Source organism: Phyllostomus discolor, chromosome X, assembly GCF_004126475.2.
Source record: "Phyllostomus discolor isolate MPI-MPIP mPhyDis1 chromosome X, mPhyDis1.pri.v3, whole genome shotgun sequence".
NCBI classification, from domain to species: domain Eukaryota; kingdom Metazoa; phylum Chordata; class Mammalia; order Chiroptera; family Phyllostomidae; genus Phyllostomus; species Phyllostomus discolor.
The window spans coordinates 36,886,144-37,030,322 of record NC_050198.1 but is presented as its reverse complement, the minus strand read 5'-3'; the positions used below and the strand labels follow the sequence as shown (position 1 = coordinate 37,030,322).

General features: G+C 39.2%; 3 protein-coding genes across 3 annotated transcripts; all 3 read right to left on the bottom strand.

Moving 5' to 3' along the window:
- Positions 1-12,116: 12,116 nt before the first annotated feature.
- LOC114505245 (zinc finger X-linked protein ZXDB) lies at positions 12,117-17,755 on the bottom strand. Its single transcript, XM_028523145.2, has 2 exons — positions 15,110-17,755; positions 12,117-14,981 (listed from the first exon to the last, which is right to left on the bottom strand). The coding sequence occupies exons 1-2, from the start codon at positions 17,537-17,539 to the stop codon at positions 14,976-14,978; spliced, it is 2,436 nt and encodes an 811-aa protein (XP_028378946.1). The 5' UTR covers positions 17,540-17,755; the 3' UTR covers positions 12,117-14,975.
- Positions 17,756-55,302: 37,547 nt separating this feature from the next.
- On the bottom strand, positions 55,303-57,322 carry LOC114505762 (germ cell-less protein-like 1). The gene has a single exon (XM_028523501.2). It carries the CDS (start codon positions 57,241-57,243, stop codon positions 55,747-55,749), a length of 1,497 nt encoding a protein of 498 aa, XP_028379302.1. The 5' UTR covers positions 57,244-57,322; the 3' UTR covers positions 55,303-55,746.
- A 10,371-nt stretch (positions 57,323-67,693) lies between these two features.
- On the bottom strand, positions 67,694-136,070 carry FAAH2 (fatty acid amide hydrolase 2). Its single transcript, XM_028523280.2, has 11 exons — positions 135,733-136,070; positions 125,878-125,960; positions 118,671-118,807; positions 110,565-110,774; positions 106,282-106,401; positions 96,751-96,886; positions 93,955-94,072; positions 81,944-82,063; positions 79,738-79,849; positions 77,361-77,555; positions 67,694-68,116 (listed from the first exon to the last, which is right to left on the bottom strand). The coding sequence occupies exons 1-11, from the start codon at positions 135,922-135,924 to the stop codon at positions 67,941-67,943; spliced, it is 1,599 nt and encodes a 532-aa protein (XP_028379081.1). The 5' UTR covers positions 135,925-136,070; the 3' UTR covers positions 67,694-67,940.
- Between the last annotated feature and the right edge of the window lie 8,109 nt (positions 136,071-144,179).

Sequence of the window (144,179 nt, the reverse complement as noted above, 5' to 3'; positions counted from 1 at the left end):
TGACTCCACTCCAGGAAGACCACCAATCCAATTAAAAAATGGGCAAAGGACCTGAACAGATACTTCTCCAAGGAAGAGATACAGAAGGCTCAGAGACATATGAAAAGATGCTCAGGATCACTAGCCATCAGAGAGATGCAAATTAAAACCACAGTGACATACCACTTCACACCAGTCAGAATGGCCATCATAAAACAAACAGCAACTGTTGGAGAGGTTATAGAGAAAAGTGAACCCTAGTACATTGTTGGTGGGAATGCAGACTGGTGCAGCCACTGTGGAAAACAGTATGGAATTTCCTCAGAGAACTAAAAATGGAACTGATTTCTGTCCCAGTGATTCCACCGTTGGGATTATACCCTAAGAATCCTGAAACACCAATTCAAAAGAACCTATGCACCCCAATGTTCATAGCAGCAGAATTTACAATAGCCAAGTGCTGGAAGCTAAGTGCCCATCAGTAAACGAGTGGATCAAAATACTGTGGAATACTACAGAGCAGAAAGAAAGAAGGAACTCTGCTGTGGCTGATGTGTCTCAGTAGATTGAGTGCTGGTCTGTGAACCAGTCTCTGGTTCATCTCCCAGTCAGGGCATATGCCTGGGTTGCGGGCCTGGTCCGCAGTAGCGGGTGTGTGCGAGTCAACCACACATTGACGTCTCTGTTTCTCTCTTACTCCCTCCCGTCTCCTCTCTATAAAAATAAGTAAATAAATAACATATTTTTTAAAGATTTTATTTATTCATTTTTAGAACAGGAAGGGAAGGAGAAAGAGAGAGAGAGAGAAATATCAGTATGTGGTTGCTGGGGGCCATGGCCTGCAACCTAGGCATGTGCCCTGACTGGGAATCGAACCTGCGATGCCTGATTCGCAGCCTGCGCTCAATCCACTGAGCTACGCCAGCCAGGTTAAATAAAATCTTTAAAAAGAAAAAAACAAAAAAGGAGCTCCTACCCTTTGAGACAGTATGAATGGAACTGGAGAGCATTGTACTAAGTGAAATAAGCTAGATGGTGAAAGACAAATACCATATGATCTCACCTATAAGTGGAATCTAATCAACAAAACAAACAAGCAAGCAATATATAACCAGAAACATTGAAATAAAGAACAAACTGACAGTAACCAGAGAGTAGGGGGGAGAGGGATAATGGGGGGATAATAGGGGGAGGGTTATCAAGGAATATGTATGAAGGACACACGGACAAAGCCAAAGGGAGTTGGTTCAAGGGTGGGAGGTAGGGATGTGTGGGGCGGGGGAGTGTGGTGGGGTGAAAATGGAGACAACTGTACTTGAACAACAATAAAAAATAAAAATACAAAAACTGCAAAAAAGAGAATTTTTTAGTTTTAAGTTTTCCTTTACATCTGTGTGCCACCTCATAATATTCAGAGGAGTTTATGTACATCCACCCTTAGTGAAAACCAGGATTCTGAATAGCTAGGATTTATTATCTAGTTTTTTTAAGTATGTTTTATTGATTATGCAATTACAGTTTTCCCAATTTTCCCCCCTTTATCCCCATTTCACCCTGCAACCCCCAACCCTCCAGCCTTCCCCACCCTTAGTTCATGTCCATGGGTTGTACATATAAGTTCTTTGACTTCTCTGTTTCCTATACCATTCTTAAACTCCCCCATCTATTTTATGCTTACTAATTATACTTCTTATTTCTTGTACCTTCCCCCTCCCATTCTTCCCCTTCCCCTCCTCATTGAAAAGCCTCCATGTGATGTCCATCTCTGATTCTGTTCCAGTTCTAGTTGTTCACTTAGCTTTTTTTTTAGGTCAGCTGTTGATAGTTGTGAGTTTGTTGTTATTTTACAGTTTGTAGTTTATCTTCTATTTTTTAGATAAGTCCCTTTAACATTTCATATAATAAGGGCTTGGTAATGATAAACTCCTTTAACTTGACCTTATCTGGGAAACACTTTATCTGCCCTTCCATTCTAAATGAAAGCTTTGCTGGAGAGAGTCATCTTGGATGTAGGTCCTTGCCTTTCATGACTTGGAATACTTCTTTCCAGCCCCTTCTTGACTGCAAGGTTTCTTTTGAGAAATCAGCTGCTAATCTAATGGGCACTCTTTTGTAGGTAACTCTCTCCTTTCCTCTTGCTGCTTTTCAGGTTCTCTTCTTATCTTTAATCTTGGGTAATTTGATTATGATGTGTCTTGGTGTGTTTCCTCCTTGGGTCCAATTTCTTTGGGACTCTCTGGGCTTCCTGAAAGTCTATTTCCTTTGTCATAATGGGCAAGTTTTCCTTCACTCTTTGTTCAAGTAAGTTTTCAACTTCTTGCTCTGGTTCTTCTCCTTCTGGCACCCCTATGATTCAGATTTGGAATGTTTAGAGTTGTCCCAGAGGTTCCTAAGCCTCTTCTCATTTTTTTGAATTGTCTCTTCATTCTGTTCTGGTTGGACATTTATTTCTTCCTTTTGTCCTAGATCATTGATTTAAGTCCCAGTTTCTTTCCCTTAACTCTTGGTTCCCTGTACATTTTCCTTTATTTCACTTTGGGTAGCCTTCATTTGTTCCTTCATTTTGCAGCCCAGCTCAATCTGTTCTGTGAGCATCCTGATTACCAATGTTTTGAACTCTGCATCAGATATTTTGGCTATCTCCTCATCGCTTAGCTCTTTTTCTGGAGTTTTGATCTGTTCCTTCATTTGGGCCATATTTCTTTGTCTCAGTTCACCTGTTATATTGTAGGGGGTGGGTCCTTGAGTACCCACAGGGCCAGGCAACCCTCTTTGCAGCAGTTGTGGCACTGTCTGTGGGGGAGGGGTCAGAGAGGGAACACTGCGGCTGGCTTGTTGGGCTCTGGCCCCTCCTTCCCACCACCTCTGTTGTGTGAGACTGGGAGTTTCTCCTGGCGTGCTAACCCCTGTGGTAGTTTAGACCCTGCCTGAGTCTTTAAGTTTCCCATTACAGCCAGCCCCGCCTTCCTGGTGCAGTCTGCCTACTTTGCTGGCGCACTCGCCACCTTGCTGGGCCCTTTCACCCAGCCCCACCAAAAGAAACCCTGAGGCAACCCCCAGGCATATGCCCTAACTGGGAGATGAAACCCTGAGGCTGATTTCTCAAAAGAAACCTTAGAGGCAAGAAGGGGCTGGAAAGGGGTTGTGCAGTCCGCTCACTATGCTTGTGTAGTCTGCCTGCCTTGCTTATGCAGTACACCTGCCTTGCTACTATTATCTAGATTTTGCATGTGGAAAAATAGAGGTTCAGAAAAGTGAAATGATTTGCTCAAGGTCTCATTATGAGTGTAAAGCAGGTTTGGGATTTGAACTTACATCATTCGATTCATAGTGCCTGGTGGTGTGACTAAGTTACACTTCTCTACATCCAGGTACTATTGCTATCTCAATCAAAAAGAAAATAATTTCCAAAATGAATAATGAACTGAATTGAAAATATGCACACTTTCAATAAAATCAATTTCTAACCTATTTTTCCTTTAGACTATAATCACTGCTATCAAGGAAATGTCTTCATTGTTGTATTCCTCTATTTACTTAGGAATTCATATTAAATTTTGGAATACTTTTTGAAACTTTGGTTTAAAACATATAGTATTTGCAAAGTTTTGACCTTTGTCTTATAGTTTCTGACTATATTGTGTTTCTACCTTGCTGTATTTTTAAAACTTTTTTTTTAGAGGGAGAGGAACATCACTGTGTGGTTACCTTTCGCATATCTCCCACTGGGGACCTGACCCACAACCCAGGCATGCGCCCTGACTGAGAATCGAACCAGCAACCCTTAAATTTAAAAAGATTTTTAAAAGACTTTATAGGGAAGGAGAAAGAGAGAGAGAAACATCAATTAGTTGCCTCTTGCACAGTCCCTGAATAGGGGCCTGGCTCACAACCCAGGCAAGTGCCCTAACTGGGAATCAAATCAGTGACCTTTCAGTGTGTAGGTTGGTGCTCAACCCACTGGGCCACACCAGCCAAGGCTCTCTCTTGCTGTATTTTTTAAAAAAATATTTATTTATTTATTTTTAGAGACAAGGGGAGAGAGGAAGAAAGAGAAGGAGAGAAACATCAATGTACGGTTGCCTTTTGCATGCCCTGAACTGGGGACCTGGCCTATAACCCAGGCATGTGCCCTGACTGGGAATCGAATCAGCAACCTTTTGGTTTACAGGACTGCAGTCAATCCACTGAGCCCCACCAGTCAAGGCTCCTGCTGTATTTTTAAGGCTTTTCATACATAGATGCCATGGAGAAGGAGAGAGATATTTTCATGTAAACTATGGGCTGTATACTAACATGGAAATATATCTATCACATAGGCACATGTGTGCCTCATGTGCACAACATTTTATCCATTGCATATAAAATTGCTGTTTTTCCTGTAACACCAGCACCTCCTCCAGCTCACCGACCTCCAGCCTAAGGAGAAGGAGGGTAAGTAGAGAGGCCTGTATACCATAGCTGGTACAACCAGACTGCCCCGAAATCGACTGATGGTAAAGCACTGAGGAAGCAACTGGCTACCAAAGCCACTCACAAGAGTGCGCCCTCTACTGGAGCGGTGAGGAAACCTCATTGTTACAGGCCTGGTCCTGTGGCACTTCATGAATTTAGACATTATCAGAAGTTCATCGCAAACTTCCCTTCCGGCGTCTGGTGCAAGAAATTGGTCAGGACTTCAAAACAGATCTGTGCTTCCAGAGTGCAGCTTTTCGTGCTTTACAGGAGGCAAATGAAGCCTATCTAGTTGGCTTTTTTGGAGACACCAATCTGTGTGCCATCCATGCCAAACATGTAATGATTACATCAGAAAACATCTAGCTAGCACACCACATATGTAGAGAATGTGCTTAAGAATCCACTACAATGGGAAATATTTCACTCTTTAAAAGAAAAATTATCTTATTCCTGTTATTGGTAGTTCTGAATGTTAGATATATTTTTTTCCCCCATGGGGTAAAAAAGGTACCTAAGTATATGATTCCAAGTGGCAAATAGGGGACAGAAATCAGGTATTGGCAGTTTTTCCATTTTCATTTGTGTGTGATTTTTTAAAATATAAATGCAGGGATATTAAGCAAGGGGACATTAATGCAAGTCAAGGTGCTTCAGTGAACAAGTTTCAAGCAGTTCAACTTTATAACAATATAAATAAACCTGTTACAATTTTCTGGACAATGCCAGCATTTGGATTTTTTAAAAAACAAGTAAATTTCTTATTGATGGCACCTAAATGGTGCTTGTAGCATTTTTAACATATGGTAGATTCCATCCATTCACTATACTTTCCTGAGTTGTCCTACATGCAAGTATGTTTTTAATGTTGTCTGTCTTCTGTGCTGTTCCTGTAAGTTTGCTATTAAAATACATCAAACTAAAAAATATAAATAAAATTGCTGTTTTTCTCCTAATCTTACAAAGGAAACAAAACCACAAGCCACATTCAATTTTATCTCCACATTTCTCCAACAAATTTGCAATTAAGTCTTTTTAAACCCTTTACCAATATTCATTAATAGAGAACAACAGCAATACACAGAGGTACAGTTAAAATGTCATATGTCAATTAATGTGATTTTATTAGTTACTATAAGCATATTAATATGTATTTCTTTAGTCTTCTACTATATTTTGCTCAGAGAAACTTCTATAAAATTTACTATAAAGCAGCTTTCAAATAAATTGTTACATTTAAATTATTCACAAGCTTCAAGTTTTCTTCTGTAACTATCTATGGAACAATTCCTCAGTTTAGTTGAGAAATATAAATTAAAACTACAATGAGATTCCAGTAAACACCAGTAAAGAGTAAAGGAGGTCAAATATACAGTGATGGAAGAAGATCTGACTTTGGGTGGTGGGCACACAATGCAATATACAGATGATGTATTATAGAATTGTACACTTGAAACCTAAATAATTTTATTAACCAATGTCACTCCAATAAATTTAATTTTTTAAAAAGCTAAACATTCTATGTGTTGGCAAGGATTTTGAATAAATAGGTTTTTTATAACTGCTGGTAGAAGGATAAATTAGTATAATAACCTTGGAAAATTGTATGACAATAGTTACTAAAACTAGACATACCAAGTTCTATTCCTAGGTATACAAACCTCAGAAATAAATACATGTTCTCACCAGAAAAGTATATTTGAATGTTCATAGCAGAGTAATTAATACTTGTCAAAAATGAAATAACATATATGCCCATAAACAGAACATAAAAATAATTATGTGTAAAAGCATGGCTGAGGCTTACAAACAAAATATTGAGTAAAATAAGTCAAACACAAAAGAATACATACTATAAAGCTTAAAAACAAGAAAAACGAATCTATGGCTTTAATATATGCACACAAAAACTTGTACACAAATGTTCATAGCAACATAATTCACAATAACCAAGAAGTGGAAAGAACCCAGATGTGCATCATCTGATGAATGAATAAACAAATATGATATATCCATTCAATGGAAATTATTCAGCCATAAAATGAATGAAGTACTGATACCTGCTACAGCATAGATGAACATTGAAAACATTTTATTAAGTAAAAAAGCCAGACATAAAATGTTTCATATTATATAATTTCATTTGTATGAAACATAAAGAATAAACAAACCCACAGATACAGAAAGTAAATTGGTGGTTTCCAGGGAGTAAAAGGAATGGGGGATGGCTGAACAATGTGTATGGGTTTCTGTTTAGGATGATGAAAATTGTGTGGAATTAGTCGTGATGGTTCCACAACACTGTGGATATACTAGAAACCACTGAATTGTCCACTTTAAAGTGGTTAAAATAGTAAATTTTATGTTATGTGAATTTTATTTCAATAATAATACAAATAATGAAAACCAAACAAACAAAACCCCTAATCTATGGTTTTGAAAGTAAAGATAATACTTACTTTTGGTTCAGGATAGTAGCGACTGGAAGAGGACATGAAGGAACTTTCAGGTTTTGGTAGCATTCTCTTTTTTGATCTGGTTAGTGGTTACATGGGTGTATTCACTTTGTGAAAATTCATGGATATATGTCCTTATCATCTGTTTGTAATATATGTTATGTTTCATTTTTAAAATTATAAAATAATAAGTTTTTCAAGTAAATTGTTGCAATATATAGTAGATTTAAAAATAAATCAAGGAATGATTTTTAAAAATACAATATAGCTTCAAAACTGATCTAAACGCTTATTGAGTTGAATAATCCATTGATGGTGCAAAGGAAAATCAAATAAAAAATAAATTAGCAACTTCAATGGTGTGGATGAAATACAGCTACTTTAAAAATAATTCAAAGAACATTTGGAGTAGAAATAATTAAATGTACTAACTACTAAGAGTATGTCGTATGTGTAAAATAATCAACAACATCTAATTTGACCATATACTGGCAATTCATAGGCAGGGTCTAAATTTGGAGAACTTTTCTCTTCACTTCTTACTTCTGAAAGTCAGATGTTATTAGATGACCAATGTTGCAATAACGTCTATTTGAAGCTTACATATTGCTAATTGTAACTGGAAAATTCTGCGCATATTTCAGAATTGCCATGTGTGTTTACCGAGATGTTCTTGACCAAAGACACAGGAGAAGTCCAAACACTTGGCTACAGAACAAACTTAACCTCTTTTCTTGTTTAAATTTTACATTCTATGTTTTGGGGAAGAATCTTCAATAATTTTTGCAAAGCCAGGTAACATTTTATCTTTGAGGAAATTTTTTCTCTGAAAGAATCTAAGGTGAAGGACAACCAGAATCAATTTGCAAACAAGGTCTCTGCAGTGAGTTTTTACAATATTCAGTGTATTTGTTATGTAGATTTAGCAGTGAAAGGGGGACTATCCAATGTCTATTGTTAAAATTAAATATAATACAAATCTGTCAAAATTTTAAAGTCTCCTCTAAAGGTTTAATGCTAAAAATGGACTATAATATGCTATAAAATATTAGATTAATTGGCAAGATTGATAAATACAAAATCTAGTTTAATATCAGAAATGAATCTCTTTTCTTGAAATGAATTTGTCCTTCACTCATTTCTGTAAGCCCTCTCTGTTATCTAGTAGAGTAGTACAACTAGCCTAAGTATCTCTATTTTCAAGGTAGCCAAATTTCTAAAGATGTAATTGCAAACACTTTTTTTTTTGCAAACACTTATTCTAACAATGCTCCCAAGTCCTATTTCTTTCTAAGTATGTAAAAGTCAGTGGCATTTCCAAGTGAGAAACTGAGTCCTCAAATAAAAAAAAAACAAAAGAAGTAAGTTTTATTTAATGACATTTTAACATGTGAGGCAAAAATAATAAACATATCATATCTCTTTTTTTCCTTTAATATGTCATGGCATCTTATTTAATTCTTATTGATATTATTGATAATTAACAATAATTAGCTCTAAGTGCAGGAACATAACTGTGATTTAAGGGGGAAAATGTTGCATTTCCTTAGAGATACTGAGTACTAAGTTTAGCAATAACTTACTAATGCCAACATGGATTGGGAGGGGAAAAAAAGTACTCACTCCGACCAGCAGCAAATATTCTAAAACTGGAACTAGCCTGGAATGAACTGTTGCTCTGTTCACTGAGTCACTGCCTGTGGATTTTCCATTTCAGCTCTGTTTTGGCTGATTTCCCCACAAAGACATGTGACCAGCTTCCTTGTTCCACATCCAGTGTAATGTAGTCTCATACTGCAGTTATATCCCTTCATTGTATGTGTAAACAGGAAAGGGAAATAGATCCTGATAAAGATTGATTTCTTGGCCTTATTCCGAAGTGAGAATGTCTGAGGGTTGAAATGTCTTTGTTTTTGCTACCATTTGTAATTGTTTTGCATGTTGGAGATTTAGAGTTGCTTGTCACTGAAGACTTTTATTTCCCATGATGGACTTTGTTCCCCTTTCCAAATGGGTTAAGTTACTTCAGTTTTATTCACAATCTTAACTGCTTGCTTATTACCCTGATCCTGACCACGATTGGTGAATTCTCAGGATTCTCCATGCTAAATTTCAGTTCTCCATCCTAAATATCACATGAAATTTATATGCTCTTCTTTTCAACTAGTGTAGCTATATGAAATAATCACTTCTTAATTAAGGTCCTTGTTTTTTATTTCAGAAAATTAAATGTATTGTGTCTAATTTGAGGAGGGGAATTTTATCTAGCTTAATTCCATTTATTTACGCACTATAGTTTCTTCATTTGATTGCTTGCCTCTCGCATGCCCCCATCTGGGGACCTGGCCTACAACCCAGGCATGTGCCCTGACTGGGAATTGAACCAGCTACTCTACAGTTCGCAGGCTGGTGCTCAATACGCTGAGCCACACCAGCCAGGGCACTAGTTTTGTCATTTGAAAATAACATTTGACTTACATGATTTCCAAAGGATCACTATCAGATGTAAGTTATACATCTGGGATTCTTATCTAGAATAAATAAAAATAAACAGAATTTAAAATTTATTTCCCAAAGGAAATAATTATTTAATTATTTAAGCTACCACTAAAAACTTTACATTTTAATAGGATATTTTACTCTAATTGCTGCATCCTAAAGTAAATTTTAGATTATTAGAACTTTTTGAAATAGCTTTTGATAATCTGTGCATTGGATTTTCCACATCACAATTTTTAGTCCATACACTGAGAATTATAAGTGCTCTTCTATTTAAAATTGTATTATCCCAATGTAACTGTTTAGAACTTGATTATATATTTTCATTGCTTGATTTTGGTTTCTCTAAATCATGTGTGAGCACAAGGACAAAACCTGTCAAAGATGTGCTCAAAAATGTTCGTCATAGACACAGACAACAGTATGGTGGTTACCAGGAGAGAAAGGGTGGGAAGGTAGTAAAGGGTAATAAAGGAGGCAAAATATATGGTGATAGAAGATGATTTGACTTCAGGTGGTGGCACACAATACAATATATAGATCATGTATCATAGAAATGTAAACTTGAAACCTATGTAATCTCAATAACCAAATGTCACCCCAATACATTTAATTAAAATTTTTTTAAAAGTAAAATAATGTTTGAGTGAATTCGTGAAACTTACTTTTGTATTATACCTCATGGTGCCTCACACAGAGCAGGACTCAATAATTACCAGCTGCTTTATAAGTTGGTAACAATAAGAGATATTTGTAGGGGATTCACACCTTATTAGTGCTCTTAAGAATCATTATCTGCTTTAAGATTTTGAATTATTTTCTGTGGCTAAGTGACAGATTATGTGTTTTTCAGGTACATAAATGTCAGCAGAATAGAATGAGATGAAGTGTTCTGTTGACAATGCAGGACAGCAAATTCACCATCAAACAAAATGTAATTGCTAGGTAGTTATTTATGTTACTTATCCCCTCTTCTGCTTTTTCTTTGGACTCCATTTCTTCTGAATTATCACCATTAGAGTTAATGGTAACAACGGAAAAGAGGAAATATGTTAGGAGAAAATATAAACATAAAATAATATGTATGTAGTAACAGAGGATGTGGTTCCAGTGCCTGAGTTCTCACACCATGTTAATTAGTGATGGGGATTATGAGCAAGAAGCTCCAAAGATTATATGGAATTTAGTTTTGGACAATCCTAGTCCCGTATTTTCCAATCTAAGAAAAATACAGGTAAAACTCAATCTAACAAAGTTAACATTGAGGAACTATTGAAATTCATGACTACATAGCATCTCCTAACTTATAGCAAAATCATTTATCATATTATTAAGTACCACATAAAATATCCAATGACTATCCATAATAGGGAAGAAAGAAGTGTCAGGCAGAGGTGACAGCTCATTTTGATGCTGAGTATTTTGTGAGGGTACTGTATGAGGTTGAAGAAGTCTGTAAATACTCAAAGGCAAATAAGAGCACAAATATCAAATGTGAATCTGAGAACATAAGAGGGAGCCAAGGGAAATAAAATGGTCTCTGCTGTCTAATAGTGTGTATTTAGGAATAACTAAGATTTACCATTTCCCAGAGAATTAAAAATGCCCAAAACTAGTTTTTTTTCTGTATACATTTCTGAAAGATTCAATACCTAAACTTGTTTATGTTAATGAAATGTAATTTACAATCTCTAAGAAACCCTTAGAAATAATTTTGATCTTTTTTCTGATGGATGTCCCAAATATTCAGTGAACCCCCAGTTATTTTTGTTTTCTCAATTTGGAAGCATCTCCAATATCTCTCCCTTCCTGACACAACTCCAGTCCTAGCTTTTATCATGGAACCCTGAAATTATTACAATAGACTTCTAAATGATTTTCCTATTTCCCCTAATTAAATCCACATTGTACATGTCTACTATATTAAACTTTGTATACAGGGTGGGGCAAAAGTAGATTTACAGTTGTGAGTTCAGGAAAGAGTTTATATTTATACTGTTATTTATTAATCATTGTATTATTTTCAATAAAACCAACTGTAAACCTACTTTTGCCCCACCCTGCTTAGTCATCATTTGACTTCCTTTCTTAGATATCTTCACTGGCTCTTAACCATGTCCATGATAAAGTCCTGTCCACTGTGACTGGTTTTCACAGCTCTCCAAGTTTGTTTCCATACTGAAAGTCTAACCCTGACATCCAGCACTTACCAAACATGAGCTCTGTATTTGAGCTAGGTTGTCTTGATCAGTGTGGTGTGGTCAATTTTATTCCAAATTCTTGTGCTTTTCTCCTTGGCTGGAATAATTCTACTCTCCTCTCTACATAACTACATATAACCATCTACTAAAGCATAGCTTCTGCCCCTCCATTTCCTCCATCCCATTAATTTGGTGTCTGAAAACATGTTTGCTGCTATAATTTAGCTGTGAAATGTTTACTGTATGAATTCCTATTGTCCTTTTTAAAATGAGGATGTGGCTCACATTTTACTCCTCCAATCTATACCCCTACTACTATACATTATATTTTGCATGTAGTAAATTAACTTCAAATATACAGTAAGGTCCCTTGCTTAAAAACTATCACCAAAAGCCTATTGATTTGGATTTGACAAATATAAAAAATTCATTCATAATGAGTGATTTGCTTTTATATGTAGTTGTGTTCTGTCAAAGTGGTTAGACAATCCATTCTCTAAATACTGCACATATATTTTTTAAAAAGTTGCTAAGCAACCTTTTTGTTTAAAAGCAATGTATACATAAATTTTATCTCAGCCTTATATTTCAATTATCCTATACTTCGAGTGAGCTGTATCTAAATTAGGTTTTATTACTAAATCATCAAGTGGATCTGTTTGATATCAATAATTATTGAGGGATTATGAATATTCCCAAACAGGGAATTAATCAATTTTTTATCTGGAATCAAGGAGCAGTCATAAATACCTTGTTATACCAAAATCTTTTCTTATTGTTCCTGAATGGGAATAGAAACCATTTAATCCACAGAGAAAAAGGATCTTCACATTCCATCACATTTTACATCTACTAATCAAGGCTATCAATTATGTAATACTATAATGAGATAATGGAAAAATGTCAAGATTAACATATTTTAACTCATGATGAACATGTCCAACAGAGTCCCTTACCCAAACCTTCCTGCCAAAGCATGTTTTCGATTGGCAACATTTTAATAAAACAAGGATTGAAGAGGTACAATAGGCAAATGAGATAATGAACATTAAATTATGTCCCATTATTTTTTAAAGGGAAAATTTATGCCAACACTAAGAGAAATGTAACAATTGTAGTCACACTTCTGATTATATTTCATGTCATTTTTTATCATCATGCTGGGAAAATGATATTGAAAGAGAGATCTTTTGAACAAATGTAATAAAAGAAACCATGTGAACCCACAAACAATTACAAGATTATTTTCGAGAAAAGTAAAATTTGTCCTTTGGCAATTCCACAGAATATAACAAAAGTGTATTTTCCAATAGTGTTTAATGGGAGGAAATAAGAATGAGGGGTTAAAGAAACAAAGTGAAAGGATTTTCAAATATTTTATGGCTATATATCTTAATACATGCCTATGACCTGCATGTTCACCTTAGGCCTCTGCATTCCCATTTGTAGAAAAAGAATATATTTAAGAGGACTTAATGACCACACATTTCCAAAATGGACTTAAAAGTCTTTCCAAATGATGAAGGAGAACTTTAAATGTTTAGAAACAATCAAACTGTGATTGTTTGAAATACAAATTTATGTATACTTTTTCTTTTTCACAAAATGAGTACAACCAATGTACGAATTAGAAAGACAGTACAGATGCATTTCAAAGTGGCAAAGTTTCAAGCACACGGCCAAACCGCTATGACAACTGTTGTCCACAAACATCTGCATGCAAACGGTAGTGGGTTAGAATGTTTCAGAGCAACTAATAGTGTTTGTTAGCAGAACTACATGGTAAAAAATTTAGAAAAGTAAAAGTACATATCTCACTAAAATCTTACATAAAATATCTCATTATTGACTCATATATAAACATAATGACATCTAAATCCAGAAAATAATTTCTTAGTGCACAGACTTGCAGTAAATTTTGTGACAAAAGAAAAGGGTGGGGGGGGGTACGTGAGGATAAAGGCTGAGAGATGGTGACTATGGAAAAAAACTGTCTAATTAAAATTTTAAAAAAGAGATCACAGCAAGGACAGGTGTGCACGTTAGAAAACAGGTTGCAGAGGGACCAGAGCTGGCAGAAAGTAACAGACAGAGATTTAGGTGGAACAGAACAAATGGCTATAAACAAAAGTGATCATGAATCTCAGAAGAGAATAGGGAGGGATTTTTATATGTTACTAAGCAAAATTCTTCTGTAATGTACTGTAAGTTAGATAGATTGTAATATGAGTTATAGTAAAATCTTGGCCACAACTATCTTACAACATCATGAAAATCAAATATAACATTTGTGAAAGTGCTGTACAAAGTATAAAATGCTTCATGTAAGACAAACACTATTTACTCAAAATGCAAACAAAACTTCTTATTCCAACTCTGGAGAAGGCACACAATGAGCTCTCCAGAGAGAGGGGAGAAAATCTCACTCTGATCCAATCCCAGATTTTCTTGTAACTGCAGGCTTTATAGTCATTCTATGGGCTGCCTTTGAGGACACAGCAAAGACACTATAATTTACTCTAATGGATGAACATGTGTGCAATGTCATACAAGAAGTATGTGGAGAAAAATTCTTCTTAATCTGTGGGGAAAAAAAGAGATTTCTTTCCCTGTTCCTTAACTTTCATACACTTTTATTGACTGCACAAGTGTGATACTGAATTATGCCAATTTATGCTCTTTGAGGAAGAATGAGAGGGGCAGGAAACATGATAAACATTTACTAAAACATGCCAAAACATGTAACATTTTCCGTCCAACACTAACTACTGGGATAGAAAAAGAAGTCTAAGATGCACCATGTATACGTACACTGCACTGAGTATTTTACAGCTAGGGAACGCAGGCTTGGTAACACTAAATAACTTATTTAAGGCCACTTATTCAACACACAAAGTCATTTTTTTCTGGGACTCAGTTATATCAAAGCCCTGGCACATTCCACAACAACACAGTCTTACATCAAAAAAAGAGGCTATAAAGATTAACAGGTAAAAAGAACCAGCCCATATTTTCAGCTTCCTATTTTCAAGCTCTACCATTAGGTTTTAGAAGTGCTTTGGCATTGTGGAAAATTTCCATTGTTTTTAAAGTTAAACAGCAGTTCCACCATTTCTGATAATGAACTCTCAAGGCAGCTTTCATTACATTAGAAGCACATGCAATAGTTAATCAATATAAAATGTCCTATAATTATCAAAAAAAGAGCACAGAATCATGAAAATACAAAGCTTAAGGACCTCATAAACAATCTATTCAAACCACCTCATTTTATAAATAAGGACATTAAGGCTCAGATAGGTTAAGTGACTTGCTCAGGGTCACACAACTCGTCAGTTCCAGACTCCAGATCAGCGGAACTTGTAGCCTGGGGCTCTGTTCTTTTTCAAACCTGTTAAAAAAAAAAAAGAAGAAGAAGAAAAAGAAGCACAGTTACACATTTAGTCCAGAACATCCTCGAAAATGAGCATAATTAATAAAAGTAACCAACGTTGTGAGGAACGAATAGCGAGTTCATACCAAAAATGAGCTGCCAGTCACCGTGATCAGATCTGTTTCTTTCTGACAACCATGGTTTCCCACTGGGTTGGAGAATCCAAACTGGGTTTCTTCCTCCTGCCCAAAGAAGTCAGCATCAGGATGTACGTTCCATTCTGCTTTGGTCGGCGTCAGTAGTTCTGAGACACTGTTTTCACAAAGGGTGCTTGAAGGAGTCAGAGCATCTGTGTCCACAGTCAGCTTACTGCTGGGGGTCAAAGCCTGGGGCTCCTGACTGGAGTTTTTCATAGCCAGAGAGCCCAGAGATCCCAATGGCCCCGCACTCACGCTGGTGACATCATCCATATCTAAGGGGCTCTGCTGAAACCCGGTGGCTGTCGTTCCAAAAAAGAGAGAGGTATCCAGGCTTTGAGGGAGGTCAGTGGTGGCCATCAAGGCCCGCGGGTCCACAGCCTGCCCTAAGGAATTACTGTTGCTAGCAGGGAGGCTCCCAGCCAGAGTGGAGCTCACAGAAGCCACATCGATAGTCAAGATTCCCGAGTTCACCAATGCCGTGTCCAGCACTGCAGCAGAACTACTGCCAGGCACATCAGAGAAGAGAGACACCAGCTCTGCATCACTGAGATCACTCTGTCCCTGGCTGGTCAGTTCACTGCTGGGCGTGAGAGAATTTGCAGCTTCTAGCTGAGCCAAGAGATCCTGGCCGAGGTTGTGCCTTTTGGCCATGTGGGTCTTCATGCTGTGCTTCGATGTGAAGAGTTTATTACAGGTGGACACTGGGCAACGGCTCTTCCAGGTGTCTACATCCTGCAAGTGTTTCTTAGAGTGAATGTAGAGACTGCTGCGGGCGGAGAACCTGGCACAGCAGCCTTCCACAGGGCACACAAAAGGCTTCGTGCCCAGGTGGGTTATGCTGTGGCCTTTCAGATGCTCGGCCCTCGTGAAAGATTTCCCACAGCCTTCCACAGGGCACATGAACCTCCGGTCGTCGTCGTGCTTCCTTTTGTGCCTTAACAGTTTGGACATGCTGGTGAAGTTCCAGCCACAGCCGTCAAAGTCACAAAGGAAAGGTCTCTCGCCGGTGTGGCTCCGCAGGTGGATTTTCAGCCGACAAGCCTTGTCGTACTGTTTGCTGCAGCCAGGAAAGGAGCAGGAAAAGAGTTCCTGCTCCCTGAAGTGGGCGCGGTTATGGGAAAACAGAGCACTCACCGTGATGAACGTCTTCTTGCAGCCGGAAAAAGCGCACTGGTAGGGCCTCTCGGGCTCAAAGTGGCTGCGCTGGTGGGCGCTGAGCTTGGCCTGCGTGGGGAAGCTGTCTTCGCACACCTCACACTTGAACGAGTTCTCCTGCTCGTGGCCCTTCATGTGCGCCTTGAGGTTGTACACGGTGGTGAAGCTCTTACCGCAGCCCTCCGCCGGGCAGCCGAAGGGCCGCAGTTTGTCGTGCGACTGAAGGTGCCTCTTGAGCTTGTAGGAGGTGGTGAATGTCCAGCCGCAGCCGCCCAGGGGGCACTTGAAGGGCCTCTGGCCCTGGCTGCTGCTATGCGTCAGCAGGTGCACCTTCAGCTGGTGCTTCTTGGCGAAGGTCTGTCCGCACTGCGCCTCCGGACACAGGTACAGCACCACGCCCGGGCCCGGGCCCAGTGGCCCGCGGGGGCTCTCGGCCGCGGCCGGGCCCTCCGCCTCCTCCTCCGGCGCAGGGGCGGGCGCGGGTTCCGCGGGCTCGGCCAGCAGGAGGTCCGGCGGCAGCTCCGGGCAGTCGCCAGGCTGCGCGGCGTGTGGGACCCCAGCTTGCGGGGCGACCAGACCGCCGGGCTGCGGGGCAGGCGCGACCCCGGGCTCCCAGGCTGGCGGCGGGGGCGTGGCCAGGGTCAGGACGCCGTTCTCGAAGCGCAGCAGCAGGTTCTGGTTGTGGATGGTCACGGTGCCCGCGAAGGCCGCGGCGGGGCCCAGGCCTGGGGCGGGGATCGGGGACGGGGCCGGGGCGGGGAGCGCGGACAGACAGCGGGGCCCTGGCGCAGGGCGGCCCGCGGGGTTCGCGCCGCTCTCGCCCCCCTGGAGCCCTGGGCCGGGTTCGGCTTCCTCCCTCCAGACGGGCCCTGCGGCCTGGCCCGCGCCCGGGGTCTCCACGTCGCCACCCACCGGGTCCAGCAGCACCAGGAAGAAGTCGCCGCCGCCGCCGACGCCGCCGCCGCCGGCGCCGCCGGCCTGATCTGGCCTCGGCGCCAAAGGGCTCGGGCCTGAGCCCGGGCCCCGTGAGGCCGCGCGGGCCTCCTCGCGCCGCCGCCCGGGCCCGCCATCTTGGGGGCCCCGGAGCAGCAGGAGGCGGCGCGCGGGGGCCTGGCCAGCCCGCGGGTCAGGGCCTCCGTGGATTCGGCCGCCGCCCGCGGGGCTGCCAGCGCCGCCGCCCTGTCGCATCCCGCGAGCCGGGAGCAGCCTCGGGATTTCCATCTCCGCGTCTGAGAGGCTCTGCTGGAACCAGAGCCGCGGAGGAGGTGCGACCCCGCCCCCTGCCGCGGGCCCGAACACGTTCCTGAAAGGAAAAAAAAAAAAATGTGCAATGCGCAGAAACTGGCCCTATCAGATATTAAAACGTGTTTAACGCCACAGTGATTTAAATATTGTGGTACCGGGTCTCTGGAACAGAAAGAAAGCCCAGAGGCAGAGCCTGGTATGCATAAATAAATTCCACAGTTAACAGGAGTAGGAAATCCAGCAGATCTTCCCAGGTAATGGGCAAGAGACACTTCACTCGGTAACCGGTGCTGGAATACCTACGCGTCTATCTGCTAAAGGCAACTGAAGTCCGTACCTCCCTGTATAGACCAAAACAAACACCCCAGCCCCTCCCAGTGCTAAGCGTGGTGCTTAGTACTGCTCACGTGTGAAAATTCGTTGACTGGCTGGCTGGCTGGCTGGCTGGATTGATGGATGAGAGACTATTCCTCGGAGAATACAGTTTGTGTCAACGTTACTCTACCCTGCCACTAGGAATTGCCACTGAAAATGATGTCGTCGTCGTCCTTCTTGTTTGTTTTCCTGGCCAACTTCCCTATCCAGAATTGTCTTGCGCAGGAAAGTGGGGCACATACTTAATATTTTTTTGTTCTGCTGATGCAGAAATTACAATCAGTAGGAGGTGGGGCCAAAACAGATTAGCACTGTTCAGCCTAGAAAGCAAAGCCTGGGGGATGGAACAATTTCTATTGAAATCTAGAAAACCCAAACTGTAACCGAAGGCGGGTCCGGCTGCCTGCCTGCCGCGGAGAGCCAGTACTCCAGAGACAGGTGCCCTTGGAAAGGAAAGTGGTTTATTTGCAAAAGCTGGCTATCTGGAAGATGGGGGACCCCTGTCTCAAAGCTCATCTCCTGGAAGATGGGGGACTCCTGTCTCAAAGCCCATCTCCACCTCTCAGTGAAGGCAGAGGTGTTTTATAAGGAGGGAGAAGGGAACAGAACCAAGACATCAAGAGAGGGGGTTGCAGAGTTCTCTAGTGCAGAGGAGCAGGGTCCGTTCGATAAGGCAAGTGGGGGTCCCGTGCGCATCATCCTGGTTTAGTCACGCTGGCTTCATGGCCCTGGGACTCTGTGGTTGAAGGTCAGCAAATCTCCCCGAGCTGGGATGCCTGAGGATCCGGGTCTGTATCTTTCGAAACTGGTTCCTAGGATTCTCATACGAACATGCTGTTCATCTATAGGCCACGTATTAGACCGAGTCAGCACTTACAGGAACAACATCAAAACAATGGTGGGCTGGGTTACAATTTCCCACCGTTACAAAACCACTGCCCGGTTCTCTCTATACAGTGCACGACCTAGGCCAACTCTGCACTTCCACCATCGGTTCCGGCATGGACAGTTCACGTCCAGTCTCACAGCACAAGGAGGACAGGCCTCAGCTTTCTCTAGATTCTTTAGCACGGGGAGGTCTCTGGGTGGAAGTACCAGTTCGATGTGGTAAGGTTGAACCCTAAGTCACTGCAGTGAAGTCTCCCGAGAAAAATGCACAGATGACCATGTGCAATGCACCCCCATACCACTACCCTGTGCACCTGCCTACATTTAGTTGTGGTGGCCCAGTCTCACTGTGAAGGATTTGGCCTGAGATGCCTAATGATCTTGTCATTGATGATGTTGATCCTCCAGTTTGTCTGTCATCAGTAAGTTGGGAATTGATATAAAGATGGGGTGAAATGGCTAGCAAGAGAGATGTTTACAGAGATGACTTGATGATGGGGTACCTATAAGTTTAAAGAATCCCTGCTTCCCCCCTTTTTAATGACAATGTCCACTGGCCGATCTCTTGATTCGAAGATCAGGTGTTTCACCCATAACAATTCAAACTTCATCAAAATTTCTACTTCACGTAATTTTCTTTGTATTACATTTATTTGGAGGGAGCGTTTTTCACATATGCGGTACAGAAGATTGCATAAAACATACGTGCCAGGTTTAGACACTTTATAAAAGCAAACACCCATGTAACCAGGACCAAGGTCAAGAGATAGACCACTGCCAGCCTCCCAGAATTCCTCCCAATCCCAACCCACTCCCTCTCCCATGCATAGAGTCATTCTCCTGACTTTGTGATAATCATCTCGGTGCCTTTTTGTATAGCTTCACCACTTTATATGAAGTTACATCAACAGAATTATGCCGTGTGCTTCCTTTTATAGCTCCCTTCTTTTGTTCTGCACCATAACTGAGAGATTCATCCATGTCATTCAGAGTAGCTGTCGATCCTCTGTCTCCATTGTTGACTAGAATTCCAGCGTATGATTTTAGCAAAGTGATTGTGGTATGATTATACCATCTGTAGTAGATGGACACTAAGGGTTGTTTTCAGTTTTTGACCATTGCTCTGAACAGTGCTGCAATTAGGCAAGAAAAGGAACTAGAGTCATTCCATTCAAGAAGAACGATGTGAAACTGTCTGTTTGCAGGCGACGTGCTCATGTACGTAGAAAATCTTAAAAACTCTTCACCAAAAGTGTTAGAACTAATGAATGAATTCAGTATAGTGTCCGAATGTGACATCAACATACGAAATCCAGTTGTATCTAAACATTAACAATCTACTCTAAAAAGAAAAAAATAAGGAAATAATACTATTTACAGTAGCATCAGAAAGCACACACTATTGAAGACTAAAGTTAACTAAGGAGGTGTACATGGAAAACTACAAAGCACTGATGAGAGACATTAAGACAAAAATAAAATGGACAGACATATTCATGGATTGGAAGATTTAATGTTGTCCAAACATCCATTTATGAAATTGGACCCTTATCTAGCATCATTCACAGAAACCAATTCAAAATGGGCTAGAAACTTAAGTGCAATGCCTGCAATTGTAAATCTCCTAGGAGAAAATATTAGGGGAAAGTTCTGGGCATGAACCTGGCCAATGATTTTTGTGTGTGTGGATATAACACCAAAACCAGAAGCAAGCAATACCAGAAATAGACAAATGCGGCCACATCAAACTAAGAAGTTGTGTCCAACAAAGGAAATAATCAACAGGGGGAGAAAAGTCAACCCATGGAATGGAAGAAACCATGTAGCTGATGAGGGGATAATATTGAAAATATAAAGGAATTTTTTTAAAGATTTTATTTATTTATTTTTAGAGAGGGAAGGGAGGGAGATAGATAGGAGAGAGAGAGAGAGAGAGAGAGAGAGAGAGAGAGAGAGAGAGAGAGAGAGAGAGGGAGAGAAACGTCAATGTGCGGTTGCTGGGGGTTATGGCCTGCAACCCAGGCATGTACCCTGGCTGGGAATCGAACCTGGGACACTTTGTTTCCCAGCCCGCACTCAATCCACTCAGCTACGCCAGCCAGAGCTAAAGGAGTTTTTTTTTTTTTCTTTCTCCACTTCAGGAGGAAAAAATAACTGAAAATGGGCAAAGGACTTGAATAGACATGACTACAAAGAAGACATACAAATGGCCAACAGCTATACGAAAAGATGTTTAACATCACTAATTACCAGGGAAATGCAAAACAAAACCACCGTGAGATACTGCTTGTTTGTGTGGCCAAATTAAAAATGTATCCATGCATTTCCTGACTGGGGGTGGTGGTGGTGGGGAGGGGGGAGAATGGAGACAACTGTACTTGAACAACAAAGACACATTTTTTAAAATTTATTACAAAGATATAATAAGTACTGATGAGGACGTGGAGAAATTGAAACCTTTCACACTATTGGAGGGAATGTAAAATGGTGCAGCTGCTATGGAAAATAGTGTGGAGGTTTCTCAGAAAATTAGAAATAAAACTGTCATGTCACGTAGCAATCCCCCTTCTGGGTAAATGTCCACAAGCATTGAAGTCAAGATCTTTGAGAGACGTTTACACCCCCATGATTATTGAAGCCGTATTTACAATAGCTAAGATATGAAAGCAACTTCAATGTCCGTCAACAGATAAACTGATAAGGCAAATGGCGAACATGCCTACAGTGGAATGACATTCAGCCTTAAAAAAACAAGAAAATCCTGCCAGGTGGGACACAACAGAGAGCCTTGAGGACATTATGGTAAGTGAAGTAAGCCAGTCACAGAATAACAAATGCTGTATGATTCCATTTATATAGAATGTAAAATAGTCAAGCTCATAAAGGCAGATACTTACTTTTATTGGGACTTGACTTTTTAGAGCAGCTTCAGTTTCTCTGTGAAATTCACGGGCATGTACAGACATTTTTTATAAACCCTGCCGTCATGCGTGCAGTCTCCCCCATTGTAAACATCCCCCATCAGATGCACGTTTATCACAACTGATGAGCCTGCTTTGACACCTTATAATCACCCAAAAGCCATAGTTTGCATGGCAGTCCACTCTTGGTGTTGTCCATTCTCCTGGTTTGAACAAAGGTATAAGGACATAGACCCATCATCATGGTGTCATAAAGAGCAGTTTCACTGCCCTAGAATCCCTGTGTCCTGCCTATTTACCCCTTCCCCCCCAGCCCCCGGCAACTACTGACCTTTACTTTCTCCATAGTTTTGGCCTTTCTTGAATCGCATTTAGTTGGAGTCGTACACTAGGTAGCCTTTTCAGATTGGCTTATTTCACTTCATGATATACATTTACAATTCCCTGGTGTCTTTTCATGGCTTGATAGCTCATTTCTTTTAGCCCCGGGTAATTTTCCATTGCTTGTATGTATCATAGGTTGTTCACTTACCTGCTGAAGGACATCTTGATTGCTTCCAACTTTTGACGATTGTGAATAAAACTTCTTACTATAAAAGCGTGCAGGTTTTTGTGTGGATAAGTTTTAAAGCCAGTCTGGTCAACACCAAGGATGGTGATCGCTTGGTAAGCGTATGCTTAGTTTTGTAAGAAGCCACCAAACAGTCTCCCAGATGGGCTGTGCATGTTTGCACTCCCACCAGCAGTGGACGAGAGTTCCTGCTCTTCCACATTCTCGGCAGCATTCCATGTTGTTAGCATTCTGGACTTGGCTATTCTAATCGGTGTGTAGGGCTATCTTATTTTGTTTTAGAAGCCGCGGTTTTAATGGTGTTTGCCAGGTGCTAGTGAGATGGGGAAATGGAACATTGCTTTCAACATGCACAGAGTTTTCGTTTTGCAAGGTGAATCTATTTTTAGAGATCTGTGTGCCTATAGCTAACAGTAATGCATTGCACAATTTCAAATTTGTCAAGCAGATAGACCTCATGTTGAGAGAAAAATTAATGCTTGTAAAATGCCATGAATGTGGCTGTGGCACCATGTGAACCCATGGATGGCAGTATGTGCAGAAGCATTGCATGCAGGAAAGGCGAATTCTTATCCAGAGTAAGTGTCTACTATGGTAAGCAAAAAAAGCTGCCGTGACTTGATGGAAGCTGTAAAATGTAATCAAGCTGTCAACAGGCTGATCACCCGGGGAATGATACTGAGCTAAGTACTCTGTATTGGTCCGTGTCTTTGGCAGACTGGGAATTCAGCAGTGGCTGTAGCCAGGTGTGCCCTGTTGGGAGAACCCTCATGTTGCTGAGACTGCGTAATCTATATCTCTGGTATTATGTCCACTATGTTCTTAAGCCCATCACACAATGACAGAATGGCTGGGGAAAGAGGTGGATAGCCACAGAATGGGTCATCCTATTCATTTACTTATTAAAATCCTCCTTTAAATACACCACCACTTGGTAGGCACTCACATGGGATACAGATATCTTCACTGATGTTGTTGCCTATTCAGAGTGGTCTACCTACATGTCTCCTTCTCAGCCCTTCTTGCCATTAATTTTCTAAACATTTCCCTTCCAAGGCCGATTCATGTGGCGAAACTCTTGGTGGCAGCCATGAATTGGTATACGATTGCACGTGTCCCCATTTCTTTTTACAAACAGAATGGACAACCCAGTGCATTGTTCTAAGTTGTGCCCACTGGAAGGCTTTTCCTTTAAACTGTCCTTCATTATTATTCTATGACAGTTGTCCCAATGCGCCCCCCTCCGCCCATCGCCCCCCCCCACTCCCACAGTCAATTCCTACACTGTTGCCCATGTCTGTGGGTCATTCTTACATGTTCTTTGTCTAGTCCCTTCCCCTTCTTTCCACCACTGTCCCCCTTCCCCTTCCCCGTCCCCTCTGGGCATTTTCAGTCCACTCCATGTTTCCATGCCTGTGGTTCTGTTTGGTTCCTTACTTTATTTTGTTCATTAGATTCCCCTTATAGGTGAGATCCTATGGTGTTTGTCTTTCACTGCCTGGCTTACTTCACTTAGCATAATGCTTTCCCGTTCCATCCATGCTGTTGCAAATGGTAGGAGCTCCTTCCTTCCTTCCTTCCTTCCTTCCTTCCTTCCTTCCTTCCTTCCTTCCTTCCTTCCTCCCTCCCTCCCTCCCTCCTTCCCTCCCTCTCTCCCTCCCTCCCTTCCTTCCTTCCTTTCTGCTGCATAGTATTCCAGTGTGTAAATGTACCACTGTTTTTTGATCCACTCATTTACTGATGGGCACTTAGGTTGTTACAGCACTTGCCTATTGTAAATAGCAGTGCTACGATCATAGGGGTGCGTAGGTTCTTTTGAATTGGTGACTCGGGATTCTTAGGGTATAATCCCAGCATTGGAATTGCTGACTCAAAAGGCAGTTCCTTTTTAGTTTCCTCAGGAAACTCCATACTGTTTCCCACAGTGGCTACACCAGACTGCATTCCCACCAGCGCTACACTAGGGTTCCCTTTTCTCCCCATCCTCGCCAGCACTTGTTGTTTGTTGATTTATTAGTGATGGCCGTTTGTGACAGGTGTGTGGTGATATGTCAATGTGGCTGCAATTTGCATCTCCCTGATGGCTAGTGATGTTGAGTATCTTTTCCTAGGCCTATGGGCCTTCTGTTTGTCCTACCTTGAGAAGTATCTATTCAGATTCTTTGCCCATTTTTTCATTGGATTGTTTGTCTTCCTGGTGTTGAGTCGTGTGAGTTCTTTATATGTTTTGGAGACCAGACCCTTGTCCGATGTACCATTGGCAAATATGTTCTCCTATACAGTCAGTTCCCTTTTCATTTTGATGATGTGTTGCTTTAGTCGTGCAGAAGCTTTTAGTTTGATGTAGTCTCATTTGCTTATTTTTTTTTCCTTTATTTCCTTGCCCTAGGAGTCATATTGGCAAAAATATTGCTGTGTGGGATATCTCAAATTTTCCTGACTACGTTTTCATCTGGGACTTTCAAGGTGTCACGACTTATATTTAACAATAAAACATGATTTTAAAAAAAGAAGAAACAGCATTTTCTTTGCTTGGCTATACATCCATTGTCATCCCATGTATCCAAGGGAGCCCAGGTGATACACAATCTCTACCTGACCTTTCTGGTATATTTTCTGCTCTCCAGCCACACTGGCCATTGGGGCTTCCATCCCCAGCTTCTGCTAAGTCATCTTTTAGAGCTCAGCTCAAGTCACTGCCTAGGGAAAACTTCCTCTCATAAAACCCCTTTGCTTGCCCTGGCTGGTGTGGCTCAGTGGATTGAGCACTGGCCTGCAAGCCAAAGCATCGCCAGTTCCATTCCCAGTTGGGGTACATACCTGGGTTGCAGGCCAGGTCCCCGGGGTGGGGGGTGCATGACAGGCAACCAACATGTTGATGTTTCTCTCCCTCACTTCCTGTCTCTCTAAAAATAAATAAATAAAACCTTTGTTAAAAAGAAGCCCTTTACTTAAGCTTCCTTTGTTTTATGCTCTCAAGTATTTCATAAATATTCTTGATTTGTGAACACTTAGTCACATTATTATTTCCCCCCGCTCCTGCTAGACCTTAAGCTGTACTTACAAATTCACATTATTTTTTCTTCCTTATGGTAGAACGATACCCAAGGTTTGATTGACTAAAGCCATGAACATGTCCAAAAATAAATCACCTGTCCTTCAGAAGTGCTTCCCAAAGAGGCTGTGTCTCTCAGCTCTCCATTTGGGACTATGCCTGCATATCACACAGACTCATCTCTGAATCAGTGCCAAGTGTTCTGACACTGTAATCCGATGGTAGGGCGTGGCCCATGAGTCCATACGTGCACCAGGAAGAGAAAAGGTAATGCAGCAGGAGTGGGGAACGTGGACGTTTGGGTCGTTTCTCCATGTAAATGACTTGTGTCTTCAGGGCGTGTTTGAACCTTATGTAGTTCATACCAGCGCCATTTGATGGTAAAGTTCTGCTGTGCGCAACAGATTTTATGTCTGAATTGGCCAGACAGCTACAAGTTCATGACAGGTAGTTCAGGTGGTTACCTGGTGGTCCACGGCCAAGTATTCAGTCTCTACTAGGGCCCACTCGCAAGCCAAGAGAAGTTTCTCTAAAGGAGGGTAGTTAATGCACAGATGGCCACAAGACTTTGCTCCAAAATTCTGAGTTTCTTTTCTGTAAATCACCTGTAGGAGACTGCTAAAAGTTCCAAAGGGCATTCCTGTTGACACTGACACTTTAAGCCCTTGGATCTGCTGGATCATATGACACAAATTGCAAAAGCAGGGAAGTTTGCGTGACAGCTTTGACCTACTGCAGAACCTTCTTTTGTTCTGAATTCCACTGAAAACTAGCAGATTTTCTTGTCCCTTGGCAAATAGGCCAGAATAGTACAAGCCAGTGAGAAATCTAAGGAGGCCCGCTCATTATTGTGTCACTTCTTTGGTTGTAGGAGAGCCAAATACAATAATTGACCCTTAACCGTAGAAAAGCTACCTAGGCGTGCCCCATAGCACCGGAACCTAGGAGTGTCCCCGAAGCAAAGGGCCCCTATATTTTTGTTGGGCTTATTTTTCACCGTGCGATAGGCAAATTCCTCACCAATAAGTCTAGGATAGTTGCTAGTTCTTGTTTATTAGGCCCGATCGACATCATTGTGTTGAACCACTGTTATGTGCTGTGGGAGGAAAAAACAACCCAGATGCCTGTGGACTAAATTATGACACAGGGCTGGGGAGTTAACACAGTCCTGGGCCAGAACACTGAGGTCATGGAGCTAGCATTGCCAGCTGAAAGAAAACGGCTTTTCTAGATGGTGGCAAATCGCTTTCTGTAGTGGTTGTAACAATTTACTGTCTTAACAGTAGCAGAGAGAGTTCCTGCTGGTACACATCTTAGCCTACCCCAAGAAGTGCCAGACTTTAAATCATTGTTTGCTTTTAATATTAAGCTATTGCATGTTCTCACGTGTCTAAAAGCCTTTTAGACTTTTCTCTCCTGTGAAAGGTCTGTTCGAATGCAACTCTCACCCATTTCTCTGTTGTTTTACATCATGTACTTACTGATTTAATGAACTCTTTATGTGTTTTAAATACCAGTCCATTGGTGGTTATATGATGGGCCAAAACATTCCCTTGCTCTGTTGTTTGTGTTTCCGTGTGCTTTACGCAGTGCTTTGGGAATAGAAGGTCTCAATCGTAATATAGTCTAGTCCCCCAGTCTGTGGTTTCAGTTACCTGTGGTTAATTATGGTCTCAAATATGAAATGGAAACTTCCAGAAGTGTGTAACTTATAAGTTTTGAATTCACATCATTCTGGGTAGCAGGGTGAAATCTCACACTGTCCACACTCCTTTCTGCCCAGGATGTGAACCATCCCTTTGTGTGTACAGCGTATCAATGCTGTACACAGAGTCCAGAAAGATATTTCCAGAGGGAGGAGGGAAAGAGAGAGATATTTCCGGAGAGAGAAAGAGACCACATTTGCATAACTTGTATTACTGCATATTGTTGTGATTGTCCTATTTTATTAGTAGTTGTAGTTATTAATCTCTTACTGTGCCTAATATATAAATTAAACTTGATTGTATGTATGTATGTATGCATGTATGTATATATGTATAGGAAAAAGCATAGTATGTACAGATTTTCAGGCATCCTCCGGGTGTCTTGGAATGTATCTCCTGCGGGTAAAGGAGGGCTACTGTAGTCAAATCTATCGATCTTCCCCTTATGGTTAGCGCTTTCTGTTTTAAGAAATCTGCCCCAGCCCTGGGGCCATACAAATATTCTCTATATTGTTTTTTAAAATATGTATGGCTTGTCCTTTCACACTTAGGTCTTAATCCCCTTGCAATTGTTGTTTGTGTGGAGAGGGGTTCTGTTTCCTTTCATGTGGATACCTGATTGTCTCAGTAAACCATTTATGGAAAAGTCTGCACTTTCCCAGCTTATTTGCAGCACCACATGAATCATAAATCCAGCGTCTACCTAGGTATGGGTTAGTCTCAGTTCATCCGCCTATTTGAAATGCCGCACATCAGTATTAATTACTACAGCTCTATAGCCAATCATGATGTTTGGAGGAGGCCAGTCAATTCTACCCTGTTTGTCAAATCATCTTGGTTATTTTCAGCCTCTGTTGACTCCATTTAAAGTATTAATGATTAGAGAAACTTCAGCCGTAAGCTTGTTTGAAGTTCTAATTATGCTTGTGTTGAGTTTATAGATTTGACTTCAGTATTGAATGTTTGATTAATGGAGATGGTCTGTCTCTCCTTTTATAAACACTACTTAATGTGCCCCAATAATATTTTCTATTTTTCCCATGAGGACATTTTACCCTAGGTACTTCATATTTGAAAAGAATTATTTTTGACATTTTTATTTTCTAAATTTTTTGCTAGTAATTAGAATGCAAATGGATTTTATATGTTGATTATTTGCCCTCAAATCTCCAAATACCTTGAGTCTAACATTTTGTCTGTAAATACCTGTAGAGTTTAATGTACACCATCACATCATTTACAATTATGTGGGTCTTATTTATTTCCATTTTGTCTGTTTCTTTCCCCCTCCCTCCCTCCCTTCCTTCCTTCCTTCCTTCCTTCCATCCTTCCTCCCTCCCTCCCTCTTCCCTTCCTTCTTTCCTCCCTCCCTCCCTCCCTCCCTTCCTTCTTTCCTCCCTCCCTCCCTCCCTCCCTTCCTTCCTTCTTTCCCTCCTTTCATTTTGCTACTCTCTCTGGGTGATAGTAGACACTCTTACTTGATGCAGCTCTCAATGTGGAAGCTTTCAGTAATTCTAAGAATGATATTTGGAATAGATGTGTTCTGGAACAATCATGATCCCAGCAGGAGACAGAAAGTACACACCAGACAGGGGAAATTTAACATAAAGAATTATTAAACTATGATAAATGTATAACATATAGGATATAATAAAACAGTCTATGGTATTTCAGGGCTGAGGAAGAATACCCAGGGAAAGACCAACTTGCAATGGGGGCCCCTCCCCAAGGATGGAGTTCACTCCTCATTGGAGAAGGTGTAGGAGATGCCACTGGACAGCAGAGAAGCTTGCTGGTTTGCCCGTGCCAGAGCTGGACTTGGAACCATAGCTGGTCTACAGTTGCAGGGTAAGCAGGAAGCAACCCTCTGGAGCACGTCAGTGTGGACATGCCATAGGTAGTGGCCAGTGTGTGGACATGTAGTAGGAATAGGGGTTCTGGTGGAGCTGGAGGCCTGGAGATAACAATGTCATGGATGTAGAATCCGGAGGGCCTCAGTGTTGGGAGGGCTGTAGCACTGGGAGCACTACAGGAGATAAGGCTGGTATTGGTAGGGGTGGGGCAGGAGAGCAAGCAAGCATAGGGAAACAGTGAGTAGGTGGCTTGGAGCACAGGATATCCCCATGAAGAGGGCCACAGAAAGCTGATCACCAGGCCACATCAGGATTGCATGTTCAACGACACGAGGACAGTTGTTATGGGCTGATACCTGTGAAAGGACACCCAGAATATCCTACCACCCACACCTCCGAGAGCCAGAAGTCACAGGAGAGCCACTTCCTCCTTTAGTGTCCTTCTAGCATCTTCTATGATCAAGTCCAACATCATGCTCACTTTGAAGAAGACATATTGAAGGAATTTGCCCATTATCAGGGAGCACATATTGAAGGGTGGATTTAGACCAGAGAGGCAATACATTGATAATTGGCTTCATATCCCTTATGAGTTTAGGGGAGCCCCTTCTCGTCTTAGTTTGTGTGAAGAGTAGACACCCTGCCTGCCAGGGTTATTGCTGGCTCACCCAAGGAAGAGTATCTGTCATCCTGTTGTTTCTCCATACATTATTGGGTTGGCCAAACAGTTTGTTGAGTTTTTTTTTTTTCTTTCCATAAAATAAAGGACATACGTTTCATTTTCACCAATAACTTTATTGGTGTGGATATTTTGAGTATGCCGGCTATCTCCTGTGTGGTATAACGTTGATTGTTCTCAATTAAGGTCTCGATTTGATTGCCATTCGTTTCAGCTGGTCTACCAGCTGGACGATGGGCAGAGCATCGTCCATCGTCCAATGAGAAAGCTCCAGCACGAAACTTAGCAAAGCACTTTTGACACGTTCGATCAGTCACAGCACCTTCTCCATACACTGCACAAGTCTTTTTGTGAGTTTCAGTTGCTCTTTACCTTTCTTGAAATAATGAAGCATAGTATGCCAAAAGTGTTGCATATTTTCTTCCATCTTCAATGTTAAAATGGCTATGCAAAAATTCACCAGTTTTCATAAGTTTTTAAAACTGCTTGCTGACATGACAGCTGTCACCATACAGCCTAACAAAATTGTGTCGAATCAAGCTAAAGACAACTAGGCGCTACTTGAGCCATGGTACAGAAAAAAAACAAAGTTTTGGACCAACTCAATAATAATTAAAGGAGCAGGGCTGCCTATTTCAGGAGTTTTAATAGACTGCTTCAGATTGTTGGTGGCCCCTTGGTTCCCTGGCTTGAACTGAGTTTTACTGCAAAACAGAGGCTCTGGTACAAAAGCACGTGGTGGTGGTAGCTCAGGGAGCCTGTGAGCCCTGCACTGAAGTCTTACTTGCTGTAGGCCTGCTTGCTGTACCTTGAAGGAGAGCCTCAGTGTGTGGTGACATTGCCTCTTCCACCATAAGTGTGAGTAGCAATTTTTTCCCTGAGGAATAGACTTGTTTATACCTTGAATGCCTCTCTGCTCTCCTGGTAGCTGCACCGGAGCCAAATGGGGAGAGAAGATCCTTGGATTTCATTTAAAGTCATGCCCAAGGGAGCCCTGCCTATGGAGGAGCAGGGAAGAAGATTCCTGTGTTAGTCTTACAAAGTGTATCCATTTACCAGTGTTGGCAATTTGAGTGCTTTAGTTGCACTTTTCTCCATTTCAGACTCCGAGGTGCACACAAAAACTGATGGGAGAAAATGGCACATATTTTTGCTCTTCTTAAGTGGTAAACAATCCATGCTTTAGTGATTGCACTGCCAACTTACATGGAGAATGCTCGACATTCTAGTAAAAAACTGTTTTTGGTGTGTCTGTATTCAATAGATAGAATGAGATACCAGTAAATCAGGAGAGAGAAAAACATTACTAACAGTGAAGAAAAGAGTACATGTATAGCATCTGAAGTAATAGTTGGGAAATAAGAGCCCAGATACAAAAAGGGCGATGCACATTAAAACGGACAAATAGAATGTATGGTGCCAGGTGGTACTGGAAGTATCGGGGGGAACACTTTGTCAAGTGTCTGACAAGGTGTCTGACCACAATGCTGCACACCTGAAGCTAATGCAGAATAATATGAATGTAAATTGCAAGTGAAAAAGAAAAAAAAAAACAAGTAGAGAAAATATGTTTTGAAGAGTCTGACTTATTATTCACTTTAAAGAAAAGCAAAGTGGCTAATAAACTGTCAAAGAACTTTCAAGCCATGAAGTATTCTTTCCAGAGATCTTTGATTCCGTGTTTTACTGCTTCTTACATTTAAAAAAGCCCATCTGTGTGTACTCAGGAAGTCCCGATCAAATTCAAAATAGTGACCATAACCAGCGCTTTCCAAAGCTTCTTTCTTCTCCTGTGTATTGCTTTCTTCCCTACCCACCTCACCCCATCTGTATGCAACTGCTGATTTGCTTTCTCTCACTAGAGATTAACTTGCATTTTGTTGAATCTTATGTAAATGGAATCATATACTATATTCTCTGGTTTGTCTTTTTTTTAACACAATGTAATTATTTTGAGAGTCACCCATGCTGGTATTTTAAGGAATGATTCATTTCTTTTTGCTGTCGTGCCATATTTCAGTGTATGGTTATTTGGGTTGTTTCCCGTTTTTGAGTATTACAAATAGGGCCGCTATGAATATTCATGCACAAATCTTTGGACGTATGCTTTCATTTATCTTAGATGAAAACTCAAGAGCAGCAGGATGGCAAGTGCGTTTAACATTGCAAGGAACTGACCGAGTGTTTGCAAATATTCCAAACCACTTACACTCTTATCACACACTCATGAACGCTTGATATGGTCAGTCATTTTACTTGGGGCCATTCTAGTACATGTGTTGTGGTATATCATTTTAGTTTTAATTAGCATGCCCCTAATTACTTACAATGTTGAGAATCTTTTCATGGGCTTAATTGCCATCCGTTTGTCTTAGTGGGTGAACTTTCTGTTCATATATTTGCCCATTGTAATTGTGCTGTTGTTTTCATGTTATTGATTTTCTTTTTTTTTTTTTGCTTTCTCGAGCATTTTAATTTTTCCAGCAATTGCTCTTTTTTTTTTGTATTCGTTTTCCATTACCATTTAGTCCCCTTAGACACCCCACCCTCTGCAATCACCACACTGTGGTCCGTGTCCATGAGTCCTGTTTCCTTTTGTTCCATCACTCCACCCCTTACCCTCACCCGCTTAGCTGTCATGTGCTCTCAATCTATGATTCTGTCTCTCTTCTGCTTGTTAGTTCTGTATGTTCATCAGACTCCACGTAGGAGTGAAATGGTATGCTATTTGTCTTTCTCTGACTGGCTTATTTCACTTAGCATAATGCTCTCCAGATTCATCAATACTGTCGCAAAGGTTAAAACTGTCTTCTTTTTTTATGGCCGAGTAGTATTCCACCATGTAAACGTCCCATAGCTGTGTTATCCACTCATCTACTGATGGGCACTTGTGCTGCTTCCGTATCTTGGCAATTGTAAATAACACTGAAATGGATATAGGGGAGCTTATGTTCTTTTGAATTAGTGTTTTGCATTTCTTAGGATCAATTTCCAGAAGTGAGATCGCTGGACCAAAAGGCAGATGCATTTTTAATTTTTTGAGGCATCTCCATGCTGCTTTCCACAGTGGCTGCACCAGTCTGCATTCCCACCAGGAATGCAGAGGGGTTCTCCTTTCTCCGCATCCTCACCAGCACTTGTTGTTTGTCGATTCATTGATGATAGCCATTCTGACAGGTATGAGATGATGTCTCATTGTGGTTTTAGTTGGCATTTCTCTGATGATTAGTGACATTCAGCATCTTTTCCTATGTCTATCGGCCACCTGTAGGTCCTCTTTGGAGAAGTGTCTATTCAGGTCCTTTGCCCATTTTTTAATTGGGTTGTTTGTTTTTTTGGTAGTGAGTTTTCTAAGTTCTTTATGAATTGTTGACATTAACTTAACCCCTTATCAGATGTATTGGCAAATATGTTTCCCATTCTGCGGGTGGTTTTTTATTTTGTTGATGTTTTCCTTTGCTGTGTAAAAAGCTTTTAGTTCCATGTAGTCCCATTTGCTTATTTTTTCTTCTGTTTCCCTTGCCTGGGGAGATATATCTGATACAACATTGCTATGAGTGATATCTGAGGTTTTGCTGCCTATGTTTTCTCCTAGGATTTTTATGGTTTCAGTTCTAACAGTTAAGTCTTTAACCCATTCTGAATTTATTCTTGTGTTGTGTAAGAAGGCCGTCTACTTTCATTTTGCTGCATGTATCTGTCCCATTTTCTAAACACCATTTACTGAATAAACTGTCTTTAGCCCATTGTATGTGCTTGCATCCTCTCTCGAATATTAATTGACTGTAAAGGGGTGGGGTCATTTCTGGGCTGTCTATTCTGTTCTGTTGATCTATAGGTCTGTTTTTATACCAGTACATGCTGTTCTGATTACTACGGCCTTATGGTATAGTTTCATATTAGGTAGTGTGATTCCTCCAACTTTGTTCTTCTTTGCTGTTGCTGTGTGGGGCCTTTTTAGGTTCCACATAAATTTTTGGAGTATTTGTTCTAGTTCTGTGAAATACGTCATTGGAATCTTGATAGGAATCGTGTTGAATCTGTAAATTGCTTTGGGTAGTATGGACATTTTAATGATGTTAATTCTTCCTGTCCAGGAGCATGGTAAGTGCTTCCACCTATTTGTATCTTCTCCAGTCTCTTTCTTCAGTCTCATAATTTTCTGAGTACAGGTCTTTTACATCCTTGGTTAGGTTTATTCCTGGGTATTTTATCCTTGTTGAAGTGATTGTGAATGGGATTGTTTTCTTAATTTCCCCTTCTGTTACTTCATTGTTGGCAGATAAACGTGCAACTTATTTCTTGATATTCATTTTGTATCCTGCTACTTTGCTGGATTCATTTATCAGTTCTAGTAGTTTCCGGGTGGCATCTTTGGGGCTCTCTATGTGCAGTATCATGTCATCTGCCAATAAAGACAATTGTGCTCCTTCCTTTCCAATTTGGATGCCTTTTATTTCTTCCTCTTGTCTGCTTGCTGTGGCTAGGACTTCTGGTACTATGTGAATAAGAGGTGAAAGTGGACACCTCTGTCCTGCTCCTGATCTTAAGGGTGGGGGGAATGCTCGTAGTTTTAGCTTGTTGAGTATGATGCTGGCAGTGAGTTTGTCATATATGGTCTTTATTATGTTTAGGTATGTGCCCTCTATTTCCACTTTGCTGAGAGTTTTTATCATAAATGGGTGGTGGGTTTTATCAAATGCTTTTCCTGCATCCATTGATATGATCATGTGGTTTTTATCCTTCATTTTGTTTACGTGGTGAATCGCATTTATTGTTTTGTGGAATGCTGTACTAACCTTGCATTCCCAGAATAAATCCCACTGGATCATGGTGTATGGTCTTTTTGATGCATCGCTGTATTCAGTTTGCTGATATTTTGTTGAGCGTTTTAGTGTCTATGTTCATCAGGGATATTGGCCTATAATTTTCTTTCTTCGAAGTGTCTTTATCTGGTTTTGGAAATTAAGATAATGCTGGCCCTGTAAAATGAGTTTGTGAGCCATTCCTTTTATTGAATTTTTTGAAATAGTTTGAGGACAGGTGTTAGTTCTTCTCAGAACGTTTGGTAAAAATTCACCTGTGAAGCCATCCAGTCCTGGCCTTTTGTTCGTTGGGAGTTTTGTGTGTTTTTTGTTTTGTTTTGTTTTGTTTTTTGTTTTTTTGTTTTGTTTTTTACTGCTTCCATTTCAACAGGTATAATCTGGCTATTTCAGGTTCTCTGATTCTTCCTGATTTAGTTTTGGAGGATGTTATGTTTCTACGAATTTATCCATTTCTCTCAGGTTGTCCAGTTTGTTGGCAGATAGTTGTTCATAATATTTTTTTCACAATCCTTAGTATTTCTTCGGTGTCAGTTGTTATTCCCCCTCTTTCTTTCTGATTTTATTTATTGGGGTCCTCTCTCTTTTCCTCTTCATGAGTCTGGTTGAAAGTTTGTCAGTCTTGTTTATCTTTTCAAAGAACCAGCTCTTGGATTCACTGATCTTTTGTATCATTTTTTTTTTAGGCTCGGGTTTTTATTTCTGCTCTGATCTTTATTATTTCCTTCTTTCTATTCACTTTGGGCTTCGTTGTTGTTTTTCAGGTTCCTTTAAGTGTAAAGTTACATCGTTTATTTGAGCTTTTTCTTGTTTTCTTTTCTTTTTGTCTTTCTTTTTTTTTTTTTCTTTTTGAAATGGGCTTCTAATGCTATGAATTTCCCTGTTAGGATTGTTTCCCTGTGTCCCACAGCTTTTGGGTTGTTGTGCTGTCATTTGATTCATTTCAATGTATCTTTTGCATGCTATTGATTGAAAATATTCTTTGTATATTGGAATTACAGGGCTATTGATGGGTGTATTTTTGCAGATATTTTCCCCATTCTGTGTTATCTTTCATTTTCCTAAAGTGTATTTATTAGAACAAATTATTTTAGCTTGAAGGAAGCCCAAATTGTTGATTTTGTTTGCTATAATTCATGCTTTTCATGACCTATTTAAGATATTTTTTTCCAATCCAATTTCACTTAACTTTTGTCCTACCCTTTGTCCTAGAAATGTTATAATGTTAGGTCTTGCTATTTAAGTCTAATGTCATTTTCTGGTTGGTTTTTGTATATGGTGTAAGGGAAGGTTTAACAGTTATTTCTTTTGACTTATGGGTGTCCAATTGTTCCAGCACCAGCTCCTGATAACACTATGCGTTCCCCACCGAATTAGCTTTGCACCTTGGTTGGCAATCAATTGACTGTCCACGTGGGTGTATTTCTGTATTCTCGCTTCTGCTAAATTGATCTGTGTGCCTATAATGTATGCCAATGCCACACTTTCTTAAATTTCGCAGCACCCTGAAATGTCTTGCAACCTGGCGGTCAGCACAAGTCCTACGGCATTGGTATTCATATTCAAAATAGCTTTGGATATTCTAAGTCCTATGTGCCTCCATATAAATCTTAGAAATAGATGGACATTGTTTGGAAACAGTTCTTTATAGGTTTCCTATTCCTCCCTGAATTTTGGGCAGAGGCATTAGCTGGTTTTTTTCAAACTCTTCTTCAACGCTACTGGTACAACAGGCAGCCTTGGAAGAAAATACAGATAGTGTTTTCCTCTGGGACAGATTCGTCTGCTGCTCAGGATAATAAAGATAGTATTTCCCTCTGAGGAAGCTTGTTAAAAGGCCCTTAAAAATATCGGAGTTTCCCCCATGGATGGACTTTGGTGCACTGTCCGCTTGCTCCTGCGGCACATCGGTAAACTTCTTTATGTTGGGTGGAACTCTAAGATGGGGCCCAAGATCTCAGCCTCCTGGTGTACACACCCTGTATAAATCCCCGGGAATGTACATGTGATGGATTTTACTCCTATGATGAGGTCCTGGCACTGTTAACTTTAAGAAAGGGATATTATTTAGGTGGACCTGACCTATCCCATGAGTCCTTTAAATTTGGATCTACAGGTCAGAGACAGAGGAGGACACACACAGGAAATTCTGAAGGTCCAGGGGGCCAAGTGGTGAGAACCTGAGAGTGGCTTCTGAAAGCTGAAATCAACACCAGCCAATAGTCAGCAAGTAACTAGGAACTCAGTTCTATAACCACAAAGAATGAATTCTACCAATATCCTTGAATGAGCTTGGAAGAGGGACCTGAGCACCAGATGAGAACACGGCCCAGCTGACATCTGGATGACAGGCTTGTGAGTCCCTGAGCAGAAGACCCAGTCAAGCCCACCAGGTTTCTCCCTTAGAAGACTGCGAGACAAAGAATGGGTGTACTGTTAAGCCTACTGTTTGTGGGTAATTTGTAATGGCCGCAACAGAAAACTAATACACTGCACCATTCCTCTAAAATAAAACAATAAAATGAAGTAAATAAAATGTTGGAGTTTCCTACACTGTAATGCAAACTCACTTTGTGCATATCATACACCTGCAGTACTTCTTATCATCGGTATGGGACTTGGGGACATTTGGGGACCAGTGCAAAGAAGTTCATGCTGCCCACTGTGGCATGAGTAATAAACCACCTTTTCCATACGACTCCGGAGTCCTGTATCTTCTTCCAGCATCTATGACACTGTGTCAAAACAAATTGTTAGCTTACAGTAGGGTAAAATCTTTGACATTTCGGAAGTTTTGACATGCAGTTGTCAAGAAATGGTAATGTCCAAAGTAGACACTAATGAGACCTCCAAATCCTAACCAGAGTGGGTGGACACAACCGATGCATGTTTAGGTGTCCTGCTTTCAGAGATTTACCAGCCAGCTCTGGGGAATCTTGCCCTTACTTGACATTGATGATTTTTCGACCTATCAGGAAAATCAATGTTTGCTAGGATGTTTGTCTACTCCGTGCTCCCATTGAATGTGTACAATATTTTTTTCATTGCTTTTAGAAAGAGAGGAAGGGAGAGACAGAAACATCAGTGCAAGAGGGAAGCATCGATCGGCTGCCTTCCCATAGGCACCCGGACCAGGGACCCTATGTAGGCAGACTGGGGATCAAACCCGCAATGTATTATAGGTACGTGCCCTGACTGGAAATCGAACCCATAACCTCTCGGTTACGAGAAGACGCTCGAACCAGCTGAGGCATCCCAGCCAGGCCAAAAGTGTAGAATTTTTCTTTTTCATATATTATTTCCCTTTCTGTTTCCTATGCTGTTTGGGGGGAGGGGAGCCTAAAAAGAGCTGGTTTTGTTAGTTAGTTAGTTAGTTAGTTAGTTAGTTAGTTTGTTTGTTGTTTTTACACAAAAGCAACCAGTTTCACTCAGCTGCTTATTGCCCTTTTCAGGGCCCCCAGTCTGTAGAAGTCCAATTTTAAAGGCAAAAGGCAAATTATTATGTTGGATATGAATTTTTTTTGCCATCATTTGATAATCCCGTATCTTGGGCTCTCAATATGTGTAGTCATGTAGGTTTTTGTTCATGTATTTGTAGTAGTTATCCTACATGTCCTGAGTTGGAAAAAAAGGGGGGTCGTGTGAGATTTTACATTCCATTAAGATTAACACACAATTTAAAACTTGTACATTATTTATAAAAATTTGCATGTAATATTTTCCGACTGCAATTGAGCATGGGTAAATGGAACCAGGGAGAATAGAACTGCAAATAAGGGGAACTACTGGAAACACAAAGAGGACAACAGCATGGTGGCCACAACAGACAAGAAAACTACAAGTCATATGGAAAACACATAACAAAATAGGGAAGAGGAAGGCCTTCCCCATCAATAAATGCCTTAATTATAAATGGATTTAACTCCCTAAACAAATGACAAAGGTTGTAGGAATGGGTTTTAAAAGTGACCCTACAACATGCCTTCTAATGGAGAACTACTTTAGATCCAAGGACGCACATACATTGAAACTGAAAAGGTGGAAAGTTGTATTCCATACACATTGTAATCCAAATAGACTTGGGTGGCTATGTCGATATCGAAGTAGACATTATTGTAGGACTGGTATATGAGAAAAAGAAAGAAAATATATATTTTTAAAAGGGCCAACTCACCCAGAAGCTATAAAAATTATAAAAATACATGCCAAAAATACCAGAACTCCAAAATATACAAAGCAAACATTGAAATTAATGAAGATTGAAATACACGGTTACACAACAATGCTTGAGGACCTCAACAGCCCACTTGCAGTAATGGATGGAACAACTAGAGAAAAGATAAATAAGGAAAAATACACTTCCAGAACACTCTACATCAATTGGCCCCAACATGTATATAGAGAACAGTGTACCCAACTGCAGCAAAATACACAAACGTTTTTCCCCCTCATATGCATGTGGTACATTTTCCAGGATAGATCGTATGTTATATCATAATATAGATCTGAATAAGTTTGAAAATTTGAAATCATATAAAGGAGCTTTTCCAACCACAATCAGCAACATAACAATAGCAAAATGTGGGGTGGGGGTGGGGAGGACAGAGGTGTAAAACAGTTCTCCATCAATCAGATAAAAATAGTACATCCAGAGAATTCACAGATATGTAGAAATTAAACAACACACTATTAAGCAACCGATGGTTCAAAAAGAAATCAAAATGGAATTTAGACAATATGTCTGGTCAAATGACAAAACCATAACATGCCAGAACTTACAGGGTGCAGCGAAAGCAGTGCTGTGAGGGATATCTATAGTGAAAAACACTTTCTAAAAGAAGGAAGATCTCAAATCCACTAGCAAATTTCCCAACTTAAAAAACAAAGAAAAACAAAGAAAAAACTAAATCCAAAGCTAACGGAAGGAAGGAGATAGCAAAAATTAGTTAGACACGAATAAAATAGGAAAACAACAAGGGAGATTGAAGAGGGCGGCAGAGTAGGTAGAAGTCACACTCACCCCTTCCCAGGACCAAGCTGGAATTACGGCTGAAACACAGAACAGTCGTCCTGAATAACCAACTGCAGGCCAGGTGAACAGAAGTCTTATAACCAAAGATTTATAGGAGAAGCCCCATCTAGACTGGTAGGACTGGCAGAGGGGCAAAAAGTGCTGGCCCTGCAGCCACATGCCACAGCTGAGAACCCAGAGAGATGTTTCCCCTGCAAAGTTCCTCCCTGAGGAGACAGGGGTCTGGACCCCACACCGGCCTCCCCCGCCGGGAGCATCAGAGCTGGAAAAAGGTGCAGACATAACATCTGCCCGTGGAAACCAGTGGGTCTTCTGTCCCCCAAGGAGGACAGGAGTCTGCTGAAACCCAGTCACCCTCTTAAACGGCCAGCACACAAAATCTCCTTCCCAGCCACTCACCCCAGGCTCCAGCAGAGGGACGGTGGCTCAGAGTGAACTGGAGTCATACAAGGAGAGACTGGGTTGTGTGGCTGTTGGGAGAGGGCTGAAGGGACAGCCACCAAGGTCCGTGTGCTGAGTCCCTCCCCCACACCATTCAAAGATGTCATCTTCCCTGAACGGAGCACACCCCTCCATACAGCATCAGCCTGGGGGAACGAATTATCACCCACCCTCCTTACTCCCTGTGGCCCCACTCTGCTGAGCTCACACTTCCTGGAGGAGTCTGTTGCCTGTGGCCAGACTGGGCCCATGGTGCAGATTTTCTTGGAAGGTTCTCAAGAGGTCTGGGCAGACTGCGGGTGGCAGAGATGAGCAGGAACAGACTGAGTTGTGTGCATCTAGGACAGGGGCCATTTTTCCCTCCCATGTCTGAACAGCTCCACCATTCCTGTGCAGAACCCTCCCTCCATAAGACCAAACCTTTTAGCCTGGTGAAGTCTGCTGGCCTCACCCTGATGACTCCCCAGGAGCCTGCCCTACCACAAAGGTGCCCTGGCCCCTGGTGCCTGGCAACTGGCCAGGGTATATATACCCTGAGACTTTTGTTGGGTGGCCTCAGACCTAGCACTGGAGCTGAGTTTGAATCTGCATAAACCTGGTGAACACCACTCGCCTCTACCTGGTGACACACTGAGGAATGTAGGTTAAATCCATCACGAGAGATCATGTCACACTTGTCAGAATGGCTATTATCAAGAAATCAACAAATAACAACTATTGGCAAGGATGTGGAAGAAGGGGAACCCTTTTGCACGGTTGGTGGGAATGGAGACTGGTGCAGCCACTGTGGAAAACAGTATGGATTTACCTTTCAAAAATCAGAAATGGAGCTGCCAGTATACTAACGCAAAAGAACACATGCACCCCTATGTTCATTGCAGTGTCATTCACAATAGCCAAGATTTGGAAACAGCCTAAGTGGCCATTAATAGATGAGTGGGTGAAAAAGCAGTGATCCATATACACAATGGAATATTACTCAGTCATAAAAAAAAAAGAAATCTTAGCAATTGCACCAGCATGGATGTATCTAGAGGGTACTATGCTTAGTGAAACGGGACAGGCAGAGAAGGACAGATATGATATACTTTCAGTTATATGTGGGATCTCAAGAACAACATAAACAAACACACAAAACAGAAACTGCCTCATGGATAAAGAGAATAGTCTGGTGGTTGCCAGAGTAGAGCAGCTTGGGGGACTGGGTGAAGAAGGTGAAGAGATGGAGAAGTACAGATTGGTACTTCATTTCTTTTTATTGTTGTGTAGTCCAGTTCTTGTCTATTACAAATTAAGCCATTATAAACATTCATCTACAAGTCTGTGGACATATGATTTTATTTATCTCCAGGTAAAACATTTACAGTGATCATATGGGCTTTAGGAAAAAGATTTTATTCATAATTACTTTTTTTAAGAGAGAGGGGAAGGGAGGGAGAAAGAGCGGAAGAGAAACATCGATGTGAGAGAGAAACATCTATTAGGCAAACCGGGAATCGAACTGGCGACCTTTGGCTTTGTGGCACAATGCCCAGCCAACAGAGCCACACCTGTCAGGGCCATATGGGTTTTTTAAATGGCTTTTCTGAGGAATAATTCACATGCCATGCAATTCACCTATGTAAAGTATATAATCTAATGCCTTTTACTACACACACACACACACACACACACACACACACATGCATGCAGTCACCACCAGTCAATTTTATAACATTTTCATCACCTCAGAAACATGCATGTCCCACTAACCCCTCCTGCCCTTCAGCCCTAAGCAACCACTAGTCAACATTCTGTCTCCATATATTCCCCTATTTTGGAATTTCTAATGAATGGAATCATAGAAAACATCGTCTTCTGTGACTGGCTTCTTTCACTTAGTACGTCTTTAAGGGTTGTCCTAGTTCTATCTGTATCAGTACCTCATTCCTTTTTATGTCTGAATAACATTTCACTTCTGCATATACCACAATTTGTTTTTCTAATTGTCCCTGATAAACATTTAGGTTATTTCCACCTTTTGGCTCGCTCTATGAATACTGCAGTAATAAATACCTGTGCACAAGTTTTTGTGAGGACATGTGCTGTCAAAACTACTGGAGTGAAATTTCTGGGTCACAATTTTAACTTGCTGTTTAATTCATTGAGGAACCATTACTGGAGAAACCCTGGTTCTTCTTGGCAACGCACTAAAGAATTATAGGCCAGTGAGCCTATGGGTGCAAACAAAGTTTACTATTGGATGGGAGGGCAAGAGCAAGGGTGGCTACAGCAAGGGTGGCCAGAGGCCTGGGTGGCCAGCTCGCAGGTGCCCAAAAAAGTGTGGCTGGGGCCTGGAGGCCTGAGGCCCCCTGGGTGGCAAGAGAGCCACAAACCAAGAGAAGAGCGTGAGTCCTTTGTTCTGAGGACTTACATAGTTGGCAGGATGGAGGTGAGGGAGTTCACATTTTGTTTGACAGGTAAAGGTGTTGCCAGTTTTCTGTGGAGAGGTGACTGCCTAAACGTAGGTATGGGTGGGGGTCTGTTCGCCGGAATCCTTATCTTGCTTCAGACTCTATTTGCTCATTTTGTCTAGGATGGAAGGCAGGTAGTTAACCAAAATTGTTTATGGGCTTTTTCTTTTGAGCACTGTAGGCCCCCTCCCCTTCTCCCTTCTAGGCCTAGGGATGAATAAACAGTCTCAAGGTTTTCCTTTTCCCAGCTAGTGGAGATGATAGTCACAGAGTTTTGAGGGCTTCTCCCTATCCACCCCCCACATCGTAGTTTTTACGCAGTGTTGTTAGGGATGCCTGGCAACCTTATTGGGACCAGGCTCAGGATTACTGGGTCCTTGTGTGAGCTTTGGCTTTGAGCCTCCTATATGAAGTTGTTTGTTAGAGTGTAATGGCGAGCCTCCTGCCTTTATTTCCCTTCTGGCCACTCATTCTGTAACCAGAAAAGACACTGGCGTTCGGGATGCCTGTCACTACCGAATCCAATAAGCAATGGCAGCGATTGAACCTTTTATGGGTGCTCTATTCAGATGGCCAGGGGTCCGAGAAGATGGTGGGTTCACACCCTAACAAACCACCTTCCCTTCTCTTTCTTGGCCAGACCTTTTATAAGGGGGGTGGGGGAGGACAAACAAGGTTCGGTGAGGGCTTTGAGATTCAGAAGCTGCGACATTCCTGTCCTGGGCAGTTAGCTGTTCCCAAGGGGGTGGGGTGGTCCTCCGCTCTGCTCTCCCTGGAACAGAGGTTTGGATGTCCCCAGGCGGTAATCTTCTATCAGTACCCCAGGAGGTCAGCTGTTTTTCCCGGGAGCCAGGATGGGCCTTATCTGTAGTTTCTGAAACAAAAGCTTTAGCATACACATTACTTGCTAGACTCAGAACTTTTTACCTTAAGCTAAAATTTTCCAAATCGTGAGTCCCCTATCAATTCCTAGCTGCTACCTCAGTGTTAAAAGGTGTGGCCTGGCACCCAGGACACTAGCCTCTGGCCAGCAACAGTAGCACTGTCTCAGGATTCTTCCTATGCTATCTCCTGCACCAGAACTCCAAGACTATTTCCAAAATAGCTGCACCATTTTAAATTCCTGCCAGGAGTGTATGAGAATTTTTTTTTTCCACATCCCACTCGTACTTTTTCTAATCTGACTTTTTGACAGTAGCCAGCCTTGTGCATGGAACATGGAATTCATTGTGGGTTTGAATTGCATTTCCTTAATAACTAATGATTAAACATCTTTTTATGTGTTTACTGAACATTGGTACATTTTCCATGACTAAATACCAATTCAGATTCTCTTCACATTTAAAAATTTATTTCTTTTACTTATTTGTGTTCTTTATGTGTTCTTGATGTGTCTCTTATCAGATACCTTAACCTCAAATAGTTACCAGTAAGTACTCCCATTTGTGGGTTGTCTTTACACTTTATTATTGGTGTTCTTTGATCACAAATGTTTTAATTTTGATCAATTCTAATTTATCTATTTTTCCTTCATTACTTATGCTTTTGGTGTTCTATATAAGAATTATTTGCTGAATCCAAGGTTATAAACATTCCCTCCAATGTTGTTTTCTAAGTGTTTTATTGTTTCAGCTCTTACACTTATATGCGGTGTTAGTTTCTGACTTCCTTCTTTTTCCCATGGCTATCCCAACACCATTTGTTAAAGAGACTATTCTTTTGGCAACTTTTGGATTATCAGTTGACTTTAGATGCTTGGGTTGCTTTCTGTGCTTTCAGTTCCATTCCATTTTCTATATATCTATCTGTTTGGTCCAGTACCACACTGGCTTGAACTACCATTGCTTTGTAGTAGGTTTTTCAATCAGGATATGTGAGTCCTCCTACTTTGGTTTATTATTTTTTTTCAGGCATTTTGGCTATTCTGGGTCCCTCACAATTTCATACACATTTAGAGTCAGTTTGTAAAATTACACAAAAAGTAAGCTGGGATTCTGAATGAGGTTGCATTAAGTTTGTAAGTTATTTTGGGGAAGTATTGTCATCTAACAATGTTACATCTTTTGCTTGATGAACAGGGTATGGGTTTTGAAAGGACAAAGCCAGCCCCATTTGCTATCGTGACACCATTTGCCTAGCAGGCCTATGACCTTGTTAAGCATGCCTGCCATTGTACTCTTCTGAGCTTCTGTCCCCAGGACTGGAAATTACTGGAAGAAAGAACAGAACGGGACTGACTGATACCTACAGCCACAGGCAGGAGATATCATTGGAACACCCTGCAACTTCCTGTTTCAATGCCCCAACAGCCCAGGGCCACACAACAGCAACCCCCAACCTTTTTTTTTTTTTTTAAACACAATTGCTAATTATTGTGATTATAATCCAATAAAAGCTCAAAGCCCCCACCCCTCAATGCTGCTGTGTCTCTCCACACCATGCCCTCTCCTTTCCTGAAGAGTGAATGAAAACTTTACTCTCTATACTTTCTTCTCTTTGTGAATTCTTTCATGGCCTGTGTCACCGACCACCCTAACAGTTTTTCCATTTATTTAGATCTTTAATTCTGTCAACAATCTTGTGTAGTTTTTAGGGTATAAGTTTAGCACTTGTTTTGTAAAGTTTATTTCTGAGTACTTAAGTCTGTTTATTGCAAATGTATAAACATAAAGTAGATTTTTGTATATTGATCTTGTGTTTGGTAAACTGCTTAACTTGTTTATTCATTTATTTGATAGCTTTATTGATTTCCTTAGGTTTCCTCTTTACAAGATCATTTTATCTGTAAATAAAGGGAGTTTTATTTCCTGCTTTCTAGTTTGAATGCCATTTCTGTCTTCCTTTTCTTGCCTTCCTCCCTCCATTCTTCTCCCTCTCCCATTCTTTCTCCCCACCCTCGCTCTCTCTGTTTTGTGTAGTCCACACACTGGATCCTCTAGTGCAATATGAATACAATTGGTTAGACTAAACATCCTCATCTTCTCCCTGATCCTAGGGTGAAAGAATTGTATTTTCATAAGCAATTATGACTACTTGGGGTGATCCCTTTGTAAGTTATATACATGTCTAATCACTGTATTGCACACTTGAAAGTAGTCTAATATTGCATGTCAGCTATAATTTTTAAAAAATGTGAAAAACTCGTTTCCTTGAAAACCACCCCCTGAAATCAGAGACAGAGAATAAAGTTGATATCTGCTTACCTAAAGCAGAAAGTGTTAGGTTCCCAAACTGGCAGAAGCGTTTAAATGGTATTTTGATGATTGCTGGAGGCTACTCAAAATAAAGTCAATAATAAGGACATACTTCTATGTATCATCACACAGTTAACCTGCATACAACCACTTACCATTTCTCTAGAAGAGGTTATAAAAAGTCCTTGCGTGATATTTCCTCTCCTCAATGTCCCATAACTTAAATACTGTCATGTTAAAACTAAGAATATTAAATGATATAAAGTCCGTACACCTTAGGTTACATAAAGAGGGGATAAGAGGTGAAAACAATGGTATTTGCTTAATTACACAAACGCATTCAAAGCAAAATCAGGAAGAAATCCTCACGACAATTACAGTCCTAATTCCTGCAACTGGTCACATGGTTTTACCTGGTATTTATGACTACCTTCTTTCACTCTTCTCCATGTTACTTTGACCTCCGCAAGCACCTCACCTGATTGTGACTGTTTAATGAGGTGACCTAAACCTTTATTCTGAAAGATCTTAGGCCATCAGTAGTACTGCATGGATTGGGTTGTTGTCTTTTATCGATTTAGTCACACGTCATGGTAATACTAAGACAGGCCCTAAGCTCTTCTGTATTCCACACATACTTCTTACCACCACTGTATGGTAGCAGTCCAATTTCTCCTGGGTAGTTAGGAGTAATCACATCAGCTAGCAGAGTAACTCTGTTTTTGACCTATTGATTTAGAGGTGAGAAACCCAAAGTGGCACTGTAGCAGTCTTTTTCTTATTCTATTTCATTATTTATGCTATGGCACTTTCTTCCCCTTTACCCACCTCCACCTAGTCCCCGCCTCCCCCTCCCTCAGGCCATCAGCAGGTCATTGTCCATTTCCATGGGTCCTGCATGTGTGTTCTTTGTGTAATCCCTTCAACTTCTTTCCTCCAGTCTTCCCTCCCCGCCCTGACAGCCGTCAGTCTGTTCCACGCATCCACACCTCTGTTTCTATCTTATCATCAGTTTATCTTGCTCATTAGATGTCACATATAAGTGAGATCATGTGGGTATTTGTCTTTCACTGACTAGCTTATTTCACTTAGCATAATACTCTCTAGATCCATCATGCCGTCACAAAAGGCAAGATTTCAGAACTCTTACGTTTTGCATCGTGACAATCTTAGTTTCTATTTCAAAAGAATCATTGTTTTTTCTCCCGGTGAAAGTATTTCTCCATTGGAAACAAAGACTTCTAGGCCATCAGTAAGGTCATGAGGACAGGAAGCCAAAACTGTCTTGATTAGCCCCTAGGGCTAACAATGAGAGCTACTACTCCCATTTCCACTCCGTAATGCCTGGACTGTTGACTCCTGGCTTTGCTAGAAATAGCACCATATATTAAGCTCTCATTCAGAACTTCCTAGAGAACCCTGTAAGGTATCGGCACTAGTTCCTACTGGAAAAGACTCTTCAAAATGAAATTCAAACTCCTGGTTTCTGGTTCTGCTAGTAAAGATATTGGAAGAAGCCACTCCATCCTAACAAGTCATAAAACTGAATAGACTGCAGTATTAACTACTCTTGATGGTTTTATAAGAGCAGGGAGGACACAGGGCAAACCACTGCCCCCAGGTGTGAAAAGAGAGGCAGATATTGGGAGTCACAGCTTACCAGAGCAGATACTCAATAGCAACCCCCAAGGGAAGCAGAATTGCTGGAGATTCAGGGTAGACAACTTTGAGAGTTAAAAACTTCAGGGGGTCCCAGTCATAGGGGCCCCCGTACTTTTGTGAGTTTTATGTTCAGGAGCCCAACTAGATTTTTATAGCACACATCATTTTAAAAATCCCTCATACATCCAGCAGCAGGGAAGAGAATCTATTGTGAAATATGCCGGAGTATTTACATCTTAATAAGACCTGTCTGAGGAGATGTTAGTTAATCAGGGCCTAACCTGCTGGGGTTTCATCATTCCTTAACTAATCTGAGGGAAAGAAAATACACAACTCCAGTCAGCTTTAACTTTCCACACGGGAGGAGGGAAACACCTACCTTAGCCCACTTCCAACCTACTCTAGCCATCCTGTTCCAGCTAAGGAGGTACGGGGAGTGGGGGTAGGGGAGAAAAATACTGAGAAACACCTGTGAGGCTCACTGTCCATAGGTATTAGATTGCTAAAAGACTTAGACCTAATCATGGGATATAGAATGCTTCCCCTACTCTCACGCCTCACCACTACATTAGTCAAGATCTATGTACCTGACTGGAGTGGCTCAGTGGATTGAGCGCCAGACTACAAAGCAGAGGATCACTGGTTCCATTCCCAGTCAGGGTACATGCTTCGGTTGCAGGCCAGGTTCCCCGGTGCAGGGACCGTAAGAGGCAGCCACACATTGATGTTCCTCTCTCTCTCTTTCTCCCTCCCTTCCCCTCTGTCTAAAAATAAGTAAATAAAATCTTTTAAAAATGTTAAAAAAGAAGGTCTATGTATAGCAGTTCCTTTTACTTTGTATGGCATGCCTTGCCATCAAGAAAAACTGCTAGCCAAGCTAAAAGGCAAAAAACACAATTTAGACGGCACGAGCAAGCATCAGAACCAGACGTGGCAGGATGTTGGAATTATTGGACTGGGAATTTAAAACAACTATGGTTAGAAGCTAAGGGCTGTACTTGATAAAGTTGACAGCATGCAAGAACAGATGGGCAATGCAAGCAGATATGGAAATTCTAGGAAAGAATGAAAAAATGCTACAGATGAAAAACATTGTAACACAAATAAAGAATGCCTCTGACTTGCTTATTAGTAGGCTGAACATGGTAGAGGAGAACATATCTGAGCATGCGAGTATCTCCATAAACCTGAAAACCAAACAAATTGGAGAGAACAAACACTGAAAAAGAAGCACAAACTGTTCAAAGACTATGGGTCTACCTCAAAAGGTGCAACATAAGTGGACATGGGATACCAAAAGCAGAAGAAAGCAAGTAACAAGAGAAATATTTGAAAAAACTCGTGACTGAAAATTTCTCGAAATTAATGTCGAATCCCAAACCACAGATTCAGAATCTAGAGAATGTCAAGCAGGATAATTGGCCAACATTTCTCTGAAGGAAATCATTTTGAACTACAGAAATCGAAGATAAATGAAATATTCTGAAAGAAGCCAGAGGAAAATACAAATACCTTGCATATGGAGAAACAAAGATAAAAATGGCATCTGACTTCTTATCAGAAAAAAAGTGTCTTAGTCTATTTGTTTTGCTATAACAACGTACCACAGACTAGGTGGTTCAAAAGAAACAACCATTTATTTATCACAGCTCTGAAAGCTGGAAGTCTGAGATCAGGGTTCCAGCATGGTGGGGTGAGATCCCTCTTCTGGGTGGCAGACTTCTCATTCTATCTGCAGTCACATACTAGAATGGGTTAAGAGACTCTCTGGAGAGTCTTTTCTTTAAACAAACAAACAACAACAAAAAAACCCCTAATGCAATTCACGTAGGCTCCGTCCTCATGACCTAATCATCTTCCAAGGACTCACCTCCTACTATGATTACCTTGGGGTTCAGAATTGTACCATAGAGTTTTGGGGTGGGGAGCCCAAGCAATCAGATCATAGTACTGAGCAAGCAAGAAAAGAGTAGAATGAAATATTCAACACGTATAGAGAAGCAAAAGTACCAATCAAGAATTCTGTACTTCATGACATTGTGTTTCAAGAGTGAAAGGGAAATAAATACATTTCCCTCAGACAAAGGAAACAATGAGGGAATTTGTCACCATTAGATCTTTCTTGCAAGTAATGTTATTTATTTCTTAATTTTATTTATATTTAAATTAAATTTATTGGAGTGTCATTGGTTAATAAGATTACATAGGTTTCCACCCTGGCTGGTGTGGCTCAATGGATTGAGTGCCATCCTGTGAACTAAAGGGTCATGGGTTCCACTGCCAGTCAGGGCACATACCTGGGTTGTGGGCCAGGTCCCAGTAGGGGGTGCACGAGCGGCAACCATACACTGATGTTCCTCTCCCTCTCTTTCTCCCTCCCTTCCCCTCTCTCGAGTAATAAATAAATAAATGAACTCATAAAAAAAAAAACAAAGAAATTAAGGAAAACACAAATAAATGGAATCATATACCGTGTTCATGGACTGGAAGAATTAACATCATCAAAATGTCCATAGTACCCAAAGCAATTTATAGATTCAATGCAGTCCTTGTTGAAATACCAATATCGTATTTCACAGACACAGAACAAACACTTCAAAAATTGATATGGAACCATAAACAACCCTGAATACCCGATGTGGCGGATCCTGGCCGGCTGGATCTGTGTATTGTGGCTGCTAGAGAACAAATACAGACGGACTACAGAAGTCCTGTGGAGAAAAAGGGGCGGCATAGCCGCTCTCTGAGAGAGAGAGGGCGGGAGGGCCAGAGCCCTCAATCCCTGCCTGGGCGAGCTTTTATTGCTTCTCTGAGTACATTACATGGAGGGTAGTCCTCATTTACTATGCACAGGTTCACTGCAGGGGACTACCTTTTACAGATAACAAAGGAAAGAGTGTTGCTAATTACTTCAAAGAGAAGGATGTTGCAGATCAGGGGGAAAAGTGGTTGAACTGGACACACTCCATACTTGGGAGGTTTAGCTCAGACTTCAGGAAGTTGCAGTAAGCCCTTGCTGCCTCAATTCAGGGTGAGGGAGTGTTAGCAAAACCAAGTCTCATAGCAGTCTAGGTACAATTCAGGCCTGATTCCCCACAGGAAAACCTATCTGCAGGCGTGGTCCTGTGTGCCGACTTGCACCCCATTGGTTTTCCACGTGAGGGCTGAGCTACATTTCCTCGACACACGAAACGGTTCCCTACAACCCACAGCAGTTTTGAGAAAGAAGAACAAAGTATGAGGGATCACAATATCTGATATCAAACTATATTACAAGGCCACTGTAATCAAAACACTTTGGTACTGTCATAAGAACAGACACACATATCCGTGGAACAAAATAGAGAGTCCAGAAATATACCCATGTCTCTATGGTCAATTAATATTTGACAAAGGGGGCAGGAGCATAAAATAGAGTGAAAATAGCCTCTACAATGAATCATGTTGGGAGATCTGGACAGCTATAAGCAAAAAAAAAAAAAAAAAAAGAAAAGAAAAAGGAAATTCAATCACCATAAAAGTCCTAGAGGAGAACATAGGCAGGAAAATCTCAGATATTCCATGCAGCAATATTTTCACCAATATGTCCCCTAGAGCAAGGGACAAAAAGGAAAGAATAAACAAATGGGACTTCTTCAAAATAAAAAGTTTCTGCATGGCTAAAGAAAACATCAGCAAAATGAAAAGGAACCCATTGTATGGCAAGATGTATTTGCAAATGATACCTCAGAGTTTGATCTCCAAAATATATAAAGAACTCACAGGCCTCCACTCCAGGAAGACCCCCAATCCAACTAAAAAATGGGCAAATGACCTGAACAGAACTTCTCCAAGGAGGACATACAGAGGACCCAGAGTCATATGAAAGGATGCTCAGCCTCACTAGCCATCAGAGAGATGTGAATTAAAACCACAATGAGATACCACTTCACACTGGTAAGAATGGCCATCATAAACCAATGAACAAACAACAAGTAGTGGGGAGGTTTGGAGCAAAAGGAGCCCTGGTACATTCTTGGTCAGAATGCAGACTGGTGCAGCCACTGTGGAAAACAGTATGGAAATTCCTTAAAAAGTCAAAATGGGACTGCTTCTTGACCTGGCAATTGCACTGCTGGGAGTATACCCTAAGAATCCCAAAACAGAAGTTCAAAAGAACCTACGCGCCCCAATGTTCATAGCAGCACAATTGACAATAGCCAAGTGTTGGAAGCGACCTAAGTGCCCATCAGTGAATGAGTGGATCAAAATACTGTGGTACATTTACACAATGGAGTACTACGCGGCAGAAAGAAAGAAGGCGCTCCTACCCTTCGGGACAGCATGGATGGAACTGGAGAGCATTATGCTACGTGAAATAAGCCAGGTGGTGAAAGACAGATACCCTGTGATGTCACCTATAAGTGGAACCTAATCAACAAAACAAACAAGCGAGCAAAATACAACCAGAAACATTGAAATAAAAGAACAAACTGACAGTAACCAGAATGGAAGGGTGAGGGAGATGACGGGGGAAAGAAGGGAAAGGTTCATCAAGGAACATGTATAAAGGACCCATGGACAACGCCAAAGGGGGGTGGGAAAGTGGTGGGGCGAACCTTTGAGCGTGGGAGGTGGGGGTGGGTGGGGCGTGGGAAAGAGGCGGGGCGAAAATGGAGACAACTGTACTTGAAGAACAGTAAAAAAAAAAAGAAAAAGAAAAAGAAAAAAAATCGCAGCCCTGGCTGGTGTGGTTCAGTGGATTGAGCACCTGCTCGTAAACTGAAGGGTCACTAGTTTGATTCCCATTCAGGGCACATGCTTGGGTTGCGGACCAGGTCCCCAGTTGGGGGCACGCAAGAGGCAACCACACATTGATGTTTCTCTCCCTGTCTTTCTCCCTTACCCTCTCTCTAAAAATAAATAAATAAAATCTGTGTTTATTTTTAGAGAAGGGAAGGGAGGGAGAAAGAGAAGGAGAGAAACACCAGTGTGTGGTTGCTCTCACACGCCCCCTACTGGGGGCTGGGCCTGCAACCCAGGCATGTGTCCTGATGGGGAATGGAACTGACGACTCTTCGGTTCGCAGGCCGGTGCTCAATCCACGGAGCCCCACCAGCCAGGGTGAAATCTGTATAACTTTTAAATAAACAATTCATTTCCTTTTCACCTAACTCAGGCATTGGGAGTTACGTTTTCAGCGATGGGCAGAAGAGCCCCAAATCTGTTTCAGAGCTGCATAGCCCGACGTTTTGTTACACTTTGACATTCCAAAGCGTATGTTATCACAGATGCAAAAAGACAATAGACAGACTCAAAATTAAGGTAAAGATTGACTTTTGTCGAGGAAGATTCTGGCCTAGGACATGACTACCCACCATGAACTGCTTTTAGTTAAAAACTTCCATTTCAGATGATGCTATGTGGTTACTTTGTTCTCCGAGTTTGTAAGGTGGCCATGCAGGCCTCCCTGAGCTTGTCAGGTTTAGTATGTGGCCCCTTTTTGTTCACAATTCTGAACCTGGCAACACTGAAGCTAGGTTTCTTCAGTGCCTCAGTGCCTGGAGGTGACTGTCGGAGGTGACTGTGGAGATTGCTCTCCATTGCCAAGGACTACCTGTCACCCTAAATACTTCTTATACCTGCCTTAGGGTACTTATTTTAAGCATGTCCACTGCTTTCATCTTTTGACACGTGGATCAGTGGTTTTCTTGGAAGAGAAAGAGAAGCATCCGTGTGTGAGAGAAACATTGATCAGCTGCACGCCCCCAACTGAGGACCTGGCCCACAACCCAGCCCTGTGCCCTGACCAGGAATGGAACTGATGGGAGACACAAAAGTTGAAAAATATTAGTTTGAGGTAATAGCCCATACACTTAGTAGTTATTGTATATAAAACACTAGTGTTCCAGGAACTGAAGGGTATGACCCACCCTGACTCCAGGAGACCACAAGCAGTTCTACCTTGTGCCCCAGGAGGACTGCAAGCAGTCAAGATGGTATCTGAGTCATTGTATGAGACATCCACCACCTAGGACACATAGAAGACCACCTCCCAGGACACAGAGAAATACCACAGCCCAGTACACAGATAAGGAATCACATGTCAACAGATGAAAGAATTCTGCAGCTTTTTATGTGATTAACCTTCTCCCTGAATTCCAAACTCCTTACCTATACTTTTCTGCTCCGTATAAGAAAGGTCCATTTGAAATGGAATGTAAGACAGTCTGTTAGGGAACATAACCCAACATCTTCTCAGATTGATGGCCATCTGAATAAAGTACCCATAAAGATTCAATAAATAAATAAATAAATAAATAAATAAATAAATAAATAAAATCTTAAAAAAAAAAAGAAGTAGAATTGCCCATGGTTTCCCAATAATCTGTGGCACCCTCCCATCAACTGCCTGTTTGTTTAATAGATACTACTGCCACTCATTCCTAAAGTTTCGACTTACTTTTACACATGAACAAAGGAGTTAACAATAGCATTAGAAATACATCATTGGCATGCCTCTTATTTTTCCAGAATAACTCAGGATCATTGCTTTATGAACTCTGCTGAAACCAAAACATCAGTAAGCCTGTAAATAATTTAGGTCATATCTCAGCCCTCTTGGTTTCCATCTGAGCCTTCAATGGACTCTTGTTCAGTTCCCTATAAGTGAACTCGTAATTAGTGTTCCACTTCTCATGATTGGTTTTCTGGACAGATTGAACTCTGTGCATGCCAAAAGTTAATCCTCAACCTCAGGAGATATCGACTGACAGATGCACTCACTTGCCTAGAGAGACTGTAAAATACGTATATCTCAAAATTTTGCAGGTTCCACACCATCTCCTTAATCTCTGGAGTAGAGAAACAATTGAAAAAGAAATGGAAAAAGAAGACAAGTTAGGTAAAATTTACCTTTTCAATCCAAACACATTTCAAATATATGTCATTAATATTCTTGATGCAGCCCTGGCTGGTGTGGCTCAGTGGATTGAGTGCTGGCCTGCGAACCAAAGGGTCCCTGGTTCGATTCCCAGTCAGGGCACCCGCCTGTGTTGCTGACCAGGTCCTCAGTGTGGGATGCACGAGAGGCGACCGCACATTGATGTTTCTTTCCCTCTGTTTCTCCCTCCTTTCCCTTCTCTCTAAAAATAAATAAATAAAATCTTTAAAAAATAATCATGATGTAAGTTATTGTGAAATCCTTACAGTTTTTGAGAACACGAGGGCCTTGAAAATAAAGATGGAAAAATGGCTGTGGTAAGCGCATTAAAATAAATTGCTCTTGACTGCATGCTTGGTGCTCAGTTAGTACGTGATATAATTGAAATACATGTTCCTAGAAAGAGACAATCATCGAAACCAACATACGCAGCATTGAAGATGCTCTAAAATCTTTGAAAGTTTTACCAGTTACTGGATAGATCGACCCTCTCTTCCTACATCGGGGACTGTTTGGAAGACATAATTTTAAAAGGATAATGTTGTTTATCCTATTGGTTTTCTATTTTGAAATAAATGCCACCTTAAATCCTCTGCAGTCAAGCACAACGAACTCTGGCAAAATGAAAAGTAAACCAAATATAAGTACAAATAAAACAGAAAGATACTTTGAAATTATTCATATCTGGGTATCCGTAGGAATAACTCATTTTTATGGAACTAGATTTTAGTTTGCAGTGCCTATTCAGCCATTTAAAAATTTATTTTCCTTTGGTCTTTGCAAGTAATACAAACATTTATTTACATGTATTCATATATCGTCTATAAAACTGCATCTAACCCTATGATGTATTTATATGTGTTGTGATATAATTATAATTATATATATTTTATAATTCACATTTTCTGATGTACATGTTGATATACCATATAATAATACATACTATCGATACTATATAATGATATAATATGTATATATATTCTTTAATCCATTTTTGCACTCTTTAAGTGTGGAAGATACACACAGTTTTTTTCCAGATCAATAGTCAACAATACAAGGTCTCCAAACCCTAGGGTAAATGGGCCATGTGGCAAATTAGTTGTAAAACAGCACTACATTATACAGCAAGTACGTAATGTTATAAAACCTGAGATGGTCTGGCTATTTAAAACTGTGCGTGATTGACTCTTCTCGTGTAATATTGCCGCAGTCAAAGCCACATTTGCACAACAATTTTGGCAAGGAAGAGAATTCTTTATTTTGTCTCAGTGTTAGCGTAAAATTTATCTAACCAGTTAGCTTATTTTGATTCCTTTGACATGTAGTCTCATTTCTGTTTGGAGCTGTCTGTTGATGACAAATGAAAACCAAGAAATGCCAACAGCAATCGCTAGTTGGTTTTACAGGTATTTTCTTGAAGTGAAATGTTTTATTCTTAAGTCCATAGAAACAAAACGAAGATAGTCATTTATGATAGTTTTTACATTTTGAAAGATTTCATTTCTTGTTACTCGTCATCTTTATTGTGTTTAAGAGGAGGGCCACTAAATGACGTGAATCGTCAGAAGTTTTCAAAATGCTAATATATCCTAATTGGCAAGACCAGTTTCATGGGTTTTCTAAGGATATAAACAGGAAGTTACAGAATATGTATAAAGGGAATCTCAGAGCTCTGCTATCCAGCTTCATTACCACTTGTTCTTCGTCCTTTTGAAAGGTAAGGATTTTATATCCAGTTGTTTTGTGGAAACTTATCTTTCCACTGGAATTGAAATGTACCAAAGTTAGTCGGAATGCAACATTTCTTAGAGATCGTGAACAATCTGGGGCGTCACATGGCTGAGGGAGAGTATTTTGCTTGAAAAGGACGTAATGGCTGGTGAAGATGACATGTAAAGGAAAGCCAAAATTGAAGCCTGACCACTTCCAGGAGTACTTTCCATCCCTGACAATCATTTTACCGCATCGCATGCTATATTCTTCAAGTTCTTGTCCATTGATGTATCGGGGCCCAATTTCCCTGCACTGTTGTGCTCTAAGCAAGGCAAACCATTGCTGTTTATACACATGTGATAACCATTCTGAAGGTATCACAGCATCTCGCTCAATAACTCTTGTGGAGGCCAGGTCACAGATGATATGCTGGAACCTCAAGTTTTTAAAAACCGACTGAAATGCTCTGCCTCGTTTGGTTTCAAGGAAGGCGATGCAGCCAGAACATTCTCTGTGCCTGGAAAACCAGTTGTTCGCATGAACTACGAGCTCTCTTATGGATCCCTTCCAAGCTGGGTTAAGACGAAGGAACATCCACTCTTTAAGTGTGGTGTACACATCTATTTCCTTTTGCATTACTAATAAATTAGAAGAAGAAACGAGCAGATTCATGAGATCTATTCTGAGTCCTTTGTAAAGCTCAACACTTGGATGTGTCATCAAATTGTGGAGAAGCCATTCAAAGCACCCCGTCTTCACAGAATCCAAACCATAGGTTTCTGCTGCTGCGTAATAGCCACACACAGTTTTCGCGTCAATTGTGTCCTCCATGGTCTGCTCACATTGCCGAATTAAGTCCTCTACTTGAAGCAGGTGTGCTGTTGCCAAAACTCCTAGAACTTGCAGGGGCTCCCTTATGACATATTGGTCCCTGTACAACGAGCCTAGTACAAAGTGTAGGGATTCCGCATCTATATTCTGGTCATTAATCTGCAGCTCAATAATATCGTCGTGAGAGCCTTCCCAAGAACCTCCAAACCTCATAGCAAAGTAGCCCGACTGACATAAAAACTTTTTGTGTAAGCGCCATACTTTCCCCAGAGCACGGATTTTAATGTCACTGGTTTCCCCACTCAAAAATAAAGTTTGGTAAGCACATTCAGATGCGATCTTAACTTTCTTACCATGGTTTGGTGTGACGGCGTGCCGTAGCTCCTGGTCCAGATCTAGAGACCTGGGGCTGTCCTCAGACTCTGGCCCCGTGGACGGCCTGCTCCGCTTGCGTTTACGGTGGCCAGTGACATAGCTGGGGCCTGCTTGGGCTTCTGACTGATGCGGATCAGCTAGGGCTGATTCTCTCCATGTCAGGATCCGACTGCCCACGGACCCCATAGATGAAGACTCTTAGAGCCCCCAAGAAGACTGTTGAAGAGACTTAGTTGCCATGGCGTTGCTGGGTCCTGACACCTCCGCCTAGGCCCTGTTCTCACTGGGACCCTATGACACAGTCCCACACGTCACAGAGGAGGCCCGGCATTCTTCATCGTTCGCCCCGCCCCTCAACCCCTTTGGCCCCGCCCCCTGCCTTCAGTCCCCCTTGGAGCCTGGCCCCTTGCCTGAGCCCCAGCCGCAGGTTTTCCCTGAGAATGTTTCCCTAGGAGGGAAATGACAGAACCAAAGTCTTTTGGATCCGAGGGTTAAGTATTGCAACACATTCACACACTCCCAGTACCAGCGTATGAGGGAATGCGGTGTCCGCAGTACTGCATATAATCATTTACCCACAACTTGTAGCAATTTAAAAGGTGCACAGTGGTATCTCATTTTATCTGTCTTTGATTACTAGAAGTGCGGGGAGAGATTTAAAAAATTTCCAGTAAGCTACATCTTTATAGTCTTTGCAGACTTCTGAAAGGTTTACATATGTTTTCTCCTCGTGGATTGCTACAAGCATCTTTCAACAACTTTCAATTGCCATTTACTTTTTATGGAGTTCTTGTCTGTAAACATGTTCATTTTTTGAAAGATTTCATGTATTTAGTTTTAGAGAGAGGGGAAGGGAAGGAGAAAGAGAAGGAGAGAAACACACATCAATGTGTGGTTGCCTCTTGAGCTCCCCCCCTACTGGAGACCTGGCCTGCAACCAAGGCCTGTGCCGGGAATGGGAATGGAACCAGCGACCCTTTGGTTCACAGCCCATGCTCAATCCACTGAGCCACGCCGCCAGCCAGGGCCAATATGTTCATTTTTAAGAAGCCGGATCAGATTTTCCAAATATCGGTTTTTGCATCTGTGCTTAGAAAGCCTTTCCTTATCTGCAGTTAGATAAATACTGTTCTGTATTTCCTTGCTGAAATTCCAGGGTATTATTTAATCCCTTTTAACTTGTAAATATTAAAGTTTAAAGCATTTGGGAACTCTCATCATTTCAAGTGACAGAATCAATATACAAACGAGAATGTACTTTATAGGACAAATTTTGACAAGTAGGAAAGCACACATACATGTGTAGGTACGCACAGGGAAGCTACTGAAAGTAGTAGACAAGATTCCACCATACATGACCTTTGGATATTGTTATTACGGGTAGTATCAGAATGAAGCCCACACACCAAGTACAGTGGGGCCTGTGTGCAGTGAGTGACAGGCTACGTGACATTCTCCATCCTTCTCAGCTGCAGATTGTGTGGGTCTTGCTTCCTCTTCATGCAGTGCCAGCTCCCTTACTTCAGCCCAAAGTAAGACAATTCCTTTCCCTTCCAAAGAGTAGGAGTGATAAGTTTGGACAAAGACAATGAATTGTCCCAGAGTATTTTTCCAGAATGACTTTTGTCTGCCTCAGTCACTATCAGAACCCCAGCTTTGGAGAAGACCTCAGAAGAGATGTGCTGAAACCATCGGGCCTGAGGTCTACTGTCAGGACTTATCCTCTGAATCAAGAAGTTGTCAGGATCAACTTTGGAGGCCCTTTCCAGAGAGGACAAATGCATAAATTAGTTTTCAACGCAAGGAAGATGAAGTTCCCCTGTCTTTGATACAGGGGCAAACCCTTAGAGTGACTGCTCCCCCCAGACAGCCGATGCCTGGGAACTGGGGCGTGACAGTCTTGCTTCTGAGCCTCGCACCACTTACAGCCAGGAAAAGCTTTCATTTTTAGGGTCCAGCTGCTGGAAGGAACCAAGAAAACACAAAGAGGCTTCCAGCAATATCCCTTTGGAAATTGTCCCTTGGTCAAGTGTCTTAACTTCCTGAGCATAGCAGTGATCATTTAGTAGATCTGAAGAATCTAGAAGCCAGCAGGGAAAAGGCAAGTGTTTTTTCCAGTTATGTTAAGATGTAGTTGACATAAACATGGTATAAGTGTAGGGTGTACAGAATAATGACTTAACAGACACATATTGCAAAATGATTACTACGGGTAAGTTGAGTTAGCATCCATCACCTCTTACAGTCACTGCTTTTTTCCTTGTGATGAGAACTTTTAAGAGTTACATTCTTAGCCACTTTCAAATGTACCATGCAGCAGTGTTAACTACAGTCATCATGTTGTGCGTTACATTCCCAGCACTTATTTATCTTAGAACTGGAAGTCAAAAGGTACCAACTCCCATTACAAGGCAAGTAGTTTTGATGGGTTTCAATAAAACACATCATGGCATAAAGCCCAACAGACTCAGAACTGAAAACTAATTCCAAATGCCATATGATCCCACTCATATGTGGAATCCACTGAAGAAAATTAGCTGACGGACAAAATAAGTAGAGGCACGGGTGCATGGAACAGACTGACAGATGTCAGAGGGAGGGTGAGTAGGGGGGACTGGAAGGGATTCGCTAAAGAACACATGTGCATATGTGAGCATCCCAGGGACACAGACAACAATGTGGGGAAGGCCAAGGGGGCTGTGGGCTGTGTAGAGGGGCCCAAAGGGGGGAAGATGTGGACATCTGTAATAGTGTTAACAATAAAAACAAGAAAGAAAACTAATTCCATCACTACCCAGCAGTGAAGTTTGAGCAAGTGTGTTAAGCCCTCGGTTTACTCGCCTTGTGAAGATCAGCTATCTTTAAACTACTAATTGGTAGGTGGCAAAACTTCCCTTTTTTTAGCAATACCTTACAAGGTTACAATATTCCCACAATCTGTGCAATGTTACAATGTCATCCAGCCCCGATGATGTTTCAGATCTAGAGTAGTGTGGTTAAGGGAAAAGATTCCTATTACTAGTATTTTATAAATGTGGAAGCCAGAGAGTAATGGCCAAGAGGCAGATGTGCTGTTGACATAGGGGGACAAGGGGGGACGTCATAACCCAGAATTCAGAAACAAGGGGAGTTAGGTTGCTCTCTAAGGTTATGCTACAATATCAGAGCAGAGATATCTAAAGTTATTTTCAGGAATAAGACTACTTCCCCCATCTGTAAAACATCTAGTTTTGACTAAAGGTATTATAAAAGCTACAGACAGCCCTGGCTGGTGTGGCTCAGTGGATTGAGCACCGGCCTGCGAACCAAAGGGTCTCAGGTTCAATTTCCAGTGAGAGCACATGCCTGGGTCGTGGGCCAGGTCCCCAGTAGGGTTGTGCGAGAGGCAACCACACAATGGTGTTTCTCTCCCTCTCTTTCTCCCTCCCTTCCCCTCTCTAAAAGCATAAATAAATAAAATCTTTAACAAAAAAGCTACAGATAGAATTTGTCAGTCTGATGGAGGACGGTTGGTCACTCCTGGAATACAACCTGGCTAATACTCGACCAAGCATTTTCAAGGGACGAGTAAACATAGGCCTAGGGATGTTGAATTTTTGTACTTTCAGTGGTTAAGCTTTTTGGCCTGCTGCCATCAGACACGTTAAACGACATGTGAACCAGATGTTAGCTCTCCCCACCCTCATCCGTTTCTGTGTTACCACATGTGACCGAGTGTTTTTACTGTTGTCAGCCTGACTGTAGAAATGAACTCTCCTTCATATATGCACACATACCCCACAACACATTTTCTCACATGAGCGCCCTGTTTTGTGCAGTGGACAATGGGGTTGACGCCCCCATGTCCATGTCACTGCAGAGTCATTCACTGAAGCAAGTCAAGGTAATGCCATTCTTACTGTCAGTGACTAGTGCATGTCCGAATGACATTTAAAATGTTTTGTAGACGTTACCATGTTTCCACATCTTAAAAAGCCATTTGGCTGCCTCTCACGGGAAAACTGATCAATCCAGGGCCTATGCCTGACCCTCGTTCCCCAGGACAATATCCCTCTGCCTTAATCAATCCCAGAGCCAGGTGTCGGGCAAGTAAGGACCACCCCTATAACACAAAGCCCACAGAAACTATTCAAACTAGCCAGTCCCAAGCTGTGTACTTTCCTACAGGGAGCCGGTCCATGCGGCAGTGGCGAACGGAGCTCAGCCCTGGTTTGGAAAACCAACAGGCACACCGCAGCTCACGGGACCCACGCCCATGGATAGGTTCTCCCATGGGGAACCAGGCCTGCATTATACCTAGGCTGCTTTGAGGCTTGCTTTGGCTAAAACTCTCTCACCCCGAACGGAGGCGGCAAATGTTTACTGCATATCTTTAAAGTAGCTTCCTAAAGTCTGTGCTAATCCTCCCAAGGATGGAGTGTAACCAGTTTGACCGCCCTTCCCCCTGCATTTGTAACATCCTTTTCTTTGTTATCTGTAAGAAGTAAACAGCAGCATCCTTTTCTGTGCATAATGAGTGGGGACCTTCCTTGATGTGATGCTCCCAGGAAAACAAGAAAAGCCTGTCCAGGCAGGGGTCGGGGCGCTCCCTCACTCAGAGAGTGACCATGCCGTCCACGTTCTCCACAGGACTTCTGCAGTCCCTGTGAATTTGTTGGTCGCATCCACAACACCGCGGACACCCCTGGTCGAAGTCCACATCACTTCACCCTGCCTTTCCTTTTCCCCGAGAAACCCCCATAAAGGCTTTTGGCCTAAGCCTCTCTCCTTGTTCCCTCTGCTTCCTGACCGAAACTTGGAGTTCCTTGCGTGGTCCTGCATGGTGAGCCGTGCCTCTTGTTTCTAGGGGAACTCTGAGTAACATTAAATTTTTCTCCCAACGACATTGAGCCTTCCATGTTGTCACTCAGTCACTTTAACTTAAGTATAACTTAAGACCTGGCACAGAACAGTTCAGGAATGAGTGTGTGACCCATCACTGCCCAATGCGCCGATGGGTGGTATCTCCTTGAGGGGTTACTGCCGGAAAAGTTTCCTTCCCCACGAAAAAGAGAACCAGGAAGACATGGTCCTTTCTGTGCCTGAACATTACCTTACCTGGCCTGGATATGAAGGCTGGATCTGGGACAGCCACTTGGGGACCAGCCTGAAGAGGAGGCTACCACTGTGGATGGCAGAGCATGGAGACAGAGGAGACATGGGCCCTTGATACCATTCCTGATGCACTTTATAACCAACTTGCCTGGACCTCACCCTACCACTGGAATGCCTGGTATACAAGATTATGTTAGTTTGAATCAAAGTGTTGTGTTGTTTAGGGCCAAAAGCATCTTAGCAAATGCAATAAATGACGTAGATTTCTCTGAGGGAGGTAGCTGGTCTCTGGATCATAGGACAGACACTTTGCCACTTACAAGCTGTGTCATCTTGGAGAAAGGACTAATTCTCTCTACGTCTCAGTTTCCTCATCTGTGAAGCGAGGTCAGTACCTGTACTTCCCATTATTGCTCTTGAAAGCTATAAAGAAGGTAATGCATGTCCAGCTCTTGATGACTATTATAAAGGTATTCTGGACACAAAAAACAGCATCAGGTCGGTTGTATATTTGTATCCTCTGTTATTTCCAAGTTTTTACCCTTCTACAGTGTCTCACACATGCAGCAACCCCCTCACCTGGCTCCCAACCCCTCCTTCCATAAGAATAAGGGTACTCTTTTCCATAACTACAGTGTAATTATAAAATTCAGAAACTTCCACAATGACACACTACCAGATATAAATCCCATACTCATATTTTGCCAATTGTCTTCCTGTTGTCCTTTGTATCACCTTTATTGTCCCATCCAAGATCACATATAGCATTGCGATATCACGTGCTTTTAGTCACCTTTAATCTGGAACAGTTTCTCAGCCTTTCCTAGCCTCCGATTCATTGAATTGTTTTAAAGAATATGGGCCCTTTATTTTGTAATGTGTCCATAAATTGGGATTTGTCTGATTCTTTTCCTCCCTCCCTCCCCTCTCCCATTGTATTGACAAAATACAATGTTTTGGTCGATTATGTCTTAATAAAACTGAAAACTTTCTGTCTTTTGTTTCTTTCTTTCTTTCTTTACGAAACCACAGAATTGTAGGCAAAGTTGGACAACAGCACAACAGCCAGGCCAGTGGCTGTGATCTGGTGGCGGAAGTGAGTAGGCGGCCCCCTGGAGCTCTGCTGAGGACATGACTCAGCTTCTCTATTTTTCTCCCTGTGACTTTCAGGAACCCAGTGGGCAATGGGGCTGGCTTCATGGGCATGCAACTATGCACTGAAGAGCCCCCGACTTGTTTTAATGCACTACTCTTGCCATCCCTAAATTATTTTTTAAGAGTTTCATTGTATTGTCTATTGGAAAGTTGCTAAGAGCATAGATCTTACAAGTTCTCATCACCAGAAAAACAATGGTAACTATAGAAGGTGATGGGTGTTAACTTGTAGTGCTTATGCTCATATACCTATATCAATCATTATGTTGTATACCTTAAACTAATACAATGTTTTTGTCAATTGTGTCTTAATAAAACTAAAAACTTTTTCTTAATTTTCAAATTAAAAAACTGACTGCCACAAATGTACATTAAAAGGTGCTTAGTAAATGTTATCACTCTTTCAAATTAAGAAAACTGAAGGTAAAGTTACTTAAAAAGTAAATAAAGATTTTCATTCATTTATTTTTAGACAGGGGGAAGGGAGGGACAAAGAGAGGGAGAGAAACATCACTGTGTGGTTGCCTCTCACACGCCCCCTACTGTGGACCCGGGGCACAACCCAGGCATGTGCCCTGACTGGGAATCGAGCTGGTGGCCCTTTGGTTCACAGGCCAGCCCTCAATCCACTGAGCCACACCAGCCAGGGCTCAAAATTACTAGTAATCTTCAACCTTGCATTTTCATTTTACTAAGACTTTAGTTTGTTTTAGAGCTGTTTTAGGTTCACTGCAAAATGGAGGACCAAGTGCAGAGATTTCCCATATACCCCCTGTCCCCACACATACATAGCCTACCTCTAAGTGGCACATTTTTGGAAGGAACACCAGGGAACTAATGATGTATCTCTCTTGGTGCATTTCCCCAAAAGACATGTGATATTAATTTGTCTTGTTATTGTGCATGTGAATGTTGATCATTTGATTAAGCCCACATGTTTTCCCTTGAAAGTCGACCTTCCCACTCTTGTAATTAGTAAGATTCTACAAGCGATATTTTGAGACTGAAACGGTTTCTCAAGAACTGTTCCCCAAGTTTTTATCCAATGGTTTTAGCATCCATTCATGAGTCATGTCTGAATTAAATATTGTTTGATAGTTGTACGATGATGACTTTCAAAATCTATTGTCATGTAGTTTTGCCTTGTTTTTCTTTTTTTAAAATATATTCTATTGATTATGCTATTATAGTTAACCTAATTTTTACTCCTTTCCCCCCCCTCCATCCAATACCCCCATTCCCTCCAGCAAACCCCCTCTTAGTTCATGTCCATGGGTCATGCATATAAGTTCTTTGACTACTCCATTTTTACACAGTTCTTAACACCACCCCATCTATTTTGTACCTATGAATTTGGGCTTCTGAATTCCTGCGCTTTCCCCCCATTTTCCTCCTCCCCCCTCCCAAATGATAGCCCTCCAAATGATCTCCATATCTATGATTCTTTCTCTGTTCTGCTTGTTTGCTTGTGTGTTATTTAGATTCAATTATTGATAGTTGTGAATTTATTGCCATTTTAATGTTTATCCTGTTGATCTTCTTTTTCTTACGTAAGTCCCTTTAACGTTTCATATAATAAGGGCTTCATGATGATGAACTCCTTTAACTTAACCTTGTCTGGGAAGCACTTTATTTGCCCTTCCATTCTAAATGATAGCGTTGCTGGCTAGAGTAATCTTGGGCGTAGGTCCTTGCCTTTCATCACTTTGAATACTTCTTGCCAGTCCCTTCTAGCCTGCAAGGTTTCTTTTGAGAAAGCACCTGAGTCTTATGGGAACTCCTTTGTAGGTCACTGTCTGCTTTTCTCTTGCTGCTTTTAAGATTCTTTCTTTTTAACCTTTGGCATTTTTAATTATGATGTGTCTTGGTGTGGTCCTCTTTGGGTCCATGTTGTTTGGGACGCTCTGTGCTTCCTGGACTTGCATGTCAGTTTCACTCACCAAATTAGGGCAGTTTCTTTTCATTATTTTCTCAAATAAGTTTTCTTTTTTCAAAAAAGATGGTATTCATTTACTTTTAGGGAGAGGAAGGGAGGGAAACAGAGAGGGAGAGAAACATCAATGTGTGGTTGCTTCTTGTACACCGCCCCCCCCGCTCCGCCACAACTGGGTTCCTAGTCTACAACCCAGGCGTGTGCCATTACTGGGTATTGAACTGGTGACCCTCTGGTTCGCAGGCCGGCACTCAATCCACTGAGCCACACCAGCCAGGGCTCAAATAAGTTTTCAGCCTCTTGCTGTTCCTTTTCTCCTTCTGGCACCCCTATGATTTGGATGTTGGTTGTTTAAAGATACCCCAGAGGTTCCTGAGGCTCTCCTTGTTTTTTTTTTTATAATTCTTTTTTATCCTTGCTATTCTGATTGAATGCTTTTTCCTCCTTTGTGTTCCAAATCGATGATTTGACTCTTGGCTTTATCCTGTCCACTATTGGTTCCCTGTAGAGTTTTCTTTATTTCACTTAATGCAACCTTCATTTCTGCTTGGGTCTTTTTACGGCACTGAAGTACCCAATGAGTTTCTGATGGCTGTTGTTTTGAACTGTGCATATGACTGGTTGCTTATCTCCGTTTCATTTAGTTCGTTTTCTGCAGTTTTTTTCTGTTCTTTCATCGGGGCCATATTTCTTTGCTGCACATTTTGGCAGGCTCCCTGTGTTTGTTTCTGTCAATGAGGTGGAGCTGCTTTGACTCCCTGTCCTAGTGCACCTGTCAAGTTGTATGGGGCAGAGCCTTAGGATATTGCCAGGATGGGACAATCCATGCCACCTCTCTGTGGCTCCGTGTGGAGGAGGGCTTACAGAGGGGACAATACCACCGCCTGGCCTCTGGAGTTTTCCTCGGAGGAAGCTGTCTCCCCACTTGCACTTCACTTTCTCCCCAGATGCCACTGGTGCCCTCCCCACTGTTGCCCTGGTGCTGCATCCCAGAGGGGGGGTGCCTATGGGAATCTTAAGTGTGTTGGAGGCCCTTTAAGAGGACGCAGTTTCTTCCACTGCCCCAACCCCCACTGGTTTTTACAGCCAGAAGTTACAGGGACTTATCTTCCTGGTGCTGGGACCCCTCACTCCGGCGGTGTCCCTCCCATTTTTATCCACCCATGTGGATGTGGGGCCCCCGTTCCCATCTCCACACCTCCCTGCACCACTCCACGCCTCCACGCCTCTACGCATCTCCGCCCCTCCTATGCTTCTGGATGAATTAGGCTTCTTTAACTCCTTGGCTGTTGGACTTCCATACTGCTTGATTTTCTGACAATTCTGGCTGATATTTGTTTTGTAGTGTAGCTTTATTTTTTGCTATAGTTGTGCACAGAGGCGAGGCGTGTTCACCTCCGCCTGCATCTATTGTTATGTATTTCTTTTGTTAAGTATATCTTATTGATTTTTCTATTCCAGTTTTCCCAACTTTTCCCCCTTTGTCCCCTGTTATCATGTATTTCTAACCCTCCACTATTTTATTGTTATATTACACGTAAACATACAATAATTTTATGTGTTACATGCATTCATTTTATTTACATTCATTTATGTCTATAATGTTATATTTAGAACATATATAAACCTATACAACTTTATGTATTTATAAAATATAAACATATATAACTTTATATATAACTCTATTGTGTGATATATTGTTTATTGTTATACATAACAAGCATTAGAAAGTCATTTTGCAACTATCAAACTATATATTACATATATCTACTTCTACCTCAACATCTAGATCCGTATCTACTTTTCCGCACCTCCACTCCCATTTGAGTTACAGTCCATCACTGTTATTCGTGTTGATTTTCAAATTGCCCCACGTTTGGCCAGTGAGAGCCTCTTTAAACTGTTCCTGTGCCATTTTGATATATTCTCCTTCAGCTTTCTGTACTTCATAACTTTCTAGCACAGCAATCTGTTCCAGGCTCATCTTACAGTTTCCCTCTCTCAGTCCTGGAATCAGCTTTTCTCCAAGAAGTTCTGGTTCTTTTTATTGGGACGAGGTATTTGGAAATGACAATCTGGGTGCTCTATTTGATTATTTGTGCCAAGATGGCACTGATTTCTAGACCCTCTTTAGTGGACAGACCTACGACGCAGACTTTTGCTGATAATACTGGAAGAGGGTTTCTTGTTGCGTCTCACCTGCTTCCATACTCCTCTCCAGCACCTCAATGTTCACACGAAGTTACACTGACATGAATTCACTGTGTAGCTGTCATGCCTTGTCTTTGTCACCAATGCTCCTGCGTGGAATTCCCTTACTTCACGGCAAACACATAACTGGGTTTCAAATCTCAGTTTCAGCATCACCTACTCTGTGAAGTTGGTTGCAATTCTCTAATTCAAATTGAGTATGTCCTTCTGCGATCTCCTTATTGTACCTAAAAAAGACACTGCCACGGCATATAGGAAACTTTATTGCACTCATTCATTTACATGCCTATCTCCTCCAGTAAACTGAGGGCAGGAATCAAATATTACCATTTTATGAAAGCCAACAGTTAGTGAAGGAAAGAAGAGTGGAAAGAATAACTAAACAAGTGATAATTTTACGATTGTGTTTTCTTTACCTGCTTGCTGGTGCTTGATGTCACCCAGCTTATAGAAACACACACACACACTCACAACCCGCAAGAAGGCCATACTACAACTTTCCAGGACACACCCAGCCCCCAAAACTTTTCTCCAAGTACTGGGCCACAGCCAGGGTCAGGTGGTCATTAAAGGGTCCAGCCACGACCTGGATCCCTAGAGGAAGTCCTTTGGCATTCAGACCCAAGGGGCACTGGGTCACAGGCAAACCCAGGGCATTGAAGACACCTGAATGAAACAAACGAGAATAATGTGAGAAGCCAAGACATGTTCTTTAAAACTTATTTTCTCCCCTCAATTGTACCATGGTGATGATAATACTTGCACACCTGTAGAGTTTCCTATCTGCTAAAGACTCCTCTAGGGACTTGACGTGTTTCATAAACATTTGAATTATCACAACAAAACCCTTGAGACAGAAACTGCTAATTATTCCTACTGTACAGATCAAGTAACTGAAGAACAGAGGAGTTAGACAACATACCTACAGTTGCTGGGCAAGTAAAGTTCAAATTAGGATCTAAATGCAGAAAATGGGAGCGAGAGCTAGCACTGTTTTCTGATATGGTACTCCTAATTTGCCCTGTGTAATACTTTCAGAAAAAAAAAAATAGAGTAAATGCTTAGTGGGGGCAATATCTTCTTGCATTATGAATTTTCTTTTCACGTATGAGCCTTTGTAATAGAACTGTGTGGTAGTCTAGATTTGTAAATTTTAATTCTTTGCCATATTCATAGAGTATGTTTATAGTTCATGTGTGAAAAGAGTATGATTTAATTCTTTTGCATGCAGGCATCCACTTATCACAGCCCTATCCATGGCAGAGCCTGTTATTTCCCCATCGAATTGTCTTTGAAACTTGGTAAAAAGTCAATTGAACATAAGTATAAATATAGGGACTTGTATTTGCACTCTGAATTCTCTTCCACTGATTATATATATATATATATATATATATATATATATATATGGATATTCATATATCCTTATACCAGTACCACAATTTATTGAATACTGTAGCTTTGTTAACTGAGAAGTGTGTGTACTCCAACTTTTTCCCTGTTTAAAAAGGCCTTATACTCTCTGATCTTGTTGAATTATTTACTGGTTTCGGGTTTTTTGAAAAATTTCTTAAGATTTTTAATACTAATTATGTATTTAGTGAATAAAGATAATTTTACTTGCTCTTTTAAAACCTGGATGCCTTTTATTTCTTTTTCCTTGGTTACATGCACTCACAGTGTTGAACACATGTGGTAAAAGTGAAAATCCTTGTCTTGTTCCAGATCTTAGGGAGGAAACCTGTCTTTCACTAATATGTATGAAGTTATCTGTGGGTTTTTTGCATATTGCATATCTTGAGGAAGTCCCATCTATTCTTTAATTTGTTGAAAGCTTTTTAAAGATTTTATTTATTTATCTTCAAAGAGAGGGGAAGGGAGGGAGAAAGATGGAGAGAAACATCAATGTATGGTTGCCTCTCACGTGTGTGTCCCCCTACTGGGGACCTGGCCTGCAACCCAGGCATGTGCCCTGACTGGGAATCGAACCAGCGACCCTTTGGTTCTCAGGCCAGTGCTCAATCTGTTGAGCCACACCAGCCAGGGCTGTTGAAAGTTTTTGGTTCTGGTTTTGTTTGCCATGAATGGGTTTTCAATGTTCTCCAAAGCTTTTTTTTTTTTTTTTTGCATCTGTTGTGATTTTAATGTGTTTTTCCAATTCCTAGAATAAATCCCACTTGTTGGTGGTGCATAATAGTTACTTTCACACTGAATTTGATTCACTAATTTTTTTTAGGATTTTTACATCTATATCAATGATGGATATTGATTTATAGTTTTCTTTTCTTGTGATGTCTTCATGAGTTTTGGTATAACAGGTACTGGCCTCACAAAATGAATTAATGAATGAATAGACAAACAAAGGCCCTACCAATCAAAACAATGTGGTACTGACATAAAAGCAGACACATAGATCAATGGAACAGATAGACAACCCAGGAATAAGCTCGTGGCTTTGTAGTAAATTAACATGTGACGAATGAGGCAAGAATATACAATGGGGTAAACATAGTTCATCCAGTAAATGGTGTCGGGAAAATAGAACAGATATTGTGCAAAAAGTGAAAGTAGACCACCTTCTTACATCATACACAAGAATAAACTCAAAAAAAGAGTAGAGACTTAAATGTTACACTTGATCCCACAAAATTACTAGAAGAAAATATAGGCAGTAAAACCTCGAACATTCCTGGTAGCAGTATTTTTGCCGATACATCTATGGCAAGGGAAACAAAGGAAAAACAAATGGGACTGCCTCAAACTAAAAAGTTTTTGCACAGCAAGGGAAACCATCGACAAAATGAAAAGACAACCCACCGAATGCACTGAATGGGAGGACATATTGGCAAATGATATATCTGAGAAGCGGTTAATATCCAAAATATATAAAGAACATATACAACTCAACACCAGAAAGGGAAAAAAAAAAAGAACCCCACCAACAGTGCAATTAAAAAATGGACAAAGAACCTGAACACACACTTCTCCAAGGAGGACATACAGATGCCAATAGGCATATGAAAAGATGCTCAAGAACACTAATCATCAAAGAATTGCAAATTAAACAACATGAAACCTCATGGCTGTGAGAATGACAATTAAACCTCATGCCTGTGAACATAGGTATCATCGATAATTCGACAAACAACAAGTGCTGGTGAGGATGTGGGGACAGGAGAACCATAGTGCACTGTTGGTGGGAATGCAGACTGGTGCAGCCACTGTGGAAAGCAGTGTGGAAAGTCCTCAAAAAATTAAAAATGGAACTGCCTTCTCACCCAGTGATTGCACTTCTGGGAATTTATCCGAAGAAACCCAAAATACTAATTGAAAAGAATAGATGCACCCTTTTGTTCATAGCAGTATGATTTACAATACCTGAGATTTAGAAGCTGCCCAAGTGCCCATCAGTAGATGAGTGGATAAAAATGCTGTGGTATATTTACACAGTAGAATACCACTATGCCATATAAAGAAGGGGCGAATGGTACCCTTTGCAACGATGGCATGGTTGGACCTGGAGAACACTGTGCTAAGTGAAATAAGCCAGCCAGAGAAAAACAAGCATCACATGGCTTCACTCATACGTGGAGTCTAATGAAGAAAATGGGCTAACAAGCAAAACAGAGACAGACTCATAGACAGAGAGCAGGCTGACAGCTCTTGGGGGGTGCTGGGTGGAGATATTGAACTGAAAATAAAAAAGAGAAAGAACTCATGGACATGGGCACCAGTGTGGTGCTTGCTGGAGAAAGGGGGTTGTGGGGGACATGGGGGGGATAAATGGTGATGAACAGAGACTTGGCTTCAGGTGGCGAGCACACAACACAACCTACAGAAGTTTGTAGAATTGTGCACCTAGAGCCTGCACAATTTTGTTAGGCAGTGTCACCCCAATAAATTTAATAAAAAGGAAATAAAGATGCTGGATCTCATAGTCTTTTCTGTCTGCTCACAATAGAACTTTTGCAAGACGGGGCTGGGATGGATGGGAGCTGTCCATCTTTAGGTTCTGTCCTGCCTATGCAGAGTGGAATCTGGGCGACTCGGAGCTGGAGCTTAAGAGGAAAGGATGGGAACAGCCTCCAGCTTAAACGCCACAGACAGCAACCATTCCAATCAAGAATCAGTAGATTTTTTTCCATATATGCTTCTCAAATGGCACTATGCCCTTTGATCAAATTTCAAACTTGCAACACTTTTATTGGGTTATTTTGTCCAGTTTCATTGCTGCGTTTTTTGAAGAGAGGTTTTGCCAAGCTTTTCACACCGTCCTTTTGGAAAGCCCATTGTTACTAATTTATATTTGTTTATATGTTCAGAACTGCAATGTGCTAGTCAGTAGGGATTGCATAGGTGGACAGGAAGGTTGCACAAACTGCAGCCTCCATAGAGCTTGTAATACAGCAGCAGGGTTATGTAGAATCTATGTTCAGAGTGCACGAAAGTTTCATCTCTGTGCTTAGCTTACCAATGAGTGAAATGACCAAGCTCACTGTATGGAAACGTCCTGAGACCAAATTTGTTCTGAGAGGGAAGAATGTCATGATCGATTATTGTGGCTGCTGTGAGTACACGAAGGGCCCCGGATGATGGTGCACTACGCTTTTGCCAAAACTGATGCATGAAATCTTGAGGTTTAGCCTGATGTCAGATGCTGTGAAAGTCAGAGAATCTCTGGGAAGAATCAAAAGGCAAAAGCAGTGGTCTTCCTACAGGAGGTCTGTAAAATGCTGACTGCCCAATGCTGCTCATCTGGAGATGTAAATGGCCCTAGAGGTACATGAGGACAGACACCTAAAGTCAACTGGGGTGCAGGGGGAAAGCCAGTAGAAGGCCACTTCTGTAAGCTGTTTCCTCCCCTCTCTCCTGGTCATCGCCTCTCCCGCTTAATATGGCATGTAGGTGTTGCGGTAAGTGTGGTGAAGCTTAAGTGGGAGATGTGTAAATGAATCTATTGAGATAAGACTTAAACTGTAACATCATCGATCCTTATTGTCACCAGAGAATACAATAAGGATAACAAAACATTCCAAGATTCTGCAGACTACATTATCTTTTATGACTGTTACTGCACTGGCACCATAGAAAGAATGAGGGATATGGGTATGGTTCCAGGACAGGTAGCATGATCTATGTTTGATGCAGTTTTTGGCATGACTCTTGAGGTTCTCCATGACAGGCTTACGTCTCCAAACTCATGTCCACTCTCCACCCTCATTACCAATTCACGCGCTGCAGACAGTATACTGTTTCACTTTCCCATTCTCACAGTTCCCAATGTACTTTTTCTGTACCATTTCTCATGGGGTTTCTACTGCCTGGATTACTTTCTTCCTTTCCCTACTCCGCTACCTGGATAATTACTAATCCTCTCTCAGGACCCAGGTCCCATTTCAATTTCCCCCGAAATTCTTCCTTTGCCTTTGTATTTGGTGCCTTCTTTTGAACCCCTCTGGTCTTATTCGTATCTCCTACTAGGCCAGGCATGGAATGTATCGGAATCATCTCTCTAACCCTGGTGCATGCAGTCTGGTCTCGGCGAATGGTTAATAAAGATCTGGTTATTCTGGAGTGTCAGTGAAACATAGTAGTAAAGGTGCTACCATTTCCTGAACAGCAAGTGGGGCTGGAGAACAGGGAAGGAGGGCAGCTGCAGTCAAGCAGACCTGTGTTTGAACCATTACCCTCTTTCCTGCACAGCTGAGGAGCCCTGGCAAGCCTCTTTTTCCTCCTCTGTGTAGTGAACTAACGTACAAACTCTGAGAGGTGGGGGCCTGGGTTCCATTTCCATTTCCAATACCACCTTAGCTATGTGCCTGTGGAAGTGTGTTTGAAGTTCTTTGTGTTTGAATTCTTTCATCTCTGAAATGAGGGTGATGATAGTTTCTTGTTTTCAGAACTGCTGTGAGTATGATATTGGACGAGGCCTATACAGCTATTGGTACAATGCATGGAACAGATAAATCAAGGGGAAAATATATAGCGATTGTTATGAAGTAAAACAGAAATATTAATATTGCCTAAAGTCAACATATACGTATGCATGGGTTCAATAGATTGTAATATTACCATTATTATTAAAACTTGTAAAGCATTTGATACACATGCTCACATTTAAGCATTCTTCCAATGGTGCTGCAAAATACATGGGGCGTCTTCATCATCACCATAAAAAAATCACAGTGCAGAAATTAAATATCTGACTGAATTTACCCATCCTGGAAGTATCAGGCAAGTATAAAAATCTTCTACTTGCTTGTGTAGAAACTAACAAGAGTATTGCCTCATAGAAAAAAATAAAAACACAGCTAAACACTCAAGCTATTTGGCGTCCGACAATTCTATGTCATTGACGGAAGGCCTCCCAAACTGGTCAGTTTTCAGCTTCAGTGGCGGAAATAAAAGCAAAACAATACTAAGTATCATCGACCCATGTGTGGGGTGGAAATCACACTGGCTTTGAAGTCAGACAATTCACAGTTGGATTCCAGTCCTGACTCTGACCCTGAAGTCACTGTTTCTTTGTCTCTTTCACAGGCCTACCTGTACCTGCTGTGGAGGGTTTCTGGGAGCCTTAAATGACAAAATGGATAGCATTCCTAGCTCCTAGTACCTGGCACATAATAGATACTTAATCAATACTGCTCTTATCTATCATGGATCTCGTATCCACATTACCTGGTTCACAAGACTTAATTAACTACAGGGAAAAGTTCCCAGTGGTGGCTAACTTCAATCAGAGGAAGATCCCTCCAAAAAGCTGTAAGTTTGTTGTTCCACATAAAAATTAAATGCAGTGGCCTATGTGGTAGTTAATTTCACATTCTTGGGGTGTCCAAGCAGAAATGAATGAACACTCCATCAGCAAATTATAGAAAGGGATTTAAACAACATATGAATAGATGACTTCTAATGTATAACCTTGGCATTCAGTATACAATGGATAGGATATGAAAACACAGAAGAAATCTTTAGACGGAATAGTTTGAGGCTAATTTTGTACAAAATCATCCTTCACGTGGTTTCAGCTTACTGAATAACCCCTGAATGGTCCAATATTGGCTGGTCCATGAACTGAGACTGACAAAGCCGTTATAGGAGGTAGGGTAAGTTTTTTAGGTAACTCTAGTTAGGACACAGGAGGAGTTCTGGAATAAAAACTGGGAAGTGGGGCTGTGATTTTTGGTGTGAGAATTGACCTTACGGTGTCCTTAACTATAGAACAGGAGTCAACTTCTTGTATTCATTCTTGGAAGCTTTGCGTTACACGTTGTGCTTCAAACAGCCCCCGGGCACAGATAAAGTAAACTATAGAAACACTTTGTGGAACTGTGATGTGTATTATCAAGGAGGAGTTCCTTCTGAGCTTGAGTTCCTTAGTTGAACAGATTTCTGGATGAATACAAATAATTGTTATTAGATAGGAGGCTGCCAGTCGCCTTGCCTCACCAAGAAAACACACTCCTCCCACATCCCCTTATTTTCTTCCTGGGAATTTTGCCAGAAGGGCCGGGAGCAAGTGTTCAGGTTAGCAAATAGATAGCAAGTGTTATCTACTTCGGTAAGGCCCTGCAGCATGTTTCGGTTCTCTGACATCTGTAACATCAAACGAGCGTGAGTCGAACAGACCGAACAGACCGAGATAAATAAACTATGCAGTGCCACGTCTCCTGAGCTGTCTCTGTGGGTGGGGAGGCCAATGAGATTAAATAGGCAAGAGCATTCGCACCATCAAGAGTGGGAGGTTTCTGGGACTCCTGCCTGTGGAGGCTGTCGGAAGGGGCAAACATCAAAGCGAGGAACACATGGGAGACCACAGTCTGTCCTTTTCTGTTCTTATGCTATTAGACACATACCCAGGGATCTCTGCCACTGCCATGATTTCGGCTATCGCCTAGGAGCAAAGGACCTTCCCATCTACAGTCCCTGACCCACGTTTCGGACCTACATAACCAAATTCCTATTTGACATCTCCATATGGATATCACAGGGAAACCTCAAGGTACAAAAAAAAAAAAGTAAGAAATAAAATGGCCTGGCAAAATGACCTCTTTCCTCATGGAATGCAGTCTAGACAGAGTTAAGACACACACATGAAAAGATTGCTAGTAAAACAAGAAGTGTTCTCAGGAACAACAAAATAGTGATTTAGATAAAAAGTGGTAGAGAATCTCAAAAGATGGATCTTTCACTGTGGGCTGAATAAGGGAGTGGTCAGAGTTGAGATATGAACCAGGTTTCCAAAGGTGAGCTGGTCTTGGTCTAAAATGCAGGCTGAGTCACCCTTGTTAATCTCAGGGAACATCGGACTAGACTCATCTCTGCTGTTAATAATTAAAAATTAGTGAGCAAGCTAATAAATGACATATAAATCTTTATAAAGGCATATTACATAAAAATGAAAAGAAAAGCAGAACAAAACAAAATCAAAAAGCTTTAAGTAGCCACTTTCTCTTTCGGTTCTTTCCTGTAGACAACTACATTTCCTTGCCTTCACAACTTGAGTAGCTAGGTGAGAGAAACTTAGGCAGGAACGTGTTTCAAAGATTCAAGGAATTGGGAGTAACTGACCAAAGACAAGAATTAGAGTAAAGATGAGAAAATGATGGATAAAAACTATTATTTGTACCCTCTCCCCCTCATCCTCCACAACCCTAATGCCAAGTACTTTACATGCATTATTCAATTTAACCTTTTCTCGACTGTTGAAAACAATTATTATTTTTTTTTTGGTTAAAAACATTCAAAGGTAATATATGCTCCTAATATTCTGAAAAGAAAAAATAAATCAATATGAAATTATAGAAAATAAAAAAACCAAAATCCCTTACCCTCCCTCCCAATCCTATTCTCAGGCAGTAACCAGATTTAACAATTTGCTGTGTTGTGAACATGACTTTCCTTAAAAAGTTTTTAAAAGATTTTATTTATTTATTTTTAGAGAGAGGGGAAAGGAGGGATAAAGAGAGGGAGAGAAACATCAATGTGTGGTTTCCTGCCACGTGCCTCCCACGATCCCCCCCACGTGGACCTGGCCCGCAACCCAGGCATGTGCCCTGACTAGAATCGATCCTTTGGTTCACAGGCCAGCACTCAATCCACTGAGCCACACCAGCCAGGGCTGAACGTGCCTTTTGACAGCAAAAGAGCAAGATACAGATTACCCTTTATTCCTAGAGGAGGAACAAGATTCAGAAACATTCAATATCTTGCTCCAGGAAACACAGGTAGAAAATAATAGAGACAAGTATTTGAACTCAAATAAACCAAGCTCCAAATTCTAAGTTAAAGTGGACCACGGGATTATAGAGCAAGAAAATATACAGTAACCCTGGAGAAACTATAGAAACTGACCTAGTATTAATACATTTCCAGGGGCCTTTGACCTCACCTGACCATGGCCCAGACACAGCTCCCAAACCCGCTGAAACTGAAACAAATTAATTGGGTGAATACTAGGCTGAACGGAACGCAGGAAAGATGACAGCTAAGGCAAAGAAATGGGTATCCTGGAGAATTATATTTTGTACTAGCATTTTGGGGGAAGCCACACACCCTGGGGAAAAAGCTGACTTGGCTTTAGCGTGATCAGAACAGCCAAGGCAGCCTTTGGATTCAGTTAGTTCACACTGTGTTACTGAAGACGTCACGGAACCTCCCTGAAGCTCAGTGCTCTAAAATGTGATACTCATGCTCACCTGCAGGGTTCTAGGGCAGGATGCAGATACTAGCAAATTATCATCCACATGTGACAATAGAAACTGCTTTCTGGAATTTTCTTAAAGTACACATTATTTTTGGACATGCATATATCAAACTTGTCCAACAGCAAAAGGAAATTACACTTTTCTTGGAAAATACCTCTATTTCTTTAAGATTAAAGACTAAAAGAAGTACAGTTAGTTACCTGTGTAAGCAAAGTTGAAAGGCCTTGTCAGAGGAACATGATGCTTGGGAGCCACTGTGGGATGGGAGGGGTATAAGAAGACACCATCATCACCGAGCATCTCCACCAATTCTTTATGCAGGCTTTCTTTCACTGCTGTAAACTTTCTGTATTTCTCACTGCTGTATTTGAGTTTTTCTTCCAATAAGGCCAGTCCTACAGAATGATAACAGGCAACAAGTTAAGGTATGACATTTCATTTCCAGTTTTAGTGTTCTAAAAAAGTAAATAAATTCTAGTGCTCTTTAATTTATCTTTTCTTACTGTAGAACATCGAGGAAGTAAGAAAGTGGTGAAGAAGAAACCTTATCACCTTGCCACCCATACATGAATATTGTTGACCATTCAGTGCCGAGTCTTAGTCTTTTCCGACAATGCTGCCCATGGAGTTCTTGCTTCTCCCACAGAGCGTTACCTCATAAGGGTTTACGACTGTGAAATGTATCATAGCTTTTTCTTGAACTAGCCCATGACTGTCGGGCATATGAACTTTTCCAAAAAAAAATTTTTTTTAAGATTTTATTTATTTATTTTTAGAGAGGGAAGGGAGGGAGAAAGAGAGAGAGAGAGAAACATCAATGTGCGGTTGCTGGGGGTCATGGCCTACAACCTAGGCATGTACCCTGACTGGGAATCGAACCTGTGGCACTTTGGTTCGCAGCCTGCGCTCAATCCACTGAGCTACGCCAGCCAGGGCCCTTTTCCAAAATTTTAATGTCGTCATAAACACCTTCGTGCATGGAATTCTTAGAAAAACTTTGTAATAGAGTTATAGTTTTAGAGGATTCTATCCAATGTATCTTCCAGTTTTAAATTGTTTTAGGAAAAGATCATTAACACATGCACATGTACACATATTTTGCACATCAGTCAACTATGCATCATATGTGCTTACTAGATCATAGTCAGTATTTAATACTAGTATTTATTTTAGTAGAGTTTACTGACTTATTTAAAAATAAGTTTATTGCTCCTATTATGAAAGGAGCACATAAGTCTAATAGAAAATAAAAAAAAAATTCAAAAGATTACAATGGAATAAACTACTCACCCCAAAATATCGTGCCCCAGGGGAAATAGTTGCAAATGTGTTAGTACACTTAGTTCATGTACTTTTCTGTGCAAATATTATGTCTTTGCTCACCCTGTATGTAAAACTTTCCACATTTTCCACTCACCATTTTAACTACATTGATACACACGTTATAAATATATCTTTGTTAACTTGGCCTTAAGTGCCAGCATAAAATTTATCCTATATGTGAATGTGAATTCACTACCTATCCCTCTGTTGTTAAACCTTTAGGATGCTGATAATTTGTTGTAAAACATACTGCAATGTACATCTCTATAATTTTTGTACTATGGTTTCATATATTTTTATCTGAAGAGTCTAGCTTCTGGCCAAAATCCACTTGAAGTTCCCAGTATGTGCATGGTTAGGTTCTATCTCATGTGCTTTAGATGCATAATTCATTTGACTAGTCAAACAATGCAAGGCAGCACATAATCCACTCAATCACACAGTCAATACATACTTTCATTAATTCCTTTTTATAGAGGAGAAAAATGAATCACTGACAGGATAAACAACTGAATGAAGGTTAAGCAAGTAGTATCTATAAAAGTGAAGACTGGACTCCAGTTTGAAACAAATAACCAATCTCTATTTGCCTCAGTTTCTCACTATAAAGAGGTAACAGTACTTATATATACTATCAGACTGTCTTAAATGCTTAAAGGGACAACACATACAAAATACCAAAAACCTAATATTTGGCACGTAGGTACTCAATGAGCATTTGTTTGTAGTAACAGCAATGTCCAACTCTGCAACAAGGGTACACAGCTGCATTAACTTCTTTGGAGAGGTGCTTCAACTAAACTTACTCTACAGGACCAATAATTAACATTTTATCAGGTTAATTCACCAGAATAGTCCTGTACGGGCCAACACCTGAAGTCAAATATTTTGCCCAAATGTTCCATTTTGTATTTAAATACAATACATGACACGAGAAAGCATCCTAGGTATTTGAGTCTGTGAGATAAACATTTCAAGAGCACCCTTTAACTTGGTACCCATCCAACCTTTATGAATTGAGGTTTCTAAGCCTATAAAATGGGCATTGTAACAGACACACTGCAAATCAATGAGATAAAATGCACAGGACTCACTAAGCGCTTGGCACATAGTGAGATGTCAGCAAATGATGAGCGCTAATTCATTATTAATATTTCCGCTTTCCCAAAGTGTTGCGAGTGGTTCTTATATTCTTGGTAAGATGTTCTTCCCTCCCCTAAAGACATCAAAACAGAGAAAAGATGATTTCTATACCAATGGCAGGGATGGTGTGCACTGATAGGCCCAGGCACCATTTGACCAATTCCCACAGAGGGTTGATAGGCTTCCCACGGTCACTAAGCAGATCCACAAATTTCAGAGGTTCCTGAGATGAAACAAAACTTTATTAACCGATGTCACATCAATAAGTCTGATTTTTAAAAAGAGCTGGGAAAGGAAGAGATTAAATGTAAATGTGAAAATAAACATCTCAAACTGCTAAAACAAGAGATACAAGTATTCTCTCAAAAAGGTATGTTTAGGACAATATGAATGAGAATGTTCACAGCAGCACAGTAAATAATAGCCACATAACAATCAGCTGATGAACAGATAAACAAATTATATCAATTCAATAGAATATTGTTCAGCCATAAAAAGAAATAAGGTACTGACATAAGGTACAACATGGATGAAATGCAAGAAATATTAAGGTAAGTGAAAGAAGACCATAACAAAACACCACACAATGTACAATCTCACCTATTTGAAATGTCCAGAATCAGCAAATCAAGAGATACAGAAAGCAGGTTAGTTTTTGCTAAGGCTGTGGATCGGGGCAGTGAGGATATTGAACGTGACTGATCATGAGTATGGGTCTCTTTTTGTGGTGATCTCAGGAAAATGTTCCAAAATTGATTGCCATGATGACTGCACAATTCTGTGTTTTAAAAACCATTTAATTGTATGCTTTAGATGAGTGATATGCATGATGTATAAATTATAATTCAAGAAATCTCTTATAATAAAGCAACAAAATGACCATAAACAAGTATGGCTGAGGAAATGGCCACATCCTTTTTCCATAGTAAAAGCTTCAAGTACCAACCATATAATGTCCTTGTTCCGAAGAGATGAACCATTACTGAGCTACACGGTAGAGCCTATGAATACTAGATCTGAGTCAGGCTTCACAATTCAAGCTGAGAGGACACCAGTTCTTTTCACCCTCTTTGTCTTCTTTCCAGTTTTTAAATTTAGGACCAACTTTCAAAATCAGCACCTATGTTAGGAGTTTCTCCAAGTTACTCAGTATAAGAGACTATCTCCTGCAAGTGCTAAGAATAAAAGGTTTGTTACTGATCTTTGATTTAGCATTGTTCTCACACTCTGATTAGGAACCTATATCTCAGAGTCTAACATCTAAGCTTGTGGATTTACATGGACTTCCTAGTCTGAGATATTTCCAAGGTGCTTATATAAAAGAAAAAGTGTATGTGTTTCTTAAACATGGGTATAGTGGCTGGTAATTTATTTTCCTGGAGGTAGAAAGGGATTGTGAAAGTGCTCCTTTATTGAAGGGCTACTAAATGTCACATACTTTACTACATATATTCTGAATCCAGAAAATAATCTTGTAACGCAGGTATCAATAGCTTCATTTCACAGATGAGTAGAGCGATGAATAAACAAGAACTCTCTCACCGAAAAGAAAAAAGAGCTGAAAGTGGCTTGCAACTTGTATTTGGGTCTATCATACTCCAACATACACATTCTTAATGGCCACCATATGTACAAAAGTTAAAAGACTTGAAAAGGGCTGCCTATTTCTTCATAATGTCAAATGCAACTTATTATTCTTAAATAATTCATATTTAAAACTTTCAGTGAGCCTGAAGAAATCATAAGTAAAGCATCTTTCACAAGTACCCACATCAACTTCTAAACTTAGCCAATAACACCAGGGTGAAATACATTGCAGAAAAGCGGATAATTGTGTGTGTATCTGTAAACACCTCTGATGGGGGAGGCAAGCTGTGATCTTGACCACTGGAATTACCTGAACACTTCATGCTTTACTGAAGCCTAAATGCTCTGATACCCAGCACACGCTTTACCGGGATAAACCTCATGCCACTGTACCCGTGTTCATAATGTCACCTCTGCTTGGAACACCTTGTATAACTTCTTTACTTAGTGAAGGCCTCCAAATTATTCAAGCATTGGTAAAGAGCAATCTTACACCAGGAAGCTTTTCCTGACTTCCACCTAGAGATGGGTCCTCCCTCTGTGATCACACAATCATATATGCTTATACCACTAGAGCACTCACCAAACTGTATAATCCCGAAGTATTTAACTATGTCAACTATTTGCTCATGAACTTCATTCCTACATATCTAGAACATATGGCCCACAATAGAGGGCCAATAAATCTTTGCAAAAGGAAAGAAGAAAGGAGGAAAAGTACTGAACATACCTTCCCATCATATGCTCTTGCTGACATCATTGTGACCCATAACTGAAAAGAATACTTCATTTGCTTCAGTTTAACGTGTTGAACGGAGGCTCCTAGCGTATTTTCCAGGTGAGTCACAACCTTAGGAAATGAAGATAGAATGACAGATAAACATGTGTAGGAAAAAGAGAAATCATTGGAGAGTGCTGTCAGCAAGATGGCTTACAAGGAAGCTCCAGGCCCTCATTGCTTCATGGAAATACCAACATACAGACCAAGTAGCTCGGTGAGACCTCTGAAAACCAGTTAAGAAACTGCAGCAATAAAACAAATGACCAAAAAAGAAAAGCTGCCCTCAAAATGCTAAGAAATCTCATGGGACCTTTGCTCATTCTTGTCCCACCCCCTTCCTGGCACAGCGCAGAAAGATTGGGAGGAAGCCACCTACCTAACTACTAACTTCTACCTTAGGGTGGAAGGAAAAGAGTGGAATTTGCTTGCAGAGTTCTGGCTAATACAGGGGCAGCCTGGAGCACTGGTTTATCTCTTGCTTGTCAGGGAACACTGATGGGCGGAATTGAGTTATAGTTTGTCTATCAGGTCGGAAACCATCAAAAGCAGTGGTTGGAGCTGTGGCATGAGAGAGTTGCATGGTTACTGTAGACCTGCGGGTACCTGGATATAAGATATTACAGACAGAGCTACCATATAGAACAACTAAGGGTTTGAGAAGAAACAGGATGAGACACTTAAGGAAATGAAGACATTAAGGAGTGGTTATATGTACAGAGGAAATGGAATTTTAAAATGTGCAGGCTCAAAAAAGACCCAACTCCAAAGGTTTTGACAGAACACTAAATCTTTAGGCTAGGTTAATTAGTAAAGGACTTCCTCTGCACAAAGGCAGTCCACAAAGATGAGGAGAGGTTGATATGATTTTAAATACCTAATTTTTAAAAAGATAACAAGGCATACTTGTTTCCCTGTAAAGAAGGCCCTCTTTCTTTAAAAAGAAACAGGGAAACATAGCCATTCAAAGGAACAAAATAAGTCTCTAGATACCAACCCCCTTGGCTTACTTTACAAAGCTTTTAAAACAACAGTCTTAAAAATGTTAGTGGGTTAAAAGACATCATGGACAAACAAAAATCAAAAAACGATATGAACGAAATTACAATATAAACACAAAGATGTAAATTGTAATAAAGACACAACCAGAAAATCCTGGAACGAAAAATATAATGAGTGAACTGAAATGTTCACCGAAAGGGTTCTGCAGAAGGCGGAGACCTGCAGAATAATAAATCAACGAAACAAGCCTATAAACAGATCATCGGAAAATATTGGGTCTCGGGGCAAAAAGAAATAATGAAAACATGTGAAAAGAGAGCAAGGTATTCATAGGATGCCATCAAGTGGAATAATACATACATTATAAGAATCCCAGGAAAAGAGAGAGAAAAGGAGACATAGATGTTATTTGAAGAAATAGTGGCTGAAAACCCCCCAACTTGAAAAAAGGAACTTGATACACAAATACAAAAGGGTGAACAAACTCCAAATAAGCTAAACCCAAAGAACCCCATAGTGAGAACTATTTTTACCACAATCTTGAAAATCAAACACAGCCCTGGCTGGTGTGCCTCAGTGGATTAAGCACCGTTCTGTGAACCAAAGGGTCACAGGTGCGATTCCCAGACAGGGTACATGCCCGGGTTGTGGGCCACATCCCCAGCAGGGGGCGGGTGAGAGGCAACCACACATTGATGTTCCTCTCCTCTTTCTCCCTCTCTTTTACTCTGTTAATAGATAAATAAAATTTTTTTTTAAAGAATCAAACACAAAAGAAGAGTTTTCAAAGCAAGGGAAAAGTGACATATCATATACACGAGAGCTTCTACAAGGATGAATGGTTTTCTTAGCTGAAATCTTACAGAACCAAAGGAAAAAAATAACTGTGAACCAAGAATAAATGTGTGGCAAAACTGTCCTTCAAAAATGAAGGCCGTGAGTGACATCAGCATTATGCAATGTAAGTAATTGCTCTTTTTCTGAATTTATAAAACAAATTTGACATCCATAGCTGAACAAATGTGGCTCTGCCCATTACACCAAGGGATCCAAGAGGCTGCCAATATGCTGGTGCATTCAAAACCAACAAATGGAACTTAGGTAGGGCCTTCAGATCCAAGGGAGTCCACAGAGTTGCCACATACCCACTCTCAAGTATTGGGAAGAAGAAACCCGGAAAGTGCAAAACTGGGTAGATATATGTGAGTGAGATTATTCACTCACCTGGAGATTATTCACTCCAGCCTGCCTGAAGGGAGATTCAAGCATGGCATTGGAGAGACAGACAAATTAGAAAGCAGAGGAGAAGGAGGAATTTACCAAGGCAGTCCTGCTCCCCAGGGGGACACTGCAAGTGCTGAGGCTTTTGACAGCAGCAACAGCAACCTCCTGGTATGTTGGAATTGAGCCATAGTCTTTATCAAATGCACTTAACAGACACACATAGAACATTCCATCCATCAACAGCAGAGTACACATTCTTTCTAGTGCACATGCAGCATTCTCTGGCAGAGATCGTATGATAAGATACAAAACAAGTCTGAGCAAACTTAAGAAGACTGAAATGTTAGCTGTCTTTTCTGAACACAGTGGTATGAAGCTAGAAAACAAGAACATAAAGAAAGCTGGGGAAATTTACAAATATGTATAAACAACACATATGTGAAGAACAAATGTATCAAAGAGAAATTAAAAGGAAAATAAAAATTGTCTCAAAACAAATAAAGAATCCCACAACATATAAAATTCCATGGGATGCTGCTAAAGCTTACTTAAACAACATTATAGACCACAAAAACCCGAGCCAAATTCAGAACATTCTAACAGCAGTATATGCATCTTCTCGGTGCATATGGAACATTTTCCAGTATAGATTATTTGTTAGACCACAGAATAAAGCTTGAGAACTTCAACAGGGTAAAAAGCATGCCAAATATCTTCTCTGATCACAATGCTATAAAACTGGAAATCAACAACAGAAGAAAAACTAAAATACAAATACATGGAATTAATAGCCAGTAGATTAAAGAAAAATTTAAAGAGCAAATAAAAAAATCATGTGATAAACAAAAGGGAAACATATTACACCAAAAGTAATGGGACGCAGCAAAAAGAGTTCTAAAAGGTAAGTTCATAGCAATGAAAACATATACTAATAAATAAAAAGATCTAAAATAAACAACCAAATTATAACCCTAAAATAACCAGAAAAAGAAAACAAAGTGACCTCAAAGTTAGGAAAAAAAGGAAATAAAGATTGGAAACATACAATTCACCAAGACTGAATCAAGAAAAAAGAAAATCTGAACAGATGAATGCTCCTAAGAAGACTTAACTGGTGGTCAAAAATCTCCCAGCAACACCGAGAAATACAGAAGATTGTAAACAAATATAATTAGCAAATATATACCAACAAATTGGACAACCTGGGTGAAATAGATACATTTTTAGAAACATACAATCTTCCAAAACAGAATCAGGAAAAATAAAATCTGAAAACACCAACAACATGACAGAAAAACAATAATTAAAGAAGTCCCAGAAAACAAAAGTCCTGGACTGGAAGGCTTCACAGGCAAATTTTACCAAACACTGAAAGTAGAACTAACACATATTCTTCTCAAACTATTCCCCAAAATGCAAGAGAATGGAATACTTCCAAGCTATTTTTATGAAGCCAGAATTATTCTAATTCCAAAACCAAGTAAAGACACCATAAAGAGAAAATTATAGGTCAATGTCCTTGATGAACATAGATGTTAAAAATCTCCACAAAATATCAGCAAAACAGATCCAGCAATACATTAAAAAGATCCTACGCCATGATCAAGTGGGATTTCTTCTGGGGATGCAGGGTTGGTACAATATATGCAAATCAATAAGCATGGTATATCACATAAGCATGGTATATCACATAAACAGAATGAAGGAAAAAAATCACATGATCATGTCAATACATGCGGAAAAAGCATTTGATAAAACTAGCATTTATGATAAAAAACTTTAAACAAAGTAGGAATAGGGGGATTATACCTCAACATAATAAAGGCCATATATGACAAATCCACAGCCAGTATCATACTGAATGGGCAAAAAACTGGAAGCGTTCCCCTTAAGACCAAGAACAAGACAGAGATGCCTGCATTCACCACTCTTATTCGATGTAGTCTGGGAAGTTCTAGCCACAACGATCAGACAAAAAGAATATAAAGCATCCAAATTGGAAAGGAGGAAGTAAAACTGTCACTGTTTGCAGACAACATGATACTGTCTATACAACCCCCCCCCCCCAAAAAAAACTACTAGAACTGATAAATAAATTCAGTAATGTAGCAGGATACAAAATAAATATTCAGGAATTGGTGGCATTTTTATACACCAATAATGAACTATCAGAAAAAGAAAGTAAGAAAATTATCCCATTTACTATTGTAACAAAAAGTAAAATATCTAGAAATAAATTTAATCAAGGAGGTAAAAGACCTGTACTCAGAAAATTATAGGATACGCAAGAAAGAAACTGAAGAAGATTCAAATAAGTGGGGGCATATATCATGTTCATAAATAGCAAGAATTAACATCATTAAAACATACATACTACCTAAAGCAACCTATAGCTTCAACACAATTTCTATTAAAATATAAATGGCATATCTCACAGTTCTAGAGAAAAATATTCCAACAATTTATATGAAACCACAAAAGACCCCCAATAGCTAGAGCAATCTTGCGAAAGAAGAACAAAGTTGGGGGTATCACCCTACCTGACAGCAAAGTATACAACAAGTCTAGAGTAAATGAAACACAACCGTACTGACGTAAGAACCTGCATACAGATCAAAGGAATAGAATAGAGAGCCCCAAAATAGACCCATGCCTCTATATTAAATTAATACTTGACAAAGGAGGAAAGAACATATAAGAGGGAAAGAACATATAAGAACAAAAAGACTGTCTTTTTTGAAGACAGTCTCTTCAAAAAATGGTGTTGGGAAAATTGGGACAGATACATGCAAGAAAAAAAAAAAAAAAACTAGACCATCAACTTATACCATACACAAGGATAAACTCAAAATTGATTAAAGAGTTAAAAGTATAAGTCATAAGCCCTGGTTGGTGTGGCTCAGTAGATTGAGTGTCGGTCTGTGAACTGAAAGGTCATTGGTTCAATTCCCAGTCAAGGCACATGCCTGGGTTGTGGGCCAGGTTCCCTACTGGTGGCATGCAAGAGGCAACTGATCGATGTGCAAGATGTTTCTCTCCTTCTCTTTCTCCCTCATTTCCCATCTCTCTCAAAAAATAAACAAAATATTTTTAAAAATAAACCCTGGCTGGCGTAGCTCAGTGGATTGAGCGCGGGCTGGGAACCAAAGTGTCCCAGGTTCGATTCCCAGCCAGGGTACATTCCTGGGTTGCAGACCATAACCCCCAGCAACCGCACATTGATGCCTCTCCCTGTCTCTCTCTCCCTCCCTCCCTCCCTCCCTCCCTTCCCTCTCTAAAAATAAATAAATAAAATCCTTTAAAATATTTTTAAAAATATAAGTTGTGAAACCATAAAAGTCATAGAAGAAAACATAGGCTGTAAAATCTAAGACATTACGCATAGCAATATTTCTGCTGATATATGTCCTAAAACAAGGGAAACAAAGGAAAAAATAAACAAATGGGGCTACAAGAAACTAAAAAGCTTTTGCACAGCAAAAGAAACCATCAACAGAATGAAAAGGAAACACACTGAATGGGAAAACATGTTCATTAATGATACATTTGATAAAAGGTTAATATCCAAAATATATAAAGAACTTGTAGAACTCAACACCAAGAAAACAAACAATCCAATTAAAAAATGGGCAAAGGATTGGAATAGACATTTCTCCAAAGAGGACATATAAATGTCCAATAGACTTACGAGAAGATGCTTCATGTCACTAATGATTATTAATGATAACCATTCTCAGAGGCATGAGGAAATACCTAATTGTGTGTTTTTCTTTTTTTAAAAAATTTAATCTTCATTGTATTTTTCTGGGAATATATCTGAAGGTACCCAAAACACTAATTTGAAAGGACATAAGCACCCCTATGTTCATTGCAGCATTATTTACAATTGCTAAGATATGGAAGCAGCCCAAGTGTCCATCAATAGATGAGTGTATAAAAAGACAATGGAATTTTTTTACACAATGGAATACTACTCAACCTCAAAAAATAAAAAAAATTACCCTTTGCAACAGAATGGATGAACCTGAACAACATTATGGTAAGAGAAATAAGCCAGTCAGAGAAAGACAATTACCATATGACTTCACTTACATGTGGGATCTAATGAACAAACTGAACTATGATGCAAAACAGAGACAGACTAAATGAAAAAGGACTCATGAACATGGACAACAGTGTGGCGATTGCTGGGGGAAAGGGGTATAAGGGGACTAAATGGTAATGGGAAAATACAATAAAGATTATATTTTTAAAAAAGGGGGAAATCCACAAATAGATATCTCCTCACACCTGTGAGAATGTCTATCATCAACAAATTAACAAGCACAAGTGCCAGTGAGGATGTGGAGAAAAGAGAACCCTAGTGCACTGTTGGTGGGAATGCAGACTGGTGCAGCCACTGTGGAAAACACTATGGAGTCACCTCAAAAAAACTAAAAATGGAACTGCCTTTTGACCCAGTAAGTCCAATTTTGGGAATTTATCCAAAGAAACCCAAAACACTAGTTCCAGAGAATATATGCACCCCCATTTCATAGCAGTGTTGTTTACAATGGTCAAGATCTGGAAACAGCCCATCAGTAGATGAGTGGATAAAAAATCTGTGGTACAGTCACACAATGGAATAGTACTTGGCTATAAAAAAAGAAGGAAATCTTACCTTCTTCATCAGGACCTGGGGATTATTATGCTTAGTGAAATAAGCCAGTCAGAGACAGATAAATACCATATTATCTCAGTTATATGTGGAACCCAATAAATAAAATAATTTAATAAAAAATAAAAACAGAAGCATATATACACAGAACAGACTGACAGCTGTCATGGAAAGGAGGTTGGGGCACTGGGTGAATAAAAGGTGAAGGGATTAAACAAAAATATATATGTAATACACAGGCACAAACAACAGTATTGGTGATAGGCACAGAGAAAGGCAGTTGGAGGGAGGTGGAAGAGTGTGAAGTGGGGACAAATGGGGATGGAAAACACTTTTCTTTGGGTGATGGGTACATGATGCAGTGTATAGAGTATGTTTTGTTGAGTTGTACATGTGAAGCCCGCATGGTTTTGTCATCCAGTGTCACCCTAATACCTCAATAAAAAAACTACAGTGAAGAAAATCCTAGGACTGGATGACTTCACATGTGAGTTTTACCAAACAGTTAAAGAAGAATCGATGCTATCTTTCTTAAAGTCTCCCAAAAAAAACATCAACAGAGGGAACACTCCTGAACTCATTTTAGTAGGCCAAAATTACCAATACCAAAGGTGGGAAAAGACCCTACCAGAAAAGAAAACTACATGCCAATATCCCTAATAAACCTAAGTGCAAATACCTTTCAGAAAATAATAGAAAACAATTCAACAGAACATTAAAAAAGATCATTCACCATAATTTATTGGGATTTATGCCTGGATGCAAGGATGATTCAACATACACAAATCAATCAATGGGATAGGTTTCATTAATAAAATGAAAGAAATAATGACGTTACCTTGAATGATGCAGAAAAACCACTTGACAAAACAACATTTATCTGTGATAAAAATTCTTTTAAAAATTATGTATAGGCCTAGCTGGTGTAGCTCAGTGGATTGAACATGGGACGCTGGTTCAATTCCCAGTGAGGGCACATGCCTGGGTTGCAGGCCAGATCCCCAGTAGGGGGCGGGTGAGAGGCAACCACACATTGATATGTCCCTCCTTCTCTTTCTCCTTCCTTTCCCCTCTCTCTAAAAATAAATAAAAATAAGATAAATTAAAAAATTATTTAAAACAATAAAAAATAAAAATTATGTATAGAAGGCAGACTGGATTAGCTCAGAAGTAATGTCACCAAGATGGCAAAATAGGACATTCCTGACTTCACTCTTCCTCACAAGAAAAACTAACAAATATTCAATGACAAGATTCCACTGAGACAACCCTAAAACATGGAGGTGAGGCTGAAGCAACCCTCTGTACCACAGAAGTGAGACAGACTATGTAAGAAAGGTAAGAGAAGGGGCTACATGTTGACTGTATTGTTCCTTCCCCAGATCTTAGCTGCACCATATACCAAGGCCACTCCTGAGCCTCAAGCTCCTCCTGTTTAAAAAGAGAACCTAGTGGAGACAATTAGCACCCTTCTAGTACTGAATTCACTTTGTCAAGCCACTACTCTGATCTTACATAACCTATGGGTATTGCAAGCTAATCTGGGAAGCTAAATCACTTCAAATATGTGATGGAGAAAGGGGAGGGGCTTGAAACAACTAGCACATGGATCTTGGCAGACCAAGATCATACCTTCAGTGCCAAGTAGTAATGACAACCAATAGCTTTGCTCCTCTGGAGAACAAAGTTATAGGCATATTCTGCCCAGGGAACTCAGCAGGGTAAAGGTATGCCTGATTTCAGTCCTCAAATGAGGAATTTTGCTAGCCCTAAAGCCCAATTTGCTAATGTCCAGACAAAGAGTAGATTCATAGCCCCAACCCCTCTGGAGAGTAACTTAAGGCCCCATTGAACCAGAGTGCTAGGGACAACTCCTAGAAGCTGTGTTGTGTGGGGTATTCCACACAGAGTGCAGCACTCCAGCCCAGAGTCAATAGGACAGAACTGACCATCTCTGGAGAAAAGCTAGTACCAGTCATGGATGGCTCCTTTACTATGCATAGGCAGGTATATTAAATGATAGCCAAGGCTGATGGTAACTTTTGGCCCCTCCCAACCAGAGAGCCTGTTTGGAAAATTGAGAGTAACCTGGAGTGGCCCCTCACTCTCCCACCTATGCAAGGAGCTAAGACTTAGTATCCCCTGTAGTTTAGAGTGTCTTCTGGTCTCATCTGACTAAAAGGGCTGTTGACAATTTCTGGAAGTTATGCAGGCTACTGGTGCTGCAGACAAGAGGAGGTAAGCAGAGCCAAAAGTTTGTAAACCAAATCCAGTGGCCCTATTTGGCCAAGGAATTTGTGATGCAGTTTGGCTTTATTAAGACAAGAAAGAACTATACCAGCTTTACAGATACTTCTCCCACTGTGCCAGGCAGGGAATCTTATGTGTAGCCTCACATATTGCTGAATACAGACTTCAGCCTGTCCAATCAATGAACCTAACCATAGCACACAGGAAGCTGTGTAGCCTATTCATCAGTCCTATGTACAGTGTCACTTGAAGAGACAATACAGCCTGTGGCTTCCCCCACCTGAAAACCAAAGCCTCACCTGACCAGGGAATTTGGCATACACTCTGGCCTGATTCAGTTACCCAAACAATGAGCTGTACAGGTCCTGAGTTCTATTCTGCTGCCCTGTCAGTGCAGAGAAGCTAATTCAGGGCCCCATCTACAACTGATTATGTCCTGACATGTACTAAGACTGACCAGAGAATCCAGGCAACCACAGAGCCAATCCTACATCCTTACTTGTATGGGAAAATAAGTCAGCAGCCCAGCCAACTGTTCTCAGCCAGAGGCAGAATCCCTATGCCTATCCTCAGAGCTTGAAAGTATCCTCACCTAAAAAACAGACCATAATAGCAGCCACACCTGCTGAAGTATATACACAGAATGCAAAACTGAAGTGGCTGGGAAAGATTTGTCTCTCTAATTACTGAAATGCACAGATACCAATGTAAGAAATCAAGGATCACAAAAAATCCGGTAAATATGACACCGCCAATGGAAACAAAGAAAGCTCTAATAACTGCCCTAAAAAATAGAGATCAATAAACTGTTGGACAAAGAATTCAGAAAAATCCTCTTAAGAAAGTTTTGTGAACTACAAGAAAACACAGACAAGTAAACAAAATCAGGAAAACAATACATGAACAAAACAAGTAGTATAACAAAGAAAAAGCTACCATCAAAAACCCTAAAAATCCTAATAAATAAAAATATAATAATCAAACTAAAGAATTCAATAGAGAGTTTCAAAAGTAGACTTGACCATGCAGAAGAATCAGTAACCTTAACATTAGAAATTATCCAGTCAGAGGGGCATTAAAAAAGCAATGAAAAAAGCCTATGAGAATAATGAAACACAATGAAAATAAACAAATTTCACATTATGGAATTTCTAGAAGGAAAGGAGAATCATAAGGGGACAAAATGTATATTAAAAACAATAATTGCAGAAAAATTCCTGAACCGGGGGAAGAAATGAACATCCATAGTCATGAAGCCCAAAATATCACAAATAGGGCTATACCAAGACGCATTATAATTAAATTGTCAAAAATCAAAGAGAAAGAAAGAATTTTAAGATCAGCAAAAGCAAAGAGAGAAGTTACATAAAGGGAATTCTCATAAGGTAAGTGCAGGATTTCTCACCAGAAACTTTTCAGGCCAGAAAAGAATGGGTTGCCGTGTCTGTCTTCATATATTGAAATGATCTTTTATGGCACTCAAGTTTATAATTGTCTTCATTTAGGTTTCACACCTATGTTTCAACTAATTCATAGGTACTATAAAATCATTTTCTATTGTGTCTAGTATATGGGGAGGATTCTGATATAGGGATGCTGTGGCTTTAATTAAGATACTTGTTAACCTTACTGGAAAAGTTTTTACATGAATTTTCTTGATGTTACAGGTATACAGGGTCTAGCACAAATAATGCCAGTTTTTTAAATGATTTTATTTATTTATTTATTTTTAGAGAGGGAAGGGAGGGAGAAAGAGAGGGAGAGAAACATCAATGTGTGGTTGCCTCTTGCACGTCCCCCACCTGGGACCTGGCCCACAACCCAGGCCTGTGTCCTGCCTGGGAATCGAACTGGCAACCCTTTGGTTTGCAGGCAAGTGTTCAGTCCACTGAGCCACACCAGCCAGGGCCCTTTTTTCTTGCAAAATCATAAGCATGTAATTGTGTAACATATCACACCCAAGCACACCATGTGACATTTTAGGTGAAATAATCAAATTAAAACTATAAATTATTATACCCATATTATTATCCTACCAACCACATTCAAGCATGCATTACTTCTGCAGGACCCTGTACAATTACTTGTTTTCCAAATAACGGTCTGTATTATTTTTAATGGTGTCACATGTAGATTTACTATAGTTTTTAAGGAAGTATTTTAAAAAATTGACAGGGCTCTTTCATCACTCTTCTTCAAATGAGCTTTTGCTTTTAAAAAGACAAATTTGTTTCATTATTTCATTTTATTATAAAAATATTAGCCCTGGCTGGCATGGCTCAGTGGATTGAGCGTGGGCTGTGAAACAAGGCGTCGCAGGTTCGATTCCCAGTCAGGGTGCATGCCTGGGTTGCAGGCCACAGCCCCCGGAGACCGCACATTGATGTTTCTCTCTCTCTCTCTCTCTCCCTCCCTCCCTCCCTTCCCTCTCTAAAAATAAGTAAATAAAATCTTTTAAAAAATTAAAAAATAAGGAGCAGATTAGAATAATTACATATGTAATGTGATCTCAATTATATAAAATTTACATCTACATGTAAGTATAGAAGAATAACTGGACAGAAATAAAAAATAATAGTAATTACCTCTGAGCAATTTATTTGCTTTATTATATTTCATTTTTAAAATCTTCCTTTTTCTTATAAAAAGACAAATAAAATATCAAAAAACTATAAAAGTTGCAACAAAAATTACTTAGTACAACTATTGTGATTATTTTAATTCTGTATGTCGACACAGAAATATCTGGCAGACAGTAAAGGAAAAGGGTGAGAATGGCATCTATTGGCCTAAATATGAATTCCATTAAAGTGATTCTATTTATAATTACCTTTTTCTGAGCCAGAATGAGATCTTGGTCTACTTTGGACATTAAAAATGAGCCACCATCATGTTCCATCCAGTAAAATTTCAAGTCCTTTAAATGTACCTTTTCATCTAGTTTTAATCTGTGGAGGAATAAAAAAAGGACTGGTATGAAAAAACTACTTATATATACTCACTAGTTCAATCCTAACAATTGAGTTTCTGCTTTAGATGAGTTTTCATAATTTTGTGCAAGAAATAGTGATAAGCCTTTAGAATTCAGATTTTCATTCAAGAACATTGCTCTGCCTATGAGAAATAACAGTTTGGAATGGTCAAGACTGAAGATGGAGAAGGCTCTGGTAATAATCCAAGCAAGAAATTATTGTAGCCTATACCAAATTGTAACCATCGTGATAGAAATGTAATGATGTAGGAAATAATTATGAGGTAATCTTCACTGGAGATTGCTTAGACATAAGCAGTGATAGAGATGGGGAATCAAGCTTTAGTTACTGGGTTGATCATTGTATACTCACTGAAACTGGGAAAGAATAGAAATAGCAAATCAGTGTTGTGGGGCTTGAAAAAAGAATGAAATCAGTTTTAGATCAGGTCCTTAGGATGCCCAGTATGCCAGTTAATACACACTCTTGTAGCTAAGATAAAAAAAAGAAACTGGAGATGCATATTTGTGAATCTTTTATGTATGGGAGATAAATTGAAGTAGCAGGTGTAAATGGAGTCATCCTAGGAAGTTGGGGAAAGAGAGAAGAATGAAGTGAGCCAAGACCCTCTAGAGTACCAATATTTAAGGATGAACCACCAAGGTAGATAAAAAAGGGAAAGGCATAGATACATAGATATGGGAGCTACATCAGAAGAGTATGAATCACAAAATCCAAAGGTAGAGATTGTTTCAAGAAGGAAGGAAAGGGCAATATGGCCATCATCTCCAAAATCAGAGAACTTGACAAAAACTCTAAGATCAGAGAACTTGACAAAAACTGTTTGGTTGTGGAAAGGTATAAATCAGTATACACTTTAGGCATGTTTAATGATAACAAATAAGGGCCATATATATCTATGTATCTATGTATCTATATATCTATTTCTATATATATATATATTCTATCCGGAAAAAGTCCAGCCATTGTTAGTATAATGAGAATGGTTTGCGTGACATCGATGTAACCTGGTAGCCAAGGAGAGTGGACTAGAATGCACATGCATGAACAATGATGACTTCACTGTACTAGTCAGTGGGGGTGGTAGATGCTTTTCAGTAAGCATGTGTACTGTGTGGCTGTCACCTTCAAAATGACTGAGGGAGTAGAGCACAGGTGGCAAACACAAGGCCTGCAGGCTGAATCCGGCCCTCCACCTTGTTTTATCTGGCCCACCACCTTTTTTCTACCCGGCGGCAGTGTGGAGCTCCTTGCCCCTAGATAAGCAGTTGTTATACAGTCCTAAAATTACATTCAGCCCTTTGAAGGCAACAGCAAGGCTGATGTGGCCACCAGTGAAAAAGAGTTTGACACCCCTGGAGTAAAGCAACAAATCTGCATCAAATTTTGCATTAAGCTTGAACATTCCTCTGTGGAAGATATTTGGATGATTCAGAGGGCCACACTATGGACAGCTAGTGATTGGCAACTTCATCACAGCAATATGTCCATTCATGCATCACATCTTGTGCAGAGACTTTTGGCAAAACATCAAATCACCCAGGTGACTCAGCCCCACTACAGCCCAGATTTGGCACCCTGTGACTTCTGGCATTACCCAAAACTAAAATCACCTTTGAAAGTCAAGAGATTGTTGATGAGATTCAGAAAAATATGACAGGGCAACTGATGGCAACTGGGAGAACTGTGTGATGTCCCAAGATGCCTACTTTGAAGGGGACTGAGGCATCATTGTCCTATGTACGATGTTTCTTGTATCTTCTTCAATAAATATTTCTATTTTTCATATTATATGGCTGGATATGTTCTGGACAGACCATATATATGTATGTATAGTATATATACACATATATTATGTGTATTATAGATATATAAGGTTGAAATCATAGAAGGTGAGACAAGTAATGGAATAAAGACTTGAGAGAGTACCAGAACAAGAGATCTGGAGCATAGGTTAAAGTATTTTTATATCAAAGCAAAAAGAAAGACATATTCTCCAATCTAAAAGGACAAATGAGAAATTAATGGCTGGGGAACTAGAAAGCTGGATGTAAGGGACTGAAGAAAGTTCTATAGATTGCATTTTCTTGGTGAGGTAGAATGTGGGATCATTACTGAATGCAAAAGCTAGATGAGGAACTCATAGTTTCTCTGAAAATAAAAACGCTTTGAAGTTACTGCTGTGGAAAATGTGATAAATAGCTATAAAGGGAAATGTGGAGATTTCTAGGCTTTATCAATGTTCCAGTAAGTTTGGAAAACATGTGTGGTGATAGATGACAGAAGTATCAGAAAAGCTTACTTAAAATGAAATGTCTATGTATTCAAATTGCCAAATGAACAACAATAACCCACTGCTTTCATTGCCAAAATAGGCTTCTCTTTGTGTCATATTTTTCCACAGTAAGATATTTCTACAAACTATTTTCCCAGTTTGGGAAGCACGATATCCACATATACAGATCTCTCTCATAAAAACAAAACAAAACAAAACAAAAAAACACCAAACAAAATGTCCCTCTAATTGTTTGAAGACCGGAAGTTTACCTCTGTGTCTCTAATAAAAAAAAAAAAAAGGAAGAATTAATGTCTGGACAAGAAGGAGAGGAAATAAAGAAAAGAAGCAAACATACTTTTTGATTCCAGGTCCTGCCATGACCCTCAGCATGGGGGCCAGGTCTTCAGCATAGCGGCACATCGGGCCAGTGCACTGAAATAGCTCCTGGGCTCCCCTGGCCGTAGGAAATTGACCCTTGTTGGAGACCACACCTGAAAGGTTAGACACTTAGGTTAGGTGTCCAAAATAAGACATGATCCCTCATATGACTGAAATTATATGGTTCTTAGCTTTTTCTGTCTGACTTATTTTGCTTAGCATGATATTCTCAAGGTCTATCCATGTTGTCACAAAACTGAAACTCAGACACAGCAACAATATGATGGTTACCAGAGGAATGACAGGTGAAGGGGTAGGTAGTTAAAGATAAAGGGTAAAGGGTACTAAATATATGGTGAAAGAAGGTGATTTGACTTTAGGTGGTGGGCACACAATGCAATATAGAGATGATGTATTATAGAAATGTACACTTGAAACCTATATAAACTTAAAAATCAATGTCATCTCAATAAATTTAATTTAAAAAGACATGATCCCTGAATGTTGTATTTCACCATCATGTTTAATCTATTATAAAACTGGAGGGTAGAACTTCCAGTACACTCATATCAATAGAAGCTGCAAGAGCAGACATATTTTTCTTTTGTTCCTGATCTTTGGAGGCAAGTTTTTAGCTTTCACAAATAAGTATGATGGGTGTTTTCATATATGCTCTCTTTTTTAATATAAAAAATTATACAGTTTACTATGTGGCAGATACTCTTCTAGGAGCTTTACAACATTGACTCATTTAACTCTCATAACAACCTTATGAAATAGGTATTTTGGCTATACCCATTTTACAGATATGGCACCTAAGGTAGACATTAAGTATCTTGCCTAAGATTGCATAGTTACTAAGTGACAGAATATCTGAAGTCTAGCTTCCCAGACTGTTATCAATCACTAAACCAGTGATTCTAAAACTTCTGGCTTCAGTATCCTTTTATATTCTTCAGAATTATAGAAGACCCCAAAGAATTTTTGTTTATACAAGTTAAACATATCAATATTTAACATATTAGAAATTAAAACTAAAAAAATACTAAAATATTTATGTGTTAAATTGTTTAAAAGTAACAGTAAACCCATTACACATTAGCACAAAAACATTTTATAAAAAACAACTATATTTTCTGACACAAAAATATATTTAGCAAAAAGGGCATTCTTTTACATTTTTGCAAATCTATTACATGCTTGGTTTAAAAGAAAATACCTGGACTCGGATATCTGCTTCTGTATTCTACATTTTTTAATATGTAATTTTGTTTGAAATACATATATAAAAAATCAATCTCATACAAACATTTATTTGAAAAGGCAGAAGTACTTAAAAATCTTAACAGATAATTTTTCATTATCTCTGTTCATATTATATCAAATCAGGACAAGTCCTGTTTCTGATAGTATATTTATACTAAGAAATCTGAAATTTTATCAATGAATTTCATATTCTGTTACACTAAAATCCATCAGCATATCTCTTACTCTGAGTCAATCATGTTCCAATTCGTAATTTTGTAACACCAATCATTAGAACAACATTCTGATGTTCACAAAAATATATATTACATACTATATTCATTTTACAGTATAAAAAATTCATTCACATCACCACTGATCTCTAACAAAAGTCCTTAGTTATTGCAAGGTTATTAAGCTCATGTTAGTGGACATAGGTTTTCAAAATTTCTAATTTTTGTTTGTATAAGGTTCTTAAAATACACACGTAAAAGCCCAATCCAAAGTAAGAGATAGAAAGATGAATCTGTTATATGTATGAATATTTTTTAATTAGTAACAAAAAATGACTGATGGTTACCAGAGGGGAGCTGGGTGTAAATGGTGAATGGATTAAGAAGAACAAACTGGTAGCTACAGAATAGTAAAAAGTATGCAATTACAGCATAAGGAATATAGTCAATAATATTGCAATAACTATGTATCAGTCTAGGTGGATACTTGAAATATTGGGTGGATTACCTTAGAAAGTATATGATTGTCTTACCACTATGCTGTACACCTGAAACTAATACAGAATAATATTGAATGTAAACTCTACTTGAAAAATAAAAAATGAAAAATAATGAAAAGGGTCATGAATATATTAAATATATAAACGTAGATTGAACTGTTGAAGATGCAAATGCACTACTGCATGCACTTTTTTTCCTTGCTTTTTGTTACTTATCCCTGTGCTGACATGAATTTTTGGTGTCCAAAGGGTGGTTGTTAAAACCAGAAAAGATTAAGAAATATCAAATAAGACAAGAGCATCATGGTGGCATAAGCTGTTTTCATTTTCTCTCAATTTTTAATACAACTAATTAGATATTGTTTAACTGAACAAAATTGCCTCTGCACATTACACCAAGGTACATGAAAGGTTTCTAGCCTACCAATGCATCTAAAAATCGACAAAAAAGAACTTGGTAAGGGCTGTGGATCCAAGAGAGTCAATGTGGATCCCCATTCCAACTCAATGTGATGGGGATAAAACCTGGAGAGTGAACCTGGGCGTATGTCCACAGACAACAGAGAATTTAGAGAAGTCCAGCCTGGTTTAGGGGAGAATCCAGTATGCAATTGGTGCAGGACAGAGACAAGGTTGGATGTATAGAAAAGGGAGAAACTCATTAGGCAATCCTGCTTCCCAGGGCACTACTGCAAGAGGTTGCACTTTTTATTGCAACAGAAGCAATCACTCCAGTAGAGGAAGTGGAATGCTGTGACCTCTCCCACAAAGAAGATGGGAAATGAAAGTAGTGAGTGAATGTCTTGTCACCCCAACTGTGAGGATGTGGCTGTCCAGCAGGACCCATATTTCTGAAGAGAGACCTCTATGACAGAGGAGATGGAAGAGAAAAGGAAGGAATCAGATAAGAATAGCAAAGAGAATTAAAGGAGTACAGTTCCTACCGTCTGCTTCAAGAATTCAGCAGGAAGTCTAACCACAAGTGTCTGGGAGGACCCACAGGGAAAACTCCTAAACTCTTTTTATGAGGCCAGTATTATCCTAATTCCAAAACCAGGTAAAGACACAACAAAGAGAGAAAACTACAGGCCAATATCGCTGATGAATACAGATGTTAAGATCCCCAACAAAATATTGGCAAAACAGATCCAGCAATACATTAAAAAGAGTATACACCACAATCAAGTAGGTTTCATCCCAGGGATGCAAGGATAATAAAATATTTGCAAATCAGTAAACATAATACACCACATAAACAAATGAAAGACAAAAATTATATGATCATATCAATAGATGCTGAAAAAGCATTTGATGAGCTACATCATCCATTTATGATAAAAACACTCAGCAAAGTGGGAATAGAGGGATCATACCTCAACACAATAAAGGTCATATACAAGAAACCTACAGCCAACATTATACTCAACAGGCAAAAACTAAAAGCTTTACCCCTAAGGTGAGGAACAAGACAAGGATGCCCTCTTTCACCACTCCTATTCAACACAGTACTGGAAGTCTGAGCCACAGCAATCAGACAAGAAAAAGAAATAAAAGCATCCAAATTAGAAAGGAAGAAGTAAAACTGCCACTGTTTGCAGATGACATGATAGTGTACCTAAAAAAACCCTATAGATTCCACCAAAAAACTACACAACCTAATAAATGAATTTGACAAAACAACAGTATACAAAGTCAATATTCAGAAATCAAAGGCATTTTTATACACTAATAATAAACTATCAAAAAGAGAAATTAAGAAAACAATACCATTTACTATAGCAATGAAAAAATAAGTATCTAGGAATATATTTAACCAAGGCAGTAAAAGATCTGTACTCAGAAAACTATAGGACACTGAAGAAAGAAATTGAGAAAGATACAAATAAGTGGAAGCATACAGTATGTTCATGGATTGGAAAAATTAACATTATGAAAATGTCCATACTCCCCAAATCAATCTATAGATTCCACATGATTCCTATTAAAATACCAAGGGCATATTACACAGATCTAGAACAAATATTCCACAAATTTATATGAAACCAACAAAGACCCCAGATAGCCTCAGCAAACTTGAGAAAGAAGAAAAAAATTGGAGGGATCACAATACCTGATATCACACTATACTTCAAGGCCACTGTATTTAAAAGAATCTGGTACTGGATAAAAATGACACATAGATTAATGGAACAGAACAGGGAGCCCAGAAATAAACCCATGTCTTTATAGTCAATTAATATTTGACAAAGAAGGGAAGAGCAAACAACAGAGTAAAGACAGCCTACTCAATAAATGGTGTTGGGAGAACTGGAGTGGTACATGAAAAAATATGAAACTAGATCATTATCTTATTCTACACCAGAATAAACCCAAATGTATAAAAGACTTAAATTTAAGTCACAATATCATAAAAATCCTAGAGAAAAAACATAAGCAGTATAATTTCAGACATCTTGTGTAGCAATATTTTTGCCAGTATAACTCCTAGAGCAAGAGAAATAAAGGAAAGAATAAACATATGGGGCTACATTAAATTAAAAAGTTTCTGCACATCTAAGGAAACCATTATCAAAATGAAAAGGGAACTGACTGTATGGGAAAACATTTGCCAATGATACATTGGACAAGGGTTTGTTCTCCAAAATATCTTATATTGAACTTATATGACTCCACACCAGGAAGACAAACAATCCAATCAAAAAATAGGCCAAGGACCTGAATAGACACTTCTCCAAAGAGGACATACAGAGGGCTCAGAGACATATGAAAATATCCTCAACATCATCAGCCATTAGATAGATGCTGATTAGAATAAGATACCTCACACCTCTCAGAATGACTATCATAAATAAGTCAACAAACAATATGTGCTGTTGAGGATGTGGAGAAAAGAGAACCCTAGTGCACTGTTGCTGGGAATGCAGACTGGTGCAGCCACTGTGGAAAACAGTATGGAATTTGCTACAAAAACCTAAGTTGGATGTGCCTTTTGATCCAGATCCTGCTGCTGAGAATATACCCTAAGAATCCTGAATCACCAATTCAAAAGAACCTAGGCACCTCAATGGTCATAGCAGCACAATTCACAATAGCCAAGCACTAGAAACAACCTAAGTACCCAACAGTAAATGAGTGGATCAAAATACTGTGGTACATTTACACAATGGAATTCTACACAGCAGAAAGAAAGAAGGAGCTCCTGCCTTTCGAGACAGCATGGATGGAACTGGAGAGCATTATGCTAAGTGAAATAAGCCAGGAGATGAAGGACAAATACCATATGATCTCACCTTTAACTGGAACATAATCAACAAAGGAAAAAAGCAAACAAAATACAACCAGAGTCATTGAAATTAAGAACAATCTAACGATAGCCAGAGGGGAGGGGGGAGGGGACAGTGGGGAGAAGGGTTTTCAGGAACTACTATAAAGGACACATGAACAAAACCAAGGGGGAGGGTGGAAGCAAGGGAGGGAGGTGGGTTTGGAGGGAGTGTGGGGGAGGGGTGGGGAGAAAATGCAGACAACTGTAATTGAACAACAATAAAGTAATTAAAATATTTGCTTCAAAACTTAAAAAAATAAAATAAAATAAAGTTGTCTGAAAAGACAGAATGTCTCTTAATCTGTAGGTTTGATTTAAATGCAATTATATCATGAATATTGTGGTAAAATGCATGCATGAGTCAAGTAAAGTTTATATTTTAAAATTAAAAAAGAAAAAATAATAAATAATAAAAGAAATGATAAAAATAAAAAGTAAAATGCAAATTCTGTAGGATAGCAAAGTGAAATTTGTCTCAGTGTCTCAGTTGTTGGCATTAGCCTTCTGATCTCTCTCTGGATCAGTCTTTGGTCTTTTCACAGCTCCAGGTCTTATTGTCTCACACTTGGTGGGCTGGGGGGGAAGCCTCCTGCTCACTTTAAACATGACAAGCGAATTCTGCTGGTCTTCCTGGATGCTACAGGCAGAGGGGGGCTGGGCTTTGCTTTTTTCCTTTGCTGTGGTTCTGCAAGGATGGGGGCTAGGGCTGGGCTGCAATATTCTGAGGTGCCCAGCCTCCAGCCCAAGCCCTCAGAGCACTGCGCTGCCCTCACTGTCCATCTGAGCCAGGCCGGAGCCTTTCATCTACCACGCTGTGTCACCCATGAGGTGCACTGATCAGGAGCAAGTCGCACCCCTCCTCCTCCTCCCTCTTTGCTCGCCTGGGTGCTGCGCACTCTCAAAGTCCCTTCTGGGCAGTTTAGTTCCCCTATTAAATTAAGTCTCTCAGGGGACTACTAAGTCTCTGAGCCCTTGCTGCCCTCTGATCAGTCTCTGCAGTGTCCTTTCTCCTCCCTCTTCACTGGCCCAGCTACTGCGTAAGAGAGGTCCTTGTAGAATGGCTGCACACCGGCTTTTTTTTTTTTTTTGAGTGAATTTCCCTCTGTTGCAGGCTGCCGTTCTTAACAACCACCTGGCTTTTCACAAAGCCCAGCTCTCTGACCAGTCCAGAGATTCTCTGGGTCACGGTCAGTAGGGGCCTAACTCTTCTCCCATCTCCAGGTATCTCCCTGCTCCCTGATTTCTCTGGTACTGTGGAGCCAGTGACCTCAGACTAAGCTGGGGGACACCCCCTGTTGTGTGTCTCCCACTACATCTTTATCCCCCTCAGCAACTTCAAGCATCCAGGTCTCTCCTAGGCGGGGCAGGCTTCCCTGTTCTGGGAGAGAAGGGAGCTGCGAAGTTGGGATCCCTGACCCAGCTCTCCTCAAAAGCTCCTATGGCAGCAGGGACTGGAACCTCAGCCACTGCAGTCCCAGGGGCAGGGCCCAGCAACCACCTACAAAATTTCCTTACTGGCCGTTTTTTAATGTTCTTTGCAGTCTTTGACTTCCAAACTTCATATAAGTTGGGATTCCATTTGCTGTTCACTTTATTCTTCAGAAAATTGGCTAGGTGTACCAGTTGGGTGCACGAACAAGTAAATTTAAGGTCCCACCTACCTCGCTACCATCTTCTAACTCAATCTGTACCACAGGTTTTTGATACACTCATTTACTGGTAAGTTTTATCAGATACTTAAAAAAAATCACTGGTAATATTTTTCAAACTCATCCAAAAAATTAAAGAGGAGGAAACACATTCAAACTCATTCTATGAAGTCAGCATTACCATAATTCCAAAACCAGATTAGGACAAAAGAAAACTAAAGAATAAAGTCCCTGGTGATTATAGATGTAAAAATTCTCAACAAAATATTAGAAAACTAAATTCAACAATGCAGTAAGTGGATCATACACCACAATCAAGTGGAATTTAATCCAGGGATGCAAGAATGGTTGAATATTGCCCTGGCTGGCGTAGCTCAGTGGATTGAGCGCGGGCTGGGAACCAAAGTGTCCCAGGTTCGATTCCCAGCCAGGGTACATTCCTGGGTTGCAGGCCATAACCCCCAGCAACCACACATTGATGTTTCTCTCTCTCTCTCTCCCACCCCCTCCTCTCTCTCCCCCTCTCTCCCCCTCCCTCCCTTCCCTCTCTAAAAATAAATAAATAAAATCTTAAAAAAAAAGAATGGTTGAATATTCACAAATCATTCACCATGTTACACCACATCAACAAAACATAGACTAAAATGATATAATGATCTCAGTAGATGTGGGAAAGTAATTTAACATCCATTTATGATAAAAGATCCCAACTCAGTGTGCATAAGAGGAACATACCTCTACACAATAAAGGCCATATATGACAAAACACAGTTAACTTCATACTCAATGGTTAAACACTGATTTTGTTCTCAGATCAGGAACAAGATATGACCAAAAAATATTAGAACTAATAAGTAAATTCAATAACATTGCAGAATATAAAATTAACATACAAAAATTGTTTTTTTTAAAGATTTTATTTATTTATTTTTAGGGAGGGAAGAGAGGGAGAGAGAGAGAGAGAGAGAGAGAGAGAGAGAGAGAGAGAGAGAAACATCAATGTGTGGTTGCTGGGGGTCATGGCCTGCAACCCAGGAATGTACCCTGGCTGGGAATCGAACCTGGGACACTTTGGTTCCCAGCCCGCGCTCAATCCACTGAGCTACGCCAGCCAGGGCTTGGTTGTTTTTTAAACAATTTTATTTATTTATTTTTAGAGAGAGGAAAAGGGAGGGAGAAAGAGAGAAACATTAATGTGCAGACACACCCCCTACTAGGGACCTGGCCTGCAACCCAGGCATGTGCCCTGACTGGGAATTGAACCAGTGACCCTTTGGTTTGCAGACAGGCGTTCAACCCACTGAGCCACACCAGCCAGGGCTGGTTGTGTTCTTGTACAAGGGTAGGCAAGAGTAGGTTTATAGTTGCTTGTATGGAAAAAGACATGCAAGTTATGATTATTATAATAGCTTATGTTTCCTCTCTTCAAATTATACTACAAAACTATTGCAAACAAAAAAAATGTGGTACTGGCACAAAACAGACACATAGATCACTGGAATAAATCTATATATAGGTGACAGAAATAAATCCAGGCTTATATGGTCTATTAATCTATGACAAAAGAGGCAAAAATATACAGTAGGAAAATGAGAATCTCCTCAATATAGAGTGTTGAGAAAATGGGACAGCTACTTGCAAAAAAAAAAAAAAACTGAAACTGGAACATTTTCTTACAGTATGTACAAAAGTAAATTTAAAATGTATTAATATTAGACCACAAACTATAAAATTTCAAGAAGAAAACAAAGGCAATAAACTCTTTGACACTGGCCTATGTAATATTTTCTTGGATATGTCTCCTCAGGCAAGAACAACAAAAGCAAAGATTATATAAGATTCCATAGAACTAAGAAGCTTTTGCACGGTGAAGGAAAACATCAACAGAACAAAAAGTTAACCCACTTGGCAGAAAATTTTTAAATAACTCATAAAATTCAACATCAAAACAACCACCAATTCAATAAAAAAGTGAACAGAGGATTTGAATAAACATTCTTACAAAGAAGATATAAAGATGGCCATCATATATGTACAAACATGCTCAACATCACTAATTATCAGGGAAATGCAAATCAAAACTACAGCAAAATATTACTTCACACTTGTGAGATCAGTTATTATAAAAAATAAAACAAATAACAAGAGTTAGCAAGGAGGAAAGGGAACCCCATACACTCCTGGCTGGATTGCAAACTGGTGCAACCACTATGGAAAACAGCACAATGGCTCCTCAAAATACTAAAAATGGAACTTACACAGGGCCCAGCAATTTCACTACTAGGTATCTATCAGAAGAAAAAAAAACAATAATTTGAAAAGATACACGTATCCCTTATGTGCAGTTTTACTTCTTCCTTAGTTTTGATTTTTTCATTTGCCATTCTTCCTGAAAGGGTTACTTTGGAAATTAAGCAAAATTAGTTATGGGAGACAACATTTAGAGTGCCTGATACAGAGCTGGTAGTCTATAAATTTGGTCCTGGTAAGGACCAAATTTCTATATTGCTATAAATCATAAAAGTGTAACCACCCTTATCACCATATTAATATTACCTGGTGAAGGTTTGTGTCCAAATATGCCATTGAAGAATGCAGGCATTCGAATGCTGCCACCAATGTCAGAGCCCACACCAATCACTGAGCAGGCAGCTGCCAGGGTACAGCCCTCACCACCTATGGGAAATGCAAAATATTCCTTTATAATAAATCAATTAAGTTACTATTAGCATGGAATATATTTTATCATCTTTCATTTTTAACCTTTCTGAGTCTTTAGATTAAAAGCAAGTCTTAGTAGATACCATATATTTGGAACATAATTTTAATCCATTATGCCAATCTATATCTTTTGATTTAGGAGATTAATCTTTTCACATTAAACATTGTGTAAAATCAGGAAGATCTTACTTTTGACTTTTTGCTTTTTACTTTCTGTATGTCTTAGTTTTGGTCCTTTGTTGCTTTCATTACTGCCTTCATTTGTGTGAAGTTCACTTTTTTAGTGACCCTTTATGTTTCTCTTCCCAGTCCCTTTTTTTGTATATTCTACAGATATTTTCTTTTTAGGTACCATGGAATTATACATACTATGTTATATCATTTATCTATCTAGATCATTTTATAAAAGAATATAAAATATCTTAAATTTATAAAAATCTGCTATAAATATAAGCTAATTTAACTTCAGTTGCACACTAAAATTATATATAACCAGAGACATTGATTAAGAACAAACTGACGGTAATCAGAGGGGAGGAGGGAGAGGATAAAGGGGGGTAGGGGAAGGGTCAGCAAGGAACATGTATAAAGGGCACATGGACAAAGCCAAAGGTGGGTAGGATTGAGGGTGGGAGGTGGGGATGGGTGGGGTGGGGAGAATGGAGACAATTATACTTGAACAACAATTTAAAAAAGAACAGTTCAAAAATTATATTATAAAATTGTATTATAAAAAGTAAATAAAATTAAAAAAAATAAAACTACACTTTTATGCAGTTCCCTCTCCTCCACTTTATGTAACTGATTCCACCTCTATTGTTTACCTAACATTAATTTATAATAATTTTTATGCATGTGCCCTTTGAATACTGTATAAAATAAAAAGTTGATTTTCAAACCAAAATTATACTAATACTGGTCATTATATTTGCTCATGTATTTACCTTTACTAGAGATCTTTATATTCATATGCCTTTGAGTTACTCTCTAGTTTTCTTTCATTATAACCTGAAGGACTCTCATTTCTTTTAGGGCATATATGGTGACAAAGAACTGCCACTCAGTTTTTGTTTGTCTTCTCATCTCTTAATTTCTCCCTCATTTCTGAAGGACAGTATCTCTCTTTTTGGGATATAAAATAGTTGACAGTTATTTTCATTCAACAATTTTAATGTATCATCCCAGAGCCTTCTTGCCTCCAAGGTTTCTGCTGAGAAATCTAATGCCGCTTTAAGATTTTCTCATTGTCTTTGTCTTTCAAAGTTTTAATTCTGTGTCTCAGTGTGACTCCACATAGACATATCCTATTTGGACCTCATCTTTTGTTTCTTTTATAGCAGCTTTATTTTGAATGTGTAGATTTGTGTCTTTCCTCAAATGTTGAATGTTTGAGGCCAGTATTTCTTCAAATAAAATTTCCCCTTTAAGGAACCCCATAATTCATAAGTTGATTACTGATATCCCATTCATTTCTTAGGCTCTCTTCACTTTCCTTTATTCTTTTCTTTTTGCTCTTCAGACTAGGTAATTTCAAATAACCAGTCTTCAAATTCACTGATTCTGTCATCTGACTTTTCAAGATGTAATTGAACCCCTCTGATAATTTTTTTAAATTAAGTATATTTTTCAGCTCCAGAATTACTTTTTGAAAAGATTTTATTTATTTATTTTTAGAGAGATGGAAAGGGATAGAGAAAGAGAAGGTGAGAAAAATCAATATGCAAGAGACATAATTGACCCCAACCAGGGACCTGGCCAGTAAGCCAGGCATGTTTGCATTCCAAACTGGGAATTGAACCAGTGACCTTTCAGTTTGCAGGCCAGTGCTCAATCCACTGATCCACACCAGCCAGGGCCAGAATAACTTTTGTTTCTTTTTAAGAATCTCTCTCTTTTTTTATTATTTTCATTTTGTTCATATATTATTTTCCTGGTTTCATTTAGTTCTATGTCCATGTTTTGCTTTAGCATTATAACACATTTGATAGTTCCTTTAAAGTTTTGTATAGTAATTCCAATGCCTGTGTTTCTTCACTGACAGCTTATATCACCTCATTTTGTTCATATATTATTTTCCTGGTTTCATTTAGTTCTATGTCTATGTTTTGCTTTAGCATTATAACACATTTGATAGTTCCTTTAAAGTTTTGTATAGTAATTCCAATGCCTATGTTTCTTCACTGACAGCTTATATCACCTCATTTTGTTCCTTTGAATAAGCCCATGCTTTCCTGTTACTTTGTATTCCTCATGATTTTTGTTGAAATTTTGGCATTTGAGAAAGCATCCACTTCTAGTTTTAGTAGGTTGTTTCCATTCTGGGGAAATCCTTCTTTAATAAGTAAGACATGTTCCGAGCCTTGTATCAGCCTGGGGTGAAGGTATAACGTCTTTTCAGGTCTTTTCTGAGAATGAGTCTTGCCTCTGTGTGTATGTACATGTGACCTTTTTTCCAATTCCCCTAAATATAGAAGTCCCTTCAAATGTTATAATTTCCCCAATGGTTCTTATTGGGGAAATTATTCTTATTCTTGAATTTTAGATGTTGTATTGTATATCTGTACCCATAATCTATTGGTTTAGGGATTGGTAGGTCTGTAGTAATCCTACAGCTTTCATGAGCAGTGCCTGCTTTTTCCTGTAATTTTTCCCATTCTGAGTTCCAAGCTATGCTTCAGTTTCCCACCTGAGCTCAGAGTTAGGGAAAAAGGAGGGTAGTTATTCAGGAATCCTCCACATAGGTTAGAACATTTCCAATCAGTTCTGCTGTGTTCCCTATATTTATGGAGAGGAAATGTGGAATTGAGTGGTTGCTTCCTCTTGACCACAATGCCAGTGAGTGAGTGGGCCAGGGGTAAGTAAAATTACTGTGAAATATCTGATTATTTTGAATATGGATTTTTCTTTACTGTGCATTTACTTTGTAACTATAGACCTTTGACTGTTTTCCAGAGCTCCGATAAAATTATATTAGCCAGTCTGTAGTTGTTTTTTAATGTTTTTATTAAGAAGTGAAGTCTTGGAAATAACCAATCTACCATCTTGCTGGCATCACTCCCCCACAAATTTTTATTGAGTTGCATTTTCATTTATCTCTTATTTAATCCATTTATTTTTAGAATTATATTATTTAATCTCCAAGTATTTGCAGTTTTTCCAAATATCTTTTTCTAATTGATTTCTAGTTTAATTTTGTTGTTGCCTGAGAGCATACTTTATGTGATTTGTATTCTTCTAAAATGGTTGGGGTGTGCTCTATGACCTAGAATGTAGTTCATTTGGTAAATGTTTCATGTGAGCTTGAGAATAATGTGTATTCTGCTGTTCTTAGGAAACAATTTCTATAGATATAAAATAGATCCAGGTGATTGATAGTGCTGTTCAGTCAAAAACCCCCATAATTTTTCTCCTAGACAACTAAAATAGATGTAATTTTTTCTATTTGCTTCAGCTCTTGCTCCTCTACATTATCTGATCTAGACAGAACTTTTAAATTTCTTCTCTAACTCCTTTCTGTCTTACTCACTACTCTGGGTTTCTTTCAGTTCACTGGACACACTAAGCATGTTCCCACCTCAGGCTTTTGCATTTTCTGTATTCTCTAATTAGAATGTTCTCTGCTTGACCCACTACCCCTACAACAACTGATCCTTTGGATTTCATCATAAATACCACCTCCTTAGAGGAGATTTCCATAACTATATCTGTTATATTCCTGCATTAGCACAGTTTCTGGTACACAGCATAGTTATCAGAACTCAGTGTCCTTAAATTATTTTATCACCTTTGTTTCAAGAAGATACAGATTTGAAGCTAAACCAGCTTCACTGACTCACATTCCCTCTCTCTCCCTCCCTCTCCTTATCCTCTCTCTCTTTGCATGTACACAAACACACAGGGACCAAGAGTATGAATATTCATTGTCTACAGTGCTCTTCACCATTGCTCCTTGGAGTTTTAGCTAACATCAAGTGTAATATGGTGTTCTTCACCAATCTATGACAAATTTTGCAATTGCCTTTACCATAAACACCTAATTATGACTTTCCCAGAGGTTTGTGCAATAGTATCTGTACACCCTCCTCACAGTGACTCACTAGCTGAAATGTTAAACTTACCAGAGCTTCCACCGACAATATGCCGTAAATCATATGGGTTATTGGACCGGCCATAGATCTTGTTACTGGATTCATACCACATGCACAGCTCACTACAGTTGGTTATGCCAAGAGGAATGGCACCAGCTTTCTTCAGTAATGCCACTACAGTGGCATCTGTTTTGGAAATAGCATTACGACGGCTCACAAGGCCAGAAGAATTAGGCATTCCTGTAAAGCCCACAAGAAAAGGAAGTTAAAATGTTATTAAATTAAAATAAGAACAATTTTTTTTACTTCGTACCTTCAATGAACCAACCCAGCTATTTTGGGTGATTTACTTGGTACTCATAGGTAGTATGACTTGTTGGGAAGTGCACAGGCTTTGGAATCAGAACTAAGTTCAAATCACATATCTGTAGCTTACAAAGTCTACAAACTTTGGGAAATTCACTTAACTTTTCTGATTCTGTTTTTTAGGAATAAGTGAGATATAGAATGTAAAGTATGTGAACCACGCAACAACCCTAACTGTTAAGTACATTCACTAACACATCTTAGAGAAGAAAAAAGAGAATCAAGGTCATAGAGAAAACAAGAGAGCAGCTAGAAAAGGATAGAGACACATACATGATAACTTGGTATAAAACTACCATTTAGACTAGAAAGGAAAGAATGACCTTTGTAAATGTACTAGAAAACTGGTTTTCATATGGAAAAATACATACCATAAACGAAAGTAAAACATTGTTACATTGTTTTGTTCAACAAAAGAAGTCATAAACAAAATAAAATACAAGCAACAAAATAAGAGAAGTTATTTATATCATAAATATAAAAAAATGAATATGTAAAATATATATAAAGAATTCTATAGTGCTACAATAGAAAGCCAAAAACACCAATATAAACCAGTCAGAAGTGATTGAAGATGGCAGCAGAGTAAGTGCAAGTTACACTCACCTCTTCCTCCCTGGACCAAACTGGAATTTCTACTAAAATATAGATTAACCTGAATAACCAAATGAAGACTAGTTGAGCAGAAGTTTTATAAATAAGGATTTACAGAAGAAGCCACATTGAGACTGGCAGGAAGGGCAGAGATACTAAAAGGTCTGGTCCCACTTCCACGGGCAGCAGCTGAAATTCTAGAGGGATATCTAAGCTGCAGAGGTTCCCCTTAAGGAGAGCTAGCCAACCCAGAGCTACCCAGCCCAGAGAACCACCATTGGCAGGAGGCACACACATAATATATGGCTGTGAAAGTCAATGGAGATTAGGTCCACCAGGAAGAGAGGGAAGTCTGGTAGAGATGCAGGAGCCCTCTTGAAATCTCAGTGTGTAGGATCTTGTTTGTAGCCATTCACCCTGGGCTCTGACAGAGTAAGGGCATAGAGGACTGGAGCTGTGTGAAGAGAGAGATGGTTTATGGCCCTGGGGAGAGAGCTTAAGTGATAGACACCTGGATCCCTGTGCTGTGTCCCCCTCCCACACTGTAGACACCGTCTTTCTTAAGTGGAGCTATCCCCTCCTTATGCCATCACCCTGGGGTAATGTAATAGCCCCACCCACCAGACTTCCTGGAACCCAACCCTGTGGGGCTCATGCCCTTTGGATGAGTCAAGTGCCAGGGCCCAGCGTGTATAGGTCTGGGCCAACTCAGTGGATACCAGCAACTGAGTTGTGGGCTCTGGAGAAGGGACCATTTCTCCATCTTTCCATGAGCCTGACTAGTACCTCTCTACCATGATGATTTGTTTTCCCTACACTCTGGGCTCCCAGTAGCCCCATGCTCCCAATGGCTGGTGGCCCCTCTGTGCCAAGTGTGGTCTCTCCAGGAGTTCTGGGAAAAATCCAGGACAGACTGAGTTGTGTGGTCCTGGGATGGGGTACAGTCCCCCAACCTTCTCACAAGCCTGATGTTGCCTCTCCCTCATGGAAGATCCACTAGCCCCATCCTCCAATACTCTGCAGCCCTGCTATGCTGAGCTCAGGCTCTCAAGGAAGTCCTGGTAGAATCTGAGACTGAATTGTGTTGCTCTAAGACAGGATCCCTTTTCATCATGCCTGCTCAACTGGTATAGAACACTCCCTGCATTCAGCCAAATCTTGGTTTTGATTGGGCCTAATTCTGTTGGTCTCACCCTGATGACACCAAGATCTCACCATGCCACAAAGTTCTGCAGGCACCTGGAGGATGGCAGGTAGGCTTGGTGTACTCTGGGACTTTTGCTGAGTGGCCTTAGATCCAGCACTGGCATCGAATTTGAACTTGCATCAGTCTGGTGAACACCACTATCTCCTACCTAGTGACTTCCTGGCAACCTACCTCATACAACTCAAGTACCTCCAGAAGGTCCTTTAGTGACTGAGATGAATAGGCTGCCAGTGGAGAGAGGCAGGGAGAGTTGTATCTTGGGGTGTCTTGGGCATTTTGCTAACCTGCCTTCGAGCTCAGTGCCACTGGAGCTGGCTTTGGTGCACAGCATGGTCCTCCCAATGCACACACAGGCCCAGCACAGGCAGCAAAATAGTGGAATCCTTTTAAGAACTGAACAGGTTGCCCAGGGCCAGTCACAGACTGAATCTGATATTGAGCTGCACCAGAGTTCCCCACCAAGAGGCCCCAGAACCAGCACATCCAGTTACCAGCTTTAGTCAACAACAGAGCAGGATCCAATCAGCTTTACAAGTAATATCTAAAAGATCTTGACAGGCACCAGAACTTCTGAGGCAAATTCTACTTCATGTGGTCAGCACCTGAACAGCCACCCATATGCTGTGGTTGGAGTTGATCCCCACAGTCAGCCAGCTTGAGGGTTGACTCCATGCACTAATAGGCTAATAAAATCAAGACTCAATTAAAATAGAAAGGTTTGCATAACCCACACTAGGGACATTCTTGGAGCACCCAAATCAGGTGATCAGGAGACTATATCACAGGGTCCCACAGAAAACCAATGACATAAGACTATCCAACCAAGACTGAGGGACAGATGTACCTAATATATAGAAAGAAACACAAAGAGGCAGCCAAAATGGGGAGACAAACATGCTCCAAATGAAAGAAAAGGAGTATCTCAAGAAAAAGAGCTAAATGAAATATAGACAAGCAATTTATCAGACATAGAGTTTGAAAAAATGGTTATAAGGATATTCAATGAACTTAGTGAAAACTTCAAAAGCATGAAAAGGGATATAGAAACCATAAAAAAGTCAGAAATGAAGAATACAATAGCTGAAATGAAGAACATACTAGAAGGAATAAACAGTAAGATGAAGCAGGGGATAAAAATAGTGATTTTGGAGACAAGGTAGTAGAAACATACAATTAGAACAGCAAAAAGAAAAAAGGAAAATTAGGCTAATTTAAGGGATATCTAGAACAATGTGAAGCATAACAACACACACATCACAGGGGTACCACAAGAAGAGACACAGCAAGGGATAAAAAACCTATTTGAAGAAATAATTACTTAAAACTTCCCTAACCTAGTGAAAGAAAGACACACAAGTCCAGGAAGTTCAGAGTCATAAAAAAGATGAACCCAAAGAGGCCCACACCAAGACACATCATAATTACAATAGTGAAGGCTAAAGACAGATTTTTAAAAGCACTAAGAGAAAGACAGTTACCTACAAGAGAGGTCTTATAAGACTTTCAGCTGATCCTCAACAGAAACATTTGAGGACAAAATGGGTTGGCATGAAGTACTCAAAGTGATGTAAAGCAACACTACTTTAACCATCAAGGCAATGATTTAATATTGAAGGATAAATAAAGAGCTTCCCAGACCTCAAACAACTAATGGAGTCAATTACCACCAAACCTGTATTATAAGAAATGTTAAAGGATCTTCTTGAAGGAGCAGGAAGAAGAGAAGAAGGAAGAGGACCGCCAAAGGGAAATAGTTAAGAGAATAAAATGGCAATAAATACCTACTTATCAATAACCACTTTAAATGTAAATAAATAGCTTAAATGCTTCAATCAAAAGACATCAGGTAGTAGAGTAGATAAGAAAACAAGACCCATATACATGCTGTCTATAAGGGACCCACCTCAGAATAAAATATACACACAGAATAAAATGAAGGGATGGAAAAAGATATTTCTTCAAATTGAAATTAAAAAAAGCCAAGGTAACAATACTTACATCAGACAAAATGGACTTTAAAACAAAGGCTATAATAAGGAACAAAGAAGGACACTACATAATGATAAAGAGAACACTCTGACAAGAGGACAAAACCCTTGTAAACATTAAGTGCACCCAACATAGGAGCATTTAAATATATACAGCAAATCTTGAAGGACATAAAGGGAGAGAACAACAGTAAAACAGTCATAGAGGATTTTAACACCCCATTGACATCAATGGATACATCTTTCAGATGAAAATCAACAAGGAAACAGATGCTTTATACAATAGATTAGATGGTTTTAATTGATATATCCACAGTATTTCATCCCAAAGCAGCATAATGTACATTCTTTTGAAGTGCACTTGGAACAATTTCTGGGACAGACCACATATTAAGACACAAAACAAGTCTTAATAAATTTAAGATGACTGAAATTATACCAAGCTTCTTCTCTGACCATAATGGTATGAAACTAGAAAAAAATCACAAGAAAAAGACTGAAAAACACACAAAGACATGGAGGCAAAACAACACATTACTAAACAGTAAGTGGGTTTAACAATGATATCAAAGGAGAAATCAAGATACCTTGAACCAAATGAAAATGAGAACACAACCCCAAATCTATGCATCACAGCAAATGCAGTCCTAAAAGAGAAATTCATAGCATTACAGGCTGTCATCAGGATGAAAGAAAAATCTTAAAGAAACAATATAACCTTACAGGTGAAGGAATGAGAAAAGGAACAAGAAAGAAAGAAAGCCCAAAATGAATAGAAGAAAGGAAATAATGAAGATTTGAGCGAAATAAGTGATATAGACACTTAAAAATACAAAAGATCAATTAAACCAAGAGCTGGTTCTTTGAAAAGATAAACAAGATTGATGGCCCTGGCTGGTGTAACTCAGTGGATTGAGCACCGGTTGCGAACCAAAGTGTCGCAGGTTCGATTCCCAGCCAGGGCACATGCCTGGGTTGCAGGCCATGACCCCCAGCAACCGCACATTGATGTTTCCCTCTCTCTCTCTATCTTCCTCCCTTTCCTCTCTAAAAATAAATAAATAAAATCTTAAAAAAAAAAAACAAGATTGATGAACATTTACCCAGACTCATCAAGAAAAACAGCGAGGACCCCAATAAATAAAATCAGAAAGAAAAGAAAAGAAGTAACAATGGAAATAACAGAAATAAAAAGGATCGTAAGAAAATATTATGAACAACTAATTGCAAACAAATTGGACAATATAGGCAAAATGGACAATTTATAGAAACATGCAATCTTCCAAAACTCAATCAGGAAAAATCAGAAAACCTGAATAGACTGGTAACAGCTAATGAAATTGTAGCAATAAAAAAAAAGACCCAGAAAGGATGGCATCATGGGTGAATTTTACAAAACATTCAAAGAAGAATACCTATACTCTTCAAAATAGTCCAAAAAATTCAAGAAGATGGAAGACTTCCAAGCTATTTTTATAAGGCTAGCATTACCTTAATTTCAAAACCAGATAAAGATACTACATAGAAGGAATATTATAGGCCAATATCTGTGATAAACATAGATGCTAAGATCCTAAACAAAATATTAGCAAATCGGATCCAGGAATACATTAAAAAGATACATTAATACATTATGGTGTCTTTTACAATTCCATACAAATCTAGTAATTTTTGGTTTTATTTCTTTAAAATCTCCCATTGGAGTTTTGATGGGAACTGCATTAAATCTATCTATAGCTTTGGGTAACATGGCCATTTTAAATATGTTGATTCTTCCAATCCATGCACATAGACTATCTTCCCATTTCTTTGTGTCTTCAATTTCTTTTAATAATATTTTGTACTTTTCAGTGTATAGGTCCTTTACATCCTTTGTTTATTCCTAAGTATTTTATTCTTTTTGTTACAGTTGCATAACAAATTATTTTTTCTATTTCTTTTTATGAAATTTCATTGTTAGTATATAAGAATGCAGTGGGTTTTTGTACACTGATTTTGTATCCTGTAAATTTACTGTATTTGTTTGTTATCTCTAATAGTTTTTTGGTGGAATCTTTAAGATTTTCTATATAAAGAATCATGTTGTCTACAAGTGACAATTTTACTTCTTCATTCTCAATTTCAATGCCTTTTATTTATTTTTCTTGCCTGATTGTTCTTGTTAAGACCACAGTTATTCTCAGTAGCTGGTGTAGCTCAGTGGATTGAGCGCGGGCTGCGAACCAAAGTGTCACAGGTCCGATTCCCAGTCAGGGCACATGCCTAGGTTGCAGGCCACGGCCCCCAGCAACCACACATTGATGTCTGTCTGTCTGTCTGTCTGTCTCTCTCTCCCTCCTTCCCTTCCCTCTCTAAAAATAACTAAATAATAAATAAATAAATAAATAAATACCACAGTTATTCAACATGGTACTGGAAGTCCTCCTTTAATTTCTAAAAGAGTGTTTTAGTATTTGCTTATTTCTTCATTAAATATTCAATAGAATTTTCTAGTTGAATGATCTGGGCCTGGGCTTTTCTTTGTATAGATTTTAAAGTCTTTTTACTTGCCATATGTCTATTCATATTTTCCTTTCTTCTTGAATCAATTTTACTTTGTCTCTTTAGGAATCTTCCCATTTCATGTATGTTGTTTAATGTGTTTATAAAGTTATTGCTATTAATTTATAATTCTCTTAATATGATTAAAATGGTACTCATTCCACTGCTTTCATTATTTTTTTTTCCTTTTCATTAACTGTTTGGGGTGACACTGGTTAACCAAATTATATAAGTTTTAGGTGCACAATTCTACAGCATATCATCTGTACGCTGTGTTGTATGTTTACCACCCCGAGTCAAGACTCCATTCATCACCATTTATCCCTCCTATACCCTTATATTCTCCCTCCCTCCCTCTCCCTCTCTCTCTCTCTCTCTCTCTCATACACACACACCCCTCAGTTTCGGTAGCTAAAAATCTTGCCAATTTTTTTATCATTTCAAACCAATTTTTGGTTTCATGAAAAGCAATTTTACTTATTGCTTTCATAGTTCCTAGCTCAGTGTTTTCCACTGTAATATTTATTGTTTGCTTCCCTTCAGCTTGGTTTAGGTTTGTTTTTTTCTCCTTTTTCTAGTCAGATAAATTGAAAACTTAGGTCATTGATTTTAAATCTTTCTTTTCCTCAGATATACTCATCTAAAAATATAAATTTCCAGCCCTGGTTGGCATAGCTCAGTGGATTGAGCGCGGGTTGTGAACCACAGTGTCACAGGTTCAATTCCCAGCCAGGGTACATGCCTGGGTTGCAGGCCATAACCCCCAGCAACCGCACATTGATGTCTCTCTCTCTCTCTCTCTATCTCCCTCCCTTCCCTCTCTAAAAATAAATAAATAAAATCTTTAAAAAATAAAAATATAAAAATATAAATTTCCTTTTAATCACTTTTTCAGCTGTATCCCATAAGTTTTTAGTATATTGTTCCTTTCATTTTTTTTTTCAATTCAAAAGCTCCATGTTGATTTTTCTTTTACCTATGAATGATTTAAAAAAATGTTGTTCGATTGTCAAACATCTGGGGTTTTTATTTACTTTTAAGGGCTGTCAGAAGTTAAAAGAATTGCATTATAGAAAAAGCACAGGCTTTTTTTATCAGAGCCTCAGATTAGTTTTAGTCAAGCTACTTTAGTCTCATGAATTTCAAATTTTTAATTGAAAAATGAGATAATAATACTATTCATATAGGCTGCTTTGAGGATTAATGGGCACTGAGCATAACCCCTCATACACCATACAGTTCTAAGAGATGACAGCCATTATTGTCTCTCTTCCCAATGAAACTTGCAGAATATTTCCCATCAATTCAAAACTGAAGAAGAACCTTAATATTATTGTTCCACTTTAGTAATATATTTTTCAGTTTTTAACTTCAGAAAATATAGGCAATTTTTAAGTTCAACCCATGTTATCTAAAGAAAGATAATACAAAGAACAGTACCTTCTAGCTGGAAAGCTTCTTTGACTGTCAAAGGAACCCCAAGGAAGGGCCATTTCTTTTCCAAGGTGGCATCATCTTCCTGCTTCTCTGCAAGTTTTTTATCTACAGCATGAGCCTCCTTCTTAGCTTCCTCAAACCTAGAAAAAAATGAAACAGATACAGAAAGCTGTGGACCCTAATAATAAAGATACCTTCTAAGAAAAACTACTACAGGTGGCTAACTGGGCTCAGATTTTAAAAACAGAGCCTAGTAGCCATTTCTAGATGGGGCTCTCATGCAAATTGGCAGAGAAACCTGCACTGAACCACCTGCCTCTGCACTGAACTGCACTAGTACACTGAGTTCTTCCATCTGAGCCAGCCCTTACAGAGAAGTTTCTGAATTCTATTTCAACCAAGAGGACAGAGGCTTTCCCCTTACAATTGGAGCTGTGAATCTACATCCTATCAGCATCTTTACTAACTAATCAGAGAGGTTTTATTCTGACCAGTCAGGATAGTGCCTTTTGGATCAATCAAACCATGAGGATTTGGCCCTCATCTGCATGAGGATGGACTAATCAGAGTCCAGGGGTAGGGACTTATGATTATATAAGTCACCTCTCCACTGGCTCTTGAAGCACACTTTTCCTTTCCACTCAAGACTGAAGACTGTGTTTCATTTGCTACAGTTGAAACACCAAAGATAAAACACTGAATATGTCTCACCAGAGTAGAACACAATAGCCCAGAGCAGAAGAGCACAGTGTAGCAAATCAGACTGGACTGGACTGGACCAGAGCACACCAGAGTAGACTAGAGCAGAGCACAGCTGTGTAGCTAGACAGGTGCCTAACCCCAGGGCCAACTAGCCCCAGGGCTGCCTCATAACCATGCTTTCCTGCTTCATGGTTGCACTGTAATACTATCAAGCTATTCTACAGCTGTGATGTTCTCACAGCCAAACTGTATCACAACTGTGCTGTTAGCACTGAATAATGTTTTCTTGTTCACTGTACCCCAAACTGGGGATTCCTGTTGGTGTTTAATTAGTGTCACCAAACACCAGTTGATAAAGCACACAAAGTAGCCGTCTATCCAAATTACTAAAAGAACAAGGATTGACATGTCAAAATAAATATACTTGTCAAGATACTTAAAAAGATAACCCTTTGAGCCAGTAATTCTGCTTTTAGAAATTCATCTAAAGTACAATGATCTAACATACTGACAAAATACAAACAGAAAGATGGTCAGTGAATCATTATTATTAGAAAAAATGTGAACCTAATCCATCACCGAATAAATTATTATAGATATCTATTATGAAAAACTGTAGTCAATAATAATGATGTGTTCTAAAAGTTTTTATTGTTTTTTTGAAATTCTTATCATGTAAACTCTTGAATTTAAAAGAAGTTATAATATATGCTTATGCTTATTAGCATATATTATATGAATTCCATAAACATACAGTTGCATTAATATGCCTAAAATAACACAGTTTAAGTGTATGTGGTAATACAATCACTAAATTACATGATCCCAATAGAATTTCTCAGTATCTGAAACAGTAATTCTTCAAAATAAGAATTTTAAATCCTCTAGATAAACTGTCATGAATATTAAAAATTTAACTTTAATAAAGATTATTTGGTGTCACTTGAGGTAGTAATGATGTTTATTAATTGCTTCAATAAATATTCAAAGTATTCAAACAGAAATATATGATAAAGTCTATGCCTTTATTTTTTAAGTTTTTAAAAAGGATATGTATTTATTTATTTTAGACAGATGGTAAGGGAGGGAGAAAGAGAGGGATAGAAACATCAATGTGTTGCTGCCTCTTGTGCGCCCCCTACTGGGGACCTGGCCTGCAACCCAGGCATGTGCCCTGAGTGGGAATTGAACCAGTGACCCTTTGGTTTGCAGACAGGCGTTCAACCCACTGAGCCATACCAGCCAGGGCTAAAGTCTATCCCTTTAACATGAACAGTACTTCTGGAGCTATCCTTCCCTACTTCTGTGATCTATACCAGTTATTTTATCTTGCTGGATTTCAGTTGTCTCAATTGTAAACTTGGGACATCTACCTAGCAGGGTGGTTGTAAAGATGTAGTAAGAAAATAGATGCAAATACACTTGGAGTCTGTATAGAAAGAAGAATTTATCACTGCCAGGTATATTAGACAATATTTTTTTAAAAAGGAAGAAACATGAGTTCCACAGTGTGCCACAATAATAAATGATGATGATGATGGATGGTGATGATGATTGATATGTGATAGGCACTGCTCTAAACATTGCCCAATTGCTTGATCTTAACAATCATGTGAGGTAGGTACAATTATTATGCACAATTTACACATGAGGAAAGTTGGGATCTGGGATATTAAGAATTGTGCCCAGGATTACACATCTAATAAATGATAAAACCATGATTTTATATCAAGGTTTAGTTGGTTCTGCAGCCTAAGAACACAGACTCTAGACCTGAGCTGTCCAATACAGTAGCCATAAGCCATTTGTTTCTACTATTTGAAAATTGACTAGTGCACTGTCAAAATTATAATATTTTGACATAGTTAAAGAACATATTATTAAAACTAAATGAACTTGATTCTTTTTATTTTTCAAAATTTGACTAATAGAATATTCAAAATTATATGTGTAACTCATTTTATTTTTATTGCACAGTACTGGTTTACAGCAAGAATACATAAATTTATATAGCAGCTGTACTATTTACTGTGTTCTTAGGAGTGTTATTTAACCTTTTTATATTTCAGTTTCCACATATAATTAGTGAAACTAATAGGCCCTGGCTGGTGTGGCTCAGTGGATTGAGCACTGGCTTGCAAACCAAAGGTTGCTTGTTTGATTCCTGGTCAGGACACATGCCTGGGTTGCAGACCAGGTCCCTGGTTGGGGGCTCTCAAGAGGCAACCACACACTGATGATTCTCTCCCTCTCTTTCTCCTTCCCTTCCCCTCTCTCTAAAAACAAATAAATAAAATCTTTTTTAAAAAGTCCTATAGGAAAACATAGGCTGGAAAATTTCAGATATTCCATGCAGCAATATCACTGAATGTACCTTAGTGGAAGGAATATAAAGGAAAGAAGAAACAAATGGAACTACATCAAACTAAAATGCTTCTGCACTGCTAAAGAAAACATCAGCAAAATGAAAAAGGAACCAACCCTGTGGGAAAACATATTCACCAGTGATATCTCAGACAAGGGTTTGATCTCCAAAATACATAAAGAACTCGCATGACTCCACTCCAAGAAGACAAACAACTCAATTAAAAAATGGGCAAAGGAGCTGAACAGATAACTTCTCCAAGGAGGACATACAGAGGGCTCAGAGACATATGAAAGGATGCTCAGCATCACTAGCCATCAGAGATGCAAATTAAAACCACAATGAGATACCACTTCACACCAGTCAGAATGGCCATCATAAACAAATCAACAAACAACAAGTGTTGGAAAGGTTATGGAGAAAAAGGAACCCTGGTGCACTGTTGGCGGGAATGCAGACTGGTGTAGCCACTGTGGAAAACAGTATGGAATTTCCCCAAAAAACTAAAGATGGAACTGCCTTTCACTCCAGTGATCCTGTTGCTGGAACTATATCCTAAGAATCCTGAATCACCAATTCAAAAGAACTATGCACCCCAATGTTCATAGCAGTGTTATTTATAATAGGCAAGTGCTGGAAGCAGCCTAAGTGCCCACCAGTATATGAGTGGATAAAAATACTATGGTACATTTACACAATGGAATACTATGCAGCAGAAAGAAAGGAGCTCCTACCCCTTGTGACACTATGGATGGAACTGGAGAGTATTACGCTATGTGAAATAAGCCAGGTGTTGAAAGACAAATGCCATATGATCTCACCTATAAGTGGAACCTAATCAACAAAACAAACATGTGATCAAAATAGAACCAGAGACACAGAAATAAAGAACAAACTGACAGTAACCAGAGGGGAGTGAGGAAGGATACAACAGGGCAAGAAAAGGGAAGGATCAAGTCAAGGAACATCTATAAAGGACCCACAGGCAAAGACAACAGCGGGGAGGAGGAATGAATGTGGAAGGTGGTGGTGGGTAGGGCAGGGGAAAGTATATAACTCACTGGTAAAGATTATAATACTCTAGTAGTATAATGTTGGTGTGTAAACCACTTAACTCTAGTATAAAGTTTAAAAGGCAGGTGTGTTAAAAGTAACTATAGCTATAATAATTTCTATTGCATATATATTATTAAAGGATATAAATTGAGACATGAAAAACATAAAATGTGGCCCTGGCTGGTGTGGCTCAGTGGATTGAGTGCCGGCCTGAGAACCCGAGTGTCGTTGGTTCGATTCCCAGTCAGGGCACATGCCTGGGTTGTAGGCCAGGTCACCGGTAGGGTGCGTATGAGAGTCAACCACACATTGATGTTTCTCTCTTCTCTATCTCTCTCCCTTCCTCTGTTCCTAAAAATAAATAAATAAAATCTTTAAAGAAAAACAAAATGTAGAAGGGGTAAGGAGAGGAGAAGTTTTGTATGTGATCAAAAATATTATCAACTTAAAATAGACTGTTACAACTACAGGGTATTTTATATAAGCCTCATGGTAACTATGAAACAAAAACCTATATAGTACATAAACAAAAGATACATGGAAAGGAAAGCAAACATACCACTAAAGAATATTATCCTATAATAAAGGAAGATGGCAAGAGAAGAAACAAAGGAAACACAAAACAGTTATAAAAAATTGACAAGATGGAAATAATAAATCTTTCACTATCAACAATTACTAATATCATCAAGTTCTCCTGACAGTCAACAAAATCTGTTAAGAAAATCAAAGGATTAGGGTTTTAGCAGACTAAGTGAAAGTCAAATTTCCCAAACCAGAAAGCTCACAGAGAATCAGCAACATAAAATTTAGGAAATAAGCCATACGCCTCTGTATTAGAAAAAAAAAATGAGAAGAATTGCAGCAGGTATTTCTTCAAATTGAAGTTGGGAGATAGTCTTTGGAAAGGAGTGGAGAAGGTAGAACCCAGGGTTACACCCAGGTGTCTTGCTTGTGTGACTGGGCAGAAGAACAGGTTTGGGAAGAAGCTGATCAAGTGGTAAACATTTTCTGATTAGTCAATCAAGAATAGAAAGGGAAAGCTAGGAACCAGCAGATTTAGAGACCATAACTATATTTATTTCATAGCTGTATGACTTTAATCATTGAACTGCCTGAGAGTCAGTTTAGTGCCAAGCAAACAGGGGGATAGCAATACAGTAGAACTGTGTATAATCATGAGGCTAATTCCATTTATTGCACTCCTGTTGTAACAACAACCATAACAATAACAATAGCTAACACTGAGTGACTGATGTAAGGGTCTGTGCTGTGTGCTTTACATATATTTTTTATTTTTATGTCAATATTGTAATTCTAAAGACAATATAAACATAATTTGGGCACAATAAAGCCCTTTTGGTGCACTTTGAGGGAGGCAAGAAAAAAACAGTGATGCTAAACATAGCACAAACTTCATAAAATTATTTCTGAATATCCACCTTAGAAGCATCCTTGTCTTCTCTCTCCAAATCTTCAATCCCTTGACAGCTACTACCATGCCCCACTTCCCCCAGCTACCAACCAGGAGCCTCTTCAGTCTCCTGTTTATATGCCCACCCATCATTTTCAAACAGAACAGCAATTTAATTCTGTCTCTGATTTTTATTATAGTATCTTTACACAGGGAAGCAAGTTCTACAACATAAGACCTTCCTTGTTAAGACTTATACTCTCTAAACTACAATAGAAAAATAAAAGTAATACCTTTTTCTTGTATTTCCTTTTCTCTCTCAAATGTTTAAAGGTATACTCTGTCAATAAATTAACCACCCACTACATTTCAAATAAAAAACCCAGGACAGAATCTGTAGAAATATCTCCAGGATGAGGAGCTGCTAAGTGCTGGAGGATGGGACCAGTGCTAGGTCTAGTTCACAGAAAGAGAAAAGGAGCAAGAGAGAACTCCTGGAACGTAAAGACTCTCTGTACTTCTGTTCTGTGAGCTTTAGCACTATAAGTCTGTACATTTGGATCATGGCTCTGTCACATATGATCTATGTCACAATTTTCACATCTGTAACATAGGAAGTATAATATCTTTTCAAAAAGAGTTTGAAATGATTAAATAAGAAAATATGTAAAAAGTACCTATAAAGTACAATCTATTTTATGTAGTGTTTGTATTTCATAAAATATTTTATCTGTTTATAATTTCATAATACTGGTTATTTTTTATTTTATTTACATATACAGTAACTGTCTATGTGAAGTGATAATATTTTTTAATTTTTGCAGTGATATAAACTTTCATTTAAAAATAATTGACTTAAGTTAAAATAAGTGATTCAATCATAAGTATATTAATTAACAATAGAGTTGTTGTGCAAACAAGAAAAGAATCTTAAACATGCCATATGAATGATTGAGATTTGAAGAAATGTCACTCTATATCATAGTATGATAAGAACTGTGCTATGTATGATGCCACAGAAAAACAAATCCAAGTTTTGCCCCTTTAACTCCTCACAACTATCTGGAAGAGCTTACTTGTAACTGAGACATAGAAATCATATATATAATGTATTTTTATTTTTTAAAATATTTATTTACTTATTTATTCAAGAGAGGGAGGAAGAGAGGGAGAGGAACATCAATGTGAGAGAAACATCCATCTGCTAGGCACATGCTCTGACTGAGAATTGAACCAGCAACCTTTTACTTTGCAGGATGAAACCCAACCAACTGATCCACACCAGTCAGGGCTGCAATAGCTTTTTAAAATAACATCTACCCTACTAAATTGACATTGGAAAGTGTGTAGTAATGGAGGGTTGTCTTGTTAGAATTGCTACCCAAAACCCACTATTTCAATAAGCATTATGAGGTTCAGGCCTTGTTCTGGATGTTCAATATGTAAAAACCAATGAAATATTCCTTGCCATCAAAGATCTTAAAGTGAATGGTGGGTGGGAGGATGCAGACACAGAAACATAAAAGCTCAACAAAGGGCAGGAAATGCTGAATTATAAACTAGGGCAGGTCCCAGTGTGAAACCAAAAGAAGGACAAAGAAGAGTCCAAGATATATGGCAAGATGGCATGGCCACAGAAACAGAACAAAAATCATGACAGTAAAAATGCTCACCTGTACTTGACAATTCCATTTATCAGTGGGTTGACATCCACGATTCTGTTGATATAAGCCTGAATAACATCTATGCATTTTACCTGCAAAATATAATAATTTAAACAGGTATTTATTTAAAGAACAATTTATCCATTCAACAAGTATGGAACAAAAGCATCTTGTGTGCATTAATCACTTTTATTTAGGACATCTTCAATGAATTATCTAGTGCATTCCACTGTGAGGAGGCCAAAAATGTCTACTCTGAAGCTAAAAAACATCAGAAATATACCAGTATCAGTAGGCTCTGAACAATGAATATGGATAAAAGATATACACTCTCCTCTAAGTAAATAGAAATTGGAGTCCTGAGATATTATGTATATATACTCAACTAGTAAATATTGTTCTAAAAAAGAACTAGTATGATGATGGATATCATTTTATAGTAATACCCTGAAACTTAACATCATACATCATCTTTTAAAAATCCAGGAGTTGAGAAGTACATTAAGGCACAGTTTCCAGATTGAAAAAAAAATAAAGGACACCAAGTTAAATTTTAATTTCAGATGAATAGCAAATAATTTTTAGTATAAGTAGGCCCTAAACATTGCATGGGGATAATTGTACTAAAAATCATGTATTGTTTATCTGAAATTAAACAATACATGTTTAATTGTTCTGTATTCTTTTCTGCTAAATCTGAAAACCATAGGCCAAGGGTCTTAGGTTAGGAATGTGAGGAGGGGTAACACAAGTAAAACACCTGGGGGGCAGATTAGTGTTTACTTATCATGTACAATCATAGTTTTAATGATGATTCTTATAGGTGAGACAATAAGCATTAGGAAATTAAAAAGCAAAGTAGAACTTCCAAATGAAAAGGAAAAAAAAAAAAAGAAAATGAAAAGAAACTAAGATCAAGCCAGAAGAAGGAAAGGGAAAAGAGAAAGTAAGCATAATAAATTGTAAACATTATATCAAATGGAAGGAATTAAACAAATTATATCATAGTAAGTGAAGACTGAGTTCCACTATCAGAAGGCAGAGACATCAAATTTGGTTTAAAAACAAAGTCACCCCTGACTAACCAGTGTGGGTCAGTGCGTTGGCAGTTATTCCGCCAAGTGAAAACTACCCAGTTTGATTCCTGGTCAAGGCACATGCCTGGGTTGCGGGTTCAGACTCTGGTCGGTGTGTGTACAAGAAGCAACTGGTCAATGTTTCTCTCTCACATTAATGTTTCTCTCCCTCTCTTTCTCCCTTCCTTCCCCTCTCTCTAAAAATAAGTAAATAAAATCTTAAAAAGCAAACAAAGCTCAGTTCAGCTATATATCATTTATAAGAAATTCACCCAGTACAAAGAGACAATGAAAGGTTAAAAGTAAAAGAATGAGCAAAGGTATACTAGGTAAATATAAACAACAAGAAAGCACAGGTGGTACCATTAATATCAGATAAAGCAAATTTCAAGACTGAAATATGAAATGATACAATCCATTAAGATGATATAACAGTCATATACTTTTTTTTGTATTAAAAAGGCAGGCAAATATATAGAGCATACATTCCTAAGACTGTAAAGAGAATATGACCAGAAATATAAATACAGTAACATATAATACAGCTCTTTCAGAAATTGACAAATTAAGTAGTCAAAAAGATGGTTATATCCAGGAAATTAACAATACAGCCAATATGTTCAAGTACATATAAAGAACTTTCATTCCATCAAGAAGAAATACTTTTTGTTCTTGAATGATGAACAGAATATCATAATGTATTTAGTCACAAAGAAAATCTTAAATCACAAAAGGCAGTAGCAGTTTACATCAATTAGGTCAATCATCATAATCCAGGAATACTAGAAAACCAAAGTAAGAAAAAGATAATTTTAAGAAGGCTTAACTATTTCAGAAATACAGTCTTCCATATAACCAATGAGTCTAAGAGGTAAACAAAATTAAAATTAAAAATTATCCAGACATTCACAAAAAGGGGAACATTTCTTTTATTGTTGACACTAATACATATGTCTCCATTTTTCCCCTTTGCTCATCTCCACCAATCTCCCGCCCTTCCTTCCATGTGACCATCACCACACTGTTGTCTGTGTCTATGGGTTATGCATATAGGTTATTTGGCTGATCCCTTCACCTTTTTTATCCACTCCCCATTCCCACCTCCCCTCTGACAGCTGTCAGTCTGTTCCATGTGTCCATGCCTACGTTTCTATTGTGTCAGTTTATTTTGTTCATTATTATTCCATATAAGTGACAGTATATGGTATTTGCCTTTCTGACTGGCTTATTTCACTTAGCATAATAATCTCCAGGTCCATCCATGTTGTTGCAAAAGGTAAGATTTCTTCCTTTTTTTATGGCTGTGTAGTATCCCATTGTGTAAATGTACCATCACCTTTTTATTCACTCATCTACTAATAGCACTTGGCCTGTTCCCAGATCTTGGGTATCGTAAATAACATTGCTATGAACATTGGGGTTCATAGATTCTTTCAAATTGGTGTTTCCAGATTCTTAGGCTATATTCCCAGAAGTGGGAATGTTGGGTCAATAGGCACTTCCACTTTTTGCCTTTATAGTCAATTAATATTTGACAAAGCTAGAAGACCATACAATGGAGTAAATACAGTCTCTTCAATAAATGATGTTGGAAAAATTGGACAGGCACATGCAAAAAAATGGAACTACACCATGAACTTATACCATATACAGAAATAAATTCAAAATGGATAAAAGACTTAAATGTAAGCCATGAAACCATAAAAATCCTAGATGAAAATCTAGGCAATAAAATCGTAGACATCTCTCATAGCAAAATTTTTGCTTATATGTTTCCTAGGGCAAGGGAAATAAAGAAAAAATAAACAAATGGACTACGTCAAACTAAAAAGCTTCTGCACAGGAAAAGAAATCATCAACAGCCCTAGCTGGTGTGGCTCAGTGGATTGAGTGCCGACCTGTGAACCAAAGGGTCTCCAGTTCAATTCCCAGTCAGGGCACATGCCTGGGTTGCAGGCCAGGTCACCAGTTGGGAGCATGTGAGAGGCAAACACACATTGATATTTCCCTCCCTCTCTTTCTCCCTCCCTTCCCCTCTCTCTAAAAGTAAATAAATAAAATCTTTAAAAAAAAAAGAAACCATCAACAACAACAAAAAAGGGAACATGCTGTAAGGGGTTAATTTCCAAAAAATAAAGAACTATATAACTCAACACCAGGAAAGACAAACAAGCCAGTTAAGAAATGGGCAGACAATCTGAATAAATACTTCATACAGATGGCCAATAGACAAATGAAATAATTCTCAACATCACTAATCATCAAAGAGATGCAAACTAAAACCACAATGAGATATCACCCCAAACCTGCCAAAATGGCTACTATCAATAAATCAACCAAAAACAAGTGCTAGTGAGGATGTGGAGAAGAGGGAACCCTCGAATACTTTTTGTGGGAATGCAGATTGGTGCAGGTGTTATGGAAAACAGTATAGAGTTTTCTGGGGAAAAAAAGAGGAACATTTCTTTTTTAAAGTATATTTTATTGATTATGCTATTAATTACAGTTGTCCCAATTTTTCCACTTTGTCCCTCTCTGCCTGGTATCCCCCTTCCCTCCAGCTTTCCCCCCATTAATTCCTGTCTGTGGGTCATACATACAAGTTCTTTGGCTTCTCCATTTCCTATACTATTCTTAACCACCCCCTGTCTATTTTGTACCTACCATTTATGCTTCTTATTCCCTGTACCTTTTCCCCCATTCTCCCCTACCCCACTGATAACTCCCCGTGTGATCTCCATTTCTATGATTCTGTTCCTATCTAATTGTTTGCTTAGTTTATTTTTCTTCTTATCAAAACCTGCAGAATACAGCTAAAGCTGTTCTAAATGTTTTTTCCATAAAAATGAAAAGATGATATAAGCTATCCAATTTAAAATAATAGGAAAATAAAGTAAATGAGAAAGAGAATTAAAAATGAAATTAAAAATTAAAAAAATAAAAACGTATGAGGAAATAAAGGTGAAATTTAATGACAAAAATGGCAAAAGTAACAACAAATCCAGTTTAAAAGGATCATTAAAAAGTAAATTTTAAAACAGATAAAACTGAAAAATCCTGACAAGCATAACTGAGAAAGAGGAGAGGGACACACAGAAAAAATGAACTAATATTAAGAATGACAAAGAAGATATAACTATACTCACAGGGGAGACTGAAAAAATAAGAGAATGTTACATGTATCTTTTCTATGGGCTAATTCTTACTTGTCCTTTAGAATTGTATTCTACCTAGTAATTTCTTAGTAAATATTTTCTAAAAGTGTGCATGAATAGTGATTTCAATCTTCATAAATCAATTCTCTTGTCCAGTGGCTTTCAACTAGTGTGCTGCAAGAATTTTTAAAACATGGAATACCTGACTATTTAGTCATGGGCACTGACCTCTTTTCCCTTAGACTGTAAAATAAAAAAAATTACAACAGTCAACACAACAGTAGTTATCTGGTGTGAATAAATCTAAGTTATATCTAAATCTTTTTTTCTCAGATCAGCAAAAAATACATTTTTTGGTGTGTCACAGAATTTCAGCAATTAGTTTATGTGTACCTTTAGATGAAAATGGTTGAAAATTGCTGCTCTAGTCTAATGTACAAACACTTCCAGAGTTAAGGGCCTAAGCATCAAGCCAAGGCTTTAAGCCTGGCCACTCCACTAAAGTATACCACTTGACAGATCTTCAAAAGCTCCAACTGCTACTCTAATTGAACTTGTAGCATGGAGAATATGACCCAGCCAAGCAACAACAAAAACAAATGGGCATTAGAGGTAGAATGTAATACAATAACTGCTGTTTGCTGAACCCTTATTATGTGCCGTATATTTTATAGTTATTAATGTCATGAAATCCCCTTATCAACACATGTAACATCCCCATTTTACAGATGAAGGCTTTGAGGCTAACTGAGGTTAAATTAACCCCTTTGGCCTAAGAAAAAATGAAGAATATGTACATGGTTAGAAAATTCAATCACTACAGAAAGGTACAAATGAAAATTGAAAGCCATTCTCTCTCCTTTTTTCCCTCTCTCCCTCTCTCTCAACCTCCCTTATACAGAGAAATCATATTGTATTCATTGTGCTGCATTTTTACCATTTAACATAATTTAATACTATTTCCATATCAATTTCTTTAGATCTACTTTACTCTTGTTAATGGCAGCACCATATTGTTTTTAAATTAAATTTATTAGGGTGACACTGGTTAATAACATTATAAAAGTTTCAAGTGTACAATTCTATAATATATCATCTGTATATTGCATTGTTTGCTCACCACGAAGTCTACTCTCCTTGTTATTTTTAATTAATTAATTAATTAGATTAATTAGACTGTTTATGCTATTATAATTGTTCTTGTTTTTTCTCCCTTTCCTCACCTCCATCCAGGCCTACCCTCTCCCCTCCCTCAGTCAATGTGCATATTGTTGTCTGTGTCCATGAGTTGTGCATAAATGTTCTTTGGTTAATCCTTTCACCATCTTTCATCCTGTCTCCTCCACCCCAGCATCTGTCAGTCTGTTTCACGTATCTAAGTTTCTGTAACTATTTTGTTCATAAGTTTACTATGTTCATTAGATTCTACATATAAATAAGATGATGTGATATTTTTCTTTCACCACCTGGCTTACTTCACTTCACATAATTTTCTCCGGGTCCACCCATGCTATCGAGAAGGGTAAGAACTAGTCTCCTACTGTCACCATATATTTGACCCCATTTTCCCTCTTCATCCTCCCCCTATCTCCCTTCCCCTCTGGTAACCACCCTCCTTTTGTCTGCATGTATGAGTTTTTTTTGTTCTTTGCTTTCTGTTTTATATCCCACATACAAGTGAAATCACAAGGCTCTTGTCCTATTTTGTCTGACTTATTCTGCTTAGCATGATATTCTCAAGATCCTTCCATGTTATCACAAATGGCAGTATTTCATCCTTTCTTATGTCTGATACTTAAGTAAACAGTAAAAAAATTCCAATTTCTTTATTAAGTATGGATTATATTAATATAAATAGATAATATGAGCACATATGGTTTGAAAATCTAAAGGTAAAAAAGAGTATACAATGAAGTCCCTTCCTACCTGTCTCCTAACATTCCCCCATAGTTCCCTTCTCCAATTTTTGTGCATTTTTCTAGAGAGAGAGAAAAAAGATATTTTTTATACAAATGATAGCATATTATATTAATGGTTCCACACTTTGTATTTTTAAATTCAACATTGTATCTTGGAACTCATTCCATACCTGTACATTAAAAGCCACTTTATTCTGTTTTATTTGCTATATAATTTTAAAGTGTGTATGTATACTATATCAAATTTAATCAAACCCTGATTTACATTTATAAGCATTTGCTACTAAAAACGACATATGAGGATAACCTCATTTGCATGTCATTAGGTCACTTGAGAGTGGGACTTATGTCTATAACCTCATCACTTTTGGGATCACCACCAAAATCAAACTCCCAAGTGTACAAAAACTATGGTCCATTAATGGATGGTGGTGATAATGATAAGTTGATGTCTTTTTGTAAAGTCCAACCTTGGAGGCCAATTGAAACTGTGGGAGTTCAGATGAAATAGTGATAGCTTGAATTCTGAATAATGAAACAGAGACTACCTAGGAATCTAATGCTGAAATATATATAGAGTTGACATTGACTCAGAGGGAACTAATTGTTCAGAGAGCGGGTTATCAAGAAGTATAACTCTTTCATGAAATAATACAAAACAGAATCAAACTGACCTGGCTCTATCACTTTCTAGCTGTATAGCATTGGACAAAAGACCTAAACTTTGCTTTCCTCATCTGTAAGATGGTGATAATTATGCATATCTCAAAAGGTTGCTATGAAAATATAATTTTTAAACATGTAAGCAAAATATTTACCTTAGCAGTGTGGCTGTAGATCATGAGAATAGGTTTGATAAAACCGAAATAAAGTGGCAGGGACAAAAAAACACAATAAAACAAAACAATCTCCCAATAAAGACTAGCATCCACAATTGTATTTCCCTATTTCCTACTGAAAGATAAGGCTAAAGCCTATAATGTTAGTTAATTTTTATTGAATATGTGTTAAGTATTTCATAGCCATTATTCCATAGAAATATCCAGAGTACTTTATGAAATTAAGTACTATTTTATGACCATTTACAAGTAAGGAATCTGAAGCTCATAGAGGTTAAATCACAAACCCAAGTCCTGATCCGTAGGGGAGAAATAAAAGGCAAACCTTTGGCCTTCAGAAACATTAGGAAAACAGCTATTAACTTAATGGTATTTTTTAGTACATTTTATCGACTGTGCTATTACAGTTATCCCATTTTTTCTCCTCTTTCTCCCCCTCCATCCTATACCCCTCCCACCCGCATTCACCCCATCTTAGTTTATGTCCATGGGTCATACATGTAAGTTCTTTGGCTTCTTTAAGCCTGCAATATTAGTATAAAGACTAAAGGAAACAATGGCCATCCTGACAGCAAAGTCAGGGTAAGTAAGAAGACAGGAAAATACTTGAATTTTCTAAAGTAGGTCTCAAGGCAAACTGAAGATACCAGAACTTTAGAACTTTCCTTCACCCATTGTAAGAATTTACCCTTTCATGTATTCAGGCACCAAAAGGTAACATTTGAATCCATGTGGGTAACATCTTGAGTGAATGTATACAATCTGTAGGAGTAAATACTTTTTAAGTAGGTAACAGTGTCAACTCCCTCATATTTACACTTCCATCTAGATCTTAGAGTAGTTTAGTTTCTTGCTGTTTAATATGAGAAGCAGAGATAAAATATACAAAATTCCTAGTACACAGTAGGCACTCTATAAATGATAGCTATTGTTATTTCATCTGGAACTCTAGACTTGACCAAAAACACAACTGAAAGTGACCCAGTCTCACAGAAAAAAAATACGTCAAACCATCATTAATTTTTGAATGGCTTCTTCCTAGTCCCTAGCAATAAGACTGAAAGGAAGCCAGCTTTCTCAAACATTAAATAGTGCAGGGCAGTGTTTCTCATTCTTAGTATTATTGACATTTTGAGCCAGTTAATTGTTTGTCACTTAGTGGACTATCTTACATATTTTATGTTTAGCAGCATCCATGGTATCTACCTACTCAATGCAAAAGCAACTTCACGCCATTGTGACAGCCAAAAATGTCAACAGACATTGTTACATGTCCCCTAGAGGACAAACTGACTCCAATTGAGAACCACTGCTCTAGAGAAAGGAAGTATCAAAGAAAGAATGGGAAAAAGTTGTTAATGTCTGCATTGATGGAGGTAGAAGCTTGGGGGGACTGAAGGAGAACTAGGACAAATAAGATTGTATCTTACCTTCAGGACACTTACGTAAAGTATATGTAAATGACCTCTTTTCATGGGTAAGTATAACATGTTAATAATGGCTATCATTTCTAAAAACCTGATGACAGTAATAATAGTAAGACATATTGGACTATGATGGCAGGTGGTGTTTTTAAGAGTTTTACATATATGAACTTAACCCTCACAACATCTCTTTAAGGTAGATTCTATCATCATGTCTATTTTTATTGCAGGATACCAGAGCCACAAAAAGGGTTATGGGATGTTTCCAAGATTGCATAGTTAATTAGGAGATCCAGGATTTCTCAATCCAGGCAGTCTAGCTCCAAAGTCCATCCTTCTAATCACTATGACACCCTGTACTTATGTGCCAGGTGCTTGACACGCATTATGTGCAATTATCATGGCAGCCCTTGCCCAAGGTCCTAGAGCTATGAAGAGGCAGACCAAAATTTTAAACCTATTGTCTTTCCACTACATCTTACTCCCCAGTTGTTAGTAAAAATATGCATGGGAGACAAAAGGTTGAGACAAGATACAAGCAAAATGCAGGAAATGTCATTGAAAGGTTATATCGGGAGTGTGAAAAAGGCATTCTAGATCATGGTAATAAACCAAAGAGGAAAAACAAATGAGACAACAGAGGGATAAAGACAAGAGTGAAATAAAGAAAGAATACTAGACTATAACCCAAGATCTCTAGGGAACTGACTAACTATTCATATGATAGAGAAATAAATGGCCCTGCTTGCACAACTCTAGAGAGAATGATTGTTGGAATTGTTTAAATCTTTGGATTAATAATTTCCACTAATTTTTGTGTATTTGTGCAAGTCATTTTAAGTCAAGTTCCTCATGTGTAAAATTGGGGATATTACCTAGAGAATTACAGCAGTAAGACATAATATGTTTAAGTACCCTGCACAGCATTTGACATGTACTATGCGCTAAATATAGAGTAGCAACAACTATTATTATCCTAGGGCAGGTATACCTATAGCAGGTACTTATTTTTTAATATAAAAATCACTACTTATTTTTTAATATAAAAATCACTTGAATGAGAAGCAGCAGATAGGGTGGGGGCAGGGAGCTCAAGAAGTAATGAATTTCCCTCAGAATCAGTTTGTAAACCACACCTGATTTATTCCCACACAATTATTACAAACAGGACAAATGGACAATAAGGAATATGAATGGTGCCAAAATAGTCCAGCTGATACCTACAGCAAATGCTCTGAATATAAACATACTACAACTCCCAGAAGTCCCCTTTTACCCCCAATGAATGCCCCTCCTCTGTCGCCCTAGTGGAGGGTGGGAATGACATTGATTTCCACCAAATCCAAACTCGTTAGCATCACAACCACCACCATAAAACTTCCCGGAGTTTAGTTCCACTGAAAGACCTGTTTCTCTACCACCTTTGGAATCAGCCCGCGGTGTACTCTCACCTTCCTCAATCGGATCAGCTTGGCCAGCTGCACCCCCGAAAGCAGTAGTAATGGTTCAACCACAGGCGGTGTGGTCATGGAGCCAAACTTGGGGCCGCCAAAGGCTCGAGCTGCTTTACCTATTAGGCCAATGAGAAAGCCCATCGTCTGCAGAAGCAGCAACTGGATTCTGGCGGTGAGCAGAGGTGCCATAGCAGCCTGGATTCCGCACGGTCCTAGTGCCTGAGAGTCGAGTTCACCCTGGGCAAAATGAGGACAAAAGACTAAGCAAGGAGCTGTTTAAGAATCCTTTCATTTACATGTCCGATATCTACCCACAATTCCACAGGAGCTCGTTAGTCATTACCTGCTGGGTTCGGGGCCAGAAATGGGGGCGGAGTAAAGCCTTCCTAGCAGCTGCCTGTGTGTAATGCAACCCATTGTTAGTGCTATTGCAACCCAACCCAGAAAGTGAGAGATAAGAAAGAACACTGGCTTCCGAGTTGCTACTTCTGGCGCTAGCTGACCTTGGCCTATTTACACTGTTTCCTGTACTCAACTAAAATGAAAAATAGGAATAATTATTCTTACATAAAAGATTTATGCTGAACACTAAATAATTAAACAGCACAATTCATGGCAAATAGTATAAGTGGCAGTTATCATTTACTTTGGTTTTACCTGTGAAAAAAAGTATAAGTATATAATATTCAGTATGTAAATATTCAGTATGTTCAACAACTAAATAACAAGCATATACATATCTATATCCATATTATTTAATCCTTGTAAAATCACAGATAGTGCTTTTTAAATTTTTTTCTCAAGATTTTATTTATTTTTAGAGAGCGGGGAAATGGGGAGAAAGAAAGGGAAACATCAATATGTGGTTACCTCTCAAGCGCCCCCTACTGGGGACTGGTCTGTTATCCAGGCATGTGCCCTGACTTGGGAATTGAACCAGCGACTCTTTGGTTCTCAGGCCGGAACACAATCTACTGAGCCACACCAGCCAGGGCTAAAATCACTGATAGTGATAGTACTGATGAATAAAAAATATATAGCCCATGTCCCTCTCTTAAACTTCAGATACTTGAATGCCTGACATCTCCACATGAATGTCTCATAGATCCTTCAAATTTAACATGTCTAAAACTCATCATCTTTCCAAACCTGTTGCTCTTGCAGGTTCATAAGTGGCATTTCATCCACCCAGTCAGCCATGCCAAAAATCTAGGAATCATCTCAGACCCTTCCTTTTCTCTCATTCTCATGCACAGTCACCCAGTCCAGTAAATAACTTTCTTTCCTGACTCAGCCTTAGCTCAGATCTCACTGTTTCATGAACTTCTACAAATAACCAACTGATTACCCTGTCTTCATTTACAGTGTTTTTCCTAATATACAAATTTGACCCAGTTACTTCCCTGCCAATGATTATGCAATAATCACCCACTATCTTCAGGTTCAAGCCCCATTTACTTTGTCCGGTATGCAAATATCTAATTATTGATGTCTGAAAACCTCTGTACCTCATCTCAAGCCCATTCTGTTCCTCATGTGCTATGCTCCTCCATATCTTCTCATATGCTTTCCTCACTCCCTCTCCATCTGGCTCAGGACAAGTACCACCTCCACCAAGAAGTCTTCCCTAAACACTAGGTTTCGAACCACACCACACTCCACAGATTAACAATATCACAGCACATATAACCCTCTATTTCAATGTTAGGATTTTCTCTCTACTCTCTATCTAGATGTGAATAGGGTCACTCTAATTATTTGAATGGTCAGAGCCCAATATAGGGCTTGTCATACAGTCACTACAAGTTTGTAGGCTAAAGATATTAATTTATGAAAGAATGATTGTAGACTAAAGATATGCATTTATGAAAGAATGAATGCTGAAGATAGGCCTCAGGCTTGGCATTTAAGGCCTTGAGTAAATGAAATGTAAAGGTCATCCCAGGAACTGTTTTTTCATTTGTATAACTCAGTTGGATACTGAAAGGTATCAATCACAGAACATCTAGCCTAGTTGGAAGCACCCAGTGGAACTAAACACAGCTGACAGAATAGACTGTCAGAATCTAGGCTCCATGACAGCTTTGAGCAGAAGCTGTAGCTGAGTGAATCTTCTTTACCAGGGAGAGTCTTTGCCAAGGTGAAAGTCTTTCATTTGCCTAACTTTTCATACTTTATCTACATTGTAAATGACTGTTGTCTAAGTCTATGGTGCAAAGAATGCCCACTCAGAAAGCACTGACCAATAAATCTGGATTCAAATTCTATAATCCAAGTCTTAAACTTCCCTCACACACACATTCTTGTACAAATCACTTACTGTCTTTGAGTGTGTTTGCTCATCTGTAAAATAAGAATAACAGCTACCTCATGGTGTTATACAAAGTAAATTGAACATGTAGGTAAAGATCCTACAGTGACTTTCCAATGCATTATAGCTCTTTATATTTGTTTGTACTGGACAAAGAAACAGTCTAATTTTAAGAAAAAGAGATGGAGAAAACTACATTTTGTCCCAAAGAGAAAAAGGAATGAGAAATACTTTGTGTGTGGGGAGGTGTAATCTCCCTATTAAAGTCAGGTAGGATTTATATTATTCCACAATCCATTTAGCAGTCAATGATGGAGGCTCAGGAGTCATCCTTGACTCCTTCTTAAATTTCAATTTCCATTCTAAGTCTTATATCTTAGTGTGTCTGTAACCTGTTCTCTACTCTCCATTTATACTGCTACTACCTGAGTTATATAATAGTTTCTTAATTGGTACTATGCTGCCTTCAATCTGTCCCTTTTCAAAACTATTTACCATACTTACATTTTCTTTTTTTTCTGATAAAGTAATTTATGTTCCTATTTATACTGTATATATTTGGCTTGTCTTTTATATCCTCATGAAAGTGGGTATTATTATTTTTACAATTTTATAGGTGAAGAATTGATTTTCAGTTGTTGATCAGATTTATATTTATTTGATTTAGAGTAATGGGGAACACCTTTTTTTTATGTGATCATGGGTCATTTGCATCTCTTCTATTGTTATTTCCCTGTTCATGTCCCCTGCCAATTTTTCTATTGAGTTATCTTTTTAAAAGCTTATCTGTAAGTGTTCTTAATTTAGTGAGGGTATTAACCTTGTATATACTTTATATGTTTATAATATTTTCCCCAGTGAGTTGCTTTTCATTTGATATTATTCAAAGTTGTGTTAAAACATAAAAATAATTTAAATACTTGTGTAAGCAAGCCTGTTGAAGTTTTCTGTTGTGATTACACTAACCAATATTATCCTTAATACCCTTTCTCAACAGTTTATCAATTACAGTTCACCTTATTACCCCTTTTTTTTAATTATTTTTTGGAGGAAGTTTTTTCTATTTTGCAGATAAATACTAGTATGGAGTTCAGACCATTAAGGGTAGGGTGAATGCTGACTCTCCAATTTTTACTTCCTGCCAATTCCTCGCATACATTCTTTTCTCCAGCTATACCAAACTACTTGCAATTTCCTAAAACAGTGGTCTACAAACTGCAAGTGCTATTTAAAATATTGGCAATTAGCATGTTCCCTAATATATATGTACATATTTATGTATAGACAACACTGAACAGTGCTAATACAAATATTAATATTGTATCCTATGGACAAATATGAAATGTACATTATGGAATACAAAGAAATAAATAAATGCAAGTATAGGATTTTTTTAAGTCCTAGTATTTTTGCACACTCCAATATATTATCCTGTGCCTTCTCACACACACACAAAATACTAAACTAACTACCACCCACATAAACACAACCATAAATGCATATGAAAATATACACTCATTTCAATAAACATATGAAACTTTACACAGGAATGCACTTGTACAGAATCACAGCTATGAAAAAAACAAAATTCTTCCAGGTATCCTTTCACACATCGTAATATAAAAGCAAACATTATGCTTCAGTGACCACAAACATCAGATTGGGGCAGGCAAAATGTGTGTGGCTTGATAAATGGTAACAAAATAGGTAAATGAATAAAAAATGATAGGATTTTGAATGCACACACACCCTCCACCCATAATATTTGATTTTTGAATATTTTTATACATTTTAAATTTATTTAAATGCATTCCATATTTTTTATATTTTAAAATGCAACTTTATTTTGAGATAATTTTTATGCAATAGAATGCCAATTTAAAAACCCCTCATACACACAGACAACAGTATGATGATTACAAGAGGGAAAGGGGGTGGGGGAGGTAGAAGAGGGTAAAGGGGGAAACTTGACTTGGGGTGGTGAATATACAATATATCATATGCTTATATAATACATAGTTGATATAAAATTATACACTTGAAACATATGTAATTTATTAACAATGCCATTCCAATAATTTCAATAAAAATTTAAAAATACATATATTTTATATAGTTTTAATTTATTTAAATACTTTTTATATTTTTTTATTTTTTAATTATATTTTTTAAACTGCCTTTTTAAATTTTTTTCTTTAAGATCCAATTTATTTTTGTTTTAATTTTCTATTATTGTCAACTACACTTGTTTCCATTTTCACCCACCATGCCCCACCGCTCTATCCATCCCCACCTCCCACCCTCAAAACTAACCCCTTTGGCTTTGTCCATGTGTCCTTTTACATGTTCCTTGATGGTGCTTCCCTTATTATCCCTCTCCCTCCCCCTCTCTGGTTATTGTCAGTTTGTTCTTTATTTCAATGTCTCTGTATTTTGCTTGCTTGTTTGTTTTGAGATTATATGGTATTTTTCTTTCACTACCTGGCTTATTTCACTTAGCATAATGCTTTCCAGTTCCATCCATGCTGTCTCAAAGGGTAGGATCTCCTTCTTTCTTTCTGCTGCATAGTATTCCATTCTGTAAACATACCACAGTTTTTTCATCCACTCATTTACTGATGGACACTTGAGTTGCTTCCAGCACTTGGCTATTATAAATTGTGCTGCTATGAACTTAGGGGTGCACAGGTTCTTTTGAATTGGTGATTCAGGATCCTTAGGATATAATCCCAAAAGTGGTATTGCTGGGTCAAAAGGCAGTTCCATTTTTAGTTTTCTGAGGAAATTCCATGCTGTTTTCCACAGTGCTGCACCAGTCTGCATTCCCACCAACAATGCACTAGGGTTCCTTTTTCTCCACAACCTTGCCAGCACTTGTTTGTTGATTTGTTCATGACATCCATTCTGACTGGTGTGAAATGGTATCTCATTGTGCTTTTAATTTGCATCTCTCTGATGGCTTGTGATGCTGAGCATCTTTTCATATGTCTCTGGGCCCTTTGTATGTCCTCTTTGGAGAAGTGTCTGTTCAAGTCCTTTGCCCATTTTTAATTGGGTTGTTTGTCTTCCTGGAGTAGATAACTTAACCTTCTTTGAGATAATTTTTTTATGAAACAGAATGCCGATTTCTGTTTTATAAAAATATAGGCACACAAAAAACAGACCACATTTTACCAGTATAAAAATTAAAAGATAGATGTTAAAATGTTAGAATAGTTACCTGTGGCAGAAAGAGGACTGGGAGTAGGGTATGCAGATAAAATAGAATATATAAATACTTAAAACAAGAGAGAGGTCTGATAAAGGCCAATGATGATAGTGTCCCACGAACAAATGAGTTTGATTAACTCAAAACTTTGCATTCAAGTTTGAAATCAAGAAGAAAAATTTCAATGAGCCCAAGAATTCGGAGGCTGGTCTAAGGCTACTTTCTTGCACATCAGCAGTCTCCACTAACTTGAGGAACTGCTGAGCACAGGCAACCACCCTGAGTCACCAGGGAACTCAAAGACAAAACCTATCTACTCCAGGGTGTCTTTCTGCATGTCCTTTACATTGTGGGATGCCTGGGATGGAGACTGTTCAAGATGAATGCCAGGGGTAGGAGAACTGATTCCTGGAGTGGGTTGGTCCTAAGGCCATGGTATCATTAATGCTCCTGCTGCTGCCTGACTTGCACCCTTTTCCCCATCACACACTGATATTCACACAGTTCCTAGAATAAAACAAGTTCTTCCATGCTGAGGGGACTCTATCACTGATGTTCTTCCACTAGTTATTTGGTTGTTGGTTCCTACTCATCTTAATATCTCAGCTGGAATGTCATTCTGTCCTAGAAGATTTCCTTGACCACTCTGACAAAAAATCCATCACTGTGTCTACTTCAATGTCAGTGGTTACCACCATCTATATTTATCTTGCTTATTTACTGCCATCACCCACATGGGCAGAGACTGCATCTGTGTAATTCACCACTGTTTCCTTCCTACCTGTCACATAGCAGGTGCTCAATAAATAACTAAATGGATATTCCCTCAGCTACAAGAAGTGGAGTACGGCCTCCTGGGATAAAACATGTGGAGACCAACTTATATGATGTGAAGCAGCTGTTACATGTGGAGAGACACTGAAATATGTCCTGCCCACTGTCTGCCCTAGGACCGGGGCCTCTCTGTCTAGTACCTAAGAATTCCTCTTGAACAATGTCTACTGCTCATCTGCAGGTACAAATGAGCTGCACCAATTTTAACCAAGGTGATGTCTTCTTGCTGGACCCTGGCAAGATTGTCATCCAATGGAATGGTTCAGAGAACAATAGTGGAGAGCACCTAAAAGTAATGCTCTTTTCTTTTCAGTTTTGTTTTTTTTTTTCAATCTTCCCACTCTCTCCTCTTCCCCCAGGCCTGGTCATGGGACTTGGCTCATTCAGGTGCCTTATCCTTCTTCCCTCCTCACTGTCTCTTCCCTAAGATTCCAGTCATACACTTGTCAATTGCTAAGGCCAGCTGATCCTTGAGAGAGGTTCTCTCTCAGGCCCACAGGAAGTTCAGAGAGCTCAAAGAAATTCAAGAAGCCTTAACTGCATGTGGAGAGTTGATCCTTTAGTCTCTGACAATGCAACATGGTTCCAAGGGCTCATTGCTAGACCAACTGTTGAAATTTTATATATCTCGAAACAAAATCTTTCTCACAGTTTACCTCAGCTAGCACCATCAGGTTTCTTTCCTTCACACAGCAGCCCAATCAAGCCTTCTTTAGTCTACCTCCCATGAAGCCTGGAAACTTTGCTCCAGCCCCCCTTTTGGGCTTGCTCATGCAGCCAACTCTGCCCTGCATTGCTGCCAAGATCCACATGATGCCCAGCCTTGTGCCCAGTTAAACCACCTTCTTGTTTTGGAAATCCACATTGTGCAGCTGGCAGGTGCCTTCAATGAGAATGGCCCACACAGGCTAAGGAAAGAGGTTAGATGCTGGCTCTGGCCTCACCAGACCAGTTACAGACTTAAGGTTTAGAGGTGGCCTCCTTATTTTGAGATAATTTTAGATTCGCATGCTGTTGTAAGAAATAATACAGAGAAATTCCAAATATCATTTGCCTACTTTTCCCCTATGATAACACCTTCCATATTATAGTTACATGTCATAATGAGGATATTGGCACTGACACAGAACATTTCCACCACCATAAGGATCTCTAATATTGTCCTTTTATAGCCATATCTACTTTCATGTTGCCCGATCCCCTTCTTAACCTATGGTAACCATTAATCTGTTCTCCATTTCTATAATTTTGTTATTTCATAAATATTATATAAAATAACTCAAAGAGTATTACAACTCATTGAGATCAACTATTTTCCTTCAGCATAATTCATTGTAGATTCATACAGGTGTTCCTTTTATTCAATGATTTATTCCTTTTCATTGTTGAGTAGCAATCCATGATATGGGTGTGTCACAGTTTGTTTTAAACATTTTCCTATTGAAGGATATCTGCCTTGTATACAGTTTGGGGCTATAATGAATGTAAACATACATATGAAGGTTTTTGTATAAACATAAGTCTTAATTTCTCTCTCATAAATGCCCACAAATGCAATTGCTAGGTCATATGGTAGATAACTTTTTAAAAAATTTTAATGAAACTTACAAATTGTTTTTTAGAGTGGATGTACAATTTCATATTCCTATTGTCAATGTATAAGTAATCCAGTTTCTTAACATCCTCAACAGCAATTATTGCCACAATTTTTTTTTTTGCTTTAGCCATTTAAAAGGTATATAGTGATAGCTAATTGTGGTTTAAATTTGCTTTTCCCTAATGGCTAATGATGTTTTATGTGCTCACATGCCATCTGTATATTATTTTAGGTGAATATTCTCTTCATTTCTTCTCTCTATTTTCTAATTACGTTTTCTTAACTGTTGAATTTTAAGATTTGTTTATATAATCCAGACACTAGTCCTTTGTCAGACAAGTTATATCTGTGGCTGGTCTTTTCATCTTCTTTACCAATTCTTTCACAGAACAAAAGTTTTTAATGTTGATTTGATTCAATTTATTAATTTTCCCTTTAAGAAGCATGCATTTTTGTCAATTCCAAGAATTATTTACCAAGCTTTAGACCTTTAA

Bases quoted from the DNA above. Each gene is read 5' to 3' on its own strand.
- LOC114505762 (XM_028523501.2), bottom strand. From the start codon at position 57,243: ATGGGGTCCGTGGGCAGTCGGATCCTGACATGGAGAGAATCAGCCCTA.
- FAAH2 (XM_028523280.2), bottom strand. From the start codon at position 135,924: ATGGCACCTCTGCTCACCGCCAGAATCCAGTTGCTGCTTCTGCAGACG. The intron at 82,064-93,954 runs GTAATTATAAAT...TCATTTCCTAAG, and splicing joins TCATTCTGGCTCAGAAAAAG to GTTGTGACTCACCTGGAAAA. The intron at 79,850-81,943 runs GTATGTTCAGTA...GTTTCATCTCAG, and splicing joins CAAGAGCATATGATGGGAAG to GAACCTCTGAAATTTGTGGA.
- LOC114505245 (XM_028523145.2), bottom strand. From the start codon at position 17,539: ATGGAAATCCCGAGGCTGCTCCCGGCTCGCGGGATGCGACAGGGCGGC.